Source organism: Indicator indicator, chromosome 16, assembly GCF_027791375.1.
Source record: "Indicator indicator isolate 239-I01 chromosome 16, UM_Iind_1.1, whole genome shotgun sequence".
NCBI classification, from domain to species: Eukaryota; Metazoa; Chordata; class Aves; order Piciformes; family Indicatoridae; genus Indicator; species Indicator indicator.
Genome location: NC_072025.1, coordinates 4,932,807 through 5,054,575, shown reverse-complemented (window position 1 = coordinate 5,054,575; position 121,769 = coordinate 4,932,807). Strand labels below are relative to the sequence as shown.

General features: G+C 40.5%; 2 protein-coding genes across 2 annotated transcripts; both read right to left on the bottom strand.

Moving 5' to 3' along the window:
* Nucleotides 1-35,928: 35,928 nt before the first annotated feature.
* DAPK2 (death associated protein kinase 2) lies at nucleotides 35,929-86,771 on the bottom strand. Its single transcript, XM_054388139.1, has 15 exons — nucleotides 86,683-86,771; nucleotides 82,246-82,335; nucleotides 81,624-82,106; nucleotides 76,992-77,118; nucleotides 74,660-74,757; nucleotides 57,218-57,439; nucleotides 53,536-53,674; nucleotides 49,906-50,035; nucleotides 48,692-48,740; nucleotides 48,006-48,032; nucleotides 44,795-44,947; nucleotides 43,175-43,220; nucleotides 36,748-36,837; nucleotides 36,504-36,584; nucleotides 35,929-36,003 (listed from the first exon to the last, which is right to left on the bottom strand). Exons 1-15 carry the CDS (start codon nucleotides 86,769-86,771, stop codon nucleotides 35,929-35,931), a joined length of 1,899 nt encoding a protein of 632 aa, XP_054244114.1.
* Nucleotides 86,772-89,571: 2,800 nt separating this feature from the next.
* Nucleotides 89,572-117,015, bottom strand: TBC1D2B (TBC1 domain family member 2B). The gene is made up of 13 exons (XM_054387942.1): nucleotides 116,653-117,015; nucleotides 109,925-110,078; nucleotides 105,022-105,187; nucleotides 101,982-102,139; nucleotides 101,597-101,823; nucleotides 100,234-100,626; nucleotides 98,820-98,930; nucleotides 97,557-97,750; nucleotides 96,344-96,838; nucleotides 94,472-94,589; nucleotides 93,798-93,983; nucleotides 92,745-92,866; nucleotides 89,572-89,767 (listed from the first exon to the last, which is right to left on the bottom strand). The coding sequence occupies exons 1-13, from the start codon at nucleotides 117,013-117,015 to the stop codon at nucleotides 89,572-89,574; spliced, it is 2,883 nt and encodes a 960-aa protein (XP_054243917.1).
* Between the last annotated feature and the right edge of the window lie 4,754 nt (nucleotides 117,016-121,769).

Genomic DNA, 121,769 nt, shown 5'->3' with positions numbered 1-121,769 from the left:
TTGGAATTGCCTCGACCCAGATGCAGGACCCATGGGTTATATAGGTTCTGAATGATCAATTTCTGTTCTTTGATGCTCTGAAGAAGCCTGTGTTCCTTGATAGTCTGAGCCCTGTTAAGATGAAATTTAACACTAAATCTCTGGGGAAAGGAGGGAAGGTCTCTGCCATCTAGTGAGAAGCTGTGCTTACTACAGTTGTAATGCTTGCAGCACAAAAATAACATAGTATGCAACTCTGTCTTGTATCTTGCACTTAAAAAACATAATTAAAAAAACAAACCAACCAACCGAGATCTACACCGCAGCTCCCAAGCCAAATAAAGGCAAAGAAAAAGCACAATTTGTGCTATTAAAAATCTGCTTTTATTTCAGCCCAATTTTCTCTAAAATAGATTAGCACCTTCATCAAAAGCCTTGTTTTAGCCTCAGCAATCCTTGTCCTAGCAACTTAGTTGTACTGCAGCACACAAAATCCTTATGTGTCTATCACACAAACACTGGAGCCACAACTGCTAACCGCATTCAGAGTCAGTGAGCATTCTTCACATTTCATACTAGACACACATCTCCATTGTCACTACAAAATACACCAACAGCTCACCCTTCAAGGGACACAGATAGGTGTTATTACATGCAGGTCCCTGATCCCAAAGAAAATGCAACATATTCTCACTTGTCAGGAAGGAATTGCTGACCACTGTTTGATCTGAATTGCAGCTTCAAAACCAATGAATGCAAGCTTCCAAAGTCTGGTTGTCAGTGACAAAGTTTATGCCTTCTCAAGAGGCAATTCATAGAGGTCTAGCTACTTTCAGAAGTCCTCTGAATAAAGAATTATGAATTTGATATATATTACACTTTGCCCAACTTTCTTCATTCAGAAATGTCAGAACTCGCACAACTACCTCAAAGGTACAATTACTGCTTTTCCTATAAACAGATTTTTTTTTGTCTTCCCCTTGTATGTATCTCTAAAAATAGAAACTGAAACTTGAATCTGAGCTCTTAGTAGTGACCTATTCTCCTGCATCTTTCAATAGACAGCATTCAGTTTGATGTGTCAGTCATCAATCTTTAACCAGACACACTGATGCCAACAAGTTGATCTGATATTATCCTGAAAAATCTCTCTGAAAACGAATGTAAACTATCTCCATCTCTGTGCAGAGCCGAAGCTACATAGTGACTACATATCACTGAAGTTAATCAGAAACTAGGCAACAATGGCAATAGTTCATAAGAAAGGCTTATTTCCTCCAGCTCATTGTGTGAGGTCCACAAATAAAAGATTTGTAACTGCTTCCAAACATGGCACAAGGACATTTAATTTCCTTTGACGAGTAAACAAAAATAGTTAACTTTGAAAGACTGTGTGAATATATTCATTGATGGTACCAATTCTGCAGTGAAGCCAGCATGTAATCCACCAACTTTCTAAACAAGTTGATCATACGGCCAAACACAAAGGAAGAAGGCATAAACATGTGACAACCCTCCCTCTTTAAAAACAATCCTATTCTATTCTGTTATGTGTTTGTACTTTTATATTCTGGGACTCCAGTTACAGAAAATGCTCTACTCAGTGATCTGTAAACCACTTACCTTCCCTGGAGGTGTTCAAGGCCAGGCTGGATGAGGCCTTGAGCAGTCTATTCTAGTAGAAGGTGTCCCTGTCCATGGCAGGGGGGCTGAAACTAGGTGATCTTTAAGGTCCCTTCAAACCCAAACCATTCCATGATTCCAAGATACTGACAAATCACTAACCAACATGTTGCCTGCAGTAACCCTCCAAATCTTCCAAGTGAACAGCTCTTGTCAATTCAGAAAAACTAATATTTAACCAATATTAATCCTAAACATTACCTACTGTATAATTTCATGATAGCGTTATTAGATAAAGCTTTTATATTTTACTTCATATAAAAATGTATCTGTCCAGCACCAGGAGAAAAATCTATTGACAGTGAGAAAATGTGAACAAAAAAGCCCAGCTCTCCTTCCCTTATTCCTTGTTTTCCCCTTCTCTGCAGGAAAAAAAAAAAAAAAAGGGAGAATTTGCAACACTACTCATATATCTTTTAGAACCAAGGTTCCTGTTGGGCAAGCAGCCATTTTGGAGGAGTAAATCACAGTATATCAGAGGCTGGAAGGGACCTCAAGAGGTCATAAGGTCCAACTCCCCTGCCAAAGCAGGATCACTTACAGTAGTCCACACATGAACGCATTTGAAAGACTCCAGAGAAGGAGACTCCACAACCACCCTGTTCCAGTGCTCCGTCAACCCTCACTAAAGAAGTTTCTCCTCATGTTGAGGTGAAATCTTCTATGTTCAAATTTGAACCCATTGTTCCTTGTCTTATCACTGTGAACTGCCAAAAAGAGCCTGGCCCTCTCCACTTGACACCCACCCCTCAGATATTTATACACATTGATGAGATCCCCTCTCATTCTTTTCTTCTCAAGACTAAGTAGCTCCAGGGATCTCACTCTCTCTTCATAGGGGAGCTGCTCGAGTCCCCTAATCATCCTTGTGGCTCTCCCTTGGATTCTCTCCAGCAGTTCTCTGTCTTTCTTGAATGGGGAGCCCAAAACTGGATGCAGTATTCCAGGTGTGGTCTCACCAGGGCAGAGTAAAGAGGTAGAAGAACTTCCCTAGACCTGCTGGACACAGCTTTCTTGATACATCCCAGGATCCCATTGGTTCTTATGGCCACAAGAGCACATTGTTGTTCCATGGAGAACTTGCTGTCCACCAGCACTCCAAGGTCTTTCTCTGTGGAGCTGCTTTCCAGCAGGGCAGCCCCTAACCTGTACTGGTGCATGCTGTCATTCCTCCCCAGATGTAGGACCCTGCACTTGTCCTTATTAAACTTCATGCAGTTTGCCTGCACCCAGCTCTCCAGCCTGTCCAGGTCATGCTGGATGACTGCACAGCCTGACGGGGTGTCAGCCAACCCCCCCAGTTTTGTATCATCAGGAACTTGCTGAGGGTACTCTCAATCCCCTCATCCAGGTCATTGATAAAGATATTGAACAAAATTGGGCCCAGTACCGAACCCTGGGGGACAACACTTGCCACAGGCCTCCAAGTTGACTCTGTGCCACATATATTTCACAGTTCCTGACTGTCAATAGTGAATTGGAACAGACAAAACTCATAGCTGAGCAAGGATTAGAAGACATTCTTACCACATGTAAAACCTATTTCAAAAGCTAACTCTAGGGAACTGTCAGGATAAAATGAAAATATCAAAACCTAAAAAGCAAGTTCTATGTATACTGGATATAGAATTTTTTTCAAAACAGCACTGGCAGCAACTTGAGCTGCAGTAGAATAAATCTGAAGTTAACACTGCCTTCAGAGCTCTTTTGGCTTAACTTGGAATTCCAAGTTCTTTGCTATAAAGCTAGAAACTATTTTGAAAAACCTCTGCCTAAGAGGGGACTGAGAAGAAAAAAAGGTAGTGCAGGAACACATTTAAGCAAGTGAAAACTCTAACCAAGTGTAGGTGATGAAACTTTGTTACAGCAGGAGTAAACAAGAAGCATAAATAAATAAAGCAAAGACACAAGCCATAAGACTACCTTCAGCAAATCCCAGGGCAAGGTCAACTACACTCCTTATAAACATTAATTAGACAAAAGAATTTGGGTATTTCTTATTCAACTTAATGCCTGCCAAGAAAGTGCTTTTCATTAACAAGTGCTGGGATGAAGACTGAGAAACTTAACAATACTACTGACAGTTACAGAGAGAAAGAACTGCTGCTGAACAAAAGGTAAAGGAAAAGGCATTTGTCCACCACCTTCTCAGAAACTACAGTTAAAGCCGGGAGAAAAACGATGCTTAATGGCTCTGTGGATCACAGGCAGTGCTGCAGACTATACAACTGAATCGAAGAAAATGCTCAGATTCATCAGGTACTCTACTGGAATATTTGCAAGCAGCAGAACAAAGCTGTTAATTACCCTTCAACTGGAACAGAACTGTCTTTTTTTTTCCCTTGCATCATATGAAAGGGAATGAGAAGAAAAGAACTTTAAAATGAAACCTGTGAAAACAAGTGGAATGTAAGCGGGATGGGGGGCTGGGGAGGTGTTCCCAAGCTAAGAGAAGAGTAGCACATTTATAACAAAAATGCTTAGAGAGTTCTTTTAATGTTGTAAGAAATGCAGAACTTACCTGCAGCTTACACAATGGTTCTTTTTTTAATCAGTTGACAACTTGAAATGCACCCAAAGACAAACCAACATATTCCAAAGGTACACCTGACTGCATATTGAACAATCATTCCCCTGCGTTTCAGATTCTGTGTTTTCAAGCACAAAAGTACAAAACTGCTACCTCTTCTGGTCTGTTAGTAGGTCTCCCCATTATGTGAACAAACTAACACCAATTATACAAATTACTGCACGCTACTATCCCTCAGATTTCAAGATCAGGACAAAGTCTTCAGATCTTGCAATAATTAGTACACAGGCTGCATTTCAAATTAAAGTAAGTCAACTTACAAGCAATTCTAAGCATTTTGAGATTGTAACAATTAAATGGTTGCCACACATTTTCAGGCAGTCAAGAACTCAGAGAGAATGAAAACTTACAAGAAACAATTTCTCCTTTTTCCATATACTTCTGTTAATCTATTTACTTACATGATGATTTTAAAGAGGTTTTGGGTTAGTATTTGCTGCATCTAGGAAAAAGCCAAACGCAAGAGCCTGTAAGAGTAAATGCTAATAATAAAAAATACGTTTAAGACCTTCCGAGTTAAAACATATAGAAAAAGAGGAAAGTTGTCTTACTTTGGAGAGAGAATGCAGTTATTAGTGGCCTAACAAAAACTTCTAATGAATTACAAATATTCTGTACTACTAGTTTTATTTTCTTAAACAGGAAGTAAGCCAGTCTGATATCACCAGCTACTTCTTCCAGATAAATTAAAATGTTATTTTTTGAGATGTAAGCTTGCCTAAAATAACTAATAAATCACATATATTAAAATAAAATGCAAAAGGCTGCTGCAAGTAACCACTAGGTACAACAGAGTAGTGAACAAGTGAGCTTTCCATAACAAAGTTTATATCACTAAGGAAATGGGCAAAACAGCAAATGCTTTAAATGAGGAAAACTCTGCATTTTCTAAGAAAATAAGAACTATCCCTGTATCTTAGATACAAACAAAAGAGACTGGAAGTGCATAACTAAATATACAAGTTACTTCCATGAAATGGGTATAAATCATGAAGTCAAACTAAAAACGTTGCTCCTTTCTCCTGTCACCATAGCAATTTAAACATTCAGAAAGAGGAATTTGATCATGCAATTCATCCCAGTTTGTTTATTTTATAGAGACAATATCAAGTCACTGACTGCAAGGATGCATGAGCAATACCCTGATGTAAAACTGATTCAGAGATATTTTTTAACATACATACGTCAGTCTTTATAGCCAATACTACAAGTATTTCAGTATTTCATGTATGTATGTGTGAAGCCCATGTAACTTCAGTCTAACAATTCTTAATTTTCAAAATAGGAGTAATTCTTTCAAAATGTCACATTTACTATCGAAGTGAAATTATAGGGAAAATTACATAAAATATGTTTTTTGTTTCTATTGTGTATCATACAGAGGGTAAAAAGGGAAAGTAACAGAAATATTCCTGCCACCTACAACCACCTCCTACGTTATCTGGAAAATACAGATTTTGTTAGAAAGGGAACAAAGCAAACACTAAAGAACTCTCAAATCCACTTGAGTGGCTCAGATGTAAACACTGTCAAATCGGTAAGAATTTTTTTTTCCAGGTTTTTACTACAGCTTCTGAAAGCCAAGAAGCTTTTAGGTCTTCTCACTTTGAGGTAAGTGGGACAGCTTTGATCAACTTTTAATGCAAGTATAAGAACAGCTCACTAGGGAGAGAAAAAAAATTACAAAACAGGTTAACAAGAGAAGGTCTTAACTCTAACACAGTCGTCAAAGGACTTCGTAGTTTGCAAAGTGCAGCAGATATTCCTGCATTCCAAGGGGAGGGAAATAATAATTTTAAAAGGACTTTATCATGGGGTTAAAGGTCAAAGCTTGTAAGGTTATAAAGTTCCTTCTTCTGAGTTTGCACGCTGATTTTGGCTGGAATAGAGTTGATTTTCTTCACAGCAGCTAGTATGGGGGTTTGTTTTGGATTTGTGCTCAAAACAGGGCTGTTAATTCAGCATGTTGTCACTGCTGAGCAGAGCTTACCACAGTCAAGACCTTTTCTGCTTCTCACCCCACCACCAAGTAGGTGCACAAGAAGCTGGGAGGGCTGACCCTAGCTGACAAAGGGACATTCCATATCATGTGATGCCACACTTAGGGTATAAAGCTGGGGCAAAACCGAGGTGGTGGGAAGAACATTTGGAGTTACTTCCTTTTTCTTTCCAAACAGCCAGTATGGTGATGAAGCCTGCTTTCCCAAGATAGTTTGACACCTGCCTGCCAATGCCGTAGCGAATGAATTCCTTGTTTTGCTTTGCTTGCATGGCTTTTGCTTTACCTAACAAACTGTCTTTATCTCAACCCACCAGGTCTCTCAGCTGTACACTTCGGATTCTCTCCTCCACCCCACCAGGAGGGAGTAATCAAGCAGCTGTGTGGGGCTTAGTTCCGGCTGGGAGTTGAACCACAATAGCTTAACCGGAAAGACTGGCCATGGACAGAATGTACACCCAACTTCCCAGAGGAATTTCTGTAGTCTTCAGTCTTCCCTTTTCATGTCAGCTTGTATTTGTCACCCAAAACCTGCCTCTAAGCAGCTGACAAATTTATCCTAATATAAGTCAACAGGAAACTTCTTCTAGGGTTTAAGTTCAAAAAAAAAGTAAAAAGAAAAAAATTATTACCAAGAAGGAGTTGTGTACAGATCTAAGAGAAAGAATGCTGTGATAAACTAAAGAAAGTTGGAGATGGGACAGAAGCTACACAAAGTGATTACAGCATACACTGGAGCTTCTTTGTGAGAGAGAAACAGGAAGATAAGGAACAGTTTAGGCATTCAGACTTAGCCAAGAAGGTAATTACATTCCTGCAAGATTTAAGTATGAGACTCAAGGCAAAAAAAAAGTAGAGGGTTTTTGTTTAAAAGAAGGTTGTACAAAAGATCATTAAAAAGTTGAAATTGGGCATATTATCTCAATATTTTAAAAAAGCAGAGAGTGTGAAAGCAGTTTCCCCACAAAATGGTTTTGTTTTTTTGATTTGGATCCAGTCCTTAGCACATACATTCAGTTTATCCACAGATAGAAATCACCTAAACGTGTGGAAGGGAAGAGTTGATTCTAGGGGTTTTTTTAACAGGAGCACCCACAGAATGGTTCTACCTCACTGCCAAATACAGGTAATCATTGGTATTCTATCAAGGATTTAATTCCTAATAAAAGTCCACAGATAAGATGGAGGAAGGTGTAACTGCTGCTCAGACTGCTAAAGGAAAAAAAAAAACTCAAAAATGTAGCTAAATCTTTAAGTACAGTGATTTCCTATTGCTTGTGTATACATGAATTTTCCTGTTATGTTACCACTTTGTGGTTTCTGCCTTGTGTACAAGGTCCAAACAATAAACATTTCAATACAGGGATTAAAAGTAAAACTGTTCTTCATCAAGTGCTGACAAATGGACACAGTACGCAAGGGAAACATGGTTTAACGTAGTCTTTAGGCATCTCTTGTCAGAGAGTTCACAGTGATTATCAAACTTTAAAAAAAAAAAAAAATCAGTTTATCTGCTACTTTTTTCTTGAACAGCAATAACACTCCCTGATAAGCAAAGCACATCATCCACATTTTGGATTTGTTACTTTTTTAATTCTTTCAAAATAAAACCCAAATTTGTAAGATATTTTGCAAACATTTCTTCATGAAAATAAAAAATATATTGGAAATACTGTGTCTTGCACAAGGTAAATCTCTTAAACTCAAGGTAAATCTCTTAAACACAAGGTAAATCTCTTAAACACAAGTGTCTCATCACAACTTACACAACTGAGGAAGGTTTGACCATTAGGTCATCATCACAAACTCCTACAATTATAAGTGTCTACAAAACACAAAAGCCTCTTGAAGATCTGGAAATATGGCATGTCAGTCAGAGAAATAAGAGGAGAGAATCATTTATTGTAAGAAGCAGTATTATGACTCAGCAGTAAGTTAGTATGTTTCCAAAGAGGAAAAAATTATAGATATTATCACCCGTAATCAGAAAAATATTTCACCAACTCATAGAATATTAGAAAAATGAAATTGAGCATTCTATCCAAGTTCTACTTAAGCTATTTTTCTCCTCTCTACACTGTCAACTAAATAAAATATAGGTTTGTTCACTCCCTGTATAAATAATGTATTGTGTATAAAGCAATTAAATCCAGCTTCAACAGTCTACTCCAAAAGCTAGAAGCTATGTGGGAAGAGCTAAAAAATTACTTCAGTACTTACAAAAAGATTAAGTTATAACATCCTGTAGCAAAACAAGGATTAATTTATGGAAAAGTGAAAAGATACATTAGAAAGGTAATGAAAAAAACCCACTTGAGTATGATGCGTGTCTGAATTCTGGACACATGAAGACAGCACTACCTAATGAACCACAATCTGAAAACTGACATACATAAAAAGAGATACAGTATCTCCAGTCACTATGAAGAGCATACATTTTCCTAAATCAGTTGACCCTTAGCCCACACTCTAAAGATATCAAAAAGGTCAGAATTTGGCAAACCTACACATTACAAACAAAAACAACTATTCTGACAGCAGTTTAGTGCTCAGACACTCAGAACAGCTACCAGATCAAATCAGATGAAAGCTTTATTTTCTGCAAGGCTCTTGAAAAACAGTACCTATAAAGCTGCATGTTACATGTCCTGAACACTGGAAGTTTTCTCAGAGGAAAAATAATCCTTAAAAGCACTTGCTCTCTCCCCCCATGTCTGCAATTGGCAGGTTCAGCAACCTCTGTAAAACGCTGACCACATTTAACTTTATTTTATGCAGCGTTAATTACAAGAGCTTGTAACACAAGAAGCTGTAAGTCTGTACAGTCAAATTGAAGGCAGGACATGCCAAAACATCTAAAGAACTGTTTGTGACACGCACATGTTTGAATTCTTTTTCCTGCCTTACTAATGCTATACTACCTTTCCCCAATGGACAGGTAAAGATATTTTGCCAACAGAGTGCAAGAGAAGAAAAACTTTACAAAAAAACCAAGCCAAATAAGCAGACTTGTGCATTTCTAAAGAACAGAGTTCTTCACTGTATGTTCACTACAAATGATTTTTCTCAAGTTCACAGCAATTTCATTACCATTTTCAACATGAGTGGTCCTAGACTAAACTGTGCTTGGGGTACTTTAACCATGATGTTACCCATGTAATTTCTGAAAAGGATTAGAAAATTTAATATTTACACAGATGGCAGCCAGGGTGCACTAAAGCTCTTAATATTGCTAAGAATAGTTAAATCTTTATTTGCAACAATGAGAAATATGTTTCTGCAGATGTGCTAGATGAATCAAGCTTCTCATAACTTACATGAAACTATTTCACAATCAGAATAATCAAGTAATTCTACTAGTAAGAATATAATTCAATTAATTCACTGCAAGTGAGACTGACTATTCCAAAACTTTTTTTTTTCCTGAGATGTTATTTTAGATAAGTTCTTAAGAAACCAGAAGTTCCATATACATAGATGATCATGGGTCTGGAACAATAAATTAATCTGAAACATGACAAAAACCTAATGCAATATAGTTGTGGTTTAACCCAGAAGGCAGCTGAACACCACAGGTGTTCACTTGGGGAGAGAAACAGAAAAAAGGTAAAACTCATGGGCTGAGGAAAAGAGTTTAATCGGACAGGAAAGAAAGGGAAAATAATAATAATGGTGGAAGAATATATGAAACAAGTGATGCACAATATAATTGTTCACCACCTGCTGAAGAATACGCAGTCAGTCCCCGAGCAGTACGCTGCCACCCCCAGCCAACTCCCTCTAGTTTTATTGTTCAGCATGATGTAATACGGTATAGAATATCCCTGTGACCAGGTTGGGTCAGCTGTCCTGGCTACATCCTCTCCTAGCAACTTGCAACCCCCAGCCTCCTTGCTGGCACGGCAGTGAGAGAAGCTGAAAAGTCCTTGACTTAGTGTGAGCACTGCTCAGTAACAACTAAAACATCAGCATCTAACCAACATTATTCTCATCCTTAATCCAAACCACAGCTACTAGGAAGAAAATTAACTCTATCCCAGCTGAAACCAAGAAAAATATGTTTCTATTTACTGCCTCATTACTACAGTTTCATTATACAAGTGGAATCTCTTCAAAGTTGCAACATTTTCATTTTGTAGCATAAGCACTTAGAACCCCTATAAAGTACTCTAATCAGTAAACCAAAGTCTATATTCATATCTAGGTCAACTCAGTTACTATATCAATATTCTGCCCAATTCCTAATATAACTATGATACACAATGTGGCTATTTCTCCTTCAGTATCAACTAAAACCGAAGACCCTCTCTTTCCAAGAAGTATTGCACACCTCTGATCATCCATATCATATTCCTTTGCCTTTTCCCCAGTTCCTTTATTTCTATATAATCACCTATATTGATCTAATGACTTGCCTGCAGGTCATTCATATGACTCCAAAACTGAATGTGAATTTCAAGACACGTGAGTACCTTGAACTTGTGCAACAGAAGGCCTATTCTCTGCTTTTTCTGAGTTCCAGTCCTAACAGTTTCTAATATTCTAGAAAATGGTTTATTACCTGAACTTTTCAACACTCCAGTCTTTCATGCTTCTTACAAAAGAGGCACTAAGTACCAGCAGGAATCATGCTTCACAGGCTACTGTTAGAATGAAGCACTTTTTGCAATCTTTATGAAAGCTTTACAATCCAAGTTTACTTTCCTTTATTTCCATAAATAAAGGGTTGTATATATAAAATGTAGTAGCACATATCAGGGCTCCAAAAAACATTTATGACCTTTTTATTGAAAGGCTAATTTAGATTCCAGGAATATATAAAGTTAATTAAAATCCTGCCTTGTCACAGGTCAGCAACGTAAAACATACAAGCAACGCAAAACACACAAGATGTTCCATATTACTTATGGCCAGGGCAAGCTGTTAACTGATGGTAACAGGACAGGCCTAAAAGAGTTACTTGTGCAATATTTTATTCATGTCAAAAAGCACTGCACATCATCGTACAAGGTCATGTTCCCCAAATGTTCTTTTGGGCCAATACATATAATGTATATGCAGTGTCATCACAGATGTGAAGTGAATGCGTATCTATACAAAACAATCATGGGAAAGAAAGACAGACAACAATAAATTAGAAAACACTGACATTGCAGAGAAATCACTACAAGTTAACAGAGAACTGCAACTAAAAAGACATTAGAACCAGAAAACAGTGTGAAAAGGGAGAACTGCTAGATAGCAGGAGATGGACAGTAAAACCACGCAAAAAAAAATAAGCCATGGTCTCCTACAAATCTGTAACAGCCAGACACTGAGCCAAAGGAACTAAAAAGAGCTAAAGAACTAAAAACTAAACCAAAAAGAGAGAGCAAGAACAGCAGCTACAGCAAAATGTTCTTCATAAGAAAAACATTACAGTAAAATATTCACTAACATTAAATGATTTCTCCCAACATCTGTCTCCACCAGTCACAGTGTCCACCATCTTTCTTTGTATTAGCCTTCTGTTCAGCATATGGAAGCAAAATTATTGACATCCTAATTCAGATTAATACTGCAGCCAATTATCAATCCTTCTTTAAAAACATTAAATTCCACCAACCTTTACAGTATTTGTCAAGAAAGCAACGTAGAGCTACTACTGATATTCTTCCAAATTCAGTCTTCCTACATGATTTTAGTTTCCTTTAGGACTATTTATTCATTATGAGGTCTATTACTGAAACCAGTATACCCTATTTTTCTGCTGGACACAAATGGTCACTATAAAAACCTCTGGCAAACAGACAGAAGGACAAAGTTATTTTTAAGTTGGTAAGAAATTAAATCTATTTGCTTTTTTTCCTTATGTTTATTAAGAATATGATACAAAAACCTAATGACAATGTTTGAATGTAAACCCCTGCCTGCTGTAAAAAAAAACCACCCAAGCAGAAGAGAAAAGCTTATGTATTCTGTTCAGCAGAAAAACTTTTTTTAAAAATTAATTTAATTCATTACTTCACATGCACACAAGTATATTGAAACAAAAGCTGGGAATGCAGAAGAGAGTCCACAGAAATAATAACCAAAAGCAGTTAGTAAGAGGAACTGAGAAGCAGCCACACTCATGCATCAAAAACGTTCCAACAATTTGAGGAAAGAGAAATGCCTGATCTTACACTGGGAAAGGGCTGAAAACCCTGGTGATGTTTCAGCACCAACACTGTCCCCCAAAGGTACGACCAAGCGTTTGTACTTCTACTAACTTGAACTACTTCTGACTATCTAGTCACGTTTCCAACTACCATAAGACACAGGAACAGAAATTTTCTTGTGAGAATGAGAAAAAAAATATTAAGATGTATTTATTAGTAATCATGATCTCAGTCAGCAATGGACAGGAGACTGTAAAACCCGAATTGGTACAGATATTAAAAATTCAACCAAATCAGTGATCTCATTTAACTCCCAGGTTAGCTCTGAAGTAAGCAGAGAGGTGGACTGCAGCCTTAAAATATATATATAAATATATAAACACATATAAATACAGGGGGCATATAAGAGGGAGAAAGACTTCTTATTAGGCCCTGCAGTGACAGGACATGGGGCAATGCTATTAAACCGAAAAACAGTAGGTTTTTACAATGAAGGGGGTGAGGCACTGGAACAGGTTGCCCAGGGAAGTTGTGGATACTCCATCCCTGGAAGTGTTCAAAATTCAGGATGGACAGAGCTCTGAGCAACTCTATCTAGTGAAAGACGTTTCTGCCCATGGCAGTGGAACTACATAAGGTTCCTTCCAACCCAAACCATTCTACAATTCTGTGACCGCATAACCTCCAGAGGTGACTTAGACCATAATTGCCTGATGGTCCTCCTAAGCAAGGTTTTTCCCTTCCTTCTCTGGAACACAATGCAGGTAATTCTACTTTAAAATACAACTGAGTCCATTTTTGTTTTAATATGCAGGGTTTCTTTCAGACTAACTGAAAAATAAACTTTTGTAGTATAAACTCATTTATTTGTAAGGAAATGTTCGAAGGGTAAAATTCTGTATTATACAGAGCTGACAGAAAGAAAAAAAAAGTATTACATGTAAAGAGGAATCAGACTGTAGACTCCTCTTTAAACAGTAAATTAATTTCAGCTTCCAGCAGAGAACATGATAGCTTGAGCCACCTGAACACACTCACAGCTAGCTTCACAACATCAGGTCAAGCACAACAGGCATTCAAGGCCAGAGAATACACCTGGCCAGTTCCCAGGCTACAATGACACTTGCTTTTGACTGGCAAATTCCATAGACAGTGGTTCCAGAAGCCCCAGGAAAACAGAACTTCATTTTCAGAGGGCTAGTTAAGATCTTTTTAAAGAGAAAACACCCTCTAGATTTGAATGTTCCATATGATTGTCAACCATCACAGGGAAAAAAAAAAAAAACCTGCCAGCAATTTGAGAGCTTGACTGCTTCTGAGAACCAAAGAGAAACATAACCACCACCAGTACTCTCAATTCACTAAGATGATTTTGACAGCAGAAGTAAAATCAGCCATAGACAAATGCACCCTCTATTTAACTAAAACATTCAAGTGCAAGGTAAAAATCTTTGAAGTTACATAAACTGAAGAAGACTGAGTATCCGTATCTTACCGAAAACAACTTCCTAACAATGGTAAGAACTCTAATGTTTACTCCACCAAGTTCTCCTGAAATACCTAGAATTCTTGTCTCCATTACATGTTTCTAAAACCAAGATAAAAGTGCTTCTCTACCCTATGATGATTACAAAACAAATTATGTTAAGAACAGGAAGAATGACTGGAATATTAAGTGATCGTTCAACAAAGATATTTAAATACATGTATTTTTAATTTTACTATAAAAATATCACCTTTTTCCTATCCATAAAATGGTCCCACTCCAGTCATCACTGATACTTTAAAACATGCACAGCACTCATGCACTGTTTTCTGCATACAAGAATGAAGACTATGTTTATCTCAAAGACAAATGACAGCTGAGATTTTCAGCCAGGCCACTTAAATCCTTTCCTAACCATCTGTATTAATTTAATTCAGTTCTGAAATAACAACAGAAAGTTTTCACTTGTAAACTATATTTCAGTTCAAGGATCAAATGAATAAAAAAAAAAGCTGTGTTTTATATTCTTACTACACCAAGCAAAAATAAGTCAAGGACTTTATATCCCTATCACTCTCAATTAGTAATTAGAAATCAATACCTCCTTCACACAGCTTCAAGAAAACAAATTCAGTATTTCTCCTGCAAGTTCTACTTACATCCTTCCAGCCATAAAAACATGGTTACCCTTAATGGTAAGATAACCAATAAAACATACACACTGAATTTAAATAAGAACATAACAGCAGAGAGGAAAGCCTCAAACATATACAAGTTTGTTTATACTCAGAGAGAAGGAGCCCTAAGATGTTTCATTCTGAGAAGCAACTACTGTGTATAAAGACACCTAATTCCTTGCAAGTGGAAGGATACAGAAGATTGGCAGTTCCCTTCTGTCTGGTAGCACGATAACACTTTTAATCTTTCATACAAAATTAACAGAATCCTCTTGCAGTACTGGAAAGCAGCAGCAGGATGAGCAGGTACACAATCTGTATTTCCATATTAAATATTTATTGTATTTTACCTCATAATTATGTGAAACTCAATCCTGAGATGCAAGTGCTCCACAGTCCCACACCCCTATGCAATAGAGATGTGGTTGTATGGAGCCTCTATCAAGGAGCGTTAAATTCAGTACGTGTACACTTCTAACTCTGACATTTTGTTATGAAGCAATAGCACAGAATACTTTGCTGAACTACAAACATGATAAAAGTTCATGACATATGTACATGCGCACATATGGTAAACACATGCATATAAACACGTCTATAGAGCACATGGCCTTTGTTAGAGCAAATTAAACAGTGCATGAAACAAGAATCAGCTTAGATATGTGACGTAGCAGGTCTAAACCAACAGAAGATGAATATGTCTCACTAACTGCACACAAACCTCTCCTGTATGCACTGTGAAAGGGAGAGCGCATAACAATAGGATTCTGTCCCTAAAAAACATGAAAAGCAGCTTGTAAAAAGTAACTTCCAAAACAAATTAACTGTGTGCCATTAAAACAAACAAACCTGCTACATCATCACTTTAGAATAAACATAAATAATCTCCAAGTATACATATTCATTTATCAATACTGCAAGTAGGAGCAAGCAAATAACGCACAGGGCGACAATGCAATTCCGATGATATGTCTGGATATACATGGAACACCTATAGTCATACACACAGTTGATAAACGCCAACGTGACAAATTTCAGTCAGAATTTTTGACACCAGCCAGATCCATCTATGATGCACCCAGCCAGAGATGTATTTAGCACTTACAGGAAGAATGCACGGACACGCTACAGCCGCATGCCTGAGACTCAAGGAGGAAAGCACAGGCTCTGAGAACCTCATCCTAAGCACAACGCAGATTTTGCCCGGTTTATATCGCTTTGAAGAGGCACAAAAAGACCCCTCCTCCACTCCCTGCAAAAGAAGGAACGCTACTGGCCGTCCGTCGTTCTCTCAACCTCAGCAACAGGGCACTGACAGCCGACCAGCTCCACCTGCCTCCTCTTCTCCATCCCCGCCTGCGGCTTCCCCCTTTCACAGACGCCCGTGGCTAGCGCCGCGGCCTCGCCTCTTCGCGGCCCCCCCGCCTGCTGGCGGCGGAGGGGGTGCAGCCGCCCGTGCATGACAAGCTGGTGGGTAACCCTGCGGGGCGCAGCGAGGCTGCAGCTGCGCACCCCCCACACGCTGCCTCCTCCTCGGCGGCACCCCGCGAGACGGCGGTTCCTTTCGGTGGGGAGCGGCGCTGAGGAGAACCCCCCTCCCCCGCCCGGCGCGCTCAGGCCTCCCACCCCTGCCCCCACCGGGTGCCCGGCTCGGCAATCTCCCGCAACCAAGCGCTCACCAGGCAGCGGTGGCGGAGGCAGGTGGCAGACCTTAGCCTAGGTCTTCCGCGAAGCTGGGGCAAGCGGCAAGTCCCCACCGGAGCCGCGTCCTTTCCTGCGGCAGCAACGGCGACGGCGGCTTGTCAAAGAGAAAACATGACGCGGGCGGGGAGGTGGAAGGAGGCGGCGAGATCTCGCGGGGGTACCGAGCGGATCTCGCGAGAAGCCGGCCGCTCCCCGCCTCCGCGCTCAGGGCCGTCAGGAGCCGCCGGCGGCGCGGCGGGAAAGCTCGGCGCGCGGCAACCTGTGCAGCTCCGCGCGCTGGCGTGCCGGCGGCTCTCAGCGGGTCGCGTGGAGCAGATGCGGAAGGAAAAGGCAGTGACAGAGCCTCGGGGCTCCGGTCGCCGGGTAGCGGCGAGCAGCCACGGTGAGGGGAAGTGGCGACTAGTGGCGACTAGTGCCTCGGACGGAGCGGCAGATGCAGAGTTTCCAACCCCTGGCTAAGCACGCGCAAAACAGGGGGCCGTCGGTGCAAAAACCGGGAACCACCACGCGCCTCGGCGCCGCCGCAGAAGCCCAGGTAGCGAGGCGGAGGCCAGGCAGGAGGGCTGCGCCGCGAGTGCCTGGAGAGCTTGGTGAGGTAAAGAGGCTCCCGCTAGGGTTACAGGGCACTCTGCAGCGAAAGCCATGGAGAAACCCGGGGAAAACATCGGTATGCAGAAGAAAGAGGAGCCCCAAACCCATCGCGCTGGGCTGGAGCAGGGCAGCACCTGCAGCGGGGACGGCCTTCCTTAGTCAAAATGGAAGCAGGCTGCTAGCATTGGGAATGAAAATAGTGCCCAAACGGTTTAATTTGTTTTCTTCAAGTGCAAGGAATAGCAGGCAACTTTCTGCATAAAAGCAACCTAAAGAATAATTAATGGGGGATGAGGTATCTGAGATGAGGATGCTGATAAAAATGGATATATTGGAAAGTCAGTGAAATGCAGAGAAATGGAAGCTGTATGTAGGGTCAGAAAAAGTGCAGAAACAGTAAAAACTGTTCGTATCAGCACACAAGCAGGAATATAATGAAAGGGAAAGCTTTGGCTTAAACATGATGAACAAGGTAACACGAAGTAGTAAAACTTTCACTGTGGATTGAAATTCCAGATCTCAAATAGGAAAGGTATGTTGTCAAGGCTGAATTACAAGCTAAGATGAGGCAGCAACAATGACATGCCACAGAAGATCAGTGACACTGTGCTGGCAAGAAACAGAACAATGAGAAACATTAGTTGATTGGTTATGGTCCACACAGTGGTAGGGATATCATTGCTCATGACTTCCATTAAAGGGAAAACTGACAAGAGAAGCAAGAGAAAAACTTCAGTGTGAGGAGCAATTGTGTCTATTTGCATATATCAACCTAAGGCAGGAACATAATGGAAGTTTACAAAGATTGGTGATATGAAATAGGGAAACAGGCAACAACTGTTCAGTGTCCCTTCCAATAGCAGACCTAGAGGCTAAGAAGTGGAACTAGTAGGTATCAAATTCAAAACAAGCAAGAGTAATTATTTCTTGATATATACATTATTAATATGAAGACCATAGAGTCTTTGGGGAAGCATTACTGCATGCTTGCTCTTGCCTTTTCTTCCCTAGCTATCTGCTAACAGTTATTCTCAGACACATGGTACTGATGGACCAGTGTTCCCATCTTGCAGCCAATTTTTACTGCATTGCCGCAGCATGAGGCCTCCTTCTCAGCCCAAAGCACGTATCTTTAACAGGGATTTACCAAGGGTAGAGAGCTCTGTTCCCTGGAGATTCTGTTGCACTTCATACGACAAAAGTTCCAAACAAAATTAGATCAAGTGACAGTGGCAACTTTGGAGACAGATCCCAGTTATTTATGGCTCTGTCTTCTGTTCCCCTGAAAGGCTACTCATGGATTCATAATTCTTTGCAGCAGAATAAAACTCAAGTACCTTGCTTTGAAATAGTCTTTCACTCAACCAAGCTAAAAAACAGACAAAAAAGTCTCTATTAGCAGCTTACCCCATCTAATACCAACCCACAGAACAATGGTCAAGGCAACCAGTTTTTTTGTTCAAGAAGTCTTCTCATCTTTTACGTTCTGTATCCCTAACTGCACCAGCTAATCTTTTGTCTAAAGACAGTCAAACTCTGCTGTGAATGAGCAGCTTCTTCATTGATGAGACTACCAGTGCAAACAAACATCACCAAAAAGCATTCTGTAAGTATTTATGATATACCAACTAAAGGATGCTGTGTAAGAAATAAACTTTTAACAGTTGCATCAAAATACCTTCAATTCAGCAATGTCCAGCAGGTCTGCCATTCCACAACAGACAGCCTATGCAGTACTCTCCCAACATGCTAACATGGACCGCACCCACATACTTATGTTAGCCACAGCATGAAGACAAACCTTATCATTATCTGCAGGTTTCTATGGCTTGCAGGCTACACCAGCAACCAAGTAGTGCACAGTTTGCAAGGAATTTCTTAGGTTTGCACATACAATGTTTTCTTGTTTGGTTTGTCAAGTCCTGACACAGCCCATCAATCACCTTGCAATGCTGAGAGTCTAGGGCTTTCATCTCACCATTTGGCTACATGAGGATGTTCTGTTTCCGCAGCAGCTCACTGATCTTAGAACCTAAGTTACATTGGAGACGTTATGCAGCCACCCTTCAGACTGGTGCTAAGAACATGAGAAAAATCAAGGAAACCAATCAACAGTAGGGGTTAGGGTTAGAGTAAGGGTTAAGGTTATGCTTCGGGTTAAAAATTTTCCTGTAATTTTAGACTATATATCTTTTTAAACATAGATGATGACTGTAATATAGACTGTTGTAGTCAAGGTACCTAATCCTCTAAGATGCCTTGAAAATCTCTGCGACACAATTTCTAGTCATGACTGTTGTGAAATAGCATGCTGCCAACTAAAGGTGAGGGTAAGAGGGACAATAACAAAATGAAAAAAACAAACCAATCCAGTTTGGTGTACTCAACCTTCATAAGGTTTTCAACCCATAAAGTGCTACCAACATCCCAAAGGACCATTGCAATTTATCTTTCTGAATTCTCACATGAAGCTTTACTAGATAGCGATTGTTATTATTTGATATTAACCACAATCTGCTAAGTCTCAAACAACATCTAGAAGTCAAGTGACTTCCCCAGTTCCTCTGGCAGTCCGGGAGGGCTCTTTTAGAGATGCAGCTCCCTGGTGACTACACTGCCTGAGCAATGTCAGCACTTAGAGCCAGCTGGCACTCAGGACCTCCCTGACACAAAGAAAACCCAGGATGGCAAGTGATGCAGGATGAGGAGGCATACTCTCTCTGCCTATACTACGCATGCAAGTACTATCAAAATTTCTGAGAATCCAAATGAAGCCAACGGCATCCTAGTCTACAGCAGTACCTGGAGTTCTAAAAACAATGCTATAAATAAAGGGAACAAGATCCACATATGCTCTGACGTCACCTGTGGCTATTACTAGAAGTCAGCCACCTCATTTGAGAGTCAAACTATCATTAAATGAAAACATAGCAATTCCACCGTTCAGAAGGCTCCTGAAACACTTTTCAGCACCCTGAAGACTCAGAAAAGATTAGCCCTCTGGTCATTTGCAGCTACCTATTAACAGAGCAAAAATAAATAAAAAAATAACTTGAGAAGAGCTTAATGGGAGAAGCCTAGACAAAGGCCAAGGCCAAGAAAACCTGAATCACAACACTCTCAGTGAACAGCATCATTAATCCTCCCCCCCTCCTTCGCAGAAATCTTCAAAAGTCAGTTTTCTAGAAGTCAGTAGGGAATGCCCCTAACTGCAGGATATTCATGCTCAGTTTCTATTTCCAAGACAGTCTCCCTCTTACCTTCCAAGCACTGAGTAAGACCAGGAGAAAGCCCATACTATCGTTCAGGTTTCAAAGGAAGGAGGCTGAAAATACATCTATTACCTGTCTGCTCCCACCTCTCTTAAAATAAAAATAATACCTCCTGATGGCTGCAGATCTCTCAAGTCCCACCCTCCTGGCCATCCTCCTTCCCAGCTTCCCATGGACTAAGGCACATTTCCTCTAGTACTCCGCTCCACAGGACCTGTTATACAGCAATGATTTCCTTTTACTTTATAGGAGATGCTACATTATTTAGGAGTTTTAAAGATATTGTTACATAATGCTATCAAATTTGCTGTTATTAGCCAATGATGAGAAAGGTATGGTAATGAAAGCATAATGCATACTTTAACATCAACTTTTCTTTTTCTAAAGCTTAGTAGTTATCCTTTATTTTTAGTGACCACGTTTAACTATTTATCCTCTTCTGATTCAGACATTGTACCAGACCTATGGCCAATTCCAGTCTATTTTTGTAAGGTTTTTTTGGTAATGCATTGCCTAGGACAGGACTCAACATTCAGCATTAGACTATACTGTTTATCTATGGCTGGTTCTTAACTGTTCTCCACGATGCAGGCTAATGTTGGATCATTACAGAAAATCAGATTTATATATGAAATATCTCAATTAACTGTGCTTGCCTTTTATTGACTTTTTTTTTCCAGCAGACATCGTTAACATTGGCACGCCTTGCTGTTGTCATGGCAATGAAAGGAGTCTATATGGGTTTTGGATGTGACTCAGAAATCATTTCATACAGAAGTGGGACAACAATTAGAATAATATTTCTGTGCCACCAGTTCATAAATGGTCAACAGGGAAAAAAAAGGAAGAGCCCAATCCAACAATAAAAGACATTGAACAGAAGCTTCTTGTTTGGGTACAAGACACCAAATTGTTACTTGTGACCTCATCTTTCACTTAGGGCTCTTTGGGTAAAGCTTTGTTACTCTGCAGCTGTATTAAAATCACAGTGATCTGCCTGTGCAGTTACTTAACTAGTACCAGTTAAAAGATGAGCAAGGGAGCTTGCATCAGTCACCAATCAGGTGTAGAAGAAGCAGTTGCAAATACTAAGAAACATGACTGGAGCCAACCTACACTTATCTACGAAGTGTCTGACAAAAAAAATCCATTGCCAGACTAACACCACCATTCACCTATGTCTTCTACATGTTACTCATCACAACCCTAGCTCTCTTCTTGTGGATCCAAGATGTATGAGCAGAGCCATTATTAGAACCTTTTCCTGAGCAGGAAATCATTAAAATATATGCATTTGTGTCAGTAACTAATTTAATTTTCTGACTCATGTTCTGGAGAGACAGTTCTGCTTGGCACTTCCAATTCATACCCAGCTGAGCCACACTCACTGTTATTTATTCGAAAGCAATCTAAAGCCACATCCATATGGCCAGCTGGCTCTTACCCCAGTACAAAACACCATTGCCACATAATCAGCACTTTCAGAGCTCGGGACTGCAGGTGGCTGTGTTACCAACACACTGTGCAATGCAGAACAGGAACCAGTCTGAGGACACCTGGTTCAAGATCTGATTCAATCCATCACCATCTTTCTCTTTCTTTAGCTAGATGGTACCTTTTCCAAATTTTGCAAGACAGCATTCTGCACTGCAGAATGCCCAAACAGGAAACATCAGAGTAAAAATTGGAAAAAATACAGAGGGAAATATTAGGGCTTTGCACCAGAAGGCAATGAATGAGAATACAAAGGGGAAAATAAAAGGATTATATATGAACAACTAAATAGCAACTAATGCCAAACTAATTTATCCATGAGTAGAAAACATTTTGAGTATTAGCCAGATTATTGGAACTTCAAAAGGATTAGTAATTCACATTAGTTCAATATGATAGCATCTACTGCAAAGCCAAAGTGCAGCTTAAGTACTGTGATAATAATAGCTACATGTGTGAAGATAATAGCAAGAGTTAAAGAAATGACCAGTGGTCAAAGTACCACTCATAGGATTGCCACTTCCCGATGTACTCTTACGATCTGTTCGTAACACCTTTAGGACCTTATGAGTGAATTTTGATCCTTCACTTTCTTTTTAAGCACCACTCTTGTGCAATCCTGCAATTGTGTCTCCACTTCATATGTCCTTAGCAATACAGTCAGGAAAAGTACTTGTCACAATTGCTTCTCCCTCCTGGACTCTTTCCTACTCAATCATAGAATCATCATCCTCAATGAGGAAGGCAAACCAAGACCTCTGGTTGGAAACACAGAAAAGAGACAACACAGAGCTCTAACATCACCTTTGTGCTCACTACTGGAGTAAGCAGATGCAAACAGACTGAGACCAGCTGTCCCTTTGCATTTAAAGTGGAGAGGTCATCCAGCTATCATGGCCCTGGAGCAACAGAAGCAAACAGACTGGTTAGTCTTGGCAGGACATAGGGGGATGTACTGGAGGACTGCCAAATATAGCACACAAAAGACGTGTGCCTGTACACATTAACTTAACACACAGTAAACTTACTGCTGTTCCAAAAAGGAGTAGTCACACTATTTCACAAGTTAATATTTATGAAGGGTTGTATCACATGAAACTGGACTCAGTAGCAAAATCATGCTTGAGCTGTTTCTAGCAAGTACTAGTATTCTGTTTTGCTTCAAGGAAATTCTAGAAGTAAAAAACATAAGGAATTAAGATTATGTTTACACAGTCATAAGTACAGAACTGACCCAGTCCCCATTTTCATGAGGAAAAAAATAAATTTAAAAAAAATCCTTAATTACTTTAGCTAGAGGGCTTCAGTTAAGAAGAAAGCTTATTTTTTTTCATTAAGGCCATCTGAAATTGTGTAAGCCCCCTTCCTATTTAATTCCTCTCTGAAATGGGCATAATGCCACTAGTTCGATGCATAACTTCCTTTCAAATCTATCTTTTTGCACAAACACAATATATTACTATACCATAATTGTTCTACACAAGATCCTAGGTGATTTCTTTCAGCAACAGGCATTTAAGTCAGAATATCGCATTAATTTGATGAAAGTGATTAACAACCACTAAGCCTGGGAAAATGAGCATTTCTTTATAGTTGTGATTGCTTTTTTTTCTTTTCAGAATACATATGCATACAAATGGTAAAGCTACCCTCAAAACTAACATTCAAAGACCACAGTTACACTCAGGTAATTGTACCACATGAAGCCTGCAGGCCTGAAAGATTATAAAACATCTTTTCTGTGCAGCATATTCTAATGCATTGGTTAGCATTTTGAAAACTAATGACGACTTCCATTTTCTATAGGAGATCATTCCTCAGGAATGAGACTTTAAAAAAAAGTCCTTTTTCATTAAAAAAAAAAACAGCTATTCCCCTAGCCCTCTAACTTTTTGTGTGTGTGACTTTTCTTTGGCTTCTGTCAGTTCATTGATATTTTTCTAGTCTTTAACTGGAAGTTAATATTCTAACTGTTGTCTGAAAGCTATACAATGAGGAATTATCCCTCTGCTTTCATGAATCAATGACTATTCTGTAAGGCTAAAAGCAGTTTTTCTCTCCCCATTGTTTTCACATTTCCTCTTCTTCCATTCGTTCTTGCATTCCATTTTTTCCAGCAAGTGCCACAACAAAAATAATACTCTCCTGCACCTTTCACTTTGCGATCTCAAAACATTTTGCAAAAGGAACCATTTTTCCCTTAGATAGGGAAAATGCAAGCTATAAATAGGCTAAGTATTTCATCCCAGTATGTCTAGCACAGTTGTGTTCCAGCTCAGCACGTTACCCAATAGCCTACTTTTATAAGAAAACCCTTGCTCATACTGGCCTTTTAGAAAGAGGTAAGTTCAAGCCTTGCTTTTTTCTGTTCGACATAGCTTCTTACACTACTACCACTACTAACAATACCTCGCTGCTGCTGGGGAAAGGAAGTGCCCACTCAAAAGAGACATGGAATATAAAGGCCACATTCAAATTAGTATCATGAAGAAATCTTTCATGCAGAACACTATCAACACCTCCACTTTAGAGAGGTAACAAATGAAGCTTAGACAGATGAAGTAACTTTCCCAAGGCTATTCTGGAATTTCAGTGTATAACTCAGAGCAGAGCCAGGAATACAGCTTGAGACTCCAAACTCAATACTAGTGTTTAATCCTAAACCCAGAGGTCCTGCCCACAGGTGCCTGGATTTGTATGTGCCATGAAATCCAGGACTTGGCAAACAGTGTAATAGAGCAACAAACATTTCCTCTATGCTTTTAGCAGCCATAAGTCACTGAGAAGAGTGCTAATCTAAGAGTACTGTTGTGAAACCCTAATAAACAATTCAGCCAATTAACAAGTTAGTAGAAGACCAATACAGCTGTGCTGATTAGGGGTTAATCTTGTTTGTCCCAGTCTACTTACACTGGTAAATGACTAGGACTGATGCTACTGGCATCAATACAGAGGTGTGATTTCCACCTTCTGTTATTGCACTGTTGATTAAAGGCACATGGCTCTCACAATACTCCCCCTGAGAACACCTACTAAAACCCCATCCAGCTCTCAAATCAGACATAACAATCTGAAGTCCAGATGAGCCTTAGCATGCACAACTTGAAGAGATAAATATACTTCTCAAATACAAAAGGAAAAAATTTGTTTTTCTGGAACTGGTGACATAGCTACCTATAGCTATTTCTAATTTGTCCTGAATCATCCAGCAGAGAAAAAACGGCTTATTTCTTCTCAAAAATGAGTTGAGGTGTGGGTTTGGTATATTTGTGAAGTGGGGATTGCTTCTGATCTTCATGTTATGGATGTACAGCAAATGCACATTTGAGTGGTTCACATTCGTGTGGGACATTTGAGTGTTCAAACCAGTGCTTGTTCCGTTTCTGGCTACTCTAACATGACTAAAGAGACTTGCCTAAACTGTGGCAAGACAGATAGAAAGTCTACAGCAATGGAAAGAGCACTGACAGGGACTCTTCTGTTGAGGCAGGTTGCTGAACATGATTTTCAGGCTTTGCAAAGAAGGTCAGGGACACTGAGATCTAAATGGAGAGACAGAGCAGCATAGGTCAAAGACCCCTCAGAAGAGCATCTAAAGTAGATGCATGATCCAATCCTTCAGACAGCTCAAGGCTAGGCTTTTAATTCAATCCTACATGTTCTACTCTATCTGAAAATAACATTTTTCACAGTGTGAGGAATTGGAAGTTGCTGTACAATAGTGCACAGACACATGACACGGGAGCATGACTGCAGCACAATATAGGGCAGGAGACAAAAGAAAGACATTGCATGCCATTAAAGCAGCAGGGCACATCTTGGGCATGCTAAAAGCAATTACTGAAGTGGGAAAATGGCCAGTCTACCACAGCCAACAGCTCTCCTTCCAAAACAGCTACAGGGCTTCTGGACTGCAGCTTTATATTATTTCAAAGATGAAGCACCTCCAAACACACAATGTCACTTAACATTTTTGCACACTGAATCAGAGAACAAAAGTAACACCTAGGAAATTATCAGCAGCTCTTCACAGCAGTGAATTCTGTGTCTTGGCTACAAAGTGATCGGATGCTCAACTTCTCCTGAAGTACAGTTCAGTTCACTATGAAGATTTTAAGCCTATATTTGACAATATGCACAAATTTAAGTATTTTTATTAACATTCGTGTTTTTTCTGAGCAAGAACCTAAGCAAGAAAAGGTCAAGTTGATCAGTTTCATGTTAATCCATAGAGGATGAAAAGCTGTCTGTGACTAGAAGATACTAAGGTACCACGGCTACAGTCATGACACAAGAAATTAGAATATTATAACAAAGTTGCTAAGTTATTTTGTTTTAATTATCTAAAACCATAGAAAACTAGATGAATTTTTATTATGTTACCTCAAGTTCTGCTGCTCATTAGAACTTGGATCAAGAGATCTTGACTAACATTTTGCAGCTGTACACACACTCCTTCTGAAGGAACTGCCCTTAAAATCAGTCCTATTCACCTTTTTACTGAACACAAATCAAACCTAGATGGTGTGTCACCTCCAAGGTACTTGGTCAGGTGCAAACCACACGTCTGGCTTTATCTGTAGTGCATCAGAGAGTTTAAGTAACAGACTACTTCAACAGAGCATATGAAAGTTCTAGTAGTCATTAGAAAGAAAAATTGTTAACTACAGAAAAGCTTTACTTCATGCAGTTAGAACAACACTAAGACAGTAACCTGACCTTTCTTTTGGCTGGCAATAGTTGTACATAGCTATTAAGTACAGGATAAATCTATTGTACACAAACATTATGGAAGCCTGAACAAACAACAGTTGCACAAGAAAAATTGATTTGAACAGTACATAATGTGTGACTTTTCATTATTTTCCTGATTTTTTTTTTTAGAGTTTTCATAAACATTTTCAGAAAACTTATATGTAATCCATGTTTCCTGTGTCATCTTAAGTTGATATTCCAATTAAAACATCTTAAGTCAGTATTAAATGAACTAATGTTGAGTCAGTATAGAAAACTGGCTTTTCAACTGTTTCTAAAGATCCCCTAAGAATGCTGAAAATTCATTTTGCTCAGTTTCAAAGCAGAGTTTCAATTGCTCCTGACAATTTTTACTCTGAAGTAAATTTTGAAGAATTAGAGCACGTTGAATACTCGCTTTGTTCAGAGACCAGACAAAAGCCTGGATTCAGTGTAACACTTGACAAACAGATAATTTAAAATCCTCTGTAATAAAATGAGCATGTGTGCACACACAGTAAGGGACTCCTAATTGCTCCTGGTCTTCACTTTTTTTTCCTTCAAACTGAAAAACTGACACAATGTAGTACTTCAAATTTTAGAAACTTTTTTTCCCCAACATTAGTAACCACTATAGTACAAAATATTTTAAGAACTGAGAAAGAAATGTCTCAAACAAAAACCTTCCCAGCCAGATACCCTGAGGAACTCACTGGAGACGTGCCTAAGCAGTTCACAAAGAAAAAATTTTCTAATATGGTGCAAAAGACTACACTACACTATTTTTGCTACACAGTACAAATACTAAAGTGTAAGCAAGCACAACACATTCCTACATATGAAGATTATTCCTGTCTCCAAAATATTGAGCTCTAGTAATATGAAGCTTCTGATAACAACCAACCTTATTATCAGCCTGAGTCAGACCATTTTCCTCCTTCTGTATGGTGATCTGTACACAGATCAATTTTCCTGCTGACCCTTTAAAAATGTGAAGTACATGCTGCATGGCTTTAAAGCACTATCAGCACAATAGTATTGAGTCTAGAAATATTTATTCCCATTTTGTTCAAAGCAACTGTGTCAAGGTGTACACGGCAGTCAAAAGTTAATTCTCTAGTTATTTGCTGACATATGCTGTATGAATCCAAGTTACAGCAAATCCTCAGCATTCCCTCATCTATAAGTATACTTGGAAGTCAGGAGAAGGAAATGACCAAACCTGTAACAAAATAGCACCCCCTAAACATAAAGCAAGGACATTGATTCCAGGTGGGTGTACACAGTTAAACATCTCAGGGGTTTCTGCCTTGCACCCTACTGTTAATTCTAGCACTACCAACTTTAAAAGAAAAACAACTAACCAAACCATACAAACCTGTTCCAACAAGTTGAACCTTTCAATGTGCCCTCATGGCTAAGGCGGCCAATGGTACCCTGGAGTGCAGAAAGAGTGTGGCCATCAGGCTGAGTGAGATTCTCCTCCCTCTCTACTCTGCCATGGTGAGGCCACAGCTGGAGTATTGTGTCCAGTTCCAGGCCTTCCAGTTCAGGAGAAACAAGGTACTACTGGATAGAGTCCAACAGAGGGCCATAAAGATGAGGAAGGGACTGGAGCGTCTCTCTGAGGAAGAAAGGCTGAGAGAGATGAGGCTGTTTAGCCTGGAGAAGAGCAGACTGAGAGGGGATATTCTCAACAGCTCAAGAGCAAGGGTCAAGAGGATGGGGTAAGTCTCTCTTCAGTGGTGCCCAGTGATAGGACAAGGGGCAACAGGCTCCAACTAGAACACAGGAGGTTTCACATAAACAGGAAGGAAAACTTCTTTACAGGTTGCCCAGTGAGGCTGTGGAATCTCCTCTTTCAATACCTGCCTGGGCACAGTCCTGGGCAATCTAATCCAAGCAAACCTGCATCAGCAAGAAGGTTGGACTAGATGATCTCCAGAGGTGCCTTCCAACCCCTACCATTCTGTGATAGGTAAGTGAGATTCCTTTCTAAACTTTACCTGCAGGGGCTGGGCTGCTGATCTGTGTCTCCCACTGTTCTGCCTAAGGTCCTTCAAACTATATAGATCTGTACTGCAAAGCTTATTAAAGATCAAGCATCCCCTTATACATGAGCAGTAACAACAGCTGACAAAGGGAGACAGACACCTCACATCACAGCAGGTCATAAGTATTTTAATTATTGTTAATTGCACAAATTGCCTGAAGCTGATGCATGACAGGCTTCCAGGGCAGATTTTTTAATGAAGAGCATGCATCACCTGTCCAAAAGGCACTGAAAGTCAAGTCCCAAACTTGCTGTTTGTCACATTCAAGCACTGTTTTTGGCTTTATTTCAGGTTTAAGTTGTCAAAAAATGCTTTTATTGACCTCTTTTTTTTATTATTAGGAAAGTGTTCTAGCAGCAAACAGATTCAGTGGTGTTAAGTATACCCTGCTCATTTTAAAAAGCATGCTTACTAGCTTGTTTATCTTCATTTTGTTCCCTAGGGATTTTGTTCAGTGGTCTTCTCCTTCCAGATAGTCTTACAAAAGGCCACTGCTGTTCTCAAGCAATTCAGACCCTGCCTCCCCTGTCCCATTGGTTCCAAACCATCCTGTATTAATATATTCCTAAGGAGAACATACCCATTGAACTTATATCTTCTGTCTCCCTGGCACTCACACTACAAAACCAAACTTTTCATTTGCATGGAAACTGCATCACTTTTTTTCACACAGTTTTATGAGAAGTGTAAGCTGGCAGATTTTCTTATGAACACATGCATCCTATTGATAAAGCTATCTCTCGCTTGTTCTGTGCCACAGTATGTAGCCTGTGTCACCTCAGGTGTACTCCACCCATGTTTGAGAGGCTGTGAAAGCTCTTCCACTAAAACAAAACAGCAACTCTGAGATGTGCTAATGTTCAAAATCCTTGGTGCAATTCTACAATTACTTAATTTGCATAACCAACAAACTGCCTGCTCTCCAAAGTGTATTAAAACTCCATGAAAAAGACACTTAAGAAACTTGCAGTCCTGGTAGTGTGGTTCAAGGTGAAAGTGTGATTCTTGAGCTAGAATATCTTAGGTACTAAGTGCAGTGAACTACTACACCAGGTTAAGCTAAATAACTGGAGGTGACATTCCTGATAGGTATTCAATGTTTTCTGGCACCATTTAAATAGAAAAAGAACAAAAAAAGCTTTTCAACTGCTTTTCAGCACATTGTATGTTTCAAACCATTCTGAACATGATATTTTTTTTCCATAATTCTTAATGGATCCTAGATGACTCACAAAGTAATAATAAATTACTAGTATGCAGACTCCCTTGCCCTTCAACTGCTATGACTTGTAAAGACGTCCATGCTTATCAGCCAAAGAGAAACAGCAAAGATGAAAAGAAGGCTGTAGGTGACAACTTCCTCCTACAAGGGCTCCAGAATGAAATGAGGAAGCAACTGTCACCTGAGGCTCTTGGATAATTTTTATATTAACAGTTTATACCAAGAAACAGCAATCACGAAGGAAAGCAAACTTTTTTCTCTCAATCATTCTGTGTTCTCCTCTGCTGTAGGGCAAAGGCAAAACCTTCCCAGTAGCAAAGCTCAGGGGTTAAAAAGAACAGGCTGTAGCATGGCACTTCGACCAACCACAAGTGTCTGCTGCAAAACTGGTGCAGGTAAGTGATCTTGACCCCCATAACCAGCTTTGAATCTACTCCAGTTACACACCTGCCTGTTTTATACCTTTCCAGATGTTCTACAGACTGCTGTAGGATTTCTTCCTAGCAGAATAACCAAACATCAAGAAAGGGTCTGCCATTTAAATTCACCAATTTGCCTCGTAACAGTATAAATACAGGCAGAGATACATGTTGTGCAGGCAACACTGCCTACTTACATATTGGTTTCTACTACGAGCAGCTTACAAAGCTGTGCCAGGCTGAGAAAAGCCTTTCTTCTTGCTTTGAGACAGGTGCAGATGCAGGGAAATGGAGTACTCTGGATGACAAGGTAACATTACACAAGCCCAATTTTTCATGACCACGGTCTTTGAGCCATTCACATTTCAAAATCCATCTTTGCTTGTTGCAGACTTTTGAAGATAATTGTATGTGCTGCAGCTTTTAAAGGCCCTTAGGAGCCAAGACTAAGGCTCAGTACTGAGACCAAAACTGCATCCTTACATTGTTTTCTGTTATTTGAATTACATGACTAGGACTAAACATGATTCAGCATTTCCTGTCCTTTGTGAACTGAATGAGAGGCTCTAAGCGAAATATTAGAAAGGCTTGTCCATGTCTTAAAACTGTAAATCTAATAGAATTTAAATTTCCTAACAATACATTGCAACATATTTTAGATAGAAAACAAAAGATGTAAAAGGCAGATGAATTACTTTTTTAAAAATAATTGTTACATTAAGACAATTACACATACTACTACAGGATACCTCAAAAAAAATCACTTTTAACAAAGCATATGTAGTTCATGAAGCTCATCCTTGGAAAAATAAGTATTTTAAGAACTACTGCTGTGACACAAACTTTCTTACTTCATTTGCTTTACCAAATACCTCCCACCCTTAAAAGGCCTGTGACTGAGCATAGCTCCAAATAGGATAGGAAAACGTTACATCTCTGAGGCTGATGGTCACACTTCATAGCAAAGTACTATAAAAAGCTAGTGCTCAGTGACAGCCTTTTCACCTAACCCCTCAAAAATAACAGCAAGTTACACCATCAATGACACTGAGGAGATGACACTGGGGAAAAATCTGAGAAGCTAAGTCTAGCACACACAGCTGCAGGTAGAGACAAAGGTCTCCCCTACTAGGCCTCTGAATAACCCAACAGCCTTCTGTTTCTGACATGGGGTATGCTGTGCATAGGGCACAGTCAAGGACTTCCTCTGCAGACACCACCCCTAGAGCTACAACCAGGTCAGCCATTCCTTCCCAACTTACCACACTGGCTGTGACTTCTTGCCCATCTGAAACCATGTTCTCAGCTCATCACAAGTTCTGCCTCCAGATCCAACTTCTGCCCCTGAGCCTCAGCAACACACCTGGTCACCCCAGGTGTGGCACAGCTCTGGCCATCACCCATAAGAACGCTGGTTCTTCCTGCCCCAGCTGGGTAAGACCTGCTGTAATTTCACTTTGTCAGGCTCATGATCACCCCCAAATGATGTAGCCAGGCAATCCCTGCCAAACAGTAGGTTTCACTTGGCCAAACGCTGGTTTTAAGACCTCTCAGTAAAACACACGTGCTAAAAATAACATACTACCTACCACTAAAGAACTGAAGTTAATAAAGTTTGTGGTTTATATGACTGTATACTGGCATACACTGTAGCCATTTACAATAAAAATATGGAGAACATCAGCCAGTTTACAGAGCAAATATACAGAAGAGGTAAAAGCAAGGATTCCCTTAAAATCTAAACTGAACACCGTTAGATATATACCTCTTTTCTTCCATGCCACATACAGCTTCCCTGATACATGACACATATGGGTAGGAAAAATACCTCTTATTAAGGAGGCACAGTAAGTGAAGTCATATGGCACAGACCAAAGGTAACACCAGAAACAGTGGAAAGAGCGTCAGGGAGCAGAAGGTGCCAGGCTTACCTTAGTTTCTGAGGCTGCGGGACACAGGGGTGCAGTATAAGGACCTCGATCATGGGGAGGAAGCATAGTCCATCACAGTACTGCAGCAGCACGACGGAGCTCCTGAAACAGCCATTTTGGTCTGCTGACCCCTCGCCCAGGCTCCCTGTGCTTGCACCGAGCGCCAGCTGCCCGTGCGTTGTCCGCCCAGGTGATGCCCATAACGGCCTAGCCGCCGCTCCTCAGGGCTGCGCTCCCTCCGCCCCCCGCCAGGCTGCTCCGCGGCGCCCGGCACGCGCTTGGCACGAGGGCGGCCCCTCACGGTCGCGCCTCCATTTTCTCCCCAGACCCTCCGCTGCGGCTCCAAACCCCTTCCCCCGGCCCCCAAGCCGCGTCCCTGACAAGGAGCTCCCTCTCACGGCTCTCCCTTCAGGCAGCCACCACCTGCGGCCTACCGCAGTCGGTGGGACTACCGTGCCTACCTGCTTGCCCGCGGCCGCTCCTGCCTCTGCCGAGAAGCGAGCGCGAGACGCAAACGGACGGGCCCGTGCCGCCAACCCCACGCGCCGCATCGCCCCCGCTGCACGTGCGCAGGCAGCGCTGCCCTTCCCGCGGGGGACGAGCCGCAGCCTGGCCCGGGCCATGGCGGGGCGCCGGCGGCCTGCCCTTCTCAGGTACATTACAGCCGCGTGCCACCTCCGCCTCACTGGCAGGGCGGACTTCAGCGTCCACAGAGAGACTGAGCTTTCAGAGAGACAAGCCACACCGCGGCCCCTGCTCACCACACTCGGCTCGTGTGGGAAGACGGGAAGACAGACAGACAGACAGACAGCCACAAAAGGACACTCGTCCAGCTTTGCAAAATTTTATTAGCAAATCATAATAACTAGTATTTGTTACTTTTGACAGTCTGAACTACTTCCAGGCACATAAAAATCAGTATTTCTCTTAATAAAAATATAGGCATTATTAAAAACATCACTGCTAAAGTAGCAATAAAAAGTTTTATTTAAATAACACCACCTAGGGTTTTTCTCAGACTATCACTTCACTTATCTCCAGGTTCCTTATTGCTTCAATAATAATACACAGAAAATAGGGTTTTCTCCCCCCCCAAAGTAAATTCTGTAACATACATTATTGAAGGGTACTGTATCTCCCCTGCCACACCCACCTCCCGTTTCCCTTCCTTGTGGTTTTTTTTTTTCCTCAATAAAAGGAACCGCTAGGCTGTTCCTCAAAACCACCAATGGTAAAGAATGAAACTAACCCCTGCACTGAGGAAGGTGTCCTCCTGTGCTGTAAACAGTTCAGTGAGCCCATTCCCCCCTCCAAGAAATAGGTAAGAGTGATAAATACAGAGAACATTTACAGTGCTTTTACAAAGGCAAACTTCCTAATAAATCACAAATATTAGTCTGAAGATCAAGAGCTCGTACACTCACAACATGCTCCTGTGAGCAGCCCTGGAATAGTTTGGCTTGACACAGTGCTGCTTATTGTGGTTTGTGTGCAACGAATGCCACATTACTGGGGAGCCATATGAGCTCTGAAATGACTGCACACCGTAGAGAAGAGCCAGCCTTGATATGGTCCAATGGCTAAGGCAGCACTCCCGTCCTGAGCTGGCCTGGGCAAAAAGGGGACTGAAGCCCAAACACCATGAGCTGTCTGCAATGTCTTTGATAAAACACCACCTTACATCTTTTATTAATGTAGATCTGGATCTTGTGGCTTCACACTACCTTACATCCTCTGCCTGCCCTTCTGCTGTATTCTGCCTTGCTCAATAGTTGCTAGGATGTTACGTAAGAAGAATAACCTCATCTCCATGAGAGTACAATTTTGATGCAACAACCCAACAGCTATTTTAACCAGGACTTGTTTTTCATAACTGCAGTTTATGCACACAACCTGCAATCTTTACTGTGGAAACTGAAGGTGTTTCGAAACTCCAGGAATTCAGAAGAATAGGACTGGCTCAGAGTTTATTTGGTTTTCCATATCCCAGGGAATGAACTAATGGTAACACATGGGACAGGGAAAGGCAGAAGCAGAATTTGGTAGGTAAGCGGGGCAGTGTTTTATCCAAAAATATATTATTAGCATTCTATTTATGAAAGATTACTTTCAGACACTGGAACTATCATTTTTTCCCATTACTGCTCCTTCATAATATATACATTATTAGAGCACTTTTTGAGGATTCTGCCTCAAAAATGGCACAAAAAGCTCAGAAAATACACCTTTTAGTTGAATATGAAGAGAAGCCTGTGCCCTGCTCCTTATCCTTTGAGCAGGCACGTCACAGGCTGTATCAGAGGAAATTAAATAAATAGTATCAAAATGCAGTGCCATGTTTGCTGAAATATTCCTTCTCCTGATTCCACAACTCCTATACCTACATTCTCTCCCTTCCTTCAACCTTCTCAGTCCATGTTCACCGCTGCCCCCAACATGTCCTCCTCATACTCATTTCTCTCCGTTGCTTTCCTCCCATACACCATCTCCCTTAATTTATATTTCTTCCCTCAAATCCTGCTTTCTCCTTCTCTCCTCCAATAGTTCTCATACGTTTCCTTCCTTTTGTAACAATACTTTCTCATCAACTGCATTTTAGTCTCTGCCTAAGGATACAAAGCTACAAATAAAAGCAGTGGGGTTTTATTTCTTAGAAATCAAAATCCAGACAGAATTAACCTGATACTAGTTTTCAACATCAGTTCATACCTTCAGCTGTAAACCCTCAGCCTAAAAGTTACAACAATGAAGCCAAACAAACCCACTTTCTTCATCAGGCTTGTTTCTAGTAGGCTTGCTTTAAATAAATGTTTAAAATTTGTTAAATGGCAAGATAAACAAACTTACAACAACTAATATATTCAGTGAGAAAAAAACCCCAGTCTATATACGTTTTGGTACCCATTGAATGATACTGCCTCAGAAATTAATACAGTTAAAATGATGCAACTTACTAGCACAATGCTGGTACATCAGTATCAAAGTGCTTAATTCCTCAGTCCTGGATACAGCTCCCTGAATAAAAACACAGATCTTTGCAGTTTGGATTCCATGTAAACAGCACCTATACAAATAGGTGTTAATGATGCTCTAATTTGCCAACAATAAATTATATCAATAAAAAAGTCTAATAAAGACTATTTCTTCTTATCCTTCTTATCCTTAAGTTTCCTGTTTCTAAGTGCCTTGTTTTGGTGAATCATCCTGCCACCACTCCGTAAAAACAGTGTATTTGGATGCATCAAGTCACTACTGATATTTTTCTCTTTTTCATCCAAAATTTGTCCTGGCCTATTTCATCTCTCAGTGGCCAGAATCAGTTGCACTCAAACTGACAATGACACTTTTAATATCTTCAGCCAGTAAAGGTGGCCAGAGTACAGTTCTTATTGCAGTACAGAAACTGTTTTCTGCTAGGTTCACACAATCAAGGTTATGACAAGTAATGGCACTACAATTTTTTTTCTCAATAACAGCAATTACAGAGTACTGCACACAGCTAACAAACTCTGTCATATCTGCCATCAAGTATTTATGCTATTAACAAATATTAAAACTATTACAAAAATTTCCTTAAGACTCAACACCCATTTCCCTGACTGAAATAGTAATGCACAGTCTTAGTAATTGTGTGGAATATGAATTACTCTGCATTAAAAGTGTCAGTAGAAAGCCTATGCGCTGACTGCAGTTGACATCACAAATTGATTGAAGTATCACTGAAATGCTCAATATATAAACACTCCAATCAGTGCTTGTGCTGTGACATTTCTCTGGGAATCTGGATCCCCAGTTTTCCAAAATGCTTAGTAGGCATTTAATAACAGCTCTTGGCGTAGTTTGAAAAGTGAGAAGCATCATACCAAGGATTCAGACATGAAGTGAAGGTCTGCTGTCAGGGCTGCTTTTTATAGCAGGGATGAAACTTCGTTGCCCATGGAATTCTCATCACATTATGATACGCTGCTTCTCCTCTGATGAGTGGCTTTTCTTTGTGAACGGTCCTCACTATCACTCTCACAGTTTCTCTGAAATAGAAAGGCCATAGCGTTTCAGTTACATAAATGAGATACCGTGCTCCTAAACATAAGGTTCTGATATTGTTAGCTATCGTCCATTGAGAAAAACTGAGCTAATAGAAATCTCAAGACAGTTTCATTCCATACTGCAGGGATCCTCCACCCTCCATCACACAGCTGGGCAGGGGAGCATCAGTGCAGTGTCTCTCCACCACCACTCATTTCTCTGTCACCACAGTCACTGCTATGGTACCCAATTAGTCTGCAACCTCCATGCTGCACCTTTACCTCATAAATGTGGCCAGCACCTAAAGACTTTATTGCCCAACATTTCTGTTACAGTAACACAACTTAGAGCAGCATTAGAGGCACAGAAGGGATGCCATGGTGCCAGCTGGTTTCCCACAAAACCATTTTCACCCTGTTTGGCTATGCATCCACACGAGGACAGCAAAAACCACTGCACAGTAAAACTGGTCCTTCTCTTCCCGTTTGAGAAGTGTACCTACCAAACTTTCATCTTGAATTAGGACCTTTTTCACCAGTGAACGAGATAACTGGTTGCACAATGAGACAATACGGTAGGAAAGCTATGGAGAGAGAGAAGGTGGAGAATTTGACCACACACATGCAGTGCTTACATATCCAAATATACTGCATATTACAATTTTGCATTCCATCTCTGTCTTGCTCTCTGATCCCATCAGGCTTGGGAAGCCTTACTCAAGAAGGATTGAAGGCTTGCTGTCATACCTTCCATCGCCTTCTAGCATATTGCCTTTTGAAGTTCTCCATGTTAACAACAGATGATTGCCGAACCAAAGCTTGTTGCTTGTCCACTGGCTAGAAGACAAGAGAGTAATTTTATTGCTTGACTCCCTTTAGTGCATTAAATACATAAGATTCTTCATGTACTCTGGAGACGGCTGAAAAGAATGCTGGCTGGGGAAGCTGTGGGTTCATATAGGTAAAAGCAGAAGAAAAATAATTAAATCTAGTCCGCTCTGTGTCTGGACAGGAAACCAGTGTACAGTCTGTGGCTGTATTTGGCCCTGCACACAAAATTGTTCTGAGAAGTTCCACAGTTGCCCCTTTCTAGCCACTCAACCTGGCACAAAAGGCGTATCACATGGTATGGACTTTACTCTAGCCTCCAGTTCTGCTTCAGCTCTGTAATGATCCACATCAAAACCAAACAAAAAGTCTGGGAACAGATTTGTAGTCAAAGGACAGGATGAAGGACAGCCAAACAGGAGAGAGGTAACTAGGGGAAAGCTTTCACTTTGGAAAGTTGCTGAAGTGCTTGTCAGTGCACATCTGCACCATCTGGATTGAGCTCACATCAGCTGGCCTTTATTCACGTCCCTCTCTCTGAAAGACACTGGGAGAGCAACAAAAAGCTTCCACAAAGTCCTGACAGAAAGGAGATGGAGCTGCTGTCAGTGCACCAACGGCACTGCAGCACACTGCTGCTCGGGGGGTTTGCACGTACTTGCTAGAAATCATGACATCACACTCTTGGATCCTGTGCTACCCTCCAAATTTTCAGATAGAAGTTTTCACATTTTGCACTTTACAAGGATATTTTTAAAATGAAGTTACATTAGGGCCCTTTCCTAAATTCCAGTCTGTGTATTTTCATTGCATTCTAGCATATCTTTTCAGAATTGTGCTTTTACAGATTTTCCTTCTACCAGTCTAATTTAAAGAGTAAAAAAAAAAATTTAAAATGTGCTGTGCTAGAGAGACTTCAAAGGTACATAGGTAAGTCTGAAGTGGTCATTTCAGATCTGAACATGAAGAAATCTGAATTCATGTGAATGTGAAATATGGAGTAACTTCAGAAAGTGCTAGCTGTACTTTACAACCCAAATAATAACATGGTACCAGACAGCAGCCCTTTTCCTGTCTCTCACAAAACTGGTCAATAAAATTCTGTCTGCTTATCAAAACCTCAGGAAGGCTCAGGTAACCTGCCACTGTGAGTAATCTTCTGCAATTAGTCTGAACTTGACAAGGAAAATTAGAAGGTGGCCCAAGAAAAGTAAGTCCATGACTGACTTTGGTCAACACTCGAATCACTGGGAATCACAGAAGAGCTGAGTTTGGAAGGGGCCCCTGGAGATCACCTAGTCCAAGTCAGGGCAGAGTCAGCTACTGCAGTTGTCCAGGACCACATCACACCTGAGTTTCAAATGATGGAGCCTCTACACCTCTGGGCAATATGCTCCAGTGTTTGACAGCTCCTTTCATAACTAAATTTGTTTGCTTTTTAAATGCTTACATGGAATTTATTTCAGTTTCTGCCCATGTCCTCTGGTAGCACTGAGGAGACCCTGGATCTTTTTTCTTTACACCATTTCATTGTGTATTTATATAGATTGAGATCTCCCTCCAAGCCTTCTCTTCTTGCCACTAAGCAATCCTAGCTCTCTCAGTCTCTTGCCCTTTGACAGGCACTCCAATCCTTTAAACACTTCCACAGCATTCCATCAAACTCACTCCAGAAAGTTTTGCTGACATCACTGTAATAAAGTGGGAAAAAGCTCAATGTCATTTAGCATTAGCAACAAGGATACCCAAAAGAACTCAGGCTCTGTCCTTTAACCGCATCCAGAGTATGAGAGCACAGGACATTGATACCTTGGCAATAAATATATGAGGAAAGAATTGCAATACCTGGGTATGGAAAAAAAGGCAGAAAAATAAATACATATCAGAATTCAGATGTGCACAAATTTTTTTTCATGGCAATCCAGTGTTCACAAATATATCTTCTTCAAACCCTGACACAGTCTTTCTGAAAATTAAGCACGTTTCAAATCCAAAATCACATCCAAAACTGCACAGACCAAAGAACTGTATCTGACAGATTGAGGGGAAAATGTTCAAAATCACATGTGGTAAAAGTTAAAAAAGAAAGGTCAGGAATCAAGCCTTCAGAGTTTATGGAGTGACAATCATTCCAGTTCCAATCAGTCCAGACTGGTTTGGACTTCATGATATTTGAGGTCTTTTCCAACCATAACAATTCTATTTGGAGGTGGATAACCCAGAAATATTTATACTGAACTGGATGAAATGCAAATAAGCTGGACACCTGAAGAAGCAAGACTACCAAAGGAGAATGGGAAAGACATCAGTGAGGTTTTAAACATGTTTTTCCACAAAATAATTAGTAATGTTTGAGACAACAAACGTACTTTTCTTATCAAATGTTGTAGGTACAGCATTTGTGCAGATATCTCGTCATTAATTCAGGGAGCCAAGCTATCAGCTAGGCCTCTTTCTCATTTAGATGTATACACCATTCACATACAACAGATCTGGGACATTTAAGCATTACATCTAATTTCCTCATGCTGCAAATGGCTAGGATAATGCAACAAAACAGTAAGCAGAAATCAGTTTGAAGTGGAAAAAATGTCATTGGCTCAGTATCAGCTGCACAATCATGATGACAAATTTGAGTGCCCTTTCAGCAGTAGAACCATTGCTGAATCAAAATAGATCACTTTACAGTGCTGCAGGCTCAACTGTCTCTCCATTTCTAAGTAGCCTGGAGATCAGTGACCCTGTCACTTTCTCAATCATTAGAGTATCTTCTCAAAAACAGTATGTCAGTGACCTCCTACAACTCAGAGAGCATTAGCCTCAAGGACTGAGTCACAACAATATTAACCTCACCCAAACACACTCAGGAACAGAGTGGCCTCATTTAATGTTCCTTCTCATCGTGGCAGTGCATTTGTTCTTAAAGAAAATCTGCATGAACAGAGAGTATGAGATCATGGCTGAGGAAAGGCAGAGTCTATTGAGCATCTGCAGATATTGACTGAAGCTTCAATTTACTTTTTTACATAAAAAACATCCTGTGTTCTGTTTCCCCTGGACAGTATCTTATGGGTCTTCCAGCTCAAAGGAACCCACAGAAGTGATGACTTAAGCATACTGAGAGAATAAAAAATGGACATATGTAAAATTCTCAGACCTGTTTATCACAGTGGAGCTCAGTTCTCCCCAACTATTATCACTGGCTTGCTAGGGACATCTCCTGGCTATCTACACTATTTTGAAGCTTCTGAAAATTGCACATCTTGCCACAAGAAGCACGTCCTGTTTCCATCTTCCACTGAGTACAATGGCAGGAGTAACAATACCCCTACTGAATAACTGTTTTCAGAACTTGGAATTTTCACCAGCCTTTTCATGTCTTTAAGACATGGCAGCAATGGGTCACTGTACTCTACACAAATTGGATGAGAGTAGGAAACATTCTTAGTAATGTTATGAACAACAGTAGTTCCATTTAGTTAGGTCATTAACTTGTCTGGAAAAGAAGGGAGGCTGGGCAGTGCAAGACATATTCTAGTACATGAAGAGCCACTCTAGATGGACTTGAGCAGCATTGCAGGGATGCCTGGCTACTATCTCACTCATTTTTGGAGCTGTCAGTGTCCCCTGCAGCAAATTCAAACAGCTAAGCAAAGGGGCTGTAAACTAGCTGCAGAACCTAGGCTGGCAACTCTTTTTAGTACACAGGAGCTTCAAATCTCTTTTTCAGCCACTAACTAATGCCATCAGGAAACAATTGCATCCTGCATAAATAACTATTTATTGTGTCCAAAACCAAGATGGGTACACCTGTGCGTATTAATACAGTGTAATCAAATTACTTGGAAATACAAAACAGCAAGGCATGATTCAAGTTTGGGCCAATTCTTTTTTTACTTACTAAAACCTGAGGGAAAAAAAAACTTCACAGCAAGAACACTAGTCTCAAACCCCACATCATGGACTGAATCACTTGTAGCTTCGTCAGGCTTACTCTAGAAAGTAAACTGTACACTCTAGTATCTCTATCACTCACAAATCATATTTACACTGTAAATTACATGCAGTTATTCAACCAGTTCATTACAAGTTCCCAGTTGTAATAGTTCCCAGTTTTGAATAGGATTTCTCTGCTATCTTTTAAATTAAAGCATTAATCAAGAGCTAACACACACTTCTGATGGTAAAGCGTTTCACCCTGCACAACTGGCCTAAAAATAATCCTAACTTTTCTTTGTCAGCACTTATTCACAAAGAATTTCATCAGTACTAGCTAAATATTAAATTACTACATCATTTACTTTGTTTTACAGGACAGATTTAATTTCTGCAAGTATTTATCTCATGTGATCTATAGAACCGCCTGCAGCGAGTCTACACAACTGTTTCCTTTATCCAACCAAGGACATTATCATGAGGTTTTTCAGGCACCCAGCTTCCAGTACTGTACAGTAAGTACAGGCTGACCTGCTCTTTATTCCAAGTTTACTTAGTGATCTTCAGCAACTGTAATACATGAGAAAGTATCATATAGGCAATGCAAAAGGCTGCAGGGTTTGATGTGTCCATACCACCATGATAATCTAGTTCCTGTAAATTCAGATACTGAATGTGAGAGAAAAAAATAAACTGTGATGCTACAAACCACTGGAAGTTTGTGGGATTGGTCAGCATCTTGTACAATAAATCAGAACTTTTATTTTGGTTTTTGCTGATATTTTTATGTAGAATCTGTGCATGGGAGACTTTTGAAGATGCTGTAGATTCAAACAGGCAGCAAACCCTGCACCTAGGCTGATCTTCAACATTACTGATTTGACTCTGCAAGGAATTCTTCACAGCGAGATCTATTTAACAGCTCCATTAGCGATTCATTAATGTCTTTGTTGAAGACAGACTCAAAGTTTCCATTCACACAAGTTTCATTTTCCAGTTGAAAACTACTCATCAGATCCTGTATCCACTTGAGATCCTCAGAAAGTTCTTGACTGAGAGATTCATACTGACTCTGCAGATCAGTGTATTTCCCAGTTATGACTGTAAGACTAGCACCTACATTCTTGATATCATCTTGTAGATGTCTTTTCAGGGATTCAATTTTACGGAATTCATACTTCAACTGAGACAGTTTGTGCCTCACACTTTCATTCTCCTCTTTATACCAAGCTTCTTTCTCATTATAAATGGAAACCAGAGTATCAATGTCCTCTTGCAAGGAATCATGGGATGCAGCCAAAGTGCTGAAACCCTGTTCTGTAACTGAAATGTCTTCTACTACGCGGGCAAAGCGCTCGAAGTTGATGTAAGTATTATTGGGAGGCATACTCGAATGGCACTTTATGGTGTACTCTCTCAGGCGTTTTGTCTTCAGCTGTGTGTTCTCAACCTTCTTGTTTTCCTGGACTTTGCTTTCTTCTTTCAGCTGGTGAGTCGTCAGACAGAGGAACCAATGTTACTGAACATTTACAAGACAGCGCAGTAACTAAAAAAAAAAAACACCTCTACACAAAGTATGCAGCCTGAACTTCCACGATGCTGAGACATTCTCGGCTCCCACAGATTTTCCTTCATGCATTTGATTAAAAGAAAACAAAGAAACAAACAAACAAACAAACAAAAAAAGAAAACCACACCACCAGACACAAACACAAAATGTATGTGACAAGTGATGCGCATTCATTCCAATGTGGTAAGTGTAAATAACAAGGCTGGAATTCATTTTCATGTTAATTTTTAGCAGTTAACAGTCTCAAAGCTATGAATATATAAAAGGAAGCCAAACAATCTTAAAAACACTCCAGTTAATGGTTTGTGCAAGGCAAAGCAAAAACTGAATTTCAAACATCCTCATTAGTCACACTAAGATTAGCTAAATGTATTTTCAGTAAGAGACAAGCAGTGGTTTATGATGAAAACATACACACACATGCACAAACGTGAGCAAACCACCACACCTGGTAAAGCTGTAATATCTCAAAAAAGTTTGTATTTTCCACGGTCAAGTCTCAACTCAAGAAAGCACTAAACCCTATGTGTAGTATATGTCCATGCAAACAGAAGAATGGGAAAATGCAGAGCTCGGTCTAATGTAGAACAGTATAACATGCAATAAACACCAAAGTTTCCTTACTCTCTTTTTAAAAGTTATGAGAATGAAAGAAGCCATTTGCAAAAATGCAAGGATTTAGCTAGACTCAACCAACTCTTTCCAGCACATCTCTGAGACACTGAGGGTTACTAAGTACTTAGAGGGCAGTTTTCCATTTATCATGCCAGTAAGAGTGAGAGTATCGTCTCTGTTTTGGTCACGGTAAAACACACAATCCGTTTCTTTACAGAGTCTTACCGTTATCCATGGATGGGACAGGGCTTCCTGAATTGTCAGCCTTTTCCTAAAAAACAACACAGAAAAGCCCCATGAATGTGAACTTCTCTCAGGTCTCATATGAAGCATTTATCAAGATAATGCCAGGACTAGCTCTCAGATTCAAGGGTTATGTTTCTCCATGAGGCATACTGCTGGTGTGTAGTTTAGTAACTGTTCTGTTTCAGTAAGGAGCTGTCCTCACTCTACAATTTTAATTCTTACTTGATCAAAATCTACCTGCATGTTTGTATACCATTCCATAAAAGGCAATAAAACATCACTTTGCTTTGTTCATCCTACATGCTTAGAAAATAAATTCTTTCTATACACCTTTATCCACAGGTATACAACATGAACTATCTCAAAACCATCCTCTGGAACATGATAGCGCATCACTGCAGGAGCTGCTGTTTCTTGCAAGTAACATGTCTGAGAGAATACTTCAAACTTACTCAAAACTGATCAATCCTAACTTCCTTCTGCATCATAGTAGTGTGGTGAACAGCACATTAAGAGCACAGACAATCAAAGGTAGAAACACGGCATTGCACAGGCACTGGCTCTGCACATGGGACAAGTATCGATATCACTGACTCATCCCTTTCTAAAAGAAGGTTGCTAGACCCATGCAAACATCTTGTCAAACCCCACCTACTCAAGCCTATCCTAAGGCCTAAGGGTTTGACTGAACAGCTTGCCTCATTCTAATACCTATTTTCTCCCCCAGTAAAGCCATTAGATAGAACTTCAATGGTCTGACATCTGTCCAGGGCAAGCTTCTTTTTAAAGTTTAAAAGCAAGAAAAACTAAAACCAGTCTGTGATTCCTATACCTGGGAATAAAGATCTGTATAGCTGTCATGCAAATCCTAGATCTTACCTGCAACAGATGCAGAGAGACTTAAGGAACAGTCTCACTATGAGCACATGTGAAGATGTTTCTGCCCTTCCACCACTGGGAGCATATTTTTGGATCATAGCACCTCCTTGCAAGTAGTTCATAATAGACTGAAATACTGGAGTGGTAGTTCACAGAACCACAGAACAGTAGGAGTTGGAAGGGGCCTTGAAAGATCATCTAGTCCTGCTCTGGCAGAGCAGGATCACCTCGAGTAGGTCACACAGCAACTCCTCCAGGCGGATTTTGAATGTCTCCAGAGAAAGAGACTCCACAACCTCTCTGGGCAGTCCATTCCAGTGTTTTGTCACCCTCACTGTGGTAAAGTTTCTCCTTATGTCCATGTGGAACCTCCTATGCTCTAAACGCTTCTACGCTTGCACCCCCTGCCCCCTGCCCTAGTTACTCTGCACTAGAGATTTTGCACATCATTTTCTGCCCTTCATCTACACCCTGTGGAGCCAGCATGATGCAGGTGAGAATTCAATCTTGAAATTGAAATGCTGGAATCAGGAGATTCATTTCCTTTTCACAGGATATCTGGGTGCAGTAATTAACCGGGGGCACAGCAGCATCCTCCTGTCTTGCTCTTGAACAGCAATGCTCACTGCAATGAAAGCTTTGCGGATTACTCATCAGGCCTATGTTTCTCTTATCAGGTTTATCTTAGAGATGAATCAATCTTACTGCAGTATTACTTACCGTGTATCTTTCACCAGGAGTTTCTGAATAAAATCTTTTGCCAGGTCACTGGTATTGCTGAAAAATTCTTCATCAAATTCATAATTTACAGCTGTGATGTTGGCTAGTGTTTCTTGCTTGGTTTCTCCAAGGAAAGGTGATGCACCACTAAGTCTAGATAAGCCAGGAAGAAGACAGTTGCAAAAATAAACAACAGAGCTCCCCAATGAAATTGCAGTGACTCTGCAATATACTGTCAAGACACTGGTGGATCTCATGTTGTGGCAGCCATGCCATGTGGGAAACAACAGGCCCAGCTTAGGCTTACTACATCTAGTTATGAGTCAGGCTCATCTTCAAAACATCTAGTGCAGCACTAATGTGTGCACCCAGGTAGAAATGGCCAGATTCTCTTCTCCTAAATGCCTCACTGAAGCCATTGCTCATCAAACTAGAAAACATTTCACCTGAAAAAAGTCTCTATCCCTGTGACCCACAAACACTACCAGGCAAAAGCTCCTGTCAGCTTCAAGCAGATAAAGTAGTGTTTCAATAGGTTTAGTTTCTTTGGCTCAGAAAAGCTGTGCCCATACTGCTTCTCTGTCTGCAAAGCTACTGACAAGTTCTCTGCACAGTGGGTTCAGCCAAGAGACCTTTCTCAGCTGGAACCAAAAGACAATGTGTGACCAGAAGTCAGGTGCATGGCCTTGCCTAGGGGCCAGCTCTACCAGAACCATTAACAGGAATCCACCAACAAAAGGCTGCAGTAAAATCCAACTGTTTCTGAACAATGCAAAATTTCATTCTGTTGGCACTCTGCTCCAACTGCAAGGATATAATGGAGACATCATCACGATAAAACTCCACTCAGCAATCTTTACTTGGACAGGAAAAAAAAAAACATCTTTCTTGCTGTTTATCTCTTGCTCAGCAATGAAACTGGCTGACCATCTTCATCTTTGATGACTATTTACCTCTGCCCCACGAAACTCAAGAGTCAGAACAGATTCATTGCGGATTCCTCCTGCCTTGCCTTCTCTCTTCTCCCCTTCCTCCCTCTCCAGTCTACAGGGATTTGCTGACTTGCAAAAATCAGATTTACAGGAAATGTTATTTATAGTGAGGAAATTGACCTACTCCCTTTTGAAAAATCTTCTGGGCTATTACAATGCTTATCTATTCTGTCAGGCTTTGATAGCATAGTTTCAGGGTGCACCAGGCTCAAAACAGGACTGCAGCAAACTCTTGGGATCTAAACTTCTTGCTTGCATGTTCCTGCTCAACAGACCTTTTACTCTGTCTGTATTGCCACTGCCACATTGACAGGGAATTTGGGGATAAGTAGAATGACAGATGAGACCACCTGGGCACTTCAGCCCAGTCCCCAGCTGCCACATCTGATTTTATCCACAAAATAAACACTCCAGTGCATAAACTGTTTCCTCTCCCCCTACAATCTTACAATGACACCAAAGCAACTGACGCAGCAAGACAGCATGAGCGAGGTCCTCCAGTTGTCTTTGATGCAATAAATGTCACCACATAAGCCACTGTTAACCTCACTTCTTAACAGGCTTTACATACTCCCGCTTAAGCATCTGTTCGATTTCTGTTATCCATAAGGAAGGCTACAAGAAAGCACACCACCACCACCGTGGGCATTGTTCCAAAACCAAAGCTTGGAAGCCTGCCACAGAGCCTTGGTTTCTTTTCCCTTTCTCAAAACTGTGCCATGAAGTAGTTGTAATTCCACCTTTTGGGCCTTTACTGGAAGCCAAAGCCAACAGTACTCTATTCCCTAATCATTTGGTTTGGTTCTCTTTGAGATTCAGCTTTGAGGTCTGTGAAATGGGAGGGGTCTCAAATTGTAACACCTCATGCAAATGACTTGTGCCATATCCTGACTCAGTGCCTGTAAACATCAAACAGCAAACCTCAGAAACAAAGGCTTTGCTCTTACAACTTCACTAGTTGCTTAATTAAGGACTTGGAGGTATTGTGAGCTCTATACCTGATGACAGCATCCATATGATTGCTGCCACGTTTGCTAAAGTAGGTGGTATCATTAAACACACCCCATTTATTCAGAACTCTGTGGAGCAAAGGCTTTAATAGGCTTAAATCACAGAATCACAGAATGTTAGGGTTTGGAAGGTACCTTAAAAGATCATCTAGTCCAAACCCCACCACTAGGGCAGGATCACCTAGAGTACTAGTTCACACAAGAACACATTCAGACAGGTTTCGAATGCTTCCAGAGACGGAGACTCCACAACCTCTCTGGAGAGCCTGTTCCAGTGTTTTGTCACCCTCACAGTAAAAAAGTTTTTCCTTATGTTCACATGGAACCTTCTATGCTTCTGCTTGCACCCATTGCCCTTTGTCCTACCACTGGACAACTCTGAGAAGAGCCTGGCTCCATGCTCCTGACACTAGCCCTCCCCATTTTCATGAACATTAATGAGGTCACCTCTCAGTCTCCTTTTCTCCAAGCTAAAGAGACCCAGCTCCCTCAGCCTTTCCTCATAATGGAGATGTGTTCCACCTCTTTAATCATCTTTGTGGCTCTGTGTTGTACTCTTTCAAGCAGTTCCCTGTCCTTCTTGAACTGAGGGGCCCAGAAGTGGACACAATATTCCAGATGTGGCCTCACCAGGGCAGAGTAGAGGGGGGAAGAACCTATCTCAATCTACTAACTCCCCTTCTAATACACCCCAGGATACCATTGGCTACTAGGACACATTGCTGGCTCATGGTCATCCTTCTGTCCACCAGGATTCCCAGATCTCTTTACTCTGCGCTGCTCTCCAGCAGGTCAGCCCCCAGCCTATACTGGTACATGGATTTCCCAGATGCAAGACTCTTAAAGGCTTAGAAACTTCTAGTACCTAGGACATCATGCAAGCTGATGCCTCCCATAATAAAAAGCTCACTGTTTTTTTCTGATCAGTTGTGTAGGGAGGCCATTTTCAACCTTTATTACTATGGCAATCATTACTAGCTAACCAGGTAAAACAGGTCGCCTGCTCTTCATCTTCTTTGTTCTTCAGGATGCTCCCCTTTGCTTACCCCTTAAACTTGTAAAAAAGCTTAACATTTGCCCATTTGACAAAACCACTGCCCAACCCAGTGCATGCAGCTCCTTTCTTAAGTGACTAAAGGCTGAGCTGTTTCATGCTACTGCAAGAGAGCTTTAGGAACACTTCTAGAGCATTGAATCTCTTGTACTCACAGTATGTAGGTGATGACTCCTATGCTCCTAAAAAACAAAGGATATTATTTGCAGGGGTTCCACATGATCTGTATTCTTCTTAAAGTATACAATATAAAGAAGACAACAGTATCTGCTGTACAGGCAGGAGAGCCATTGTGGCTTTAGATAACTGCTAATATCTCTCAAAGTGTGGTGTTTCTAGGAAAACATGAATTCTATACACAACTTTAAGCAATGTGGGTATTTACAGGCTCTAGGTATTCCTACTCTAGCAGGTATTTACTACAGTAAATATCAGAAATACAAAGAAATAAAAGCAAGGATATTGTATTTGGGATGACCTCTTTTGCCTGCCTTCCCAGCAGACCAAATTAGTAGGTAGGTCTCCTCTGCATGCAGTGGTCTTACAAGGCTTACAGGGCTGTCACAAGCCTTGCAGGAACATGTTTTCTTTTAGAAGTGCTCCTCTGCAGTGGGCAGTGGCAAACTGTTACCTCTGTAACTTCCGTCATTAAGTTTTTTTATTTTAATTTCCCAGAAATTAAAAGCTTATCTTTCAATTTAAAAGAAGAAATAGTTATTAACTGCACTTAATTTTTTTGTTTTGTTTTTCATTTGTTGCAGTGAGATGGATTCTGTTCAGACAAAAAGTAATAGTAGAGCACTCTGGGGAAAAACAAACAAACAAAAAGTTTAAAAATTACCACATATCTGCAGCTAGTCCAAGAGGTTCATAGTTTACTATTTCTGGAGCTGTAAGAAAAATGTAATCAAACATCAGCAATGTAGAGAAATTTTTACCACACTGAATTGAGGAGCAAATCAAGAATTACCAAGCAGAAGAAAAGGGAAGAGGGGAGGGTGGGAAAAGGAAATATAGGTAGTTATAGGAGACACTCTTTATAGTTTTACAGCCCTGATAGGAATTCAAGTTCACAGGTGCCCAGAGGAGATCATGTAGAGTGACTTGGAGCATAATGCAACTCAAGAATAAGGGTAAAGCAGATACTCTACAGTTATTACAGTGCAAATCATAACAAACAAATCATTTCACCTCTTCAGGATACAGTTACCCCTACGAATCTGAGCTTTTCTTCGGTTTTTAACTGGTGCCATTAAAGCTAGATTTGAATGGCCTGTCAGAAACAGCCCTTGGGCAAGAGACTGAAATTACATCCAGACTCTATTGCTATCCATGTCCAAACCTATTGTTTTTTTTAAGAAATTTTCCTCATTGGAAAACATCCCCATTTAAGACTGCAGGCAAGAGAAAGACAAAGGTGAGGTAACAAGTTGAAAAAGGTGCCTGTAGCAGTTGTGTTTAACTGGAATATAAATCACGATTCTCTCCCTAACCACCAACCCTCCAAACACAACCCCAAAACCTCCAATTGAAACTAGCAGAAAGGAGTTAATATTAACCTAAAATTCAAGTGAGACACATTAGAACTATGATCACTGAGTAATAAAAACACAATCAAGTAGAAGAATGTAAGGAGAAGTGGGGGGTTTGCATTCCACAGGTGTATAGCATAAGGCAGTTTTATCTAGCAAGCAATGATGGAGATACCCAAGTAATTGTGTCCCCATGTACTGCAACACAGACAGCTTATTTGCCCTAGGCAACAAATAAAAAAATATAATTAGGATTTGTAGGGTTCCACAATCTCAGTCCTAAATTTACATCTCCAAATATTTATCTGGCAGCAACCTACTCTCACAGGACTAGCACTTCTGATCTCTAGAATACACCTTTCACCTATTCAAAAAAAAAATAAAGTAAATCTCTATATGTAGGTCCCCCTGGTAGAAATTAGACTGAAACTATCTCTGCCCCTCACATCTTAACTTTGAAAAGATGTCTCAACTTCCTCCTGGAAATTGCAAAACAAGGCAAAGGAACAGGTCACTCGCTCACCTACAAATTCTGGAGTTCCAAAAATGTTTTTAAATTCAACTCCATCTTCTATCTTGTGAGCCAGGCCAAAATCAATGAGTTTGATGTGTGGAATAGGGATATTCTTGTCTAGAAGCATAATGTTTTCAGGCTAAAAACAACAAAAGATAGATCTTTGTTATTATAATATTAATATATTGGGAAAGTAACAGGGTTCTCAAGTGTTTTTGTTACTTCACATACACAAGGCTGTAGAAAAAGAAACACATACCTGTGCCTAACCATTTCCAATTCATTCTTTTGATACAGGTATGACAACTGTGAAATTTGACATCACTGAATGGACCAGAACTTCATAAAAGGAAAGCAAATCTCTTAAAAGTGACACTTTCATTCCTTTAATTTGATCTCACATAAACCCAGCCTTTTTCTATCTGTTAGCAGTCCTGAGCCTATTTTCTTAATGATGGCTATTGCCAGGATGAGAAGAAGACAACCTTATTTTCACAGTGAGACAGCAGTTTTCCATGCAACTGCATGCAGTTCTCTGACAAGATGCACCACTAGATTATCAGCCCTGAGGAAGTGTGATACACATAATGTGGAAGTTTGGTTTTCTTGTGCCATCTTCAAAACCAAAAATATATATCCCTGGCCCACAGGGGTGTGTGAGATCTCACCGTGACACCACAGATTTGCCTCCATTACAACATCTGGTGCACACCTAAGAGCAGTTAGCACATTGCTGGAACAGTGCAGACACCTGGTGCAAGGACAGGCTGCCACTGCTTGATCCTGAGAGAGCTACACCACTGAATATTTGACAGCACTTTATCTGTTCTTGGAATTTACACTAGAAAGCCTCTCTGTTTCTACCCAAATATCCTTACACTGTATGGTAACCTACTGAAAGATCATGCCCCTGTACTCAGCACTGATGAGGCCACACCATGAATCCCAGGTTCAGTTTTGGGCCCCTGGCTGCAAGGAAGACGCTGAGGTGCTGGAGCAGGTGCAGAGAAGTCTTATGAGGAGAGTCTGAGTGAACTGCAGCTGTTTAGTCCAGAGAAGAGGAGGCTGAGGGGTGACCTCATTGCTCTCTACAGCTCCCTGAAAGTACGTTGCAGTGAGGTGAGGGTCAGTCTCTTCTCTAGTATCAGGTGACAGACAAAAGGAAATGGCCTCAAGTTGCACTGCAGGAGATTCAGATTAGATATTATGAAAAAATTCTGTACTGAAAGAAGCGGTCAGGCACTGGAACAGGCTGCTCATGGAACTGGTGAAGTCATTGTCCCTGGAGGTGTCCAAAAGAGCCTGTAGACATGGCACTCTGGAACACAGTTTAGTGGGCATGGGGGTGTTGGGTTGATGGTTGCACTTGATAATCATACAAGTCTATTCCAACCTTAATGATTCTAAGAAGGTGGCAGGAAAGATCTAGGATTTATTTTCTGAACAGTTCAGAAAATGGAAAGAGGTGGGATCAGAGGTCCTGGCTGATATACAGTAGCAAGCTATTAAAAGAACATGTAGCATTGCTCACAGCATTGTAGGGAAAAGCTGAAGCTAGAACTGTGAAATTAAAGCTAACTTTTTCAAACACAGACTTTGCTTTTCTTTACAAATTATAATGGTATTTCATAATCTTATTTTTTCAACTACATTTCTCAGCCTTAGTTACTCCCTATGATGGTCCTATTTCACAGGTTTCAGAATAAACTACAAATTAATTTATCTCCCATGAAGAGCTTTAATGCATTAATTTGTCATGACTTAATCATAAGCTCAGGAGCAACAGTGAGACGGTTTGATTCCCTCCTGGCAGCTGCCTGGCCTTTTCAGAGCAGATCCTAATGTGGAAGCAGCTCTTGCTAACACATTCTTTCAGTCAGAGCTGCCCTGGGAAAGAGAGCATGTGAATAATTTATTGTCACAGTCACTGGACCAAGAATATTTTAGCCTCGGGCTAGCAAGTCTTGTTTTCCTTCCATGGATCTAGGGCATGTGTGTTCACACCAAACACATGATGTAAGCTTCTTTAGAGCAGACAGAACAGACTGAAAAGGCAAAAAGTGACAGTCTCTATCTCTGCTTTATTTCTTGGGAGTATAAATCACTGTAGCTCCACTGCAGTCAATGATTATCTAATCAGATCACTGCTTAAAAATACATGTCTCATTTAAAACTCCATATACATGTCCATAGCAAAACTCCAAACCCAGTCCTTTCAGACCCCAGAGAGTTATTCTGTGAATGTGTTAGGTAATTTAATATTAACTATCAGTGGAATGATTCTTTACTTATCTTCTGTGATTTCTATCTTGAATTTCTTGTAACATCTTTATTGACCACCTGATTTGACCAGTCTTAGATATCAAAAACAGTTGAGACCAGTGTAGAAGAGCTTGCACCTGTATTCACACAGTGATTTCATGCTGCTAGATGTTACACTTTTTTCTAATACAGTGAAAACTTTCAATCTTTGACCTCTGGATTCACATAATAATTTCAAAACCAAGTGCACAGCCTTTAAGTTCACACGTCTCCTATGCTTTTTCACATGCACCCTGTGAAGACTTGGATGGTAGTTTGCCAACTCGTTTCTTAGGTTAAATGTGATCTGCAACATTTCCAACAATTACATATATGCCATTTACACTGGTTCAGAATCAAGCAATTTAAGACAGAGATGGCATTAGGCACACATTTAGCACAAGGAATCAGTGTGCACATATCCTGTGAATCTGAGAGTCCACCTATAGCACAGCTGTAACTACTCAGCAATAAACGGACTTGCATTTAAAGTTAGGACCAGGAAGACACAATCTAGCATTTTCTTTTCCCTTCTTTTAAAACAGTTCCCTCCTCTATTTTATTCTACTTTCTCCTGGGGATAAGCGTATTGTAGATGTATTTCTGGAAGCAGCAATGTTTGAGGCAGACAGTTCTGTAGCTGTGAGTCTGCTACTGAGAAAGCACTTTCTTCTAGTCTCAAGAGTTTAATTTCCAAGGACAGCAGACTCATAAGCTTTAGAGAATCATGTTCACCCAGGTAGGCCACAATCAAAAGTGAAGAGAAATAGTCTGTATTGTCTTGGCCAGTTGTACTGATATGAAAGTCAAGGACCAACACTACAGGTGGCACCCGATATTGCAGGAAGAGAGCTCCACATGATGCTCTTTCAAGGCCCTACACAGCCAAGAAAGCACAAAGTCTTTCTGTTAGCCAAAATGCACTGGAGAACACTCATACTCCTCAGGTAATTCTAAACACAGTGGAGATTGGTAGCAGCAACAGTTGTTTGTAGTGGGATCCAGCTTTCCTCTTCCCAAAAATGCATTTTTTCTGTACACCATTCTAATTTTTTACTTTTTATTTTTTTAAACAGCATGCTTTGGATGATACTGCAAATGGAAACAGCTGAAGAATGAAGACAAATTTATTTTTTTCAGTCAGTAAATATAGAAGCCTATCCAAAAGTTAGCATAGGCCTGATAAAGGACATTTTCTTCCTTGGAATACTAAGCTGTATTGGTAAAATGGTCTTACCTGTTATTTTAGGCATGTTATCAGATACAGATATCTAACAAATTGTAAAAGGTACAGTCTGTCATTAAAAATGAACAATAGGTCTAAATGAGCATCTTTACCTTTAAATCAAAGTGAGCAATCTTCTTAGAGTGAAGGTAATTCACACCATTCAAAATCTGTTTGATGAATCTGGTTGCTTCCTCTTCGCTCAAAGACTCCTTCTGTGCAAGGAAGTCAAAAAGTTCTCCTCCAGAAACCCTGCAATACACACCAGAATATGTCCTGTTATCTACTGCATTGTGAGCCATAAAATAAATGTAAGCACAGAAAATCCAAATAGCAAAAAACCTCCATACAATTAGAAAGAGGGCAGTCTTGCACACAATCCAGAGTTTTGGTTTCACATCTAGCATGTACTTTTTTGCTTCAGCTCTCTCCCTTGTAAATTAATTGCCCTAATTCAGTTTTGATTCATCAAGGATTACAAAGGACCAAAAAATTGGACATTATTCGATGACTTCACTGACATGTGCATATTCTAATAAGTAGACTTTGATTTTAACCATTTCAATGGCTACTTTTCAACACTTCATTTTGGATGAAACAGAGAAAATAGAATAATTTGCAATTGTCAGCAACTGCTAAAGAATTACTTCTCTTTTCAATTGCCATCAGAAACACAAAGCCGTAAGATCTGCCAAAAGAATTTCTTTTCTTTCCAGAACAGCCATTGCATTGTTCTGATTCTTTCCTGACAAAACTGACAGGAAAGCATTTATTTTGTGCTGCATTTTTGAGAGTACGTTGGAAGGTATCTCGGTTTTCCCAAATCAAGGATGTGCTAGTAGTCACTACGAGTTTTCAAACCCAAATTGCAATGCTTTCCATGCATATTTAGTACATTAGACTTCAATGTTCATGTTTGTGCCTTGTACTGAGAGGTCCAGTGATTTTTTCTATATTTTATGAAACAGGATGATCTAGATATTGAATTGGACATGGTTTGCAGCTGGCATTCATTATTGTTCTTACATTTCCTGTTTCTGGTTGACACTGTCATTCATATTACTGATTCCTTTTCATTCGGATTTACTGTTGGGGTCACCCACAAAGCAGCTGCTGCTCTTGGGCTCAGGTGTACCACCTGTCTGTGTATCACCACTCAGATTGCAAGCACAAGACCTGAGAGATCAACAGTGATTTTTGAAAACAAGCTTTTGACTCTGATGTTTGATTAAACACCTATAAAAGAACAGGCAGGTTCAAATGCTTTTGAGTTAACTATGCGCTGTGACTCATGAACAAGTTAGATCACACTGCGCACTGGTGAGATCTTTCATGCAATCTTTCCTCTGACCCCAGGCTCCTACACATCACTGGTGGTGACAAGATGGTGATTCCTGCTCTGCCCCTTTCAGAGCAAACTATTCCAAACAACTACAAAAACTGCAAGGAGAAGTCAACTGCAAACGTGTCAAAAGCCACAAAGACATTTGGCTTATGTCTTAGCTTCTACTGCTGGTGTGGGTGCCAGCATACCTTACTGTTCCCAAGCCTGAGGCTTACACAGGGCCCATTGACTCAAGCTTTGGTTACTGGGTATTTTTTCACAGTAAAAAAGTGTCTAAGGAACATGACATGGGGCACTTTACCTGGGCAGAAATCACACGATGCTTTAATTGCTACAACTAAGCATCTGGCAAAAAAAAAAAGTAAAAAATATAAGGTTTTATGACCCAGGAGTATATTGCAACTGCTGTCTCTGGCTGCTGCCTCCTCCTTCCTATTAATCCCAGTTACTCAGCCTGGGAGACTCTTATTTTATCTCTGATTTTCTTTTCTTTTTAGGTGACACATACCAAGGGTCTCAGCACTACCATCAGCCTTGCTGGACAGGTTTTGTTGTACCCTTTGCAAATCATAGTGCTTCATACATACAGAAAAACAGTATCATTTACTCATTACCTAAAAACTGTGGTAAGCAGAAAACCTGAGGCTGTCTCCCTGCTTACAGCTTTACTTTAGTAGGATGAATTGACAGATAAAGGAGGTGTCATCTTCCACACAGCTCCTCTAAGACTCAGAGCTTTGTTAATTACATGATATTTGGAGAGACTGTTTACAAAGGTCTGTAGTGATAGGACATGGGGCAATGATTTCAAACTAGAGAAGAGTAGATTTAGATTGGATGTTAGGAACAAGTTTTTTATCATGAGGGTAGTGGAACACTGGAACAGGTTGCCCAGGGAGGTAGTTGAGGCCCCACCCCTGGAGATATTCAAGATGAGGCTTGACAAGGCTCTGGGCAACCTGATCTAGTTAAGGATGCCCCTGCTTACTGCAGAAGGGGTTGGACTAGAAGACCTTTGGAGGTCCCTTCCAACCTAAACCATTCTATGATTCTACATTGATTCCACAAAAGAGCAGGACACAGCCCACAAAAGCTTAAACTGATATCTGTACTCCTTCACTACATAACAAATTGAAGCTCTTTAGGCCGAAATCATACATTCTGACCAGCAAACCTCCACTTATCAGAGGACCTGCTTCCATTCCAGGGTCTCAAGAATACAAGCACACAATTCTACCCTCTGCTTTGTGCAACAGCTGTCAGGTTTTCCCTGGCTCTCAGCGAAGACTAGGAAAATCAAGTCACACAAAGACACATTCATACCAATTGGCATATGTATTAAGATAATTTATATTCCTTTCAACTCCTTAAGGTAGAGCTGCACCCACTATGAACTCTACAGAGGAGATGCTTTGGATATAATCCTTTAGCATTACCTGTGTACCCCAAGTCACTTCTGTTACAAACCTGATCATCAACCATGAAACACCTGCAAGTGCCAAGTTTCATTCAAATTCATTGTCCTAGTGTATGCTTGGGTTTAAGACCAGTCACTCGATGCCTCCCTTTTTTCATGCCATTAAAAAGACAAATAATTTTATCATGGCAGATTTTTTGTTTACTCAGTAGTTGACATTAGGCAACTGCAAAGTTTTCTCCAAATTATTCTGAAACTAACACACTGACAGTAACACTATGAAATGTGGGGACATTCAAATGTTCTAAAGCACTCCAGTGCTGTAGCAAGTGGTCTTTCTGTGACCTCTGCCTCCCTACAGGTCAAATCTAATATGCATCAGAATGGATGGTAGGTTCACTTGTCAGCAGGACCTAAATGGTAGGCGTTTTCCTCATCACATGGTGGCACAAGAGAAGGGTAAGCAGCTTGCTTTCACTCCCACCCTGCACAACATTCATCCTCAATAGTAAAAGCCTATAGATTAAAAGAACTCTTCCCTTGTCCTCCTCCCCTCTTATCCCCTAGTCTCTTTTAAATGAGGAAAATACAAGAATATTGAGAAAGGCTGCAAACTGTGCAAAGGGTTTCATGGCTTCACAGCTTCACACAGAAGAGAGGAAAGCAGTAAGAAAACCAAAATGAGCATTTAGTGGCCATTTGTGCTTCCTCCAAGGTTCACATCAGGGCAGCATTAGGCAGACATGAGGTAATCTCTCTGGTAGTAAACGGTTTTCAAGTTGACAACACTCCCTGGCTCACTAACAATAGCCTCAGCTGCCATTAAATTGCACCTGTATCCCCAGGGCACATGGATGAACTGGAGGGCCCGTTTACCCAGAAACTAATTCAATTCTCCTGCCAAGATTTGTGAGGCACGAGAATGCAACAGCTCCATTTGAACAGCACCTCTAGGTTCTGGCTGCCTCTACAGCCCTTTCTGGTTTCTATTTACCTCAAGATACTCCAGAGGATAGAAAGTCCCCTTACTCACAGCTCAAGGATGAGGACTACATCAGTCTTGTTCTCATAGATGTCATGCAACTTGATGATGTTGGCATGCAGGATCTGCTGCAGAATAGTAACCTCCCGTTCAATTTCCTCCCGTCTCACTCCACGCCGGCTGGCTCGACTCTGACGTTTTTTAATGAACTTAGCAGCATACTCCACACCGGTGCTTTTGTCTCGACATTTCTTCACTATAGCAAACTGGCCACTGCAAGGACAGGAAGATAACAGAAATTCTCTTAAGGCTTTCATATAACCACAGGTTTCCAAGTAAGCTGTTAATATACACAGTTTGATCCTGCAACCCCCTGAGCGCCACTGCTCACCATCCATTCTTGCTCTTGGTGCAACAGTGAGGACTGTCAGAGTTCTGCAGCTAAAGTCACCAGAGCATAACAAAGTGCCTCCTGATGTGTCTGAAATTAACAAGATGAAGCAGTGTCTGACAAGAAAGGAGGACAGATGCTGCCATCTCTAAAACGCAGTTCATGTTTAAATGAATAGGGTCAATGTCAAAAGGTTCAAATGACCTTGCAGTTCCACCAAGGAGCAGAAAAAAATTTTAAAGTTCTAGGAAACTATATGGCCAGAAACCCTCAGACAAGTAATAAATAAGCCCCTGAGAACACCACAGTCAAGTAGTTACCTTTGCCTGGCATTTGTAAAGTCTTTTTGCATAAAGAGGTATGCAAGATCCTGCCACCAAAAGAACTATTCCACCCAAGTCTTTGTCTCCTCACATTCAGTCTGCTGATGTCCAGCTGCTTTACAAACAGACAAAACAAGACGGTGAGCTCACTTTCACACCCAGAAGCAGTCCTGTTCTCCCCTACCACAATGCAGTGAATGTCTGAGATCTCCCTCTACAGAAACTGGCAGATCTCCAGTCCCAGAACATACTTTTAGTATCAGGTATTTCCTTACTCAGAGCATTACATCCAGACTTGCAAGGAAAAGACTCATCTTACAGATAACCTCAACCTTTAGCTACTGTGATTTTATGAGCCAGGATGTCTCCGTAACAATCACAAACATACTCATTAAGAGCAAGCCTCCCATGACTGCACTGTAGAAGCACTGAGCTGTTACTGTTTTCAATATTATTATGTCTTTCAGTGGCTTGGTAAATGAGAGATGCAAGTACAGTTGGAACTTAAATTATGCAGTATATGCTGCAATTACATTCAGTACCTTATAATTATATAACGTGCTTAGTGCTTCATTAACACAGACAACTGGTTAGAGTCCATCTAAAACTTACAAAGAGAAAGAAATTAAAAATTAAGGCTGTCACTCACTTGCTCTCAAAAGCTAACACTCCATGGCAGAGGCAGCCTCTCTGACAAAGGCTTCAAACAATGCCAGACAGCCTAAAGTACTTCTTTGCAGTTTTGATTTTCATATGTATCCTAAGCACTTCTCAGGAGAGAGGTAGGGATGGATGGGACAGCTTTATTTAGCATTTTAGGAATAATCAATTGCAAATGGAATTCAGACTGACACCTGAGCTGACAGTGCTGAGAAAATGAAGTAATTTACTTAATTTCACATGGGAGACTTTCTGGCTGAATTTATACTTGAAACTGAAGTTCACAGCTCAGGGATTTAGTATATCACTGAAATGAAGATGACTTGGCTCATAAACATCTGTATTTATAACACCCACAAGATAAGATCAAAGGCTGACATGTTCTATTTTTTTTTTTTTAAAGAAATGAAGTTTGTTCCCTTTCAGAAATATTTTCTCAACAGCTGTACAAAAGCCATAGCACAGATTCAACATAGGCTGTCCTCCACTGTGGCAACAACTCCAGAGTATAAACAATAGCAGCTGTAAGCTGTCAGTTACAATATAATTAGGTACAACATCAAATCCATCCATCATTAGTAAGGGAATTTATCCAAGCAGTAAAGGTAACCCTATAATTCACATTGCTACTGTCATCTAGCAGATATGTAACTGAATAAGAACACAGAGACAATATTACTGGGTGGGTTTGGAGTCTATTTTCAGAAGCATGCTTCAGAGAAACACAAGTTCAGCTTATTTAATTGTTGTGCAGTTCAGGAGAGGATGTGGGAAAGAGAGAAACTGGACAATCCAGAATAATAAGATAACTTCTTGGTCTTTTTTCAAAATTTATTTTTAATACTGGTTCTGGAAGATAATGCTGTAGGGCAGAATTTTGCTTCAGACAATGACAGAAGTGCAGCCTGCCATTTTTTAATGACTCAGTGCATAACAATGGCATTGCTACAGACCATTAGAATGAAGAGAGCCTTTAAGCAACTCTTTGCATAGGTAGTCGTTTATACTAATCTTCCTCTGGTAATCCAAGAACACCACATAGCTGAGTAGCTCTCAGGAAATGCTGAAAACAAAATACTGAGATGACTGTATAGGTTATTTGACCCGAGGCTCTGAGGCCAGAGTGGGGAAAAGTCAAGAAGCTGATTCTGTCATTTGAGAGGAGCAAACCATTTCTTCCCCAAATACCAAACCTATGCTTCCTTTTTACATGCTCAACCTCTTTGTGTTCTGTCTACAGTCATTTTAATGTCATTCATTAAAGAATTCTATAAAGGGGGATTTTTATTATCACTAATTTTTGTAGTTGTTAAAATATATTTTGTGAGAATTTCAAATATCTTAGAACATGTTGACAGATACACTTTACATGAAATATGTTTTCAAGTTCTTGAAAAAGTAAGCGAGGCTAGGAAAGGACAGTGTTCTGGCATTCTGCCAGGCAAGAGGCGACACTCAACTCCCTAGAAGTATCAGGACAATTTACTTTGGAACAGATTTGCAAGGGATTTTAGAGAGCAACCTCCCACTGACTGTAATGGTAATTAGATTCCTGCACACTTCATGGAAAATAACACCTTAGTCATTCTGTACTTAATTTCCCAAAGTCTGTAAAATCAGGTAATGCTATTTGAAAAATGAAATAAAATTATAAGGGGTAAGCATACAGCTGGGCCTACAAATTAATTTAATGTCTCTAAATGTCCTTAGAATTACAATTATAATCATTCACATTTTTATTCACTAGGTGATCCTGCACAAGAAAGGAAACTAAAATAAAACCTAAGGGCACCTCAACAAGTCTTTGCACACGGACCACTGTGACTGAAAGACAGTTTAACCCTTCTTTTCATGGAGTACTTAGAAGCTCAGCTGGGGATCTGAGCATTTCTTGGAATTCAGTTTGTTTCCAGCCTGGGAGGTGATTGCTTGAGGGCTGGAATTTGCAAAGAGAAGCTGCTTGGCTCAGCAAAACCAGCAGTATAGGCCTGGCTGCTGGAAGGGGACATTCATGGCCTATGGCACAGAGCAAAACACAGCAATACTTTTTCCATACAGTATTTTCACTTGAATGGTGCCATAGATATCTATTGGTCTTTTTTTGATGTTGGTTACACCAGGTATAGGAAGGTGAAAATTCTAAAAAAGATGAAAGTTTCTTCTTTCCATTTGAGAAGAACAGATGATAACAATCTAAAGTACACCAAGCTGCAGCAGTATTAATGGGGTAATACTGATATCAACACATTTGGTAGTGCTGCACCAGATGGGAAAGTTCATTAAACTGGAGTGGACACAAGCAAATGCTTTTAAGGGACATGAAGATGACCTCTCATTCCCCTCCATCTTCTCCTCCCTCACATGTTCTGTTGTCACTTACTATGTTTTAGCAGGGTTACAACTGAGATTTTCCTAGCCTAGCTAGCCTAGCTCAGCTCTTGCTCGAAGGTGCATTTTTTTCAAGCTCGAAACTGAGTTAAAGGCAATACAGTTGGTATGACAGCCAGTTGGCTTTAACAGTGGAACCACACTGCCAATAATGGAAGGAAATTTTCACACCATAAGTCTCAAAGCCACACAATGTAGGAAGACAACAGAAATTATGTCTGATTGCAATTCAGAAGGTAAAAAAACCCACAAAAGAACTTCCACAGTTTTGAGTGATCCTGGTTAAACTGCTTCCTCTCCACATACTGTGGAATCATGTTTACATCAAACTACAAACGCACAATTCTGATTTAAGATGACTTTCTGTAGAAGAGTCGGGTAAGTGTTTCGTTCAGTCTCACAGCATCCTTCCCCCACTACCCAAAGCAGGATCTGTGTATCAAAATGCAGGATTTAAGGTGCAACAACATACACAAAATATACATATCACAAAACCTAACAGTCTCCTCTAGGAAGGACTCTAAAGGAAAACTGAAAAATCAGCTTTGACAATATAAGAAGGTGTTCACAGTTTTGAATGACGCAATCTTGGTTTTGTCCTTTTTTCTTCATGTTTAAGGTACTCAGTTGTGGGAATGCAAGCCTAGTATAAAAGGGTTTATTTGCTATTACAAACAAGCTCATAGATGTGGCTGCCTGTGCTTAGAAAGCCAAGACAGCTTGGAGATCTAATTTTAGGGTTACTAGACTTTGAGAAGTTTGCCAGTTGTTGGCTCTCTAACTGGATGATGAATTATGTTTGGTTCCTACATCCTATGCAGTGTCATATATTCTCTGAGCTCTGACTCAATAGGGTATCTTTAACACTGGAAACAATTTTATTTATAATTACTGACAGTAAGTGGTTACAGCCTATGTCACAAGCCAAGCCAACTTCACCTTCTGATAGCATCATATTGCCCTTTCTCCAGCAAATAAGCTTACAGCATCCTTGGCTTTGATTTTGCATAATCTATAGTCAGAGGCAAGTGAAAATATATTATGAAATCATCATGGGTACATTCTTAAGTTGATAGACATCAGTATAATCACAGATCATAGTGTCCAGCTAACCTGAATGTGGGACTGCTCTATATTCAAGAGGCTGGTTTATTCAGTTTCAGCAAAGAAGGGTAATTTCTTTGCAATTAGAACAATTACCTTTATGTCAACTGGTTTGTTCTTTGTGATTTTTTGTCACTATTACAATAAGACTGGTTTTAAATGGTGGAGTCAATGGTGCTGTCAGTTTGATCATTAGTTTTCCATCTTTTTTACTCCCATTTCTTTTTCTTGGAAAAACAACACAAGTAATTCCATCCTCTCATGGTTGGATTTTTATCAACTTGCACAGCAAAGCCCTTGAGAATTCTTAGTGAATGCCCTTCCTAAAAAAAAAAAAAAAAAAATAACAAACAAACCCCAAACAGGACAGAAAAAGATGTTTTCCTCTCAAATTTAAGTGATTAGAGCAATTCCTCTAATACACATAACTTTATCATTACTCTCCTGCCTCTTTACCTACACCTCAGAGATTAGTTCTGCTAATTGCAATTGTACTGGAATACAGCAGACAGGACAGGATTCTGTTGGTAAATTATTCCACAAGCCATTCATATGCTCTCAGATCACTTGTGAAACACAGCTCCACTAAAGACCATGGAAGTTTCACCAAATATATGCATGAAAGTACTGTTCCTGGAAGTTTTTTGTAAGAAGTCTGAGCTCACAGCCATAAAGAGCTGTAAAAAGACTATAGCAATAATTTTTAGTAAGATTCTTTTAGAGAGACTTTTTTTTTTTTTTTTGTGATAAATCAAGATTTGGTAGAGCAGAATTTAATCTAAACTGCAGTCAACAGTATGTTAAATAGCACAGTACTTACAAAGACACTAGAGTAGGATAGCTGAAACAACAAAACAGAAATCCTAGCATGGCCAGGTCACTGCAGGGAAAGCATCTTGCTGTTTCCATAGGAATTTATGGAATGAAACTAAAAAAAACCCAGAATTTTAGTCTGTTAAATACTCTGCTGACACATCTTATAACTTCATAAAGAGCTTTAAATTGTGACAAATGTCACTGTACTGCCTGTTTAAGCTGCAAATAAAAAGTGAGGTTTGGAGGTTTTTTTGTTTTGGTTTGTTGGGAGTTTTTTTTCAAACAAACAAAATGCAAACAAAATGGCCACCTCTCCTAAAGCAACTATGCAGAACCTAAACCATGGTCGATTATAATAGAGTGATCTAAAACTTTTCTTATTAGAGCATTTAACTGGAATTTTGCTTGGCCACTGAAAAGTAGATCAATTCTTCATGTGTGGTTAAAGATACAGAAGTAAATCCAATTCACAATTGTGCTGGGTTACACCCATCCTTGATTGGGGCTGAAGAATAACCCAGCCCCCAGGTGGACAAAAGAAACTTGACCCAGATGGGCAGAGAGAGACGTGGTTTTTCCCCCTCCCAGAAGGAGGGGTACCCTGGGTCAAAGGTGGTCTATTCCACTCCCCCTTCCTGTCCAGCAAGACTATAAAAACAGCAGACATCTTTTACTTCTCTCTCTTTCCCTGCTTCACCTGCTCAAGAGAGGTCAGCTGCTGCTTCCTGCATTGACCATGTGGTGAGGGGCCTACTTTCCAAGCTGCATCCATGCTTCCTAAAGAACTGAATCCACTTCCATCCAGGGAATACAAGACCATCCAGGCTTGGTTTTGTATATTTTCCTATTTATCCTTATCCCTTACCTTTGTAAACCCTCCCTGTTATTTATATGTATATATATATGTTGTTAAAAAATTACCTCTTTTACTTCCAAACCGATTCCAGACTATTTCTTTCATGAATTTACCTCTCCTTTCCCCTACCTGATTTTGTTTTACCTCATCTTACCAGGAAAGGGTGGGGGGGAGGAATCTCTTATCTGGGCTTTTAGACTCTGGGTAGAGCTCAAACCAGCACAACAATATACTATTGCTCTCTTTGGAACCTTTCCCACAAGATCATCATAGAACACCTGGCCACCTGACCAGCACAGAAAAGGTGCTTGTTCTCACCAATAGGGAAGGGCTGGTGATCAGTGTGAGGCTCAGGGATAACCTTGGCTGCAGTGACCATGATGCAATAGAATTTAAGATCCTCAGGGCAGCTAGGAGGACATATCCCAAGCTTACAACCCTGGACTTTAGGCATGCAGACATTGATCACTTCAGGGATCTGCTTGCCAGAATACCATGGGACAAAGCCCTGGAGGGAAGAGGGTCCCAGGATAGCTGGTCAGTATTCAAGGATCACCTTCTCCGTGCCCAGGTGCAAAGTATCTCCACAAAGAGGAAAGCAGGAAAGAATGGTAGGAGACCTGCCTGGATGAGCAAGGAGCTCCTGGACACACTGTCACACAAAAAGAATCTCTACAAGGAGTGGAAGAAAGGACAGCTAAATGGGGGGCATATAAGGAAGCTGCCTGAGCAGCAAGAGACCTGGTTAGAGAAGCTAAAGCTCAGTTAGAATTAAATCTAGCCAGGGAGGTCAAGGGGAACAGTAAAACTTTCTGTAGGTATATTAATGGTAAAAAGAAGACTAGGGAACGTGCCCCCTCAGAAAGGAAACGGGAGCTGGTGACAAGTGACATGGAGAAGGCTGAGGTTCTCAATGAATTCTTTACCTCAGTCTTCACTGACAAGGGCTCCAGCCACATTCCTGGGATCACAAAAGATAATGGCAGGGACTGGAAGAAGGAACTGCCCATTGTGAGTGAAGATCAGGTTTGTGACCATCTCAAGAACCTGCAAGTGTTTAAGTCCATGGTACCTGATGAGATACACCCATGGGTGCTGAGGGAACTGGCAGATGAGGTTGCAAAAGCCATGTCAGTTCAGGGAGGTTCACACTGACTGGGAAAGGGGAAACATATTACCCCCATTTTCAAAAAGGGAAAGAAGGATGACCCAGGGAACCAGTCAGTCTCACCTCTGTGCCTGGTAAGATCATGCAGCAGATCCTCCTGGAGGCACTGCTGAGACAGAAGAATAATGAAAGAGGTGATTGGTTACAACCAGCGCATGTTCACCAAGGGCAAATCCTGCCTGACAAACCTGGTGGCCTTCTATGACAAGGTCACAACATTAATAGATGAAGGCTGAGCAACCAATATCATTTACCTGGCACTGAGCAAAGCCTTTGACACTGTCCCACACAACATCCTGGTCTCCAAGCTGGTGCAGTCTGGGTTTGATGGATGGACCATTCAGTGGATAAAGAACTGGCTTGATGGCAGCACCCAAAGAGTGGCTGTCAATGGGTCCATGTCCAAGTGGAGGCCAGTGACAAGTGGAGTCCCTCAGGGCTCAGTCCTTGTTCAGCATCTTTGTTGGTGACATGGACAGTGGCATTGAGTGCACCCTCAGCAAGTTTTGACGACACCAAGCTGTGTGGTGCAGCAGACAGGCTGGAGGGAAGGGATGCCATCCAGAGGGACCTGGACAGGATGGAGAGGTGGTTCCATGACAACCTCATGAGGTTCAACCAGACCAAATGCAAGGTCCTGCATCTGGGTCGGGACAATCCCGAGCACGATATAGGCTGGGCAGTGACTGGCTTGAGAGCAGCCCTGGAGAAAGGGACTTGGGGGTGCTGGTGGATGAGAAGCTCAACATGAGCCACCAGTGTGAACTTGCAGCCTAGAAAACAAATCACATCCTGGGCTGCATCAAGAGAAGCATAGCCAGCAGGTCAAGGGAGGTGATTCTCCCTCTCTACTCAGCTCTGGTGAGACCCCACCTGGAGTACTGCATCCAGTTCTGGAGCTCCTATTACAAGAAGGATCTGGAGGTGCTGGAAAGCGTCCAGAGAAGGGCCACGAGGATGATCAGAGGGCTGGAGCAGCTCTCCTATGAGGACAGACTGAAAGAATTGGGGCTGTTCAGTCTGGAGAAGAGAAGGCTCTGAGGAGACCTTACTGTGGCCGTCCAGTATCTAAAGGGGGCCTACAAGAAAGCTGGGGAGGGACTTTTTAGGATGTCAGGTAGTGATAGGACTAGGGGGAATGGAGCAAAACTAGAAGTGGGTAGATTCAGATTGGATGTTAGGAAGAAGTTTTACACCACGAGGGTGGTGAGACACTGGAACAGGTTGTCCAGGGAGGTGGTGGAAGTCTCATCCCTGGAGGTTTTCAAGGCCAGGCTGGGTGTGGCTGTGGGCAACCTGCTCTAGTGTGAGGTGTCCTTGCCTATGGCAGGGGGGTTGGAACTAGCTGATCCTTGTGGTCCCTTCCAACCCTAACAATTCTATGATTCCATGAAATATCACTGAATTTAGCACAGGCCTGTGATAGACTGGCAGAATATTTTTACAGTATGAGAAACAAACAACATGACTTCATTTTAGACTTAAGTGCCCAGGCAGTGTCAGAGCGACTTCTACCCCAAGCCAGTTAATGTTATAGAAAGCAGTATCACAACATCACTACTCTAACTATATGCTGATTTTTAGACCTAGCAAGATGCATTAATTTATATAGAAAGAAAACAAAATAATGTAGCTGCCATTTTTCAACACTGGAATTTTCACTCAACTAATTTTTGCTATCTGATTGTACAGTACTGTACAACACAGTCACTTTAAAGGGTGAGTTTCATTATTCACAACAGGGAAGTGCTGACCACCTTTGGACATATGCTGTCTCTGATAATATTGTTTGTCACCTTTCACCCACATCTCTTTACAGTTCATGCAAAGGTAACCAACACATCCTGGCCCTAAAACAATCTCTGTGTCCACTGCCAGAGGAGAGTTAGAACAGGACAGGCACATGGACTCAGACAGAAGGATCTAGTTTACTGGAATAAGTAAAGAGCAAATGTATCATTTGAAATTCCAGGCAAAAGTTAATAAATCTGATGTTTCTGAACAATGCTATTAGAATCTATCCAAAAAGTAACATGTTATCAGCTAATTAATGCCTTAAACAGTCTTTTGGGTCATTAGCCCTAAGTCACAAGAAACCGTCACCTACTGAATCATCACCAGCATCTCCTGAAGCTTTTAAATGTTTTTGGAAACTCCAATCACACAGCAACAAGCAATGTAGCCCTTATCAGCTGGTGAGGTTGGAGGCGCAGAGTCTGCAGTGATACAGCATGAGTCCAGCAGTTCTGGCAGGTACTGATAGCCTGGCAAGCATTTTACATAATCTGAAGCTCAAGAAAAAACACACATGCTAAAAAATTTTCCCCAGTTATCACACTTAGCTTTTAGATTGAGTATCAGCTCTCAGAGTGGTAATGGACAGAGTCCAGAGACCTAGGGAAGGTCAATGCTGACTCATGCTCAGCAGGAATAACTGATTTGATAAGCTGTTCCTTCTGCTATGTGGAACAACGTGCATACCAGGAATTTGCATGCAGAAGGTTAGCAGAGAGCACCTTTGTGTTTAAAGGTCCAGCTAGATACCAACTGAATGTCATACACCTGGGAGCAGATAAACTGTAAGACAGTAGTAGTATTGTGGTTAAATGATCTTTCTCCTTCTCCATGTACAAAATAGATGGAATCACGCTGGCATTTTAATCAGGGTTTGGAGAAATTATCTGCAAGGCCAAAAGCACTAATGGCTGATGAAACTCCCCTTTCACTGTTCTTTGTGGATTCTTCTGGTCTGTCAAAATAAGGAGTGGAAGTTACCTCCTCATTTTATCTAGTATTTACTATATTGAAACAATCTGCTTCAGCAGCAGGACAGCATGGAAGCTACATCATTTGTTCCTCCACTCTTCCTACATAGGAAACAGATCTATGGAAATTCTCACATTGCCAGGATTATAGATCCACAAAACTTGGATACCTGCTCTCTCAAGCAGCTGTAGATTCTGCAATAAGAGAAGATTACAAGTCCTGGCTTTAGCATACACAGTCACCCACTTCTGGTGTAACTGAATCTGCATGATGGGCTGCCCATAACAGACCAGTGACTCCAACCCAAACATGCCAGCACAAGACAGAACAAGTAATCTACCTGAGTGATTTTTTGTCTCTCCTCACCAAAGCATCACTGCATGTCACACTCAGCTTTTACACCAGTACAAAACTGCAGAGTTTTAACAATGACTAATAGATGTTAACCTGAGCTACATTAAGCTTGGCCATCAGACAAGTATCTGCAAGCCCTGTTCTGCTTAAGATGCTAATAATTTGTCCAATGTCTTATCACTATTAGTCTGGTGGTGAGCTATACAATGTTTATTTTATGTGTATTTTTAATTTCAAAAGCATGAAATCAATCCCATACAGAGTCTATTCTCTCAGCTGTTCCATTTTCCATCTGCTTTCAACTGTGATGCAAAGTGGAAAAAATACTTTGACGGAAATTATAAAGAATTGCTATTAAGCTTAATATATTGTCAGTGGTTAAAAACATGAGTGAATTTGCACTTTCTGAGCACTACCCACTGGGGTCACTCAGCTCTAATTATACTTTTAAAGGCAGATGCAGAATGAAGAGATCACTGAGATCACTTCCATCATCAAGACTGACGTTGATTATAAAGAGTTTCAAAAGGGATTTAGGAACTTTAAAAAAAAGCATGACTAAGTAAGGCCATGGTCAATTCCAACTAACCAAGGCCAGTTCTTAGTGATTGTAGGTAAAGCAATTTTGGTATTATAAAACAAACAAAAGCCACCACAAGAACAAAACCTCAAAAAACAAACAACAAAGTCTCCCACTATTTCCTCTGCACTTTCTGTAACAAATCAAAGATTTTGGAAACAATTGAAAGAACACTGAAAACTAGCAGAGGAATGTGTTTAAAAAGGAAAACGCTAAGATCACTCACTCTGTTAAAAGGCATAAACAAAAAAAAGTATATCTTTAAAAGTAGTGACTGTATCAGACAGCCAGTGACAGTCATAGTGAGGGTGACCACGTACCAGATGCTAAAACTGCCTCAACAAGAGATTCCATAAACATCAAACACATAATGCAAAAACCCTTTTGTAACAGAAAATAGTAACAGAGGTGCTTGTTACTGCTTAATATGAAACTCACATTTTGCATCAAAACTGAAAACTCACTTTGTGTGTGTTGTAGGAAAAAAAGTAATCCAAGGTTACTCTGCCAAATTTAAAGAAAGCCCAATACTGAACAATTTCTATAGATGCAAAAAACAGTCCTGGTATGAAGATACGGTGTGATGTGTGGTATGGATAATTTCCTAACTGCAGTTACACCTCTCTGTTTACCAGAAAGTCCACCTATCTGGGAGGCATGACTTTTTATCATAGATTTCCAAGTCCCTCCCCTACAAAGAATATGTCAGTTATCTCTGCTTTTTGTTTTCATTACGTAAATAAATATTTACTAGTTGCACTGCTAGAACAGCAATTACGTGCCAGGCTCCAAAGTCCTATTACCACTAGTAAAACGTTGCATTTGCTGGCCTTTGAATTTTCAACGATCTTTTAATCTGTCCCAGGAGCAGGAACTCATTGCTGGAGATGGGGAAGTACAGGAGGCATGATAGGCTATTGATGAAAGACCTAGCTTTAATCATAAAACTGCTATAAAACACAAACCAAAACCAACCAAACAAAACACAAACAAAAAGAAACAAAAGCAAAAAACACAAGGGGGAGGGGGGAAATCTATGTAGTCATATTTAAGCACGTACAGCAGAAAATTCCTCAAAGTGAAATACAGATCATTCTAACATGCAGAAAAATATCACAGCCTTGCTGTAATACCAATTTCCACAGTCTAAGACCAATCCACTCTTAGCTCACCTTTTGTATTAACCAGACACTAACTTGGGCTTATAGGAACCCATGAGGCATAAGATCCCACAGAAAACAGCCACCTCAGCACTCCAGTTTCCACAACTTCAGCAAGCCTTGCTTGTTTTTCTTAGAGAAGAAAAGCTCTTAAAATTGTAGAAGACATGTCCAGTTGGCTCTCTCAGAGGCTGTAGCAGTAACAAACTGCCTGTCTTTGCCAATGGAAAGGATTTCAAACCAGCAAGTGAACCAAATGCTCTTGCCGTTTCTCATGCATACTGCAAGATTTAGTTTTGATTTCTTGTGAAGTTTAGTTCATCAGTTCATCTTGTACCCATACAAGATCTTTGACCTCTGAAGAAAGGATAGCAAAGCCAGACAACAGCTGGAGAAAGGTGAGGCTGGAGATGACTATAGCTCCCAGTCACTGAGACAGGCAAGAAACTGGGACGGCAGGAGGTAAAGCCAGGACACATTTTAGAAAAAGGCAAAGCGCTTTCCCTACAGTGAAAGGACAGTAACGAAGGGAAGGAGGAAACTTCCTTACCCAGAAATATCAGTCCAAGGTTTGTCTCTGTTAAGCGTGATCTAAGTCTGTGTGTGTTGCAGGGAGCTGAGCTGTGGTGAGCAGAACACCATCGCAGGATAGTGCAGTGCTATTTTCACACTGCCCTGCAGGAACGTGCCTTCTAAATGGGCACTGGCATGAAACACTTCCAGACAGGCTCTGTGACACGTTCTACCCTCAGCCCAGACTTGACATCTAACAGTGACACTGCCCAGAAGGCACAAATGTCAACAGCTCTCCACAGCCTGGCTGTCAATAGATTAATGACTCTATGCTACAGCCTTTTATAAATTACACTGCACATCTCTGACATTCTAGCACTCTGTCCACCTACCACCACGATCAGTGTCTGCAAGGAGAACTTGAAAAGGTTCCTTCAGGTTTGCACAAGAATTCTTTTTGGCCAGGTAGACAGAACTATCCACACAAATCACCACAAGGCCTGAAATATTTTGTGAAAAGGCTCTCCAGTGAATGTTGTTTCTGCCCCTTTCCTGGGAACTATACCACTAGCTCAGAAGGCCACTTCATCCTCCTCTTTGCCTGCTCTGGCCTCGATTTAAGAGGTTCCATTCTTGGTTGTCTCTTGCTGTAACCTCCCTTGCCACAAGAATCAGCTTGACCTGCTGTATATTCCCCAGTGAAGTTAGCCTTCACTTCCTCACATTTCTCAAGAAGCATTTCCATTGCTTCAGCATGATTACAGTGATCTCTTACAAATGGCTTACACCAGGATCCTCCTTGAAACAGGCAACACTCTCAATAGACTTCTTATAAAGTTTATTAAAACCAATGGCAAAGGATGCTGTTCAACATTACTTGAATAAAAGTTACATTTAGCAACATAAACTCCTATTTGAGGAAGAACATAGTTGGAAAACATGCTACGGAAACCAATTTTTTTCAAGTATCCATTTTTGATCAACAACTTACACGTTGAAAGAAACAATCTGCCAGAAAGCCTGATGCCTTTAAAGAGTAATAGCATTAAATGCCTGTCAAGACTGTATAAAGCACTCCCCAATCACACAAGCTACTGCCCTTAGGAGAAAGGGAGAGAGAAGAGAGTCTTCTCATACCTCTGCAGGCACTAATGATTTTAAACCACATTGCTTTCCAGCTTTTCTAAACTTGCAGACTAGTATAACTGAGGACTTCTTAAATAAATATCCCTGAATATCCTCTTGTTAATAAATTGTGAAAGAGAAAATAATATTATTTCAATATTCTAGCAATAAGATGGAGTACAGACCCCCAAAGGGTTCTCTTTTTATTTTAAAATGTGGAAATTTACTAAATTCACTCTAAAGGCTCCCTTTTTCCAGCTATTGTTAGAGAACCTCAGCTCCCACAGGCTTCACACTTACAAATCCACTGATATTATCTTGCAGGAAGTAACAACTATACATGTATAATAAAGTACTGCACTCATTCAGCATAGCCTATACTAAGTGTCCCAAGCACAGCTGCTAGAACAAATAAGCCCATCAGCAACTTCTTTTCCCTGTATATCCCCTTTGGAGAAGTAGAGCAACAGAGGTGTAAACCTAAGATTAATGTTTGAAAGGCTGAGGGAACACTGGAGGCTAGGGAGCCAGTTACAGCATACAGCTGCAGCTATGGAAAACCTGCTCCCCCTTTCTGCAAAGTTTTCTCTCACACCATTGGTTTTGCATGGAAGGCAACTGTTTCCAGCATCCTTTGAGTTATGCTTCTAGCTCATCAGTGACTCTGAGAATGATCTGGTTGAGGAGTCCACAAATGCAAGGTTTTAAACAGCTGGATTTGAAGAGCCTTCACTGCAGCTGCCTTCAATGGTGCACAACGAAAGTAAGGGTCTAATTTCATCACCAGACCAGACATCTCTAAGCCTTGTGAAGCCTCCTTTCCTAAGTGCAGTGCAAAGACGTTCAGACAAACAGGTGCTGGCTCTGTCAGCAAGATCCTCTACTTGAAATTCTGACTGAATTCAAGTTAGAACAGGCACTAGGCCTGTAGTAATGACTGGTTTTGTTCTCAAGAAATCACAAACTCATCTAGGAGGACATGAACAGGACAGACTCTTCACAGATGTTCTGTACGTGACTTCTGTCATGCCTTTGTTTTTTAAGGTACTTCTAGTGCTGGAATGGTAACAAATTAAACCTTTTACTTGCCTGTACCTGTCAGTACCCAACAGTTCACTGCAAACATACTGAATTAATAAAATGCATCTACAGGTTCTAAGGGCATCAGTCAACACTGGAAAAGATTCTTGCATTTCAGTCACCACAACCTAACTATTGTGTTATTTTTATTCTAATAAAGCAAGTTATCACTAGTCACTAGGCCTGATCAGTAGCAACTGCTCAGGGATACAGAGCCGTGATAACCCAATTGACGCTCCACATATAACACAGATGAAATAAGAGGTCTGCAGAGCTGCTCATAAAATCTGAAAGTGAAAATACACTGACAAAGACAGTAGGACATATTCATGGCCATGTGTAAAGTACACAACCTGAACACATTCAGAGTAAGTGAGCTAATTCCAGTCATGCTGCCCTCTTCTCACAATTTACAAGGGCAGAGCTTTCCTTAAAAAAATCACACCAAGCAGCAGAAGTCTTCTGCTTACAATTTGTGTATTTCTCTCAGGTCTTTCAAGGAAAATTTTTGCCTACAGATCTCAGTACCAAGTAGACTTGGATTTCTCACCTACAAGAAGTATTAGAAGTAAAATGCTGCTGCAAAGTTTAATATTTCTTTGTCATGTGAGGATGGCACTTGCTCGTTTAACTCCTTCTAGATTATCTAGAAAAGGCCTCTCTTGCAGAGAATACACCAATCAATAAAAGCAACAATTTCACATTCCATGTCTAAGTGTAGTCACCCAGGCCATCACCAAAGATGTAGTGAGTACCAGCTCCACAGGAAAACCCTAGGACCAGGGTTTCCATAACATGTTTCTATATGCATGTTTCCATAACATGCAGCCAAGAAAGGAAGAGTACTGCTGTGACCACACGAGCCTCCAGCTCACACAGATTCAAACTGCAAGGGCTTCATCAGGTTGTTTTGAACTGCACTTCTCCATTCAAAAGGCCTAATGACCTTCAGCTTCAGAGGAAGAGTGAGGTTTATCATCTCAAAAGAGATTGGATTTCCACAATCAATGCACAAACGCTACACAGTTTCCAGTTTCTCATTTTAGCAGAACATACTAGGGCCTCTTAAGTGAAAAAAAAAACACCACACCTTTTATACCCTGCATACACACACTGAATGTGTTTACTGCTCACTGTTGCCAGATTTCCACTTTTAGGCTGATGTTTTCAGGACCAATCATAACATTTAAAATTTAATAGTTGAGGCCTTCCTGAGAGGGAAAGGAATGAAAAAATGCAACAAACCAACAAAATCCCAACCCTCCAAAAATACCTTCCCTTAACAGAAATCTTCTCAACAAATATAAAGATTAAACAGCTAGGAGTGAAAAAAAAAATTAAGATTTGGCAAAGAAACAGCTTCAACTGAAGTGTTTTAATGTAACTAAATTATTGGTCCTTGAAAAAAGGGTAATTGCACATACAGAGTAATTTATCAAAAGCAACTGCCAGACACTGGGAAAGAAGCCAGCATGTATATAGACCTAATTTATTTGCATATTAAAAAGAAAATCATTGGAGGGTTGGACACTGAATATAAACCAGCTATACCAGAACATTGTATGCTGCTAAGTGACTGGGGGAGCCCTGTGTCATCCAGCTCACATACCCTGCAGAGTGTTTAAGCAGGTGCTTATGGTTAGACATGGTAATAGCACATTAACTGTACCTATAATCAATGCCTACAGATAAGCCTTTATAGATTATAATAAATATAAAGGCATCAATTGATCCATATGAAATTTTGACAGATAATATTTTTCAGGAATACATATACAGTATCTTGTGGGCAGAGATTAACGTGTTCTGCCAGTGCTCAGAGGCAGTTGAACACAACAGCACTGTGCAACACTGTTCCAAACAAGTCACATTGAAGCCTGTGTCTATGACAACAGCACCATGGGCTCCTGTTTCCAGGCTGGTTCAGAGAAGGGGCAGGTGAACTCTGTCTTTTAAAGCACCGACACGCGTGACACCCATCTACAAAAGACAAGGTTAACATACCTTTTGTTGTCCTTTATGCAAGAAAAGGAACCAGGAAAAAGAATTAGCATGCTTAACCTTGTTAAAAAACAACAAGCTATGCAAAGTGCAGTTTTGGTAAGGGGCTGTGCATCACAATTGATTTGGGTTATCATGCAGAGTCATTGTTTAAGATGTGGCACATGTAAGCTTGTGAAACACTGTGGTGTCATAAGCACAAACTTACCTTCCTAGCTCTTCCCCAATTTCATAAGCATCTTCCACCTTTTGTTGCTTGAACAAGGCCATGCTTGGACTTTTCATTGATGCACAAAGGTGATGCAACTAGAATACTAAGAAAAAAAGAAATTCATTACAATCTTCTAACGGGCAAAGAATCAGTAAAACACTTCTGGTGCAGCCACTTTGCATCCACTGCAGATCATTCACAGCCAAAGTCACCACTGATCAATCAAAAGAATTAATTTGTCAGCCTCAGTCAAACAGTGGGGGTCAAGTTTGGAAAGTGGTGAAGACCTGTAAGTGAAGAAGGTTCTTAACCCTTACTGTAATACCTGAGCAAATGCTTAACCAGAAGCACAGAACACATCTTGAAATATGTGACAAAGCAACTAATTAATAATTCAACAAACTACTTGAGAATAAAGCATCCACATAACACTACAGAGCTAACACTGGACTCAACATTACAGGATTCTTAATTGCAGTGTCAGTAGCAGACCATGAACCAAAGAGACCACACAGCTGAGCTTCCTTTTTCATGTCAGGCAGTGTTTCTGAAGCACACAGGCAGGACAGCAAATGGAAATCTGAACTACTGCAGCAGAAAGGCATTGTGATTCCATCTACAGGGTTTTCACTGCAACATCTTCCATCAAACACTAGGCATTTCAAATAAAAAAAACCCAAGAGCAGCATTTGTTGTATGAATTATTCTGTGTAACTCTGAACTGTTTCCTGAAGACAATCTTTTAAGTTGATAAGCTCTGAGAAGTCTGGAAAGACAAGCCTCATGTTAGTGCATGTGAACATCACAATGAAATCTAACTATATTGAGCCATGTAGTTATTCCTACCCAAAATAATGTTCATTTCCTTATGAATCCCAGATGCCATTGCTTCAGAGGCACTGGGGACTTCCAAGTTCTATACAGCTCCTGTCTACCTTTAGTAACATTTTTGGTATCTGACTGTGGCACACTATGAAACATATTTCACAAGCAAACAAAGCCCCATTTTGATCCCTAAGAAATAAGCTCAATTGCAAGAAGATCCAGCTACTTTCACAAATCCGCAGACTTATAAACCAGGAAAAAGTATCAAAGAGCAATTGCAGGGTTCCTGCCAAGCTGAAATGCACATATTTTCAAAGACTCTTCTCTTACAAAAGCATATACCACAAGCAACAGTTACACAGCAAAAAGGCAGCAGCTTGTCAAAATGCACCCAGCTTTTGTCACACACTCACCTCAGAAAAAAAGACTGACTGCTCTCTTTTACCCCTTCCTTTTTATAAAAAGATGGCTTCTGACACATGGAAGGTATGGTGAGCATCAATTCCTTTCTAAATATGCTCCTTCTATTGCTTCAAAGGAATAGAAATAGTGTCTCAGCATTTCTCCATGTATTTTTGGGCTGACATTAGCAAAACTTTCACATTCGGACAAAAATTAATTGAGTATTTTAACTGAAGCAGAAGGGCTACAGCATTGCTGGAAGCAGCCTTGCTGGATGGGCTCCACTGAAGACATGATAGCTCTTTCAAACGCTCTGTGAAGCCCACTAAATTCTCATTAATAGATCTCTTAAAGCTCCAGTTTCAAAACTCTGCAACGGAGACAAATTTGCCTCCCATTCCTTCCTCTCTGTGTTCTAGCAATGATCTTTCTTATCCAGCTACCTTAGGTGAATGATAGAAACCACACAGGTTGTGACTCTGAAGACCAGAATAACCACAACACTATTCAAGTGTACTGTAGAAATCATCACTTGCATTAGTAAGCCTCAACTAAATGCATGGCAATGTGGCTTGTTATTTCCACTTCTGCTTCCCATCTCCATCCTTTCTCAGACATCTTCTGGCTGATCCTTACTTTGCCTGTATTTACAGTTTTTCAAGCTGAAGCCAAGTTAACTGTTATGCTACTTTGCTCATTAATTCCTTTCCTAAAGCCATATTCATATCTGGGACAAAATTGTCTCTTTTTCCTCTCAATGAAAATATTCAGCTTTGTAAATGAATTATTGTATTCCTCAAGTAACCTTTCATAATCTCAGAGAAAGCTCACCAGCCAATATTGCTCAGGGCTTGAAGCTACAGTCAGTAAACGTTTTAGTAGCATTTAGGAGAACGAGGGCATCCCTCAGCTATTGGCTCCACAATAAGTTCATGTAATGTTGCTTGCAATTGTTCAGGGCAGGATTTTCTGAAGTGTTGATGCAAAACCTAGTTCAACACCCACAGGCTTCAGAAAAAAAAAATTATAAAAAGCTAAGCCTTGCTGAAAACCCCAAACCTTTTGCTCACTTGAATTGCAAGATTAAGTTCTGAGACCTTACCAAAGGCAGTGCCCACATGTCAAGAGATACTGCTGAGACTTGCCCGAAGATTAAATCACTCAAGCTGACTACTCCCTTCATCAGAATCCCAAGTACATGGCTATTAATACCATTCATGCAAACACACCTAAAAGAAAACCGTTGTTCTAAGAGAGAGAGAGTTTGTCATTCGGAAGAACAAGTTTAAAACATTGCTTTCAGGATGGAGAACCAATTCCCACACCTCTGGAAACACAGCTCTTCACATTTGATTGACAAGTTTACTCATTTTCTATCATCCTCCAAAGAAAACGCCTACTTCAGCAGATGTGTAGAATCAGATAATTCTCACCCCTTTTGCTGATCTTTCAACTTATACCCTTGTTCTGCAAAGGTCAAACCAGCAAGGTTACTCTCAACACCAAGAAATTATTCAAACATCCAACTGAGCCTATATAAGTGTAGCTGTAGTGCTCTTCTCATAGGTTGTGTGTTATGGTGTTCCCAGGTGATGCTAAGACGAGAGGACTCTTATTGTGAAAGGCAAAAGCATTTACTGCCTATGTAACTAAGCAAAGTACTAAGCACAAGCAAAAGCAAAAGCTGAAGCAGAAGCCTAAGCCAAAGCCAAAAGCCTACTACTCTGTTACAGAGTCAACTTACATACTTTTATAATACAGAGCTGTCACATCCCAATTGGCTATCCTTTCACTGACATGGGTCCAAGCAAAGCATACAATAGGTTAATACTGACAAACAAGCCTCTTAACATATCCAGTCAACCTCTGCCTAGTCTTTCTCTTCACTTACATTCTTTCCAACTCAAAGACAAAACATAGCCTTCTCAGAAGTTGTTCAAAGGTTTGCTACCTTCCTACAAGCTTAGAGTCTTGTTTTTGAAGACTGAACACAAAACTGTTCCAAAGTGTTCAGATTCTCAAATCATGCCTCTGCTGGTGTTTCCTATGTCTATCACTTCACATTATCTTATACTGCCTTCCACTCTCATCATTTCTGCAGATCTCTCTCACTGGTTCACACCCAACAGTCTCAGCTGGCAGATGCGCAAAACAGATCCCACGCTTGATGATCCAAGACAAAGGTCATTAGCAAACACACAGCATAAAGGGGAATAATAAAAAGATAGCCTTGGAGCACTTAAAATTCATCTGAAATAAGAATCCCATTCACAAGCACAAACATAACCCTCCCCAGACATGATCTTAAGAAACGAAGGTTGTTCCACATTCAGAGATTTCAACAACAATGCCCTTGTTGGACTCCATTTGTCAGTACAGAGCACAAATATATCATAGTAGGAATGAGAGCCTTAATTTTTTCTCCAGTTGGATGGTGAAAACAGATTGAACAGATAGTCATTCATCTTTGATGCATTCAGAAAAGTTGTACATTCATGATCTGTGGAAAGAGCAAAGGCTGCTTCATTTTCTGATACACTCTATGCTAACACTTCTGGAACATGAGCCCAAACAACATGGCAAGGCTGTATGATCAGGACCACTCCAATCACAGAGCCTGCCCCCAGAGATCATAAAAACCAGAAGGATGGGGCAATCTGTAACAGTGATTTTTGGATCAGACCAGAACTTTAAAAGCTCTAAGGTAAGCCCTGCGAAGGAGATAAACCCTGTGTTCTCCCACAGAACATGCTGTGTCTATTCCTCAAGCATCCATGTTGGGGACATCTATTCCAGATCAATCTCTTTGCTTTAGGACTCCCAGCAGTGAGCAGTCTAATACGAAGGCCACTTTCTACTCAGCAATACTTCAGCTTTTATTCCTGTATCCCACTCCCCTTGAGACATCACAAGCATCATAAAACCACAAGTAATGTTTATCCTATGCAAATGATTTTCCTACAGGCATGTAACAAAGCTGTAGCAAAACCAGAAATAGAATACAGACCTTGAAGATTCAAGTTTCAGGCACTTAGAAACACGTTCTGCCTAATCTCTTCAATCTCCTAAATTCTGTCATACCATAAAACCAGACCTTATTTACCCATAAAATCACACTGTTTCCCATTGTGATTCAAGGCATATACTTAAACATGTATGTTTTGTACAAGTACAAACCCTGGATGTAGATACTCATATTCTACCACAGAAGTGCCCTTTTAGTGCAGCTTGTGCTGACAGTAACAAAAATTAATCTACAGCAATTCACTCTTCTGAAGAGGGTGACAGAATCCACCTTAAGATGAGCAGAAGAAAGTAAACTCCTTTTCTGTCTTTTAAAAAAGGTCTCCATGCACAGCTAAGTTATTAGCCTGTTATGACCAAGTTATTTGATGAGCAATGACTGGTCTACGCATGTCAAATCCACGATAAATATCCATCTACCACTGAACAAGAGCAGAGTTTGTTAGAGGTGGAAACAAAACTGTGGGATCATTTGGCTTGTCACCAGCCTTGCATTTTTTTTCCTTATGATATCTTCTACCCTAAGGTAGAAGAAAACCAGTTTCAAGTGACTGAGGCAAGAGCTGAATAACTAAACTCTTTGGCAAACTCAGAAGCATTCCTGGTGGCATGTTTTTATATCACAAATCAAGTCATACTCAAGCAAACCCCAAAACATATTAAAACAGGCTAAAATAACAGCCTCCCTTAGAAGTCAGGGTTTAAAACCGAAAAATGCCCAAAGCAATTTAGAATCAGAACTGGACTACATTAGCTGTTTGAAAAACAAAACAAAACAACAAATAAATAAAAACATGAACAACAAAACAAACCCAAACTAAAACACACCAAAAAAACACCAAAAAACCCTAAACAAACTGAAGCAACTACCTAAAAAAGAACTCAGTAAAAAACAAAACAAAACAAAACAAAACCTACTTCAATAAACAAATTCGAGTGATACTGTCTTGTAGTTTTGCTGCCTTATGTTGAAACGACACAAATTTTTGTAAGCACTGAAGTGTTTTATTCTATCTCCCTTCTTTCTCTTCTTTTTTATCCTAGAAGACTATGCAAATCTAACAGCAAAACCCAGGTTGTTTTTACCTGCTACTTCCAAGTAATTGTAACCAAAACACATTTAAAAGTTATATTAATTTCAGCAAACCTCTATTTTCACCTAAATATTTTCCTGTCCAAAAACAATAGTGGACAAAACATTTTTCTGTCTGAAAATTGAGACAGCTATGTTCCTATGAAGGACCCAAAACACACTCAACAGACAAGCACTTCAGCCGCATTGTACAATCACTGCTCTTGTTGTAAAGTCTAAAGGGACCCCTTTCTAACCTCCTAAATTCACTCTGCAGTAATTACACTTGTGGTGATCGACCAAAATCTTCAAGCGTATGTACCAAATGCCTTAGCTCTGCAGCTAATTACAGCTCCAAAGCAGACAGCTAACTGCTAAGACTGCTGCTGTAACTGATCCCAAAGCCCTCACATGCTTGAGCGATGAGCTTGGTGCCATCATTTCGACAGACAGGGGGAAGCCCACAATGCTAAGCACGCTGGCATGTCATAGCAGAGCCCCGCTCTCCGCCCCTGAGGCGCCTTCAAGGATTATTGCTGCAGGTAAGACATCACTGCCCCAAAGTCAAGTGAGATCTATCCTGTGCAATCTGCACTTACGGCGTAAGCAAGTACAGCACAAAACCTGAAACTTCAAGAACAGACACCTCTAGAGAGTCAGTTAAGCTTTTCCCCACACATGAAGCAGGTCAGCATACCAATTTTGGTACTTTTGCATGTAGTGACTGACTAGCCTAACGAGGAGCAACTACCACACATTTCCACCCTTTAATTCACATTTTTGTTCTTGACTGTTCTCTAAAAGGATGCCGGCCAGGTCAAACTAGCCTTCACTGTGCTGCACTGCCTTGGAAGTCCCAGCTCACTGGCCAGGAGAAGGAGATGTTAAGCTCAGCAAATCCCAAGTGATGCTGTTTGAGGGAAAAGAGAAAGGAACTTATGGGTAAACATGAAACATGTCACATAGCATTTACTGAATGACATGGGTAAACTTAAGCATGAACACAGGACCAACTGTCCCTGATAGCTTTGGGCAGAAACACCACCACACTGAGCGCCATTTAACACCGAAGAGTGTACTGCTGAAGCCATCACATTCACCAGCCTCTGTGGGACCTACTCAGGAATAAATAACAGCTGCTCTCCGAGAGGATCCGGGGAGCTCCCCTGCCCGGCAGCTGTGAGGCAGCTGGCATGTACAGTCTGAGATGGAAACACCATTAAACACGCTATACAAACAGAAGAACCAAGTGTAAGCCACCACCCGAGCCTCTACAGGACCTTCACACCACCTCCATCAGACTGACCTGTGGGGAGGGACCCCACCACGCAGCTGCTGACCCCAGGCCTTGTCCACGACGCTGAAGAACCGGCGGCAAGAGGGGCGGCCCTGCGGGTTCCCCAGAGCCTGCCTCAGCCAGATAGGCTTCAATGCTGCTCTACTTCGCCTCCGAACTCCAGCGCGGGAACAGAGCAGGAACACCATGAAAACTGCTCAGTAGCCAGCGGGCAGCACAGAAGGACAGACAGACGGCGAGAAAAACAGGGCGAGGAGCCGACGTCGAGCTGGGCAGGGAAGACCCCGAACCTGAGGAGGACAGAGCGCGCGCCGGCTCAGGAGAGGACAACGTTCACTTACCGCCAGCCGCGGCCCGGACGCCGGGCTCCCTCCGCCGCTGTCTCGGTGCCCAGGGTCGCTGCCTGACCCGACCCCACCGGGTGTGCAGGGAGCAGGCTGAGGGGGCAGTGCCGGCCCCCGGCGCTGCTCACCGGAGGAGCCGCCGGGGCTCTGCCTCCAGGCGGCCGCCTGAGGAAAGGAGACAGAAAGCACCGCCGGGCTCGGCACCACGTATCGGGTTGCCGCCGCGCCTCCTGGCGGACCGTCAGGGCAGAGCGGCTCCGTGAGGGAAGAGGGATGTGTCGTGATGGAGCGGGGTTTTCCGGCAGGGGACCCTTGTGAAACAAGGGGACTCCGCCGAGACCCGCCCGCCTGCCATGGGCCCCAGCAGCGGGACGGCTGCTTTGGCCCCTACGAAGGGTGCGAGCTAGGAGAGGAGCCCGCGGGGCAGCGAGTGCAGCCCCGGTGGGGGACGCGGCCGCTGGGCCGGCCCAACGCCCCTTGCTCCGGAAAGAGAAGATGAAAAAAAAACCGCTTCACGGGGCGGATAAAGGTGTGTCCCGACCCCGCGGCGGCTCCCCAGGACACAAACTCGGGATCTAGGCTAGTGGCTGGCACCCCGCGCGGCAGCCCCAGCACTCACCAGGCACTGGCTCCCGCTTCTTCCTTCTGGACAGCAACTGGTCCAACGTTTAGTAAAGCACTCATATTGCCCCAGTTTTCAGCTGCAATCCTACACAACAGTACAAACTCCTTATTTATTCCAGAAATGTAAAAGCCCTCATCTCAAAAACAAACACTGACCTCACTTGTTTGTGCTCCATTTCGTCAGCGGCCAAGCTGCGTTACTCTGCAATGACAACAGTAAGCTTCATCGAGGAGACATGGACAAATAAATGAATGCCAGACCAGGCTTCAACAATACTATTTTGACATGAACATGTTGCCTGAGGACAGCCTACAAGGCCAACATCCCAGCACCTGGTGTCACCACAGAGGGGCAAGCCCTGCATTCCCACATGGAAGGTCCTTCCTGTCCCAGGCTGATGAGGGAATATCTCAGAGGTAGGACCTAATGCCTTCTGCTTTAGCTGATTCAGAATATATGAAAATACTACTGATAATGCTGAATTAATTAGAGAGGCACTTCATTTGCATAAGCTTTGTTGTGTGAGCCTCTATGATTTATTGCATGGTTGAAAAATTAACATTATTCAGTGAAATTCCCTGTTGTTTCAAGAAACCTTTGTGGTAACGAATGGCAGAGGTTGGCAGTCCTCACTGTGGATCCGAGATGAATTACCATACGGTAACAAACATTTGCAACACTGGTCCAAGGAGCCAGAGACCAGAGGTTGGCTTCACTTGTTTATTCTTCTATCTTAAAGACATACCCCAAATCTGCAAAACTAGATTTTCACCCTCTTTGGCATACAGTAATTGCAATATATACTGTTTGGTCTACTAAAATTATTTTGGGCAAGTTATTATCCCACATTTGTTAATAAGGAATGATGTGGTACTGTTCACACCTTGAACAGAGATGCCAGTTCTCTATGCAGCTAAGACAATGCAAAGCCATAGCAAACTATCACACATAAACAGGCAGGCTTTCTCCATTGCCAAAAGGCAGTGCTCTTCATTTCACACTTAAAAAGAAACTTGGCTTCAGACTTGTTCCACAAGGCCTGAACTATGACCCTGCTCGCCTGCCCTGGGAGGGGAGTGGTGTTTACAGCCCAAGAGTTCCACCCAGCTCTCCCACTCCCAAAAGCAAAGTGGCTGCATCTGGCATTACACAGGGTGGAAAACAGGAACTGGGAGCATAGTAAAGTTTCAAAGGGCAGTGGAAGAATTAAGAACTCCTTGAAAGGGAAATAGGTCTTTCATTCTTCACCTTTAGCACTGCAATGTGATACGAGCATGTGACCATCACAGCAATCCTACAGAATTTTTGGAGGAAAAGGCACACAAGGAAGGCCACCTCTTTTGGAGGAAAAGGCACACAAGGAAGGCCACCTCTTTTGTTTGCTCCTAGCTGCAAGGAAGGGGACAAAAGAGCACAGTTTGGCCCAAGAAGCCACAATTGCTTTTCAAATCAAGATAAGCTCTCCCTAGACCCTGAATAACCTTGATTTGAATTTAATATTGGCTGGCCAGCCCAGCAACAACTCCAAGAGCAGCAAGGGTAGATTGAATCTCATCCTTACTGCCATGCCCACAGGGTCTGCAAGTGAGAACACAGGCTCTGTTTAAGTAAGCTACTGCTCTTAGATGGTTAATTATTCAAACTTCTTTGTAACATCTTTGGCAACCAGAGTAAAAATGTTTATGTGCACACAGGACAAGAATGGGAAGGAAAACTCAAAGCTGAGTAGTGTTTGAAGCAGGCAGCACAAACGAAGGTTGTAGTGTCTACTAGCCATGCATTTACCAGTCTCCTTTAGGAAGTGATAAAGAAAGCCCATACCTTTTGTTTCCAAAGGGGCAGTCCCAGGCTTATATACAAGAAAAATACCACTTGACCTTAAAAAAAAAGTTTATTCAGCAATCACAGTGCCTGTAAACATTAGTGAGTCAGTTCATCAAACCTGGAGTCTTAGAGGCAGAAACATAACTTCTGTACACACAAAAGGTAACTGCATTTGAAACATGCAGGCAGGATGCAGTCATTCAAGGCTAGGACTATCTTAATTAAGGTCAAAGCATTTTCATTCACCAGGTACATTGTAGTGTTGAATGTTTTAATTCTTTTTACAACACCCCAGACTAATTTAGGGTAGATAATAGACAGGGTTTTTTTTTACTAATCCTCTGAAATGCTAGCATTGTAGGTGGGTGTAACTGTACCAAAGTATGGCTCTCCATGACTCTACTAACTTCCTTGTGATTAAACCTTTTACCTTCTTTTCCAGCGGAAGCTTTGAAAGCAGAGCACACCCTTCCTTTGAATTATCTGAGTGAATGTAGTTCATGTGTGAGAATTCTCAAAGCTTCAGCATTACATGGATTCTGCTTTCAGTGAGGTCAAGGAGCTGCAGATAAGGAAGCTATGTTTAGCACTTCTAAAAATCCCACAGAATGAACACCTGATATACTGTAATACTAGCAGACTTGGTGTGGCCTCTGCATCTGAGGTATCCAGAACAGAGTGAGACTCTGCAGGTACTTGGTGTCAGCTCAGAACACGCAAGCCATGTTAATCCTTTCAAAGTTAATGAGTTTCTTACAAGTAAGGTATTTAACAACGTACATCAGCTCTATAGGCATCAGACATTATCCACATCCCTGTTGCCATTCCACAAAGAACAGATGTCACAAACAAAGTCCAAAGGAGGAAGCTGGAGCCTCATCTGTTCTTTACCAGGCCCCAGCAGCTGCTAGGGCAACAATCTACTGAAGCTAAATATGCCAAGTCTCCAAGTGAGGATATTGCTCCTGATGCAATCTCTGCCCAGAACTCTCTATTTATTCCTTGGACTTAAATTTTCAGTATACAAGAGATGAAGTCCTTCAGCTGTAGTCCTGTTCTGCCTCAATTGCCACTCTGTCCTGTTTTGCAACCTCTTGGAATACATTTTCATCTCTGCCAATCTCTACGCTTAACAGCTTGCCATCCCACAGCAGAGCTAGAGGACAAGAACTGCACACTGTTTGCCTCTACAAAGATTGATCTGCTTAGATCTGTTATTAAAGTGATCTCACAACTCTTGTTTTTTCCTGGCTCACAAACAGCTGTTAAGTTTTATATCTGAAGTAGCTGAGGTAATTGATAGCATCTTTAAGGGAATCAAGGCAACTCCAAAATGCAAACATCTCATTTGAAAGATGAATATTGAGGCTAGATTTCCAAATCAATTCAGTACTTAAATTTACAAAGCAGCACAAATTATGCAATTGGCTAGCAAAGATTCCAGTAGAAGATTGGTAACCCCGTGTACTAGAGAAGCTTTTGGTGTCAAGAATAGATACGTATGTTCCTTAGGAAGTCTGTTTCCTGTAAACACTCATGCAATTTTAATCCCTCTTCTTTTTCCTCCTCTCCCAAGAAACAGAGAACACCAATCATGAGTTTACCATTCAGTATCACCTACATGCTACAGTTCACATCTTCCTGCTTCAAAGGCAATTTTGCATTTATGTTCCTGTCTCGAGAGGCTCTCAAATCACATTATCAGACAAAACCACCAGCTTTACTACTGGCTTGTTCTCGTAGCCCTTGCAGTTATTTCCATCTGTTATGGGGAAAAAAAAAATAAAATAAAAGAACCAGAGCAAGTTGTAAAGTAATAAACCATTTATTTTTTCTTTACATCAATCTTTATGAAAATAGCATCACTTAGTTTTTGTGGTTCAGATTTCTTGTACCGCATATTGCTGATTTCTAACATGGCACTTATGGGAATATTCACTTAAAGGGCTACGCCGTGACATGAACTTGATTAATTTCACATTTCTCAGTTAAGCATGACTGAACATAAAATGCTATCAAATTTAAGTACATTCATTCCTGATGTCTTAAGAAAGAAGAAAAAAAATCTTTCCCTTTCTGCTGAAATACCTTATATTTAGAAAGACTGAGGGGAAGGGAAGAATCTGTGAGAGATTCTTCCCTTTCTATCAAGTACATAACTGGTAAAAAAATACCACCAAACAATCTGGTAACACTGGATGATAACACTGCATGATAACACTGCCTGTACACATGTAAAGGTGAAGCTGAAACACTGTGCAGTTTTAATAGCTAGAGGTGTAGTGCACCTTTTTTTTTCCCCCTGCTAAACAGAAAATAACAATGTTTTAAACAACTAACCAGAGGTTTCACTGGAATGCTATGCATACATATATGAAACAGAGCAATATTCTGCAAAATGCAGCTTAGTGGTTTGGTTTACATCACATACAGCGAGAGCTATGCATAATGAACTTTTGGAACCTAAGTGCATGACCATGAAGGTAAAAAATAGCCTTAGCAAGTCTTAACTTACATTAACAGCTCAATTTCCTAGTACATGACTGTCAGGAATGTTAAATCCTCAAGCACTGTTTCAGAAGTTTTCCCCTAAATACAAACACTTACCTATGCATTTCAACTTTTGCAGGCCACTGAATCTCCCTGTATTTTTGCTTGGTTTCACTAGGTTTAAATACTGCCTGTGTATCTGGCATGTCCCTAACTAGTTACTACCCTTTGAAGTTACCAGATCAACCACTGTCAGAAAACTGGTCGTCACTCAAAGACATCTGTAACAGCAAGGCAAGCTTCCCTTGACCCTGCTGCTTCCTGCTCAATGCATCTCATTTTTGTTCAAGTGGTCAGAGGTTAGATGCCTCTGCAATTTTTTTGACTTTTTAACTAAGACATCAGTAATGATGCTTAACAAAACAAAACCAACAGCTCACTGGGAACGTGTGTATAACATCATCAACTCAATTCATATTTGCAAGCTAACAAAATACCAGAGGAAGCTTATGGAAATCTTGTAATCTGACATTCATGTATTAGAGTTACATAGTGGTTTAAGAAACAGAGCTACTCGGTTTTACTGTACAGTTGGATAACAATTATGTAATGAAACACAGCAAGAAAGACACACACAAATTTAACCATCAGCAAAACTGTAAAAAAGAAACGGTCCTGTAATGCTGCAGGTTGTGTTTGGTCAGCTAGAGACCTTCCAGAGTAGTTGTGCTTCACAACCTAAAGACTGATGAAATCAGTCCTGAAGTCATCAGACTAGTGAAAACCCAGGAATAACTGACTTGTAGGAACAAATTCTTCATCTTAACATTTCAACTGTTGCCACTAGAAGGAAGATCTTCAGCTTAAAAAGATGTAACACTTGAAAAATGACCAAAAAAAAAAAAAAATCAAAGAGCAGACATTATAGATTGATTTAGAGACCAGCTCTTTCAAAACCCAAGACAGCGTAACTAGAAATTAGAAAATCTGGTCCCATTTTTATATTCAAACACTCATTATAAGTAAAAAAAAAAGAATACAGTACATGCAATAATAAGAAAAACCTGCCTAATAAACTCAAGTACACAATCAAGAGTAACAAGGGAATAAAAAAACCTCAAACTACTGCTTACACCAGACAAGATAGGAGACATTTTAGAAGAGAAGTAACATACAAATCAAGATGGTCATACCATGAGTCCCTCACTGGCAAGAATTTCTTGGCTAATTAAAAGTTATATGTCATAAAGCAGATGCCTACCTTTTACATCAAGAGTAATCCTGCAAGATACAAAGTTTATCACATTAAATATTTCCCTTCCAAATAAACTGACTGTAATATGCTTATTTAAAGACTACAAATACATTCTAAAGCCTCAAAAAAGTGCTGTGAAACAGAAGCAGGATTTCTTTCTGCACATGCTTCAGTTTTTAAAAGCAATTCCATGAGCAGACCTGATGAAAATCCTACTTGTTCTAAGAAAACCAAAAGAAAACATATCAAGTAGAAGCTTAATGCACTTGACCATTCCTGACCACCAGGTTTGCATTTTGCCAATTAACCACTTCCCCGAAGCTGAACTATTTGCTGCCTAGTATGTGAATGCAAGTTTTATGACACATCCAGACACATTTAAGTCAGTCAAACATTTCTGAGGATCTAACAGCTCAAGAAAGAACACTGAAAAGCCCAGATCATATCCAGCAAGAAAAAAGCCTTCCTCATCCTGAGAGCCGTTTAAGAGTACTGCTAGCCACTGAATGAGGCAGAATGGCCTCCAGCTGCACTTCCGTGGTCAGAAACACTAGAACTACACACCTCAAATGTTTTCTTACAACTGACTCATAGGATGTGCATGCACCACTCACAGCCAAGTTGAGCACATGAAGACAATACTGCATTTTTCTGCTGGAAAAGGATCCTGAATTTGTGCACGTGCTGCACCTTTAGGCTCCTTTGATTGATTGATTGATTGATAAATATGTGTTCTAGGAACCCTGTTGCTACCACTATAGCACAATAGTTACACATTCATGCAAGGAAAAAAAATGCTACGTTTCTTTGTAAAGATCAAGATTTTTCTTATTTTAAACCCTAAATAGGAAGAAGCATTCAAAAAAACCAAACATACCTTCAACAGATACACAACTAATTAGCTACTAAAACCTGGTACTCAAGTGAAAAGCTCCATCCTTCTCCCCTAATATCTGGGTTTTGATTGTGGCTTTTTTGAGACACTGCAATCAAAACAGTGAATAGAAACAAAACTGACTAAGTGGAATTTGATCTATAAACCCCTCTGCATTAACAAGAATCTTTACCAACACAGCTGCTCAGAAAAGCAAATAATTATGTTTGGTATCAGCATTTCATTACACACTAAACATCCAGTGACAAACAGGTACTCATTTTACCTTTAAGTATATAAACTCAAGTGTTCTGTTTTGATGATCCACTTATGTGACTTCAGGAAAAGACAGGGGAATGTAAAAGTTCTTCCCGTGCTTCAGTCCATACTTTCCTAGTTTGTGACCTCAAGAATGGTTAGTTTATTCAAGGACAACATAGTGAAAACCATTTTATGAATCAACCAGAAACCAAAAAACACAATGTCCTCCCACACTGAACCTGCACTAGAAAAAACAAAACAAAAAAAAAAATCCATAAAAGCCAAGTGGCAATGAATGTAGCAAACAGAGGATACACTTAATACTGTTTCACATACAGGCACTAACACTGCACTGCAGAATATCTGGCAGTTCAGCTGATGGACTAAAAACTGAGACTGATGTTAAGTGCTCTACATTCAATTCTATTAACATAAATGTAAACAGTGTTTGGCCTCCATACAAAACAGTGTTTCTGAGAGTGCTGGGGTTGGGAAATCTGTCCTGCATATTTCCAAAAGCAACTAGTTTACATTCTGTTTGACAGGATTTATAAGGTGTTTTGCAGGTTAACTCACTTTGGTCACAATCCCAAAGAGAAGTTTTTGTTGAGTATTTTCAACTATCCTCCTCATCATCACTAATAAGGTCTCTCTTTTCTACACAGGTGTCTCGTTCACGTAGGAAATCCTCACGAATGGCTTCTAGTTCAGTTAGTTCAAGACGTACTTTCTCCAGATGATAGGTCCTACGGTTCCTGATCTGACGTAATGGAAAGGGATTCAGGTCTCCAAAAGCAATAGCAGTCAATTTCCTACAGGATCACACAAAGTTAAAAGACAATATTTTCCATTTGATAATTTTTTAAAATCAGTTTTGGACTTCATCCATAAAATATTTAGGATATGGTTCATATCACTGGTCTCCTTCACATACCTGACAGGTCTCAGATGGCACTGCAAGAAAATTCTGTAGAGCATTCCAGTTTTAGAGTAATTTCAAATGACAAAGTCTTATAAAATGTTCAACGGTTCACAAAGCCATCAGCGAGCCTACAGTCTTGACAACACTGAATAGAAGATGTAAGCTTGGCTGATTAGAGCTTTGTTGGCCAGACTGAATAATCATATATCCAGTTACCCAATTACAGACTGGGTAACTTCCTCCCTACCACTCACTGAAACTTTTTCAATCCCAGGACACTCAGCAGAAGTTGTCAAAGGTAATGAAGTGGTGTAAGATATCAGGTAAAGCCTGGGATAATACAAATACAGACAAGGATAATACAAAACTTGTACAAGCCAAACTTCATGATACAGTGAGAAAGCTCTGTGATTCTGCTGGCTGGAGCACGGGGATCTCTGAGCTTATCAGATCACATAGCAAAGCACCACAAGAGCATCCATCACCACTCCAGGGTCATGCTGCATCACAGTGTCATTCAGCCACAGCAAAACTACTCACTGCTCTGCCTAACCAGTCCAAAGACAGAGTTAACTGTGTCGTTACGTTGTTGATGTGTACAGAAAAATCCAACAAAACAACCAAACCAACCCAAAACAACCAAAAAAACCCCAAAACAATAACCCCCACCCAAACCACACACCACCACTCATTATTTACTAATGGGAACTGGAATTTAACTTACGCTCATCCGATAAGTAAGGCAGAATAACTATTAAGAAAATTCACTTGGACTGTTTATTTCAGACTAAACTCTCCCTATGTTTGCATATTTGAGTTACCAAGAACTATTTCCTGCTATTTATAAACAGAACATATTCCAATAGCTCTCTATCTGTGCACAGCATGACATGGAACACAACTTCCATCTGTAGAAAAACATCTCACTGTGACACTCTGTAACCTACAGTATAATTACGCATGCCTGCAGAGACTTTTCTCCACCAGAGAGCTTAAACTTAGAAATTCTGTGCAAAACAACTTTCTAACACATTCAGGACATCTCTCTAATGAATTCTATAAAAATAATCTTCTGGAATTTTTCCTTTACAACAAGATGATTTTCTGTCCACATCAGGAAAGACATTATTCTACATGCTTCTGTATTGTTTAACTTCTGATGCTGTAAAACCTGTACAAAAACGGCAGAATACAAAACCAGGTGGTTTGAATCAAGCTCTATCAGTTCCAGCAGGCAAACTTATGTCCCCTAGGTGGCACTACACCATGACTTTAAACTTCCATGCCTAAACCCCAAGGAAAACAGGTTTACTAACCAGCAGAGAATATTTGTATTGTAAATACCTTTAAGCACTTAATTCTGTCTTCGACTGAACTCACTACCTGCCAAAGGTATCCTAATTAGCTCATTTTATTAACACCAAAATGAGATCTTTCAGCAATATTAGAAATTTCTTAAATAGTTTATTTCAGCACCAGGAAGTTTAGACAGGGCAGCCAAGACATAATTTCTGTTATATAATTGGCAAAGGACAGGAAAACCCAAATTCTGAAGCTCCAATTAAATACAAAAATTTTGTTCAAATTAGGTAAGAAGAAAAAGATCTAATTTATTTTCCTCCTTCATCTCCCCCTTTTATTTTCACTCTTTAGCATCCAGTGATATTGTTGTGGTGCTACTGGTACTACAATAATACATTTAATTATAAACTATTAAAAAGCCCACTTGCTGATTATAAAATACCCACAAGTTTGTTTTATTTATTGTTTGCTATTAAAAAAAAAAGTGTGCACCATCTCCCAAACATCAAGTACATAGTTATCTGTCATCCCAGATTTAGAATCAGAGTCAGCATTTATTTTGGTAACAAGCAGTTGCGAACAACAACTGCCCAGCATTTTTCAAATCAAAGTGGGGAGTGCCAAAACACAAAGCACCACGTAATTCCTCTTCCAGAGTTTTTGGAGAGGTTTCAGCAGAGGAAGCAACATCTGCTACAAGAATTTTTACCATTTAATCTATTGCAAAGCATTCCCCCTGCATCAGTCTCTCAATTCTTTTTAAAAACACAGTCAGTTTTAACTTCTCTCTAGTCAAAATAGAAACATAGAAAATAAAAACAATAAACAGCTTTTGCAGCAGGAGCCAAAAGACACACCTAAATTAATATCAAATTTATTACAGTAAAAAGAAACACCTCAGATTCCAGTTGTACTAAACTCAGAATCAGTGAGTTTCAGTATCTGTGCAAAATATTTTCAGACTTAAAGCAAATCCCAACATGACTTTTCAAGATTAATATGCTGCTCCACAGTCTTGAAACTAGGAACCTGAAAACATTAAACTTGAATTTACATATTGTAACTCCTGTGAAAGACTAAAAAACAGCAGATTATCTCATGTGGATTAATTCCGCTTCAGTGAATATCTTAAAATCAGATGGAGTTACATGACATTACCTAGGCACTAATGATGCAAAAGAGATTGAAATCTAGCAGGTGATAGCTCACGTTTTCAACGCTTGAGCCAGGATGAGTTTTTATTTATGGTAAAACATTTCACAACATAAGCTGTATCTGCAGTGCAGAGGTAAATGAAGCGTTGCTACCATGTCACAACTGCTAAACACAACCAACTTGGCAAAGTAATCTCTATCAGACCTAAAAGTTTAAACGTATGCATTCATCACTTATGGGTTTGCCTCTGCTAGATGAAACTATCAATGAGAAATCTTAGTAGTTGGTTTCACCTTGCTGCCTCATATCTACATTAAGATCTAGATAAAAATTAAGCAAAATAAACATGACATACTTCTTCCATGACCCACTACCAGTCTTTCAATTACATGTAAGTTGGAGGTACCCACCTGGCATCAAGTATGGTGCGTGTAAAGTATCGAAGGTACTTGAAAATAGACATTGAATCCTGCAGTTTCAAGATTTCCTCTTCTTTATATTTAAAAAGTGCGAGGGCAAATCGGAATATTACCTAATAAAATTACATACAAAGTTTAGTTCTTAGCAGGAGCAGAATGCATTGCTTCTCACTACTATGTCTTATGAACTCAGAAGTGCTACTCTTCCTACAGGCTGCACCTGAGCTACTTCATCACATGGCCCTCTACCTCCCCTTCCCTACTACTCACTGCTCTACTTCCAAAAAACTTCTCTTTTGGCCTCTAACGAAGACAAGGTGTTCTGCACTTCTACCCAGAATACAATATTGGCTGCCTTCACAAATACCATAATGCTTAAAACTGATCTGAATGAACACACAAGCAAAATACGGCAGCATGTTAGAATACTCAGATGATACCAACAGGAAATCAAAAAAACACATCTTAACTCCCCCATTCTCTCCAATTCCCTACTTCTGCTTTAGTAGTATTGTGTTTGAGCCCAACAGGTTTTTTTACTGCATGGATTTAATTTCACTGCAGTTCAACAAGTATGAAACACAGAAAAATTTCACCCCCACCCTTTAATTTATGAGAGTGCAGCCCAGATAGTCATTGCTTACATTTTGTACTTCAACTATCTGCAGAAATAAAAGTTACTTGCTGCAGAGGCAAGTTAAACATTACTACTTGGTTGCAACTAATTTTTACGTCTTTCCAATATTTCTAATTGCTGCCTCCTTCACTTAAGCTTTCTTCTTTATAAGTAGCTCTTATTATGATATATTACTTAAAACTGATTGACAGCTGCATGTAGGCATAAACACCACTGCCTGTAGCTTTATTTTTCAAAGGTAAAATATAGGTGGGTGCTGAAAGGAAAACGTTTAACATTTAGAATTCTTCCATGTAATTCAAGCTTATAACTTGAAGAACACAGATAACATGGAAAATGTTTTGACTGGTTTATGCACCTTTCCTCCCTTTGGAAAAAAACCCAGCAACTTATCTCATTCAGCTCACCTTTGGTCCCTCATACAAGAAGGAGTCCCAGATTTTGAAAAGGATGTCGCTAACCACACTGTCCACAAATACAACAAGGAACCAGTTGAAAGTTATGAGCGTGTAGTCAACTTTGTATTGCTCAAAATGAGCATGCAGTCGTGGAAGCTTCTCACTCATTAAATCCTTGAATACTCGCTGATCAACCTGAAGAGATAACAAATATGGCATTATTGCTCCTGATTTTACAACACATATTCAAAGCAGGGCTGTTAATCTGTAAGTGCAAGCTCTTGAAGAGCTAACGCAGGAAATCTTTTGCTTCTCAAGTCACCACAGCCTTATAGATACTTGCAGACACTGTGTTCCTACTGCAGGAGCACCAGAGCAGTGAACAAGCTGGGGAAAGACTTGAAGGGAGGAGGCAGCACATACCACAGCCTCACTTGGAAGCAGAGAAAAGCCACACCATATATGTAGTTCAGAAGGAGTTAACAACCAGAGCTCCAAGCAAGTCACTGAACTGTTACTTCAGTGTTGGCAGTTCTTGTCCAGACAAGGGCCCTGGTGCCTGGAACTCACATCTGTCAACTCAACACATCCCCCAGAAAGGCCTATCAGCCAGCTTTAAGCGAAATTTTTTCAAGAAAGGTTGCAGTTTACAGGAACAGCCTTTATTTTAGCAGAGTACATACCTGAGATCCTAGCAGTGTCTTAGTATAATAATCACGAGGCATGAAAACTTCAACTATTGTTACTAGACACCAAAATGCATCTTCCTGTTCCAAATACAGAAGTGCAATGGCTACCAATCTGAAAAAAGGGTTTATTGGGAGAAAAATATTATTATAGCATCACAAAATGGATTTAGAACAAGTACAGTAAAGCCTTTGTTTCTGTTCAGCAGAGACAAATTAACAGGAGAGCACTGAACAGCAAAATTGTTAATTAAGATGGGACAGTGAGCTGTCTTCTGAGCCATGCCAAGTATTTTTATTGAGTTCAGTAAAACATTTAAAGGCAAAAGCGAAGTGTTTTGCTAGAAGCCATTTTTCCAGGAATTAAGGTAAAATAATTGAGAGCTTCCAAGTCCTAAATATACTACTCTGACTCCCAGACTTTTGTCTTTCCTTATTGAAGTGGAGAACTTTAAGTTTAGACATTTGGTTTAAGTTTAGTAAAAACCTTTCTAACAAGTTCTTTACCTTACTGAGTATAAAGTAAAATAACACTTTTGTCTTCATCTACCATTGTTTTAAAGGAAAGTCCTTGATTTTTTTTTTCAAAGACTAAACTTGTTCTAAGAACTTCTTAAAGTGGTAAAAAAAAAAAAAAAAAAACCCCACACCAAACCAAAACAGGCACCAGCAGTATTCCTGGTTTTCCCGTTTTCAGTGAGTATTATGGAAGAGAAATAGAACAGGTAACTTCCTGTTACTGATAGCTATTTGAATATGAAAAATTACATTCACTGTATTTCTCCAAGTAAACCTGGTTTACTTGGGGGTGTAACAACACAAACTACTCACCTTACTGAATAAGGTGACCACAATTTAAAAGCTGTAGATGACTAAAGCATGGAATAAATTGCTAATATGCTTTTAACTTCTGCAAGTATACCAAAATGCAGAATTATTTACAGTAAAAAACAAAAATACCCAGGAGAAAATGCTGCTGCACAGGAAGTTCAAATTTAGCAAAAGCATTTCTAACACCTAGTCACCACAGACATTGCTCCAAGTCTGCAACAGCTGTGCTCTTCACACATTTTCTGATGTACCAGCAACAATATTAATAGTACAAATGTATTCTTTACCTACAAGATGTAACTGCTGGTGATGAATACTCAGAGAAGTTCTTACAATGTTATTCACTACCTCTACTACTGCTACCACCTCGCTCTCTCTGCTACATTATCACTGCCTCTATTGTACTACTTCCTCGGTGCAGTTTCAAATAATAAAGGTGCATTAGTTCAAAAGCTCTTTACTCTGTTCTAGTACATAAGTTACAATACTATAGATACCAACTTCTGCATGATCATGGGTTTGAGAAGTATGTTAGATTAACACACCTGCTTCAAATACCACTACAGATCTCACAGTGCCAAACTGCTTTGGCAAATGACTTCAAATTTTTCTTAGCACTGTAACATGAGAATCATCCTTAAATTGATTAGACATTCTGACAGAAGATGGAGAGAAATGTTCAAATCTGTGGCCTTTACAAAAAAGCTAACATTTTTGCACACAAAACCAAAAAGATACCCTACAACTAACATGAGGGCAATATACAACAACATTTCAGTTGCCCATTTCTCATGCAAGTTAATTTCAGTTCCAGTCCTTTTGCCAAGCTGATTTTCCAAGTTTCATGATCCAGGTCTTCTGGTTTCACATCTATATTTGTTTTTTTGTTTAAGTTGTACTTACTTGCTTATTAAAACATTATGAACATACAACCCGTAAGGCCAATAGCTGCCCAAAAGCATGTTGCTATACATGTGATTTGAAAGGCTCATTAAGCATTTCACTGCATAGCTGTAACTCCAGGTTTCAAAACCTTACCTATTGAGCCCTTGGCAATACCCTATATCGGGATTTCTCCAGGAAAACGCCAGCAGCACGTTTCGCAGCTTCTGGATCCCTTCAGATGTTGGGGAGGAATAATGTTTATTGTTTGGCAAAGTCCTCAAGAGATCCAACTCAATTTGTTTAGATGCAGGATTTTGTTTCTCCAGAGCATTTTGAAGCAAGGTTTGGAAGTACCCAGGAACAGTGCTGTCCTTGAATTTTTTAACATGGAGATTGACACACCATTTCCATATCTTGGAACGATGTTCATGTGGAATTCCAGATCGTATAAGATTCTTCAGTTCTACACAGCGAATCATCTCTCTATTCATTGTGCTTGCAAGATAGTTTTCCCATTTTACTCCTGTGGAGATCTCTCGATTTTCACTAAGAGAAAGCGACTTCAGGTCCAAAGCTCGTGATTTTGCTACTAGTTTCTCCTCATCATCATCCTCTGGGACTGTCTGAAAACCATATATATCATATTCACTGAAATGGAGGGGAAAAAAGAAAAAAAGGCGTTTAAAAATTAGTTCAGTAGCCCTGTAACTCATCCTGTTCTCATCCTAAAATTACTTCAAGTATCTCTCAAGCCACTCTCCATAGTTTTCAAGTTTTAACAACTGTTAAACATTGTTCTAAAGTATATCTTTCATTTAGTAATTGTTTTTCTAATTCCACATACAAAGGACTTCATATCCTGAAATATTTTGTAACACAGATTAAGCAACTTACGAGCACAGTCAAGTTCAAATACAAATCCATGTATTCAGTAGTGCTCACATTCAGCAGCTATCTGGCAACATTAGAGGGTAAATTTTCATAGAATCATAAAGGTTGGAAAAGACCTCAGAGATCATCAAGTCCAACCTATCACCCAGCACCTCATGGCTAATTAAACCATGGCTTCAAGTACCATGTCCAATCCTTTTTTGAACACCTCCAGGGACAGTGACTCCACCACCTCCCTGGACAGCACGTTCCAATGGCAGATCACTCTTTCTGTGAAGAACTTACTCCTCACCTCGAGCCTCAACTTCCCCTGGCGCAGCTTGAGACTGTATCTCAAGTGAAACAAGAAATGTATTTATACAGCCAACAGGATTTCACGACAATACTGCTACCCTATAAGGGTATATACACACCATTGCCTGGTTTCCAGTATTGGAACTGGGCCCATTGACCTACTCTAATAGGACCAAATTACCTGACCAGGTGTGGTTTGAAAAAGGCCTGTTCTGGTTGTTCGCTAGTTTCTGCTTTCAAGGCATCTTCCAGTAACTGCGTGATGACCTCACGAGCAGGACTCTGTTCCTCTGAACAAACAGGAGCTTTCATTTCTTGCAGTAGGATCAAGTATTTACTTTCTATCTGACAGAGTTTGGCTTCCAAGCTTGTATACTGCAGAAAACAATACATTAAGTCTTCAGAAACTTACCTTGTACTACAGTTCTTTAAAAATCTGGTTTAGTATTAATTTATGTGGCTTAAAAACTTGTAAGACAGGAACAGTTAGCTGTACTTTCTCTTCTTTTGTAGTACCAGAGAACATAAAGCAACCCTTATATGTGGAAAATAAAAACTACACATCCATTTAATTACATTACTGTAAAATTCTATATAGGAAAGAAAGCTCAGATACTTGTGGCTTTTTACAGCAAGGCTTTGAAGGCGGAGTAGTAAATCATCAGAGATTTTCTAACGTGTTCTCTGTGCAGAAAATCTGAGCAAACTTTAATTATCATATGAAGCACAACTCAACCACTTTGTGCTCTTCAATCAACAGCTTCAGTCAATGCACGTTTGAACAAAAAGAACTTAAATAGCATTCTGAAAACAGGAGTTCAGCAATACCATGTAGAAATTGTAAACACACACTTCTGTGCCAAAAATAAAGCACTCAGACCTGGCTGCTGTGGGCATCATTTCCAAAACACAGAGCAAACCCTACCAAACCACAGCTACAGCTATCTTGCCTCAGCTAGAGTCTGTGTGCACTTTCCCTAGCCCCAGGCAACTGAAATCATCAGTTACCTACAACTTCTCTACATCCAAATCCATCTAAACAGAAACACGCTTCCCAAGTTGCATTCACCACACAATAGTCATCCCTCATGCTCAGAAGAAAGCTCTGCTCAGTGACATATCAAATCCTTACACATTCTATCCTTTATATACTTTGAGAAAATTATTACACCCTTAATTCTGAAGAAACAATATTTTCAGAAGCATACATGTGTGTATGTTATGAAAGTTCCACTGCTTAACATGATTTTCAAGTCCATTACTTCTTCCAAGAAATCTTTCAGAAAGATTAGTCTGCAAGGACTGGGTTTGGCCTTTTTTTTTTCCTTTACTACATTTAACTATTACATTTCTGGTCCACTTTTTTATTCCATGTGTAGATTTACAGTGAATTTTTGAAAACTGCTTCAAACATTGCGAAAACAAGATGCTGTGTTAGTCTGACCTTTGCCTGCCATTCTCTTTCTCTTGCTTCTGCATTTCTTCGTAAAGCAGCAAGTTCCAAAATCTCCTTATTTAAAAATTTGTTCTGGGTCTTATAACCTTGAAGATTGTCCTGTTGAATGAAAAGCAAACTGGATTTGTAATTAAAATATCTTACAAAAATACCTTAGAATACAGCACAAGCAACTACTAATAAGACTTATCGTCAAAAAAAACCCAAAACAACAAACCCAAACAGGATCAAATGAAGTATTATTTTTAATATTCATGTAAGTCGAATGCAAACGCCAAAGACAACCACAGAGGTAGACAGTGCAGTGCTGTGCCTCACACTTGCATCCCTTCCAGCACTACATACCCAGTAGAAGGCAGTCCCAGCTCTGCAAGGCTGCAGCAGTGGGGAGGAGAATAGAAAGGTACATGCTGAACACACCAGGGAGGGCCATGGTGCTGCACATCAGCCAAAAGCAAAGCACACAACAAGCAATATAAGAAGGAGGGACAAATGGCCCTTGAGATTTGGTTACCCTCACCAGTCCTCATTTAAAGTACAGTTTGATGTCTGCCTCCATACAAATACATACATCCTCAGCAATTACCTTCCTTGTGTAGTCCACTCAGATCCAGGCCACAAATATTAACTCTAAAACCTGAGACTGTGGGATGAGGACATGTTGGTACCCTCCCAATAATTACAACACTCCACAACACCTACAAGCTTTCTGCCAAGGCCACTGATTGCTCGTTTCAATTATATTTTCTAAAACTTCCCAGTCTCTGATATAGAGAACTATGGAAGCTTATACATATTTTACATGACTACGTTGTAATTCCAAATCCCTTAAAATACAACATTTACCCAAAGACAACAAAGCATGTTTAGAGTGAAGTGGAGAACTTCAGTAGCTCCATTAAGAGCTTTTGACACATACACTGAGGTAGGTTAGAGAAAAAGAAAACCATTGATAACACCTGGAGCAGCATTAGTAAAATGGTTCCTTGTACTTCTCCTTTTTTCTCCTTGGAGTTAGCCTTTGCCACTGCACATGCTCTTTGTTTCCTCACTTTTGGCAGTTTAAAAAAAAAAAAAAAAAAAAGCTTTTCTGGTTACTTTCCTCCATGCTTTTATTTTCCTGATCATTATTTCTCACACCACTCCTTCTCCACATCAACTGAATTACATAAATTATGGGGCACTGCACTATATATGTACACACCAGCCCCAAGTACCAAAGTCCTATTTAAATTGTCACATAACAGCTTAAAGTGTAGATTCCAAGCAGAGAAAGCCTCAGCTGATGAGGATCTTGGAGAAATGCTATAGTGATCTCCTCAAACAGTATAGCAGACTAGAAAATAAGTTCTTATAGGGAGTAGAGATTCCCCTATCCATTAGACAGGGGCACTGCTCTTACTTTTAGCCTGTCCAGCTCCTGCAGTTCCTTATTAGTACAGGTGGCCATGGAAGAATTTACTGCTCCACTTTGAGAGGAGGTAACGTCCTCACATTCACTGAGTTGACGAGAGAGTTTCATGATCACTTCATCTTTAGCTTGAATAGTTTCCATCAACATACCCAGCCGCTCATTGAGTTCTCCAACTTTACATTTCAGGTTCTTAACTTCCTGCTGGAGACTATCTTTTTCCAGATTTAACTTTTCAAGTTGGTTGTTGAGACCCAGTATCTGGTCATCTTTTTGGTGCAACAGCTCTAATTTATCTTTGGGAACCCCCTCACAAAGACGGCTTGTGAAGTATTTATCATATTGGGAAGATCGGACTGTTTGCTGCAGAAGTCGCACAAGTTCCTGAGAAATAAAAATAATACTAATAAAAAACAACAACAAGAAGACCGTAATGAAGTTTTAAGTTTCTAAGGTTTATAACTTACAAATCTAATACCAAGCAAAAGAAATCTTTGCAATGGGCTTTGCATCTGAATCATGAGTTTATAAAAGACTTCATGGTGGTGTTTGAATGAAAAAAAAAGAAACATATGATGTGATTTATAGCAGGCCAACACCTTACAGTACTGACAGGCCTATGCCAATGGCTTAAGTATCTTTCACTGAGCTAAGGATCCTGCCTAGAAAGGCTGTAACAGGTTTGAGAAGAGTAGTTGGCAATTCTGTCCCAGCAGCTACTTGCAAATTAGAAAAGATTTACTTCTAAGAAGCCCTGTTGTAAGAACACTCACCATTTGCACTATTCTATAAATTTAAGATACAAAGGAGGAGGACTTCAGTCCAAAAAATAACATTACAGAATGAAGAAGGGAAAGATAACTAACTGACCTCTCACCAGCAGGCAGAAATGGTAGAAGGAGGGGAAAAACAAAAACCAACAAAACCAAATGAAAACCAAACAAAAACCCACTGAACGCCCCTCCCCCCCCAACACAAAACCAAGAAAAAAAGGACTTCAGAAGTTCCTCAGTAATTACAGGTACTATGTACAGGCACTAACGGTGAAAGAAGCTGTGATAATCAATCAGGATCCTAACAGCAGACACTGATCAAGTTGGCTTCAGAGAGTAAGATTTATAAATCAAGTCAGTGAACACTGTACAAATGGAAGTTTTGCTCAGGGAGCTAATCTTCAACAGCTGTAAAACTTTATCCTTCTTGCTTTAAATCTTTTTATAAACAAGGGTCATTTAGCACCATTTTTCTATGACAACTAAGCAGCTCAACGCAGTTAGGCAGCCAGAAAGCCTAAACTCACAACCACCTGCCAGATCCATTTGCCTTTGTACACTTTGCCTGAAGGCTTAATTACCTTTTGGCTCAAAAGATCTTTCTTTAGCTTTTCCAACTCCTCTTGCTGGCTTTGATACTTCAGTTGCAGCTCAGAGACTAGTTTGTTGCCATTACCAGCATACCACTCAGTTGGAGAAGAGTCGCTGCTGTTCCGGCTTTTGCTCGATCCAATCATGTCTTTTAATGGGCGCCTTGTTTTGTGTGGAATGCGGCCAAATTCGAATGGAAAAGCTGAACTAGTCAGTCCTGCATAAAACAACTTCTTCTAGGTCAGTTCACTTAGTAAAAAGACATTTGAAAGCATTCAGATTTCCTTTTAAAAATATGCTCATTTAAATCAGGCTTTAAGCGGCATTTAAACAGCCCAACACAACAGTGTTAAACATGCCTCATTTCCCTTCTACCTTTACTTCCTTCTGCTAGGTGTTTCCTCTTTTCTTCCAGGGCCATCGAGTCCTCCAAGTCTTTTGGGGTTGGATCCAGCAATTCCCACTCTTCGGTGGTATAAAAGATACTCTTGCGGTTTTCATTATTTCCTTTCCTTAGAGAGGACATTGAATTTCTGAGAAAAAGACAGAAGCTTCCTGTCACAAAGGTTTCTCCACTTGGCATTCTTTTTATTAAAGGGGTTTTCAAGACAACCACTGCAGCTGAAACAGTGCAAACTAAAAATAAGCTAAAAATCAGACAAACCTAATACCAAATAAAAGCTCAACCCCCCCCCCCAAAAAAAACAGAAAGCGCAACCAAACAGCATCTGCTATCAACAGCACTATGACTCAAAACCAGAAGAATTCTCTCCGTTTAACAGTATGTTAATATCTAGGAGACCACTACAGTCTTCTGTGCTATTCTAGCAAGCATCAAACAGAACATCATGCAGTCACAAGGCATGTATGTTACAGCTTCATATTCTGGATTAATGTCAAACAGGATCACCCAAGAAACCTGTGGCAGCTGAATTGCTGATGACAGACTCCTTAAATGTTTTCTTTCCTAAGGTGGAATGATTCCAATTATCTGCAAGAACATTTCAGAGGCAACCTCTAAATTCCAGCCAGATAATTCTATGGAAGAACAATACATTTCACAAGCAAGATGAGGCTACCCTACCCAGCTTCCCCAACAACCATCATGCAATCAGAAACAATTAAGTCAACACTTATGTCCACGAGTATCGATGTAGTTTAGTATTATAAAGCTTTCACCCAACTAGACAGAGAGATTACACATCAATCCATATGAATCAGTTTAGTATTTTAGGTATAAAGTTGGAAATATATTTAGTATCTCAGTGTTTTATGCATAGTCTGTATAAGACGAGGGCAAACAAAGATGCCTTCAGTCAGCCACATTCACTCTTCGTACTCTTCAAACCTTAAGCAGAAAGTAACCAATATTAGACATCTTAAAGATCACTTCACGATCCAATCCAGTCTTTCAGCTTCACAAGAGATTTAACATCTGAGCAACATGAACTCCAGTCTACTTATTATGTAATGCAAAGTTCCTATGGTCTGGAAAACTTATAAATAATCAAGTACAATTTTAAAATAATTCTAAAGGCCATTATCAAAACTATTCAGACTATCAATTTGCAAACCTGGCAAAGACTGAATTATGCTACACATTTAATCTTATTCAACAAAGAATCCACAATTTCTGTTCAGGCCAAGAAGCCTCACTTTATCATTCAAGCCTTCCACTGAAATAAAATAGATGAAATTGGGTGATGGCTGACATGTTTTCTAATGCACTCAACATTACTTTGTGTCACCTGGGATCTCTAAAAGTATTCTCACAATAGTGGTTGACCTCCCACCACCATGCAACTCCACACAACTGCCTGTTCTACTCTTGGTCAACTTCAGTATTTAAAGCCTGTCTGAACAGCACCTTTTAAAGCTTGAAAGATCTCAAAGAACAAGAAAACCAAATGACTTCTAGTCGGCTCCCAAAACTGCTGTTAGGCCCATGAATAATGATAATTGATGATGAATTTTTCAAAGCTTTTGCATAGGATTGTTAACGGCACAGAAGCACCACTGCTTCATTGTTTTCTATTAGATTAAAAGTAGGTAGTAGAACTTAAAACACAGTATTTATTCTCCTAAGCACAGTATGACAAGTACAACTGGGCAGACTATGCACAATCTGATCATATGATCTAATCATTCTGTATTTTTAGATGTTTGAGGTTTATTATATGATTATGGAACTTAAGGTTACTATAATTCAGTAAGTTTCCAAGTCTACAGTCTGCATAAATAAGAGATACAAGTAGCTGACAGCATAAAGATGAAAGAATTCAGACCTAAAGATCTATGTGTCAATTAGTACTTGAAAATAAATTTTAAAAGGTAGAAAAGCACATTTCAACTTTAGTTATTGTAAACAACTGTTTGCAGGCAGCTGTTTACAAAAGCCTGCAGCGACAGGACAAAGGGCAATGGTTTCAAACTAGAGAAGAGCAAATTTAGATTGGGTATTAGGAACAGCTTCTTTACTATGAGGGTGATAGAACACTGGAACAGGTTGACCAGGGAGGTGGTTGGGGCCCTATCCCTAGAGATATTCCAAGTGGTACCTGACAGGGCTCTGGGCAGTCTGATCTAGTTGAGGATGCTCCTGCTTACTGCAGAGGGGGTTGGACTAGATGATCTTCAGACATCCCTTCCAACCCAAACCATTCTATGATTCTGTGAAATACACACAGTTTAACTCAAAGACATATTCCTCCCTTTTTCCCCAATTACTTTACCACTACAACCTAGAATGCAAATGCAATTATTATAGCAACAGCTTCTGTCAAACACATCATAAGCTACAGCTCTGCACTGTGGGCTGCAATACCCTTTCAGCAGAAGATCCATCGATGTGGGCAAAGCGTAAAAACATTTAGAAAGAAACTGAGAAACTGTAACAAGAGATCTGAAAACCAGTAGGACTGCTTTCCTTAAAGCAATTAATACTAAAGAGTAAACTCATTAAGAATGAGGGGATAAGATGTGGTTTTGCTGTTCCTCAGAAGGGCTCTGATACAGAATTCAAACTACGCCAATTTCAAATCTCTGCCATGTGCTTTTATTTTTTTTTTCTTAGAAAACCAGAATGATTTATATTGATATTCACCACTGAAAAATACTTCACAAGCACAAAATACTATGATTGCTCCAATGTTAGCAATTAGCAGTTCCATTAGACAAGGAAGGATAAAAGACAGAATTAGCTGAGAACATAATTGACACCTTGCCCTTTGAACAAGAAAGTAGAACAAAGAAACAGTTTACTTGAAGAGATACTATCCACTGTAATGATCCATCCCAACACTCCCAGTTCTTCCAAAAAGCTCCACCTACCACATCCACAGGTCCTTCACAAGGAGACAGTCTCTTCTAGAAACTAATAATCTCATGATAACTTTCTCTCCTGCTCACAACTTACTTGATTTCTGTACTCCATTGTTTAAGAGAGAAATTGATGGCACTCGGTTGGACTGGTGCAGGTTGTGAAGCTGCTTGTTCCCCCACCAGGTCTGTAGGGGAGGTCTCCACAGCTAGAATATTTCTAGCTCTCTCTGCTGAAGCATTTTGACTTAGGATACTGAAATCTATGTAAAAAAAAAAAAAAGAAAAAAGAAAAAAGTAGAGAGAAACAGAAAAAGGGCAAAACTTTCAGTAAGTATAAGAATAGTGACTACATAATGTCATACACTACTAAGGCTGCTAGTAATGTAGATAGGGTTTTATTTTACATGGCAACATAACATTATAAAACAGTATGTTCAACTAAACTTTCAAAATAGCAAAGTGAGCTCTCACTGCAGTCACATACTTCTGATAATAGGACTCATGTGATGCTCATGAAATATTATTTCATAAGGGATTTACAATCTTAATTAGACAATATTGATTCATCCAGGTCAAACAACTATAAAGTCGTAAAAAATAAGGTGGATTAATTATACCCATCCACAAAATCCTTTTGCAAAACATGCTCAGATGTATCAGAACTCATAAATCAGCAACAATGTCACAAAAATACTATGACACAGCTTTCAGGGTGTGCTTCACCCTAAAAGTTACTGATCCTAAGTGACTGCTGCTCAAGTCAACGAGCTTGGCAGACTCCAGCCAGCTCTGTGCGAATGCAGCCTGGGTGCTCCCAGAGTCAACAACGTTAGTGTGGGCACTGCAGACACACCAGAGACCTACTGAATCAGCAAGGGTTTACTAACTCTGGTTAACCTGAACATAGCTGTAACTAAATTCTCCCAGCCAAACACTCCTGCATGCTTCAGCAAGGTGCAGAGGAGGCGCAGAGATGTGCAGCCATGCAGCTCAGGTCCAGCACTAAGCACATACTAGCAAGCATTCAGGCTCTGAACGGTTCCACAGGAATCTGCCAAGAACTGACACTAACCCTGAGCCAGAGCTAATAAAGCCAAGAGGACCCAAGAGTATTCACCAGAGCTAGCTAGGTATCAAACACTGCACACTACCCAACACACACGTGTAGGATCTGTAGTATTCATGTTACTGCAGTGTTTCCATTATTCCATAAGCTGGATAGCTTGCTTTCTCCCTCATCCCTCCTTCAGCAGGCAGAGTGAACAGGAAATTCAGACTATGGAATATACTATGAATAGCAAGAACATTATAGAGAAGAATAAAGTGTTTATGGCCTTCTACAAACTTTCTGAACAGGTGAGTTAAAAACAAGCTCAAAAGTCATTTCCAGACTCTTTTCCATGTAATTCAAACAGTACTAAAGTGGATTTTAAAAGTTTGAGGACATTCTCAGAAAGTAAGTACAAAAGTAATACAGTAGACCATCTTCTGACTTATTTATCTGCAGGAAGGGAAAAACCCTGGCAAATCACAATACCGTGTTTCATAGAATCATAGAATCAGTCAGGGTTGATTCATAGAATCAGAGACCACAAGGCTCATCCAGTTCCAACCCCCCTGCCACAGGCAGGGACACCTCACACTACATCAGGCTGGCCAGCCTCATCCAGCCTGGCCTTAAACACCTCCAGGGATGGGGCCCCAACCACCTCCCTGGACAACCCGTTCCAGGCTCTCACCACTCTCATGCTGAAGAACCTCTTCCTCACGTCCAGCTTGAATCTCCCCACCTCCAGCTTTATTCCATTCCCCCTAGTTCTATCACTACATGATATCCTAAAAAGTCCCTCCCCAGCTTTCTTGTAGGCCTCCGAGTGTTTAACACTGGTGATTCAGTCTTTGTTTTGACCACTACCTGGCACTAGCAGTAAGATCATCTTTAAGCAAGCTGTACCCTCACATTACTCATCACACTGTTACTTAGCCCCTACCAAAGATCAGAAGTAAAAAGCTTTGCAGGGTGCTCCAAATGCCCCCATCTTCCCTCATTATCTATCAGCAGAGGTCTGACTAGGACAGACAAAGGTGTGAAATCGTTTTCCCCTGCCCCGAGGACAGTAATAAGCACTTATCATCCCTGCTGGATGAAGGCCTCACTGGTATTTACAGGTGTGGGGAGAAGCCCTCTGTGATTTGGCAATGTGATAAGGGGGATATTTCGCATTTTGGCCTGGACAGGTTGTCTAGTAACACATAAAAAGGATGAGCAGAGAGCAGTCGGGGCTCTCCTTTTTCTGCTGCTCTCAATTTTACACCACTCACCCGTGTTTTGAGGCCTGCTCACTTCAGCTCTGCCATTTTGGGCGCTCATCTCTCGTCGCTCTTGCCCATTTCTGCCCGGACCAGCCTGCCAGCCATGGGACCTGCCTGCCACTGCCAGCCCGGGACCGATCCTGCCTGGGAGCCTGCCAGCAAAGCCGTGAGTCTGCCTGCTTGGGACCTGCCTGCCGTTTCCTTTCTCCCTGGGACCGATCCTGTGAAGGCGTGAGCCTCGAATTGGATTACAAATCGGCAGTTTCTGAAGCCTGTCAGCAGAGAGCGCGAGCTAGGCACCGTCTCCAAGTTCCTACTCCAATTTTCTGAGTAAAGCCATCCTTCTCATATCTCCCTAAGGGTTATTGGTCAGCCTTTTGATTTATAAGCAGGTGAAGCTATTTGTGGCTTAGCCTTGTCCAGTCTCTGAACTCTCCAAATCGTATTAAAAATTTCCGTAAGCATCCTGGAAGAATTCGTGACTGAATAGAACCTGTAAATAATTTTTAACAGTTTTGTACAGTTTTGGAGTGGGGTTTTCAGGAAAGTAAAAACAACTATATTTTTATAATTCCCGCCTTGTTAATTTAACCCCAAACTAATACAGAAAGACAGAACATTTTGTGACAGTAACAAACAAAAGACAATGGACCTTGAAAAATGGTGCATGAAGCAGTGCCTTACCAACTAACTCCATATCAAACACTTTTGGACTTCGGCTGTTTGAGCTGAATAAAATTCAGCTAGGTTAGAGAAAACTAAATTTTTCTCATATTAATCGTCTATTAAAGAGAAAAGATAACATAGTAAGTTTCAACTAAAAAAAAAAAACCAAAACACAAACACAGAAAATCAATCAACCAAAAACCCCAACCACCACCCCTGCCCAAAAAATTGCTAGGTCTGCCACAGAGCAGGAGGGAAGGAACAGCACTACACAGACTGCAGGGACAGCAGGTTCACTTCACACCACATCTAGGCTCTGAGCAAATAGCACAAACCAAGAAGAGAGATTTGGGGCCAAGTTACATATTACAGTTTATCTGATTCAACAACAGTCTGCTGCCAAAAGAGGGCAGTCCTGCCTGCGCCTTCCTGCATTGAGATATTATGCCTTGTTCCCTCCCCACCATGAGCTCTGAAAGTCGCCTGATTACGCAGGAAATACAGTCCATTCAACTATCTAGCAGATTAAACCCTTCCTTTCTGGCTAACTTTTGAACTCAATTAACTTAGCACAGGGTCACGCAAACACCAGAAAAGGCAAGAAGGGAGACTACATAGCAGAGAATGAGAAGCTGAAGACAGAAATGAGAAGGCTTCACAGAGGAAGAGCCTGTTAAAAGTGCCAGCACCTGCAAGTTGTTAGATCTCTGCACACCAACACAGATGTTTTTGAAGCACGTGGTTCGATAGGCTGCTAACCAGACTGCTGCCAGAAAGGTGTCCTCAAACTATCCCACTTTGCATTCCCAACAATTCTCTTGGGCTAATCCTGGCATTCATCTGTCCCTACCTACAGTAAACCATGTTAGGAAGCTGCAGTGGCCAAAAATTAACCTGAAGAAAAAGATGCTTCCTGCTAGTTGCACTCTCTGCACTAGCCTAAGGACAGGTGAGACAGGCACCAGTGCTAGATCAGGGGGAGAGCTGGGCGTTTCCGAAGCAGTGACTCGCTGTAAGATCGCTGCAGCCAAAACACCAAGCTGAGCCTCTACCAAAACACAGGCTCTGAAGCCAGCTGTGGTTGAGCAAGCAGCCACAAACAGACTGCTCTCAAATGAAAGCAGTAAAGTGGGTCATACAGGACAACACTGCAGCATGGCATCCGAACTTGGGGAGAGGACGGGAGGGTGGGGAAGAAAACAGCTTCACATTTCTGGGTTTACAGTACAAGCAAATTGAAATCAAGAAAATATAAAATCTGTTAATGAACTGTGACTGACTTGAAGACTGTTTAAACCCAAGAGAGCTTTACTAACACATCTAACTTGGCACAGACAGGATTTTACTTAGTCTTATTTATGGATTACAGAATTCTTTTCTGCAACGATCCCAGAATAAAACACCACAGAAATGCCTGAGCAACATAGTCAAAAATGCATAAAAAGTTTCTACAATACACTGATACAATTTTATTACTCTGACATCAGTCTACTAGTCTAAAATTACATTTTGCTTGGCTAAAGGTATTATGGCAACTGAGTAGTATCAGTGCAAACCATCAGGCAAGAAATTTTAAATCACAGAGCCACCACACCATACTTTTTCAGGAACAGACTATGGTTATATAGAATGCAAAATAAATCTATTCTTATTAATAATTGCAGGTGATATCGCAGATACTTAACATACTAAGCTTTTAAGATATTGTAATCACTAAAAGACAACTTACCTAACCTAAATCATACTTGGCCACTTAATGAAACCTTGTCACAGACCTTTCTAAAACTCCGTTTTTAAAGAAATCAGTGGGTTTTTTAAGAGGTATGAAATCACACCAAAATTTAATGTTAAATAATTTTAGCATCATCAACACATGCAAAGCTTACGTGTGGTTACTTGATAATGAGATGTGACAAAAAATACTAAGACTGTTCTCTATCGCAGTGTTGTGCCCTGGGCTGACTAACTGACATGGAACAGAAACAGGCATGCTGATTTTAGTCACATTTTCAACCTACCAGAGTTGTCTTTGGCAACAAGACCTTTGGAAAAGTCACTTGGTGTGGGGGAAGTTCGGCTGTCCCTTTTTGCTGCATCAAGGTTGTTACAGTACTCCCACCTCTTCTGCTGAAGTTCCTGAAGCCAGTATGTCATATCCTGACGAGTTGCAGCCTACAACACAAAGAACCAGAGCACTGATGTGACCGCTTTGTGTCTTTGGTATATGAATGCAGTAATTTCAAATGCAATAAATAAAAAAAAAGCAATCTAAGTAATTACCAGACTAGCAAGGTCTCACCACCTACACCCACTATAATTTAAAAGAAATAACCACCAATGTACTAGGTGTACCTTGTGCACACATACACAGCCCTGACTTTCATGTCAAATCCACTTTCTTTTACAAGTAGCCACATGAACATTTTTTTTGCCAGTTTTACACTCAAATATTAGGAAATGCAGCAGCATCTTATACTTTACATATAAAGTAGTATTTAAATACAGAACTACAAATCTGTATCATGAATAAAAGGTCCCATACACACTCAGGTGTAACTAATGTGAATAGGTACTAAGACAGAAAGAATTCAAACGCATCTTAAAATTTCAGTACGAATCACAGCTGCAAGAGTCATATCAAAGTGCATCAAATATCAGCCTAAAGATATTAAGAAGAGATTAAGTAACTGACACTGCAAGGGCTCACTTGGAGAAGTTGCTTTTACACATCCTCAACCACCACTCTAGAACAAGCACCTGCCACTAGTAACGTGGTACATTCAAGAACAAGTTCAGTGCTTGTGAAGAAACACTCAACCAAATCCTTCAGCTTGGAAGCACAGAGTGCTTACCTTTCAGCCAGCCTTTTTCCTACCTTTTCCCCAGGTACTTGGTGGCATTATCAATGAAAAGCCCTCATTACTTGGCCAAATGACTGTGCTCATGCTTTAAAGACAACTTATTTTCAAATAGTTTATTGATTTGTTTACAACTGAAGAAGGTAGTGTGCAGGGGACAGCTGAAAAAGAACCAAGAGCAACAAACCTTCCTTACAAAGGAAGTACAGTAAGTGCTGCACAAAGCACAAAAATGACACAGATCTGTCTTCATTTTTGATAGGAAAATGCTTTTGGTCTAGTCAAACAGAATATCTATTTAACATCATATTCTGACCCTGAGAGCAGCTAATTGCAAGACTGAACATAAGCAATACAATGAGAACTGCTGCTTCCCCAGGGTGCTCTCTCTGGCTCAGCAATCTGCCATCTTAGTGTTTAGCAAACATACAGACAGATTTTTATCTTGCATGAGGCTTTAACAACCACAACATCCTACAGCAAATGGCGCTGAAGCACTATGCAAGGAAGTTAATCAGAAAACACAGTTACTGCTAGAACTGCTGCTCCAGTTTCTCTCAGTACATCCTACACATCAGAAAATAAGATCAATCAACCAAACCGTGATACAAAAGGACACTGCAGGTTCGCAGGCAAGAAAAATACGTAAGAAAGATATTTCTTATCTGAAATGGAAATCAGTTTCTTTTACTTATTCTTGCCTGCTCACAGGAAACAGGAAGAACACATTTCCCTTATTAAAAAGACATGGGGAAAAAAATAGTTCAGACGTGTCTGAAGTTTCCCAGAAAGTGGCAAGGAACTGGACACTGGGATACATCAATCCAGACAGCCATCACTGACTGGCAGCCTTAGAATTACCACAGCAGCAGGACTTAAGCCTACAGACTCCAGTCACTTCTTTGCAAAGAGCAAGTATCTTTCCCTTCCATGTACCACAAAACAATTTCCTTTGGAGTTTTATCCAGTGGCACATCTTCATTTCTGGTAAATCTGAGAGTCCATATTCCCTTAGAATAGACTTGCACATAGGCCTTGTACAGCAAGGTTTTACTGTGCTCCAGCAGAAACCCACAGAGAATTCACAGAGCTTCCACTACCACAGGATGTAGCACTTAAGTGGTTCCCTTTGCTACCATAACATAGCTAATGAGGCAATTCAACCAGAATCAGTCTAGGTTACACCTACAATTAACTTCTGCCCATGCCTAGTTCAACTTAATCAGCCTTTTTCACTATTTGTCCCACTATCCTCTCCCCAACAGTCTTTAGAAAACCATTAAATTATTCTATTGGAGTTGCTCCTTCTTACTCTTAATTTGCAACTGCACTTGTTCTCCGATGGGCAGCAGGTACACATCCTCAGTTGAAAAGTGCTGTCATTGTGACACATCGGGTCAGCTTGCAGTATGGTACTTCAATGTGAAACAGGGCAGTAAAGCTGTTCCTCACTCTCCTATTTTAAGTCATTTTCTCAAAAATTTCTCAGTTCCGTGCACTGCACTCTGCCTGCCTTTCTCCCTTCATATACACAATCTTCCTTCTCTTGAAGTTTTCCTCTCCCTTTGAACAGTTTTCACTAAGTTTATACAGATATTATTTACTTTAAAGAGTACCCTGAGAATCTCTGTTAAGATGAGTTTTGTTTAAACCACATTAATCTTTGAAGTCTTTTTTTTAAAATTTACATTAAAAAAAATAAAACCACCAAAAAATAACCACCACACACATACTATTTTAAGTCTCATTCTTCACCTACTCTGAAACTAGAGACAAATTTGCAAACATCTTTTAAATTTACTTATCCTGTCAAGAAAGGAACACTTCCACACCTGCCCTATTACTCATGACTTCTCTGAGTATTTGGCTACTGTCCACCATAAGACACGGCATACTTAACTAGATCTTGACAAAAAAGCCTTCTTAGTGCTAAACTGCACAGCACTGCAGTAAGAAAAAGCCTCAGCTAGCTACATCTTAATGGAGGCATTATTGTGAAAAGAAAAACTACCATAAATGTCATCTGAACTGGTGCCGGGTAAAGAATTACCATTGCAAACTTACAGGCAACAGGAACAACAAAAGACATTAAGTGAAGAGATGTACACCCCCAATGTATCTTTCAACATAAATGATTGAAAACTGAGGAAACTCAGAAATTCTTGTCACAATCCTTCTGTGAACATGGATGAACTCTCCCTCAAGCTTTTTCATAAAAGGGAACATCATCAGCAAGTTTGCATTTCTTAGGATTAATCAGTCTTCAAACAGTAAATCTGGAGCCAGATAGATTTTTCTGGAGGGCAGTTCTAGTTTTAATTAAAGCATTACAACCACTAAAGAGGAAAAAAAAAACCACCACCAAAACCAAAAAAAAAAACAAAACAAACAAACCCACACATGCAAACAACAAAACCAACAGAAAGAATCAGCTCAGAAAACATATCACCTTTACTGCTGAGCTACCTTCTAAGCCAAGATAGGGCCTAAGGGTGTTAGATGCCAATGCAATTATATTTAATCTTGGGGCACCACATTATTAATCATTGTCACATTCTTTAAGATCACTGACAAATTTACAGTAAAAGCTCCTAAATAATGCTGATCTCACTAATTCTGGTCTTCAATACTTTCAAGTATCCGTGTTTCAGAAGTTGCAGTGTCTACATTGTTTACTACTTGGCCAATAACCAAAAAAAGTTTCTTTTCTGCAACTTTATGTTCTGCTCCTCTCCCAATTCACCACTGCTCACAAAGAAGTACCCGCAGTAAGTGACTAGACACACAAGCTGTCAAACATCACTGGTCAGTTTCTCAAGCAAGTGAATGTGCCATTACCCAAACAAGATATTACTTTAAAAATATATGAGAAATTACCCCTTTGTTCATTTATATGTATTTATAATGCTAATTATTCTCTCCATGAATGACAGACTTCACTGTGCCAACACAGGCAAATACTCACTTGACTATATTGCCAGCATTCTGCATTGTAACAAGTATTTGCAGGATCAGGTCCTTCCCATTAAAATATTCTGAGACATAATCTGTGCATAATTCATGAAGCACACAATTTTTTCTGCATCTTCACATAAAGTGATGGCATTATTACTTATTTTGAACGGAAAAACTTTTTATACATACTTTACTTTTTGTAGTGAACTTTAACTGCTGGAAATCTATAGAAAAACTACAAACATACAAGTATCAGGTTAGCTATCCACATTTCTAAACTATGAACTATTTGTCTTATGTGCCATAAAGGCTACAGTGTAATTTTCCTGACATTGTTCTCAAACAGAAACAACTCCCAAGTATATCATACAGCCCTCATAAAACTGAGAAACAACTGCCAAGTATATCATAGACCCCTCAGCTCCTATTAAATGACAAAGACTGAGCAATCCTGATGGTGAAATCATTACATTAACAAAAAAATGAGGCATTATGAAGAAATAATGCATTCCTAAACAGTGCCATCATTTCAATCTGGAATTCCAATTGCTTATTTCTTACTGCTCTTGTAGGCTTATAATGCTGTATGGGAAAGACTAGATCACAAGATGTGGAAATTCTGAATAGGCAGCAAACTGAGGAAAACAAGGCATGTGAGCTAAAGGGTGAAAACTACATGAGATTTGACTTGATTCCTCGTGCTCTCTGTGTAATGTCTTCTTGACAGATTAAATCATGTTTGTTTTCAACAGGAGCTGGATCAGTCAGAGTGGGGAATTTTCAGGGGTTGTTTGGTGCATTTTTTTAAAATTTATTATCTTGAATTCATTCTTAATTCTATGTGTAACTAATTTAGTTTAAAAATATTTTTTAAAGCCTTAAAAAAAGTATTACAGCGGGTAGAAGAAAACTAATTCCAGCTGCAAAAGCCTTATCCCTTGATGAATCACACAGCCACAGAAAGCCAGATGGTCCTGCATATCCCACAAGATTTTAATTAATGCCTTATTTATTAAAATACCTACAATTTAAGAGCATTTTTATGAACAATCACTTGGCTGCTTTCGGGCAATCATTGTAACACGTATTTGGGGCTTTTTGTGGGGTTTTTGGTTTGTTTGGATGGGTTTTGTGTGTGGTTTTGGGTTTGGGGGGGGGGGGGGCTGTTGTTAGGTTGTGGTGGTGTTTTTTTGGTTGGTTGGTTGGTTTTTGTGGGGTGTTGTTTGTTTGGTTTTTTGCTAATTACAGAAATGACCTTGACTTTTCTTAACCTCTTCTTAGTCCCTCTAAGGGAAACATGCAGGTTTCCACGCAGGTGCTCTCCTAGACAATACAAGAGAAAACTGAATACAAGAAGTATAAGCAGAACACTAACATCACAGACTAAAAGATCCCAAGAAAAACATGAAAAAGAAATTCCCTGTTCTTTTGCTTGCACGCCAATGTTGAGTAGAATTTGTGTCTTCCTGACTGCAGAAGACACCTGAGGCTGCTGCTAGAATACTGTTTCACAGGTAAGTTATTATTATACACCTGGCATATTCTTTTTCCACTATAATCTTAATCACAATTTACGTTTCCCAACAGAAGCCCTCCTATTCAGAAAGAATCCTCAAAACAAAAGGTTCATTATGCGTTTTCCTGGAGATGTTCATTAAAAAAAAAAAAAATCATTAAATACTAATTAAATTCCATCAAACTTTAAACTACCAAAAAAAAAAAAAATACAACAAACCCAAGTTGACACCAAGTCTGAAGTTCTAGCTTCTGCAACATGAACGTTCAGGCTATAAAGGCAGATGCACAGAAAGCAATAAAATCTTTGGTGATGGCTATACAATGAAATCGGTAGTTTTTACACAGGGCTGCCTAACTGCTGATTGGACTGCTTTTCCTTAACCAACTATACTTATGATTATTATCAGACTAGTTTTCCAGTTAACTTGCTTATTTCTTCAGTAAAGTATGTTAAAGCTCTCTTCTTTTGCCATTTACATACATCAAAACAAAATACTGGAGAGCTTTACACAATCATATTCTACAATCTCAGCATTTATTATCATTGCTCAAATCTCCACTGATCAGTTCATAAAAAAGATCTTTTCCAATATTCAATAGGAAGATCTGCTCTTTTACTCTAATAAAACTTTATAGGTTATACTCTAGCATTAAAGAACTTCCTGAAAAATAAAGTTCACGTGAAAACTCAATGCACATGAACATTCCTTGTAGAAAACATATATCTTAGTAGCAATCAAAAATAATGGATACTCAAAACTTACTTCTTCTTTATTGAGTGGAAACGGTTTCCTTGTGTTTTTTTCCTAGGTATGACAACAAAGATATGTAAAAGAATCCTAAAGTTTACTTCTCGTCCTACGAAAGTCTGCATCCTTGCAAACACAGTGAGATAAGCAGCCTCTACTACTATCAGGAAACAATTCTCCCTCCTCCTCTTCCTTCCTCCCAAGGCAGTCTACATGAAAACTTCTGATATGCATCATCTTTTCTAAGTAAACACCGCAAAACTGAAACGCAACCCAGAAGAGTTCCTTGGAAATCTTTTTTTTTACCCCGACGTTTCCACAGAAGCCCCTCAGCTAAGCCCTCCCTGCTGCAGTGGGACTGTGCTCACCACAGCATTTTCTCCCCCTTCAGAAGAGCACTTGAAAAACAAAATCATGAAGGAAAACAAAAAAGAACCCGAGGCTCAGGATAGGCCGGTATTACCGATCTGCCCCACGTTTGCGAAATACTCCTTTTCTGCTTTAGAAAGACCACACGAACCGCAGCGAAGAGCAGACCCGCCAGCGCAGACATCAGGAAGGCACCGAGACCGCGGGGGAACGGCCAGCACCGCCGCGCCAGGCAGCCAGCTACATACACCGCCCGCCTCAGCGTTCAGGGGCCGGGCCGAGCCATTCCAGGCCTACCTTGAGCACGGCGACAGCGCCGTTGGGGCTGTGCACCTCGAAGGCGGCGGCTTCGTCCCCAGCCGCGGCTCCGGCCTCGGGCTGGTGGTAACTGAAGCAGGCGGAGGCGATGTCGAGGTGCCCAAGTGGCAGCGCCTCCTGCGGCCCTTTGAAATAATAGAGATAGCAGCGGCGGGAGTCGAAGACAAACCAGCGGCTGCGGAAGCCACGCAAGGGGCCCTTTCCTGACAGCTTCTGTAGGTACCCACAGAGCTTAGGGGTGGCGGGGCCAACCTGCTCCCGCACCGGCCCGCCGCCGAGCCCCGCGCCCTCCCCTCCGGCCCCCGCCGAGCCCTCCTCTCCGGTCGCACCCGCCGCCGGCATCTCCCTGCCTCGCCCCGCCGCGGACGCTGGCTCGGCCGCCGCACAGGGATCCGCTCAGCCCACGCCGCGCCGCCTCACGGGACTTGTAGTGCCGCGGCGACCCGGCCTGCCCCGGCCCGCCCCGCCCTGCCGCCGCTACCCGCGGCCAAAGCCAAGACGGCCCCGTCAAGCGTGGCTCCACTGCCCATCGAACAGAGTCCTGAGGGGGCATAGGCCCCCGTAGGGCCCTTTTCCGGGAAATCGACACGATGCTGGCCGCTGCTGACGTGGAAAATGACCTACCCCACAAGCTCAGGGCTCCTGCCGCTCCTCCGGCGCAGCAGCTCTTGCGCTACTACTGCCGGGCGCTAATGCTTTGCTCACCACAGAAGAAATTATTTTCCAGATCGCGGTCTGGCCCACAAACAGATTAAACCCCTTGTCATGCTGGCGGCCGTTTCTCGTTTGAAACTTTCTTTCTGCCCCAAGACCCTGGCTGGCACCCCCCCGGCAGTAACCAAAGAAGCATGCCCTGCCTTCAGAAGCTGCAAGTATGTTTAGTAACATTGTCAACCTTAAGTAGAGCACAAGAGCGTTGCTGGGAGCTCGTGTTCACAATGGGATTATGCTATTTATCAACGAGGTTCAGCTAACTGAATTGTGAGAGCTTGGATGTTCAAGTGATCCAGAAATCCTCAATTCACCAGAGCTTCTTCCTCTGTTCTCATTTGTAAATGCTTTATTAATAAAAAGTAACTGTCTCATCTGCCATACAGTATTTTCATTCTGTGCTAAACGATGTAAAAGATACAGAGCACCTGAATTCAGTGCAGTTGTCCATGGGTTCCACTTGGATGCTGCCTTAAGGGATTGCAGGGTTCTTTGACATCTTCCCTGCTCCAGATGTCACCTATTGATAAGAATTGTGTTGAGTGAGGAAACAGACAATGTTCTGTTAGCAGAGATTGAGTAATTTGCTATAGAAACTGAGGTGTGGAAGCTGTCTCCCCAGACAACTCACACTACATGCAGCATGATCCACTGAAACGTTAAATGTTGCAGACTAAGGGTAGACTTTTTATTTTTTCTCAGACTCCAATGACTGGCTCTGCTCATCAAAAGCTGAGGCTTTGTTAGTAAACGTGGAAAATTGAAGGATTGATCCTGCTTAAACACCAGGTCAGTAATGTTGCTTCCATGTATACTGCTCAGCATCTTCTTCCCCAAGTACCAACTATTCTTGGTCTTCTGGTAGCATCATACTCTTTCTTGGCAAGTGCCATTCACCAGAATATGAACTAGAGAGAGAAAACACTGATTCTTTTTTGAAACTGCCAGTGCCTTATCTCATTTAGGCAAGTTGAAGTGCCCCAGCACTTATGCCTGACCTCTTACATTACCTCATCAGTTTAATGAAAGCAGGCCTTGTCCTTTGCGTACTGAGCACCCATGACTCTTACCGCCTATCAATAATGTATTGCAGCAAATCACACAACCAATTCCTATATCTTCAAAACTTTTGCTGTCTACTTCTCCAATTTTCTGTTTAGCTTCCTTACACCACTCAGAGCAGAATCCCCTGATTTCACAGCTGATTAACATAAACAGGAAGTTCCCCTTCTTGGGAAATAAGTTCCTTATTTCATGTATGCCCCCCCCAACAGATCCAGATGTCCTGTGTTGAATACAAATGAAAACAATGCTTTTGCTTTTACCTTCTTCTTCCTTTCATGTTTTCATGTCCAGAATGCACAGATGCCAAAGGTGACATTCTGTTGCCAACAGGTGTCTAGAAAACAAGCATAAAGAGCATTTCACAAGGTGATATTTCCCTCTTCTCCAGAGGCGAGGGCCAGTGCAGCCCTTGGTGTGCGTTGAACTCCTAACCACACTGTAACAGTCAAGTAAAATTTACATACTGCATGGTTAAACTGAAGTAGTGGTTATGCTCCCAAAAGGACCACAAAGCTTGTCAAACATGAAAATATTTTAAACTCTTTTTTTTTTTTCTGGTGTGTTTTTCTCTCTTCAAAATTAATGACTATTTTAGTAATAGTACTTTTGACTGAACCAGGGCATCTACTGCACAAGAAAAATCTAACCCTATTATATTCAGAAATGAGTAACTAGTCTAACTCATTACAGTTGTAATGGTTTTGTCTTACGATGAATATAAGCATTTTCAGTTCTTGAATAAGGTCACATTTTATTCCTAAACAAACAAACAACAAAAAGAAACAACCAAATGCAAGGAAAAGAGTGTCTCACTAGAAATAGAGGCAGAGTATAGGTGGCGTATACAGCAGGCTCACGCTGTCAAGAATACAGAACTGCAGGAAACACAAATAAGCTACAAACAGCACCTCTCTGCTGCACTTTTCATTCAACTGAGATCATAGCTCCAAAATTAGAAGGGCTAAGAGTGTACACTGCTTCCTTTCACAAAACAGAAAGCAAAAATGACTTTGTCTCTTGTCTGCTATCTTCTGAGATAGAGGGTTCAGTTAAGAGATAAAACTCAGAACTTCTCAGAGCTCACACTAAACATCTACTGGGTTTTGTTTTCCAGAACGATTGACCTACAGACAACTGTAGCCACAAACCCTCTCCCACACATATCAGTCCAAACCTGTGTGCTGACATATAGGTTGAATGGTTACTTTTATTCCATTTTGACAAATATTTTACAGGTTCCTGTAAAATATTATACATGACTCTCACTGCCAGCATAAATACTGCCATTCTGCTATAGCCCAGTTACGCATAAAACTTGTATGCAGTATGGCCCTACATTATTTCACAGGGTGAATAGTTTTTGACTATATTATTTAAATTCTTGGAAGATCAAGAACCAAAACTTGTCCTAAGATTTTTTTTTTTTACTTTGCCAATAAACAGGAAAAGCTTGTCACCAAATTACTGTTTCTGATGCAGTCTGACATGTCATTCTACATTACCTTGCCTCTCAGCCACAACATCCATGAAAAACATCATATTATTAACACATGACTACATTTCCAGAATAAATTCCTTCTGATAGGCAAACAAGGCAGCCAAACAACTACATGGTCTATATGTTTTAGCTGATGGGCAATGTCTCATCCCTTTCATTCCCTAGTATTATTCTCTTAACACTAGATGGTGCTCCTTCCCTCTTTCAGGTTCGACTTCTGTAGAACTCTTTTCCTCCCAACAAGGAAAAAGGGTTAGGAACTGTGAATAAGGAGGGAAACTTATTTGTCATTTCTGCTTCAGTAGGAAAGCCCTAATATAATTTTAGTTAACTGTCTCATACAAAACCAGATGAATATACAGCAACATTAAATGCATCATTTTTATTTTTTGTCACACTGCTGTGAAAAACCAATAATTATAGAATTCAGTGAATGGCAGCATGGATTTCTGGTTACACATCTGTGATCTGACTTGTAAAGATATCCAGGCAAGTTGGTAGCCATGTAGAGGAGAGAGAGAGTTAAACTAGACCCCTTATGAATAGAAAATCAAGAACTAAACTGTAGCAATGAACTGGGCAATCTGCACGCACATAATCGTTGGCTTGTTGGCATTCACGTAGATCCAGGCTGGCTAGAGGACTGCTATAGAGCTTGACAGTGATGCTGAAGAGGATTAGCAGAAGAATGGAGGGTACTGTTGTAGACAGGAAAGATTATTAGGCAATATAAACACAGATAATGACAATTAACAAAACAATTGTTTGATCTGCTTACAGTGGAACTCATTTCCAAGTGTGTACTTCATTTCTAGTGGAGAATATAAGAATACATACATGTAATGGGAACTTACAGAAGTGTCCAGTAAAAAGGAAGATTAGAGATCACAGAATAGACTTCAACTAAAATCTTCACATAATTCGTTTTTTGTGTAATTGCTTTGTAGTACATGGAAGCTTTACATACAACAAGAATCAGGAAATATCCAGGGAGATAGAATAGATGACAGAAGTTTTACATCCACTGCCTCACAGTGAAAAATAACTTAGCAAAGGCCTGCTTAAGGTTTATTCCCTCTATAGCAGCTTAAGCAATGCTCAGCTACATAGTTTAAAGGTGAACCCAGAACACTCAACTGTTGGAATGCTCAAAATCACTTTTGATCATCAGTCAGATTTTCCTAGAACCAGAAAGAGCAAGATGTTGAAGACTCATCCTGCAAAGTAAGGGCCAAGAGAGAAAGCAAAAGAGATTAGTAAAAACAATATTCCAATATTGCAAATATTCCTGTGGTCAGAATTCTGCCATTGCAGGACTATCAGAATGGAGAGATTTCTTTGGGATTAGACTGCTCAATTCAGGAGCTGGATGAGTAAACCAAAAGACAATCTATCCCCGAGGTGCAGGGATTCTTTGCCTTGCTTTATGTAAACTGGAATATTCTGGCCAGAGTACTACTTCGTAACAGAATTGCAACGTGCATAAGGAAAGTCATCAGAACACATACTTGGGTCATCAGATTAGCAAAATTTGTAGTACACAAGCCAAGCTACCTCATAAAACACTTAAAAGAGGAAAAGAGGTAACAGGAAAAACTGTGTCACTGCTATGCAAACACATGGATATTTGTGCTGGCATTTATCTACAGCGTTCATTGTAGGCAGTTTTTAATGTAGTGTTTTTACCAGTACTTGCTCTTACTTAGTTCAGAAGGCCAATTTTACTATGTAGAAATGTACTACAGGTCTAATGGGTTACGTAAACTGGGCATGTAAACTTAAAGATGCTTACATGCTTTTTGAATATGAATCCATAATTAAT

What these genes read in the sequence shown, in the direction of transcription:
- DAPK2 (XM_054388139.1), bottom strand. Translation starts at nt 86,771, where the DNA reads ATGCCAGATACACAGGCAGTATTTAAACCTAGTGAAACCAAGCAAAAA. An exon ending in CGTCCGGGCCGCGGCTGGCG is followed by an intron (nt 77,119 to 81,623) that starts GTAAGTGAACGT and finishes GTTTTCTTTTAG; the next exon opens with GTGTGTTTGCATGAATGGTA. An exon ending in TGGAACTCCAGAATTTGTAG is followed by an intron (nt 48,741 to 49,905) that starts GTGAGCGAGTGA and finishes TTTTTCTTACAG; the next exon opens with CTCCAGAAATAGTAAACTAT.
- TBC1D2B (XM_054387942.1), bottom strand. Translation starts at nt 117,015, where the DNA reads ATGCCGGCGGCGGGTGCGACCGGAGAGGAGGGCTCGGCGGGGGCCGGA. An exon ending in CAATGGAGTACAGAAATCAA is followed by an intron (nt 102,140 to 105,021) that starts GTAAGTTGTGAG and finishes TCTTTTTCTCAG; the next exon opens with AAATTCAATGTCCTCTCTAA. An exon ending in AGACACTGCTAGGATCTCAG is followed by an intron (nt 93,984 to 94,471) that starts GTATGTACTCTG and finishes TTATCTCTTCAG; the next exon opens with GTTGATCAGCGAGTATTCAA.